This window comes from Diabrotica virgifera, chromosome 8 (assembly GCF_917563875.1).
Source record: "Diabrotica virgifera virgifera chromosome 8, PGI_DIABVI_V3a".
Classification (NCBI taxonomy): Eukaryota; Metazoa; Arthropoda; class Insecta; order Coleoptera; family Chrysomelidae; genus Diabrotica; species Diabrotica virgifera.
Window position 1 is genome coordinate 225,287,907 of NC_065450.1, and position 144,179 is coordinate 225,432,085.

The window sequence follows — 144,179 nt, forward strand, 5'->3', positions numbered from 1 at the left end:
TTCATATCGAAGTTATAAAATTCCAACTAAGAGAGGAAAATTTTAAACTTTTATATAATTTATTTTTAAAATATGCAAAATAAATCGTGTTTAGCTTAAATATGCAATGTTGTGTTTGTTGTCTGAAAATATGCAATATATGCATCTATATGCACTTTGCATATATTCCGCTCTCTATTTATGTGTTATTGCTTCAATGTCCAGCTTTTAAGTCCATATTGCAGTATAGAAAACATGTAGCATTTCAGAGCTCTTACTCTCAGTTCTAATCTAAGGTCTTTGTTGCAGAGAATTGTTTTCGTTTTTACAAACACATTTCTTGCTATTTCTGTCTTGGCCCTTATTTCTGTTGTTTGGTCATTATTGTCTGAAATCCAGATTCCTAGGTATTTGTACTTATCAACTTTTTGTATCGGTACATTTCTGGACAAAACTGGACAAGGCCCCTGGACCGGATGGCATTACTACGGAAGCACTAAAACTGTTGGAGGATGACAATATCGACATGCTGGTAACAATTTTCATTGCCATATATGACACCGGCCACATTCCAACGGATTGGCTTTGGTAAACCTTTATATTGATCCCTAAATCACAGAGAGCGACAAGGAGCTATGACCACAGACTGATTAGTTTAATGAGGTATGTGCTTAAAGTATATCTTCGCATACTCCATACAGAATGTTCAGAAAGCTAGAAGAGCTAAGCGGCTAAAAAAATTTGGTTTCAAGAACGGACTCGGGACACGCGAAGCAGCATTCTGCTTGAATACGCTTGTATAAAACTGCATGGGCCAACGAAATGATATAATCATCACATTCCTCGAATATGAAAAAGCTTTTGAATACCGTAAAACACGATGTAATGATAAAAATGCTGGACAATTCTAATATTGATGAGAAAGATGAGTTATCCAGAATCCTTATTGGAACCAAAAAGTACGAGTGAGGCTGAACAAATAAATGAACTCAGAGGAATTTAAAATTTAAGAGGGGTGCGACAGGGGTGTATTTTGTCTCCTGAGCTGTTCAACCTTTATGTGGAGAATGTTTTTGCAGGGGCACTTAAAGGCACTGACTGTGGTATAAAGGTCTACCGGTACCCGATAAATAACATTCGTTACGCCGATGACACTTTTTTCTGTCAAGTAACTTGATTTCACAATTTTCAAAAATATTCGTTTTAAAAGAAAAAAATGAGTTCTGCGGGTTTACAAATGTCTACTTTTGTTTTTGTTTTAAAATTTTGAATCAGTTTTTCTATCAGTACCAGAATTAGTATACTTAACCCATTCGCGGACACGACTGCATATGCAGCCAGTAATTTCTTTTGGTAATTTTCTGAAGTGTCTGCATATGCAGTCGGGTCCCTGAATGGGTCAATGTGATGAAATTATGGTTTTTGGTTAATGGTGATCACGAGTTTATTTGAATGTCGATTTATTCAAGCATAATATATTTAATTTAAAATGATATTCTTTAAATAGAGTCGACTCCACGAACAAATAAAATACAAAGAAGAAACATTCACACCTAAACAAATCCTTCAAATACGACTCAAACAAAAAGAACGTCGAACTTCTTGCAAAAGCGTTCGTCCGCGCTTGTAAGAAATCATTTTTTGTTTGACGATGGTCGAAGAAGCACAATAGGAAACCCCGCTGGCAATCTAATGACGCCGCCATCTTGTCAAGGACACCACCTCTGGCTCTAACTTAATTGACTTTTGGAAATGCATTTCACGTTTCGAACCACCTTTAGTTACGTTTCTTGCAATATTTTTCACTTTTTTTGTATATTTCATCCAGTGGCGTCTAGTAGGTCTATACTGTTGGTCGAATATAACGAACGAAGCGATTAATTGTAGGGATGTGAAAAACCTACCGGTTATAACCTAAAACCGGTTTTTTTACTCCACAATATTCGGTTTTTCCGGTTGTTTTTTTTGTCCCGGTTATAACCGGTTTTTTCTTTTAAAATAATAACCGGTGAAAAACCGAATAAGCAACCTCCAAAAAATAATGAATTTAAAGAAAAAATGGGGAATTTTTTTGTATAATATTATGTGGTCTATATATTATATTAATCCACCCGCATATATTTACACAGAACCGTCTATAAGCTGATATAAAAACATCTATTAGTTAGACATCTAGCTGAACCCTTAGCTGAAACATATGTTTAGCTGGACGAGAAACACGGATTTGAGTAAAACTGATCGACTGTCTTTTCATAGGTGTGACAAAATTGTGGATTACTGTAAATATAGAGCACAAATCATATGATAATTAGCAAGAAAAAGATAACAAAAGGTCAAATCTACATAGAGATGCGTCAAGTCAAACTAGTTTGATTTTATTCAACAAACTTGACTTGACTTGAAAACCAAACTTTTTTTGTAAAAAAGTTTGACTTGACTTGATTTCAATATCTTTTGGTTTGACTTGAAATCAAACTTCTTCAAACAGTTTGAATATCATATTGCGCAACGTGTTTATTTCTTTTACAACGTGTCTTTTGTTTTGACTTATTTGGATAGGTCTGAATCTGCTACTCCGCAAATTAGTTTGTAGTTCATATTATTAAGAAATACCTGCTTGGCTTGTTTATTACGTTCGTTTTGAAGTGTGTGCTTTGTGAAATATTATCTGAACCTGAATATTTTTCAACTCAGAGTAAGTACCAGATCAAATTGAGTCTGCTTTTGAAGGTATTCCCAGTGCAAAAATTAAGAGAAAAAAAATCTGCATAGGGACTTGTATTATGTAAAAATAAAGTACAGCGTTATAAAATGACAAATAGTGAACTAATTCTTTAAGACGTCATTGCAAAATCGCAAAAAATTCATTAAACCTACTCTATCAAAAATATATTTTGTTATTCCTTCATAAATTTTTGTTAAAGGGCCCGTTCAAGTATTATGAAACGGAATTTTTGAAGCTCTTACAGCCTCTTTATCCCATCTCTATCTTTTCATCTTTTGTTGTGAAGAAAGGTCCAGCTATTTATTGCAAACACGTGTTACTATGCTTGATCTGGTTAATAAAAATTTTAAGATTTTTTCACTTGAATACTATTGTTCTATTGTAACATGAGCGGAGCTTGAGGGGGCAATATAATACAATCCAGGGGTTCTATGTAAAATATAAACGAAAGTTGAAAAGTTGGGAGATTGTGATTCCGTAGTTATTTATATTTAAGTTAAAAAACAATGTTAGGTAACGCGCTGTTCGAAACCCCCTCCCCCCCGTATAACGCGCCGTAACGTTTTACATGGCCGCCCCTCTCCCGGAACTTGCGATACGTAATACTTGAAAGCTTCCAAAGTAAATTAACTTACACTTGGTATAATAAAAAAAACTATCCAACGAATTCTTTGTTTTAATCTAGTTACACTGAAATATAAAAAAGTTTTATCGATAAAACGAAACTTGCCAGCAAGTAATTCTAAGCATACAGGAATCATTTTCAAAAAAATTGCCCTATTTTGATTATAATCGCTTCCTGTATCAAGATACTTTTATGTGGCACTCATTGTATTATTAATTTTCTTATCTTAATTGGCAACTAACATGTCGATCTCGACAAAAAAGTATATCTACTTAATAAATTATTTTTTAAACTCTTTCAAACTAGTTTGACAAACAGTTTGAATTTTCAAACTTGTACGATTGACCAGTTTGACTTGACTTGAATTATTTGTCAGAAGGATTGACTTGAGTTTGACTTGAAATTAAGTCAAACTCAAGTCAAGTTCAAATATTCAAGTCAAACTTGTGCAACTCTAAATCTACATCAACCAAACCCCAGTATCTCTAACTACCTTAACACTAACACAATAAAAAATGAAGAATGGACCAACAACCAGGATATCTCAAGAGCTCTCATCGGAAAAGCTAGATCTATCTGCAACCGGATGAGGGCCTCCTTCAAGAGTCACAACCTCGCTCTTGGTATAAAAGTAAGAATGCGAGATGCTGCGTCTTTTCTGAATTTTTTTGGTATTTAATTGTGGATTTTGAACAAATAATATTTATGCAGAATATTGGAAGCATTTGAGATGTTTCTATATTGGGCAATACTTAAGATCTAGTGGACTAACGAGTCAGAAATGAGGAGGTCCTCAGAAGAATGAAGAATAACCGAGACCACCATCAAATCTCGAAAGCTACAGTATTTCGAACATACATACTATGAGAAATGAATTCAGATATGCCCTACTACACGCCATTCTAAACCGTTTATATTTTATATCGAGTTATTATATATCTTAGTATCGATATATTTATTCTTTCAGTAGTATCGCAATCAATAATATTGATACCAATCGATTCGAATGGAGTATCGCAAACTAAAATGCAATGTAAATGTAAGATTGTAACCTAATGGGTATTATCTATTTATTAAAAAAACCGAACACCGCTTTTTGGAATAACCGGTTTTTTGACCGGTTATAACCGGCAGGTTAAACCTTAAGTAGAAAAAACCAGTATAACCGAAAACCGGTGTTTTGTCAACAACTGCCATCCCTAATTAATTGTATATCATTAAACAAGAATAAAAAACCGCTAAACGCCGTAAAAATGAGTGGCGCATACAATATTCCAGCTACAAAAGATCTGATATAAAAATTACGTGGCGCGAAAATGTATTTCATTTTGATACAAAACAAAATTCTAGTTTTATTTTAAAAGATGTTTCCATAATATTTGCTAAATTTGAAGTAAACGCGCCACAAAAGAGTAACTTTGATACAGTTTGAATTTTGAAACTCTTTTGTGGCGCGTTTACTTCAAATTTAGCAAATATTATGGAAAAATCTTTTAAAATAAAACTAGAATTTTGTTTTGCACCAAAATGAAATACAAGACATTTAAAATGGCATATTTATTTTTCTCCTCAAACGATTACTTAATTTTTTTATAAAAAAATCAAATTTGACTATGAATTAAAAGTTTGGTGAAGTGAACCATAGATTTAAAAAAAGTAGTGATGCAAAAAATAACGGGAAAAATATTTCTTTTTGTTTTTGTCCCATTTAGGTTTATTTATTTATCTCCTTTTTGACAAACAAATATTATTCAAAACAACCTGTTCCTTTCAAAATTCTGGAAATTGTTTGTATTATTTAAAACGTAAAGCACGAACAGTTTTAGTATTATTACTTATAAATTAAATATTTGTTCAAAAAAAAATTAATTTTTGTAATAAAAGGTAATTTTTTAAAATCTATTATTCACTTCACCAAACTTTTAATCCATTGTCAAATTTGATTTTTTTATAAAAAATTAAGTAATCGTGTGGGGAAAAAATAAATATGCCATTCTTAATTACCTATTTGTCTAATTTGTAAAATTCTTATTAGAGTTTTCAAAAACTCTATACAGGGTGACATTTTTTTCTAAGACCAAAACGAACTAATTTTTTAAAGCCGGACCAGATTTTTTTCTAGTTTGAATGAATCAGGTGATTGGGCCGTAACTTATAAATTAAATATTTGTTAAAAAAAAATTAATTTTTGTAAAAAAAGATAATTTTTTTAAATCTAAGGTTCTTTTCACCAAACTTTTAATTCATAGTCAAATTTGATTTTTTTATAAAAAATTAAGTAATTGTGTGGGGAAAAATAAATATTCCATTTTAATTGCCTATTTTTGCCTATTTTTTGTAAAATTCTTATTAGAGTTTTCAAAAACCCTATACAGGGTGAAATTTTTTTCTAAGACCAAGACGAATTAATTTTTTAAAGCCGGACCTGATTTGTTTCTAGTTTGAATAAATCATTTGATTGGGTGGTAACAGTGTAACGATTGACCAAAATAAGAGACACATCGATCGTACTGTTAAAAAATTATGACGAATACAAATTTCTGTAAAAACTAACAACTCGTCCTGTATATTATTATTAAACAATGGGAGCAGACACTTTCTAATGGTCATTTGGTATTCCCCATAGGGGCCTCCATACGAGGTAGGAGTATGTACAGTTCCTCATGACTCACTCTGTATGTGTAAATGATGTATGTGTGTATGTGTTGCAGATGCCAGATTTTTCCTTAATCGTCGTTTGTGACTGCATAATATACGGTTCCTTTGCAAGCTACATTTCGGTTATAGTCTTCTTTTCCCACCTTTGCATTAAAGTCGCTTTTTGTGTTGAAGTCGTATTTTACATAATAGTTATTTATGATATAAGTGTTAAAAGTACACGTTTAAGGCACGCATGTGAAAGTTTGCAGAATGAGCGATAGCGAGTTCTGCAATTCACATGAGTGCCTTAAAAATGTACTTTTTAACACGCATATCATAAAATATTTTTTCTACAAACGTAATTACAGGACAATATCTACAAAAACTTTTACTTGAACGTGACTGACATTCCATTTTTATATTTTTTTGATATTACATCAAAATTGTCTATACGGTCAATACGAACTGCAGTGCCTTAAAAATATTTTAAAGCACTAGTGCCTTAAAGTAGCATCTTTAACGCTCGTATGGAGTGCTAAAAATTGCATTTTTAACACGGTTGTAGAAAAAATAATTTATAATATAATATAAACTTTTGTTTTTTAATGAACAGTTGTGTTTGTCATTGCTGATTTAGTAATTTCGTAAAGGATTTAGGTCATATATATTAAGGCTTGGCATTATCATTATTATTTAATCTGTAATTATTACTGTATCGTCAAAAGGCAGGTTATTATATTAAGTGAATACAAGGCCGATAAGAGTTTTTAATTGTAAAAGAACCACACAAAATACTGATTTATTAACGGTAAAACGTAGAAACTGCAACAACAGCTGGCACACTACAAACCTTTCATAAAACTTCTTTCATTCAATTACATTTGTCATCATAATCATAACCATAAAGCGCCTCATTGGATAATATTGGACTATTGTAGCATAAATAGTTCTCAGTGCTTGTTATTGACTACCTGAGTGCATAATTAGCTTGACGCTACTTTCATATAAGGACTCGATTTGCCGTATCACTGACTGTCATTGTAATATCGTAATTATGAACAAGATAATTGCCAGTCCCCGGCATTATTGATTGAATTTCATTTTTTCTCTGATTAAATTTATTTACGCCTACTGGCCTTAATTCTCTTTATTTAGTACTCGATTAATTTATCCACACTCACTTAAGTTGCAAAATATTAACAACGGGTTCTGTAATTGATTAGAAAAATGTTTAAGCGAGGTAAAATATTATAAATCATGCTTAATTTGTTTACTTAAATCATGTAAATTGAAAAGATATAACGCTTTAGGAACGGATGAAATATTTAAGGTGTGGTGACTTAAAAGGTGTATACTTGATTAGGTATTGATAACAAACATTCGGACACTAGAGAAGGGTATAAAAGGGTAGATATGGTCGAACAAAGCTCGATATAATGAATCTTTTTCTTCAAGTGCCAACTCTGCGACGGAGGTCGGCAATCATCATAGCTACTTGGACCTTCGACACGGGGTTCGGACAAATAATCCCGTACAAATAATCCCGTACAAAAAATCCCCACCAATTAATCCTGGGCAAAAAATCCCTAGACAAATAATCCCCGGACAAAAAATCCCCACAACGAATCCCGGACAAATTATAATCTCCACTAGTGATTAGCAAAACAAGAACAAGACCAAGACAAGGCTAGTCTTGGTCTTGGTCTTGTTCTTGCAAGCTTGGTCCTGGTCTTGGTCTTGCAGCTAAAAGGCAATCTTGCTCTTGGTCTTGGTCTTGCACTAGCCGGTCTTGTTCTTGGTCTTGGTCTTGCTGCAAGAGTCTTGCTGGTCTTGCTTTTTTGGTAGTAATAATTTGAACCAAACAATTTCGAATAAAATGTACATTTAAATAAATAAAGATGTGAAGAATGAAACTATATTTCTTGCTTTAAAATTTTAAAAGAATGTAGAATGTAGTTTCAAACGGATACCAATTTTAAAATTATACATTCACCTAATTATTTCATTAAAAAGTATGTTTCAAATATAAAGGATTATTTTCAAATTTCAATTTTAAGTTGAATTGAGACAAAACCTGCTTTTTATACATATAATAGCATATGATTTAAAGAAAAAAAAAGTGAAAAAAAAAGAAGAAAAAAGAAAAAGTTATTAGTTACATTTTATTTTATTTGGAGGAAATACGCGCTTTATTTAATTATACATACTTATATGTATACAAGGCAAAAGCAGAACTGTGTTTTTTATGCGGAGAAAAAATTAAAAAACCTTCAATTTTAACCAGATGTAAAATTCCTATTGAAATGATGTATCGAACGTGAATACTGATTTCTCATTAAAAAAATTGATTTTCAGTTCATATGAACGTTTAACCTAAGAAAAGAACAGAAAGAGAAAGGGGTCGCTCAATATCGGAAAACACTAACAATTTTATTATTATTACTTTATAATATATTATGAGCTGTTTTTTGACATAAATGTAATTAGAAATCAATATTTTGATTAAAAAAATTGCAACAGTCACATATTTTAGATAAAATCGTTTTTAAATCATATCTTATGTAATAGACTATTTTCTCACGTTTTGCAATCTCGATGTTTCATGAATTTGCAATATGTATTTTCGTTTATCAATTTGATATGGAATATTAGGTACATTTTTTGAGTAATTACACTGTAAATTTTAATAAACAGCTCAAAATGTTGCATCATGATTAAAAAAAATTGAATTCGAGTATTTTTACATTTTTTATGTATATTTTTTACTCCATCAGATTTCATCGTACAAAAAGCTCACCAACTTAAAAAAGCGGATATTTTGATGTTAATTTTCGATTGAAAATTAGGCTGCTTTTTCGATATTAAATCAAAATGAAGGGAAACAAAATTTTAAATGAAATCTATTACAGTATGTTGGTGAAATAAAAAGGTAAGTTTTCATAAATTTTTGTGCAAGATAAAAATAAAAAAGAATGTGTGTGTACTTTGTACGCACGTAAGAAGTTATACTTCTATTATTATGATTTCAACGAAATTAATATACTTAACAGGTTATTTGTATTTTATTTAAATATTAAACTAACTTTCTTTACCTACCACTTTTAAATTTTTTTTATTAAAACACTACCAAAAATATAAAAAAAATATGAATCGTCCGGGATTTGAACCCAGGACCTCTTGATCTCCGGTCACACGCTCTACCACTGAGCTATACCTACCACTTTTAAAATTTTTTTATTAAAACGCTACCAAAAATATAAAAAAATATGAATCGTACGGGATTTGAACCCAGGACCTCTTGATCTCCGGTCACACGCTCTACCACTGAGCTATATCCCTTTTGCTTTGACAGGTTACAAGATTTCTCATACATACTGACAAATTTAATACAAAAATACTTTAAATATAATTACTATTATTATAAAATATCTTATTTCCGAGGAAGACAAATCCAAAGATACAAAAATTATAATAAATATATTTACTAAAAACACTAATATATTCTTTTCACACCTTTTCTTGCACTGATATATTTATATATAACTTGAAAGATTCAGCAACTAAACGCCCATCTGTCTGTGTGCGCATGCGCGCAGTATTATGAAATTTTACTCTCAATCGCGCCTAAAGAAGTATAACTTCAAAAAACCAAATACTCGGTTATTTGTAATTTTCACATCCATGTTTAGGTAAATAAATTTTTTACAAAGGTTGTAGATCTTTTTGTTACCTACAATTTTGCAATTGAACTTTTTTCCACAGGAATTGTAGTTTTAGGAAACCGCGATAAACCGCTTTTTACCCTTAAAATCTCACCCCCTTCTCTTCCTGACCTCAAATCGCCAGTAAATTATTTTTGCACTTACCTCTACCAAAATATACTTTTCCTGACCTGATTGTAAAGTCGTGCTTTTCCTCCCTAAGGAGGGAAAGTACTTTTCCTCCATAGGGAGGAAAAGTAAAAGTGACGTCATGGTATGTCATTGATGAAATAACTTATTGACGCCCTTTACAATATTCTATTATCTATTACGTAAGTATCTATACATTTTAACGTTTATTCATAGAGCACCCTGTATTTTGTAGAATGGTAAAAACAGTAAATTTTTATTTTGATTTAACAATGTTTACATTAATAATTTGACTTATATTTGACAGTTGACAGTTATACTGTACCTACTTGTTAGTTTTAGTTCTCTAATAAATTTGGTTAGTTAGTTACATAAATAAATTATTTAAAAATGAAAAAATTACTTGATATTTGAGGAAGATGGAAAATTCATATGTATAACATGGGAGTAAAGCGCATTTTCCTTCCTCGAATGATTACTGCCCTCCGCTACGCGTCGGGCAGTAAACTTCATTCTCGGGAGAAAAAGTACCACTTTCCACCCTTGTTATACAAATAGCTATTTCCTTTAATTTTTGTTATATTTTAATCCTAAAATTAACATAAACCCACAATGAGTTTTATGTTACAGTATTTCTCATGATCATCTTTCAGTGCGTCACAGTTTTTCGATTTCTTTCTAACGCATTAAATTGTATGTGACAGAAAAAAAGGCACGTCGGTGATTACATTTCGTCGGTGACATTTTTATAACATTTCTTCTAGTTATTCTAGGTGTCGATAGATGGCGCCATAATAAAAAAATAATTTTTTTTTAATTAGATAATAATATTACAAATATAATCTGTATAATTTATAAGACTATACAAATCAAAGAAAATGCCATTTTATAAATGCAAGAAACACATTTGATTTGTTTTTATTCCAAATTGAAAATAAAATGTGACAACTGTCAGATTTAACTAAAATGTCATGTTAGAATAAATGTCATAAATGTGTATTATCACGGACTTACCCTTTTTCCTATCATTTGTTACGCACTGAAAAATGATCATGAAAAGGACAATATTATGTTTTTTTGGAACCGAAAATGATCGGTCCCGGCCTGTATTTCGTACCTTTATTTATCCAGTTTAAAATCTTCACACTCATTTTCCCAATTTTCCCACAAACTTATTTTTTTACTTACTTTTTACTTATTAATAACTCTGTTAACATTTATGATAATTTTCAAAAAGTAGTAAATCAAGGTAATACAATACCTTTTATTGAATATGTTCTGTGAATTAACCAAAATTAACAAATTCGACATCTTTATTGGACATTTTCACTTATTTATTTCCGAGGTGAAGGAGTAAATGTTCAATAAAACAAAGAATTTTGCAATTATGTTTGATTCCCAGAAAATATTAATTGAAAAGTAAAATTCCATAAGAGCAGATACGGACGAAGTAGTTTCAAAATTACAAAAAAATACTACACTTCTCGAAGGAATTAACGCATTACCTTAAAAATGGGTCATTTTTGATGTCTCGAATTTCGTAAATCTGTTGTCGAATTTAAGGGATTTTTTATATGTTATAGCCTTATTCCTTAACAATATCTCTGTAATAATATTGATGCTAGACAGTTAAATTGTCAGTGTATACCGGGTGTACCAATCAAACTGTGTTTTTTTCTCAAACTTCGCAACACGCTGTGGAATATTCTACCATTTATAAAATAAAATACTGAAATTAAATTTTTTGACATTTTTTTATTTATTTAACAACTAGCCATGTTTTTCATCAATATATCCTCATTTTCTGCTTAGTTTATTAAACAAGGATAAAGTAGGCTATGAGAAATGTCAAAAATTTTCTGGTTTGTTGTGTAGTAAATTTAATATTTAAAGTTTCAATTAAGTCCGTCCGAATATTTATCCTCTTCAGCCCCAAGAAAAGAGTTTTTATTATTTTAACAATATTTTCTATTTTCTCTCCTCATTTGTGAAAACAATAAGCGAAAATCTATAAAAACTATAAAAAAATTATTTGACAAACATAATATGACAGTTCCAGAATACCGGACATCAGGACTTAGCTTTCATATAATTTAAGTATAAAACTGAAAAAACATTCTCGTTCAGGAGAAATACACATATACATTTTGCATTTTGTACAAAAGAATCTCGTCTTCTTAGTGCATCCAACATCCAAGAGGTTTAGGCAACGCGGTAAGAATTTCTATTACTGACATAGCATATTGGCAAATGGATTGCTGGTTTTTCTTACATCTATAGGCGGCAACTGGACAACTGTGTAGATCTTTTTACAGAAATTATGGGCACTTCATCTTTCACCACCGGTTCTCTTGAAATAGACACACTAGCTTGTCTCTCATTTGCAGGCTTACCACCTAGAGCTAGTGACCTTCCAACATACAGCTTAAATTCCTGTAAATCCATTTCCTTTGATCATTATCGCTATCTTCACTGACGAAAAAATCGTTATTTGTCAAAATAGCCTCCAATGCACGTTCTATCAATATCGTTTTACTATCTGTAACTAAACTTAAAAAAACGTAAGTATGGTAACATATTTTGCTAACTAAGTCCCAATGTCCAAAATGCTGGACAAAAAGTTTAGAGGACCCTTAACGTTTTCAGTTGTAATTATTTTTAAATATATATTTACCACAAATACGTCCAAACATCAAGTAACATACATTAAAAACAATAAATACTTTAAAGTACAGAAAAACACCACAACTTACTGTATTTTTGTGGAGCCACACCATCATAACTTAAAAAGTTTCACCACATGTAACAACAAACTACCGAAGTGGGCGCTGTTTTAAAATTTTTCAAACGAGTAAATTTTACTGATAAATAATAAGTCCAATATGCTGCAATATAGGACGCAGCGATGCCCAACCCGAATAGTCACCGTGTAATAAATTAGTAAACATTGTCCAGCTGGCTGGACCCATGGACTTAGGAAGTTATATCAGGTAAATCTTAGGACTTTGAATTGGCCACCGCATAGTCCAGGTCTTATCCCGATCGAAAATTTGTGGGACATAAATTGATAGAAGATGACAACAGCGTTTGTCGTCTCCTAGAACCTTACAAGGGGTAGAAAACATGGCAAAATTCTTATCAGACCCGATAGGAAAAGGTTTAAACTAGAATTTAGGTACTTGATGGTTACACAAATAATATCTTTTACTTGTGTTTTTGAGCTTTGAAAATCGTCATCTTTCGTTCTTTTTTCAGTTTTAAATTGTTTATAACTCGAAAACGATCAACTTTAAAGAAAAATTACAAAATAATTTTTTGTTTAGAATGATCCAAAAAATCTGAAATAATATCTGCCCGGGTCGAAAAAATTCTTTAAAATTCTTTAAAAATAAAAAAAGTCAATTTTTAATTATTAATTAATTATAGTCATAACAAAATTAGATCGGGCATCCCTTTATCAATTAAACAGATCGGTGCAGATCGACCTTATATCGGATCCTCTGCTATAACTATTTATAACAGAGGGTCTTATCTTCGCGTGTTGGGTCTACATACTTTCTAGTATTTTCCTTCTTCTTCTTTTTCTTTACGTGCCATCTCCGCGACGAAGGTTGGCAATCATCACGACTATTCTGATCTTAGATGCTGCTGCACTGAATAGTTCAATTGATGTGCATTTGTACCATTCCCTCAAGTTACGCAACCATCAGATTCTTCTTCTTCCTACACTTCTCTTGCCCTGGATTTTCCCTTGTATAATTAATTGAAGTATGATGTATCTCTCATTACGCATAACATGCCCCAGGTATTGCAGCTTTCGTGTCTAGATGGTTTCCAATATTTCCATTCCTTTGTTGACTCTTCTCATGACTTCATTGTTTGTTACATGCTCCGTTCATGATATCTTCAAGATTCTTCTATTGGGACCGTGCAAGTTCGGCAAAGCGACCCCTATTTCTACGCTCTGTACTATTATTCGCACTTTTAATTATATTGGCCAATTATATTAGTCCTGGTTACTGGATAATTGTCAAGGCCATAGTCCAAAAAAATAATAAGAAGAAAAAATAAGATTCAGGTTATGTTATGAAAACATCAACAATTGTATGTAGTAAATAAAATTAGTTATTAAAATGCAGTACTGCAAGCAAAATACAATTAATTAAATTTACCTTTATATAATAATTGCATATCATATCAATATTGTGGAGCAATATATAATTTTTCTGCTTCATTGACAGAAGGTATGAAATATACGTCAATTTGACAATTTCAATTGACAATATGAATTATTTAAGATAGTTGCAATATTTCTCCGCGACTCGCGCAGGGTCGTTTCTCGTTTCCCTTTCCAAGTACTTGCACACCGCGAATACACCCACAGTTCAAATTCTTCCAACCTTTTAGTAGTCGACCCGTTAAGTGTCCATGCTTCTATCCCGTAAAGCAGAGTCGAGAAAATATTACACCTTGCCAGCCTAACTCTCGAGTCTAATTTCAGTTCTCTTGCACAACGTACCTTTCTCATTTTATTGAAGTTTGTTCGTGCTTTTTCTTTTCGAACTTTGATGTCTTTAAAGTAATTGTTTGTGTGAATAATTATTGCGCCAAGATAGTTGTAGTTTTCAACTTGTTCTAAAGTATTACCGTTAATTGTCAGGCTTTCATCATTATTTTGGGTTTTTGATAGGTATTCATAAATTTAGTTAGCCTGATCTTAATTAATAGTCCATATTCTTCTCCATACTCAACTATCTTGTTCATTAGCTGTTGGAGGTCTTAAAGGTTGTCCGCTATTATGATAGAATCGTCCGCATATGTAATGTTGTTAATTGTCGTTCCATTCCTGCTGTTTCTCCCTCAAGTGCTCTTTTCATAATTTCTTTAGAGTATGCATTGGATAGTAGTGGTGATAATACACACCCCTGTCGCACTCCTCGGTTAATTTTGAACTCTTTTGATGTGTGTTCGTTAATGCGTATGTGTGCTTGCTGTTTGTAATATACACTCTGGGCCAAAATAAAGGAGTACATTTTTTAGTTGAAAATAACTTTTTTGTTTTTTGGGCGATTTAATTTTTTTTACAGAGGTAATAGCCTAACATGTCCTCAACATTACTGCAAATTTGTAAGCAAAAGTAACTTACAGGGTCGGACTTATAAAAAAAATTATGTAACGGTGCATTTGAGCTCGTTGCAAATGAAATCTGTCTTAGCTAAAATTAAACTGATATGCTCTTTTGGTAGGTTAAGTATCCAGAACACTTCAGCAAAAAGGAAATTTTTCAGAATTACCGGATTCGCAAAATATAATTTTTTTATTAAATTAGGAAAATATAACATTTTAACAAATAACACATTTATGAAAACAGTTTAATAATTTTAAAACTTAGACTAAAATATTATGAACGTAGCCACCGTTATTGTTTACCACTTCTTGAAGTCGTCTGCACCATAAATTGATAGCCTCATTTATTACACCCTGTTCAAAATTATTCCAAACAAACTGCATTCTTTCTTTGAGCTGTTCGATGGTTTCAAATTGTTGTTCGTCATACAAATTTTGTTCAAAAATTTGTCAACCGGCTTTTATTCTGGGCTGTTGGGTGGCCACATCCCGGGCTCAATATAGTGCGGGTAATTTTCACTCAAGAATATCCTTGTATTGTGGAAAGTGTGCGAAGGAGCAACATCCTGCTGGAAAGTGTAATCATTTCTGAATTAAGTTTTATCCCAGCATCAAAAAAAATCAGACGAGATTTTCCCAACATGGATACTGCAACAGAGACTATTACACCTTTTGAGGATTTTATTTTTTCAATTAAAAGATGCTCTAGAGTAGAGGAATTTCTCTTTTAAATTGTACGTCAGAATACACCCTATTATTTTGGGAATTTTTAGGAGGCCGTAAATAAAACATTTTTTCATCTGAAAACCATATTTTTCTAATGTCTTCACGAGAGCGGAATCTTCTTAGTAGCAAATTATATCTTTGCAGTCGTTTTTCTCTTACATTGGCAGTAGGTATTTGATAGTAAACTTTTTTAAATACTTTAAGATGGCAATCTTCTTTAATGATTCTTTGAACTGATGTGCGGGAAATCCTAGTTTCTTTTGCGATTTTCCTTGTTCCAACAGGTTGGCCAGGTTGCAAATTTCCTAAAATAACCTTTACTCTAGCAATATTTTCTTCAGTTCTTGAGCTTTGCTTCATCCCTTGTCCACTTTTATGTTCAATAGACCATGGTTTCATGTTATGTTCAATAGATGTCTTAAGAACTTTCCTATCGTTCCAATATGCCAATTTTTCTCAGGAAGTGCATTTACAATTTTTCTTGCACCAGAATTATATTTTTTAGGGTTATAATTAATTAATATTCTGTCCTCTTTGCTTAAAAGTGGCATTATGAACTGGCCAATTTACTTACTTAACTGTAAATGTCAAACAAATTCCATGGCAACCTAAGCAGTCATGGCTTGCTAAGTAAAATTGACATATTTGAGCGTTTGAGAAATTCTTAAGATATTTAATAAAAATTACTGCTAATATCAGGCAAAAACGATGGAAACGATGTAATTTACTGTTAAGAAGGTTTCGTTCTGGTGAATATATTAGAAAAGTACTCAAATAAGAGTTCCTTATTTAAGTAAAAAATGATATTTTACAATTTCGGGATTTTTTAAAATCTTATGGCGAAGGCGTGTTCTGAACATTATTTAGATGAAAAATTATATTTTGCGAATCCGGTAATTTTGAAAAATTTCCTTTTTACTGAAGTGGTCTGGATAGTTAACCTACCAAAAGAGCATATCAGTTCAATTTTAGCTAAGACAGTTTTCATTTGCAACGAGCTCAAATGCACCGTTACATAAATTTTTTTATAAGTCCGACGCTCTACGTTATTTTTGCTTCCAAATTTACTGTCATGTTGAGGACATATTAGGTTATTAGCCCTGCAAAAAGAAATTAAATCGCCCAAAAAAAAAACAAAAAAGTTCTTTTCAACTAAAAAATGTACTCCTTTATTTCCGCCCACAGTGTAAATTTGTTTGCTGTTTATAATATTTTCCTTACGTTTCTTTTTTAACAAAACTCCACATTCTCCTACTTTTTGATATACATATTCTGATAAATAAAATTAATGTTTTCAATAACGCTATTTCGAAGATACACCTCGTTTTCACGGAGACAACTGACATTTTTACGAGTTAGGTACTCCAAAAAACTTTGACTGCCATTTGCAAACCAATCGCCATAACTGTACTTTTATGACGCGTTTTTCACACTTACACGTGCAATAAAACTCAATTTTATGTTTGACATTTACTTTAATTTCATCACCATTCCTCACCCACGCGGCAAAAATGCATATTTTATCCTCAATCTCGTAGAACTTCAGCCGAATCTTCGAATGTTACGAATTCTTCGCCTAGTGCACAAGAAGAATTAAAAATGAACCTGGGTGCAGTACCGACACGTACCAAGGTACCATCAATTTATCAGATTAAGTGTGGAATGAATCTTCGCGTAATAGTCATGTAACGAAACGACAGCTTTTCTGAAACATACAAATTGCTTACAATAGCTAGAATGGATTTCTAGTAAGAGATTATGTTTTGACGGTAGACGGCTTATACGAAATATATGAGTACAGGGACGTCCTTAATAAAAAAACTAAGTGCACATCTATATCTACTGAAGACTATCTACTCGCCAGTTATCTCGACATTTTTACGCTGCTCCTCGATCGATATATTTAAGATTCTTTAAGGGAAATATTCTTTTTCTACAAACGTGTTAAAAATGCAACTTTTAGCACTCCATAGGAGTGCTAAAACTCTATTAAAACTCTATCTAAATACTCTATTACTGTGTCCGCTTTTTAAAAGCTTACTCTAAAATCATAAGAGATTTTATAGTGTATTTCAGCTCAGACTATTATGTATATACGCGACAAATAGTACCTAAACTCTATAAATTGCTCTCTTGCTCACACGCAAAAGCTGAATAGAAGATGTCTAACAAAAGTTTGTTTTTTCAGAATTTCTTTAATTTGATCTTTTAGTACAATCATAAACCAGTGTTAAACAGAAAGTACCATTAGTACTTTCAGTACCCACTGTAAGTAAAACTTCAACAGCTTGTTAGCCAAATTTATCAATTTAAATCAAACATATGCCTTTTATCATCTGTGGCACATTAACAGTTGTATAAATTATACGCAACGAGGGCCGGTCATCCCAGTAAAAATGATTGGGTACCAAAAAATCCTGACATGATGGTTCTGCTTCTTGGTCCTTGCCCGTACGAGTACAATGAACTTCGCGCGTTCTCTGCGTTATAATTCTCGAAATCCGTAATGTTTTTACTCTTCCCTATATTTTATATCTGACGTTAAGTGGCTTTGCTCTCTTTTTGTAGTACCCACGGAATCATTGTAGCTGAGTTTTCCGAGCAGTCGACATGGACCTATTATTGTTTTTGTTTCTTGTCCCAAAAACTGTTAAGAGATTTCGATTGCTATAAATATTGAGCAGAATCTGTATTACTTGGGCAAGTTTTTGAGTTTCCTAATTTACAATTTTTAACGGTATTTGTCTACCTCGGTATCAACAACTTTTTTGAGTGAGTTCAACCACCGGCAATTTTAAAGAGATTTCGTAATTCTGTAAGATATTTTATGACATTACAGAAAATCTCTCGTTCTGGCAAAAACCATATTTTTAAAACTGCAAAAAACAATACAGATGCTAGAAAAACGGAATAGGTGGATTGAATTTTTACTTATTCCTGTTAAGAAATTGACACCAATTATTCTAATTTAATACTCTATTATAATCCTTAAAAAGTATAGGTATTATACAAATATACAGAGTGTCCCAAAAGTAGCGGAACGGTCGAATATTTCGCGAAATGAACATCCGATCGAAACACTGAAAAATACGTGTTCAATATTTTTCAAAATTCTATTGAATGATACCAAACACGGCCCCGACTTCAACCCCTGCAGTTGGGGTGGGGGATAACTTTAAAATCTTAAATAGTAATCCCCATTTTTTATTGTAGATTTGAATTCCTTACGTAAAAATAAGTAGCTTTTATTCGAGATGTTTTTTCGAATTGTGGATAGATGCAGCTATAATGGGAAAAAAAAGATTTATCCTGATACACTAAGTAAATTATAAAAGCTGTCTAAATCTCGAGAAATCTTCTTCTTCTTCTTCTTCTTCTTCTTAACGTGCCCTATTAAGCCCCTTTGACGTTAACGATTAACATGGCGAAACTGTCTCTGTCTCGAGCTATTCTAAATAGGTGTTCTGCTTTCTTTATTCCCGTCCATTCTCGGATATTCTTCAACCAAGAGGCCTGCTTTCTACCAATTCCTCTGCGTCCTTCGATGTTACCCATCATAATAAATTGAAGAATATTATACCGGTCTCCCCTTACTACGTGTCCAAAATAGGCCATCTTTCTATATTTGATGTTATCAAGCAGCTCGCGGGCAGCATTTGCTCTTTTAAGGACTGCCACATTTGTCAGCATAGCCGTCCATGGTATTTTCAGTATACGTCTGTGCAGCCACATTTCAAAGACCTCCAAACGATTAATGGTGGATATTTTTAATGTCTATGCTTCGACACCATACAAGAGAACTGACCAAATGTAACATTTAATCATGCTCTTTCGAAGTTGAAGTTGCAAGTTATCATTACAAAAGAATGACCTCATTTTTAAAAATGTCGTGCGGGCTATCTCGATTCTACATTGTATCTCTTTGTCTGGATCTAGTTGCTCCGTAATATGGCAACCAAGATATTTAAAATTGGATAGTCTTTGAATTATATGACCCTCAACATATAACCGTGAATCTTGATGGGCCAAACGGCTAAATACCATGTATTTTGTTTTTGAATAGTTTATGTTTAGGCCAAACTCTCTTCCCACTGTGTCAATGGCATTTAAAAGGTGTTGTAATCCATTCATATCATCACTTAAAATAACTGTATCGTCTGCATATCTGATTGTATTTATCAGAATTCCATTAACTTTCACACCCCATTCCAAATTATGCAGCGCGTCCTTAAATATTCTATCTGAATATAAATTAAATAACGGTGGGGACAGTATACAACCCTGTCTGACACCTCTTTGTATTTTGCATATTTCTGTTGATTTTCCATTTATGCAAGCTGTCGCTGTTTGACACCAGTATAATTTGTCTATGATTCGTACATCTTGACTATTAACTCCTTTATCATTTATCCTTTAATAGGAATAGAGAAATACACTTTCGAGAAATACACTTTCAAATGAAAAAAAAAACACGTGTTTAATATTTTTCAAAAACCTATCGAATAACACTACTAACCACGACTCCCTCACTCCATTCCATGGAGGTGTGGTGAGGGTATCTTAAATAGGAACCACCGTTTTTTATTGCAAAGGATTCATTATGAAAGAATACTAAAGTGTTTTACGGTCATAAAATTCAATGGGGAAGAGGACTTCCTGGAGAAACGTGAAGAGCAGACGCGATATCCAGGAGAAAATTGTAAAGCCAAATCACTAACATAATGTAGAAAATGATCTGTAACATTGTTTAAAAATTATTTTATACAATATTATAAAACACAAACTTGTTTTTTTTAGATGCAAATAAAAATGTTAATTTCCGTAACTGTTTTAACACATTCTACAAATATTTCCATATTAAGAACAGATAATTATGTACAAGTAAAATTTTGCAAATTGAAATAAAATATAATACATAATTTGGGCGTTAATGGGTTGACCATCTGTTGTCTGTCTGCTGTCTGTCTATTTGTCTGCAGTTTGTTGACTCTCGAAGGAAAAGTTCTCTTTGAACTTAAAACTTAATACATATAATTTATGTTTGTCTCGATCAGTAGAAGAAAACAATTGAATTCAAAGTCAATAGTTTTAAGATTAGAGTAGGTTTAAGGGCTGATTTTTACCGATAAATAGTAAAAATCCGACAAATTGGACTGTTTCTATTAGCATCAATACACAAAGTACGGTCGTGAAATAGACCAGGGTATTTAGCACAAAATAAATCAATATGTATTTTTTAAATACAGCACCTAGAGACCTGCAACTTTTTGCATTGTGTTCAGGATGATATCAGGAAAAAAGTCTACTACAGAAAAATAGGAGGGAATGTACAGTTGCATTTTAAAGTGCTTAAAAGTGTCAAAATACGTGATCTTGGGCCAAAAACTCCAGAAAATAACATGTCTTAGCAGTGACCTTGGGCACCAGGTGGTCCAGGGGTCGGTCTTGATCGCGTATTTGTATTCGGCGACCCAAAAACCACCTAATAATCTATTTGTATGCATTCAAGGCCGAAAAAAATCAAAACTCCTGAAGATGACGTGCCTTAGTAGTGACCGTGAGCTCCAGGTGCTTTGAGGGTGAGTTCTGATAGCGTATTCGTGTTTAGTATCCCCCAAAAACCCGTCGTGTAATCTGTTTGCATTAATTTAATGCCGAAATCTCTTGAAAATCTAGAAGATGACGTGACTCTAGACACCAGGTGTTCCGGGTGTTGGTTCTGATGGCGGATTCGTTTTTAGCAACCCGAAAAACCGCCCGAGTAATCTATTTGCATCAATTTAATGCCGAAAACCCTCTAAACTCCAGAAGATGATGTGCCTTAGTAGTGACACTGGGCACCAAGTGCTCCGGGGATCGGTTCTTATGGAGTATTCGTGCTTATCCTCAAACTTATATCTCTAACAAAAAGCAACAGTTCGATTCGAAAATGAACTGTCCGAAATCTTCACAGTCGAAAAAGGAGGTAGACAGAGTTGCATACTGTCACCAGCATTATTTAACGTATGCTCTGAAAACATCTTTAGAGAGGCCTTGGACGAATTAGAAGATGGTATTGCAGTAAATGGACAACTTATAAATAATATTAGATATGTAGACGATACAGTATTGCTGGCAGATAGTGCGCAGAGGCTCCAAAGGATCATGGATAATGTTGTAGAAGCATGTAACAAATGCAACCTAAAACTAAATTGTAAAAAGACAAAAATAATGATCATTAGTAAAAACACAAACATAAACGCCCAAATTACGGTAAAAAATACACCCCTTGAGAGAGTACAGAAAATATGCTATCTGGGCTGCAAAATTAAGGATACTTGGGATCATAGCTACGAAATAAAAACTCGTATTGAAAATTAACAGTCTTAGGAAAATTCTGTTCAACTTGTCTTTAAGTATCAATATACGTATAAGAATTCTTAGATATTACGTCTTGAGTGCCCCCCTCTACGGAGTTGAAAGCTGGAGCCTGACAGAAGATGCCATAAAACGGTTAGAAGCGTTTGAAATGTGGTGCCACCGACGTATGTTGAGGGTCTTATATATACACCACACAACTAATATAACTATTCTCCAGAGGCTAAGAAAAGACAAAGAAATAATTAACACCGACTGCTACAGTTGATTCTAAAAAGAAAGATTGAGGACAGGAGAGGCCCTGGACGTAGACGTATATCCTGGCTGGCCAATCTTAGGAAGGGGAGTGGTCTAACGTCAACTGATTTATTTCAAGCTGCTGTAAATAGAATAAGATGGGTAATGTGCTCGCCAAAATCTACAGAAGATAGGTACTTTTAGAAGAAAATTCACTTTTAGATGCATATTATGTATTTTAAAATTTAATTGAGGCCCCTAGAACGTGGACTCCCAAACACATAAAAAACATGGTTCACTAAGTATGTAACTAAGCAGTCTATCGGGTGCTGAGATATAGTGGCAAATCACTAAACTACTTGACCAACAGTGTTGAATATTTCAGTTATTAAGAAGTGTTAGTTCAGAACACTGAAAATATGTTTTTGGCACTTACACCCCTTATGTTCTAGGGGCCTCAAATATGTATTTCCACCCATTTTCATCTAGTAGACTTTTTCCCTCAACACAATGCAAAAATTTGCAAGTCTCTACTAATTTGCAAATCTACAAGTTGAACTTACAATTAAAGAAAGAAAACTACAGTACGTCGGACATGTGATGCTGGGCGAGAAGTATGGCATCCTGCGGCTCATAATGCAGGGAAAGATAGATGGCAGAAGAAGCATCGGCAGAAGACGAATTTCATGGCTGAAGAACCTGAGAGAATGGTTTGGATGCAGCTCAAAACAACTATTTAGAGCTACTACTTCAAAAATTAAAATAGCTATGATGATTGCCAACCTTCGTAGCGGAGATGGCACCTGAAGAAGAAGAAGGTATCTACTATATTTAAAAATCGATTTATTCCGGTATTTTTAGTGCAAAATGCACTGGTCTAACAGTTTACGGATTGTAATTAGTGTTTTTTCTTTCATTTTTAACGTATTAATTAGATTTTAAACAGAAGCAGTAAGTACGTAGGGAGTACTAATAGTTAACCGATAAAATATTGTTAGTATTCACTGATAAGGCGGATAAGGGTTTTTTGCTCCGAACGGTTCAAATGGAAGAACTCCTTTCAACTACTTTTGAATTCTGGAATAGTTATATACCGGGAGAGAGTGAAAAGTTGTAAAAATATTGTCGGACGAATTAACGTATGAAGGCAAGAGAAGAAGGAAAAGAGACGAAAGGAGGACGAAGAGGAGTCTCTTATGAAAAGTAAAAAAGCTAGGGACAATCCCGACAAATAGAAAAAGAGCTGAAAAAGGCTGATATGATGGAAATTTGAAAACAATTGTGAAGGATATAAAAAGGGAGCAAAGGATATATGCTGAAAAATTAAGAGGACTTAGAGTAAAAAACAAGAAGTCAAAGGAAAGTCAAACTTCTTAAAAAATGATAGTCAACACATAAAAAAATATGTCCAATCATTAAACACTGAACTAGAATACCTAGTAAAAGAAAAAAATCTTGTAAAATCCTAGACATAGAAGATACTAGCGTGCAGAAACATCTAGTGGAAAGAATAATAGAGGGAACATTAGAGATACCGGTTATGTAGAATCAAATGAACCACAAAGATATGAGAAAGAACATGTCTGGTACAGATATAAAATTAAGAACGGATAGCAAAAATTATGCAAAACAGGTAAACATTAAAAAATTTTAAGGAAAGAATTATTTTTCTAACTGATAACTTGACAATCAACGAGAAAAAACAGGAGGAGATAAGGGAAAAAGCATATTAAGCTGGAAGTGAAGGGAGAGTGTACGAAAGGGGTTCATTTTTAGTTCTTCTATTTATTCTACCTATATATCCATTAGTTTCAACATTCTATTATCTGAATTTGCTAGTAGTACTATGCCGTCCGCATACATTAACGACTCTATTGTTACCAGTTGTAATCTATCGTATTCTATTATTGCCTGTAGTTGGTTGTTTCTTACTCTAGTATTTCTTATCAATTCATTTATTACTATTATGAATAACAAATGGCTAAGACTCTCTTATTGTCTAATACCTCTCTTCCAATTAAATTCTTTCTATCTTTCCCCTCTTATTTGTATTCCTCCTTTTACCTCTTTGATCTCTTGTATTCGACACAAGTATGTTAATTATGAGGATGACTTCTACTTAACTGATGAAATGACGCGGTTCTGCATAATTTCTGGGACAAGCATATGAACATATTATCGTGGTCCTAAATTTTCACATTCCCCCTTCATTAAAAACAAAGACATAATTCAATTTATAATGACGTTCAGGACCTAAACATAGAATATACAAAAATAACAGGTTTCTTCCTTATTAAATATTTTAAAATCTCCTTGTGACTTCCTGGTGAATTTTTTTAGACAATTAGTGTGTGTCTCTTCAATACAATTTTTTCTTGTCCGTAGAATTTGCAATGTAAATATCCATTTTAGCATATTCATAAAAATACGTCTTTACTGCTACACCAAAGCATGTTTATGTATTCCTACACAATTAACAACCTTGTAATGTAAATAAAACCTAACAACACAAACAATTGTTTTACGTTCGTAAAAGACACAACGTGTATGGTAGTTCTCATCAAATCGAAACATTATAGAAAAAGATCTATATCAAATGAAATTCTAAGTCGTTTTACCATTTCATAGATCTCATGTTCGATTCAAGTATGTTAATTAATAATTCCTTCTTGTCAGATTCGAAGAGGAAACAAGGTAATTGAATTAATTTTTCATTTATTAAATTCCTAATAAATAAAATAGAAACTTGCTTCTTTTCTGTTGGTTCTTTGTCTGGTATTCGCTAGATGGTTTCTTGATAACATTTTATTGATTTTAATGTAAACTTAGTCAAAGTATGTAGGATTGATGTAGTTGAAAGTGATAAATAAAAATAGAGTAGAAGTAAAAAACGGTAGGTCAATAATTTGTTCTATTTTGCTTCAGTTATTTTTTTGAAGTTATACTTCCTTAGGCGCAATCGGGAGTGAATGTAAATGTGCGCGAATTCATAAAAAATGTTGGTGCCACGCGCAGGTACATTATGCATTTGCTCTGATTGGGTATTTCAATGACATGTAAAAATTATCCAATATGGCGGCTGTGGTTAAAGAATGTGTTGTCATTTTTATTATTATGGTTATGGTTGTTAAGTTGTGTTTTAAAAGTGGTCAGAACCGAGACAAAATTTAGTTTAGGAATACTTGTACTGACTTTTTAAATAGTTTTTATTTATCGCACTTCCGCTCAAAGAGTGTCATAACTCAAAAAATTTTAAAATCAGTTTTATTGCACCAACAGTTTAATAAAACTATTAACTCCTATCTCACAAAGTATCACGTCTATGGGTCAAGTATTTATCGTTAGATGACACTTTTTAAACGCTTTTATTTAGTTCAATAGTTTGCGTCAAATCTTAAGACGTTAATTTGAGTGCCTTTTCTACAATGCAAATGAATCTAAATTTGCAGACATATGCATTCGCAGGAACAATACAAAAATATTCAATAAAAAAATTTTTATTTATGTTTATTAATTGTTTAAATAAAAAAAAAAAACGATTTTAATGGAAAATGCTTAAATTCTCTTGTTTTTTAAAATGTAAAAATTTGAAACTTTTAAGGATTGTAGCTAATGATATGAACTATATATAATTTCACTTTTTACGTTAATTCTTTACGTTATGCTTCATAAATAAACAATGAAGTTTTAAATTTTTTGCCAATTCCGACTACTTTTCATGACAATATATTTTAATGTTTGAAAAGTGTAAGACTAAAAAGTAAAAAATAAAAAAATATGAAAAAAAAAATTTAAGAAACGCTTTTCTTTAGTTACGAGTGACTAAAATTAAAAATATTATAAAAAAATAAACTAAAAAGCAAAAAATAAAAAAAATTGAAAAAATCTAACACATTCGTTAAAGAAAAGCGTGGGGCGAAAACCGTTTATTCGATGAAGACGCGCCAAGCTTTTCTTTGACGAATGTGTTAGATTTTTTCAATTTTTTTTTTTGCTTTTTAGTTTATTTTTTTATAATATTTTTAATTTTAGTCACTCGTAACTAAAGAAAAGCGTTTCTTAAAAATTTTTTTTTCATATTTGTTATTTATTTAGAGTATGGCTTAAGTACATCACAGAATATTATTTAGATTTATGCATTATGCATTTTTTTTTTTTTTTTTTTTTTTTGTAAGCATTTATTAGCAATCATAATTACATATTATATAAGCTAATTTGATAACAAGTACAATAACATATATCAATGTATTATTGTACACTAAAATGGCGTTATGAGGTACATCACCCAGCGGTTTCACCTCAGTTTCAGCGAAGATCTATGGGCCATAATCTTCGCAATCTTCTGTTGTTTAGTGGCTGCAGTAATGGTAATATTAATTGGTTGGGGTGGTCTTCCAATTTCTCGTGATGTCTGTTGGCTCTTTCTTGAATTACTGTGCTGACTAAATGCATTATGCAATGCATCACAAACAGATGTCCAGTTTTTTTATATATTCGATTGACCCTTCGGTTGCCATTACAAAGTCTATAGGGTCGCCTGTGTATGCTCTGCGTGGGCAGTCCTGAACAATGTGACTGATCGTCTGTCTTGCAGCGCCGCAGTCACAAGAAGGCGAGGGGAGTTTACCCCATTTGTAGAGGGAGTCAGCGCATCTTCCACAGTTTGTTCGAATTCGATTAAGGGCTGTCCAAATCTTACGGGGACGCTCAAATTCGCCAGGTTTTTCTATGAAGTCCGGTAGGCTATGGTAATGCGGATCTGTCTTACTTTCCCAATCGTAAAATAAAAAGTGATCGAGTGATCCAGTGTTTTACGTTTCTCTCAATTTTCACGAGTGCCTTGTTTACAACTATAAAATAAAATGTTCTCTTCGTTATGCTGACGGGATGTTTTCAGTTGGTAAGCATTTATAACACTCATTTATCAATTTCTTTTTTGCGTTGCTACGATTATTTTAAATATCGAACCCGCTTATTAGAATACAATTTATACGAATATCCCGGTTTAAGCCAAGCGTCCACAGACCCGCATCGTACGCATCGTACGCAACGGATGTTAGTTTGCCTTAAGGAAGCTCTCATACCAAAAGCGATATCCGAACGATATTTGTAACAGGCAACATCCCATATAGTCCAGACTGTATCGTCGCCCCCGTTAGGTAAATTATTCCGATCATTTTTTTTTGCACAAACGTTTTTCTTAAAAAGAGGTCCTTATAACAAATACACAGAGTGCCGGGAGGTGCCGCGGTCGGAAAATTGTTTAAACAATTTTTTTTTAAACAAATTTAAAAAATCAATTTTTTCACCTCGTACCAATTTTTTTTAGATTCTTTGGAATATTATGAGCAAAAAGGGTCTCTTATGAATTTTCTCTAAAATTAATTGTTGTCGAGTTATACGCGATTTCAAATTTGAAAAACGCGAAAATGGTCATTTTCAAGGCTTTAACTCTGTTAGTAATTATTATTATGAAAGTCAGAAAAAGACTAAATCAAAGTTTAAAGCACCCCCTACATGATCCTGAAGAAATTTGTGTCAATAATTTATTACTAAACTGTTATTTTTAACTATTAGCGCTAACAGCGTATGGAGGCGGCCGTCAATGTGAGTGCGAGTAAGATGCACCATTGGTTGCCGGAATGGTGCATCTCTTTCCCACTCACATTGACGGCCGCCTCAATACGCTGTTAGCGCTGATTAATTAAAAATAACAGCTTAGTAATACATTAATGACACAAATGTCTGCAAGATCATGTAGGGAGGGGGGGGGGGGGGGATTTAAACTTTTATTTAGTCACTTTTTGACTTTCATAATAATAATTTATAACCGAGTCATTAAGCCTTGAAAATGGTCATTTTGGCGTTATATATATCTTAGCTTAGCTATATCTTAATCTTAGCTTTGATTCCAGGCCATACTGGAGTAAAGGGGAATACAGAGGCTGATAAATTGGCAAATATAGTCAAGACTTTAAACATTTCTGCAGACATTGAAATATATAAATTTCACTTTTTACCTTTTATTAAACACAAAATTGTAAATGAGTTTAAAGTTGAATGGACAAAATAGTTTAAAACTTAAGTGATTTTTCTACAAACCCTTGGTTCCACAAATTCACATTTGGGGATCGAAGGCACTTGACATCAATTATTAGAATGCGTTTGGGTCAATGCCTCATACCAGATCATTATTGGTTTAAAATCAATTGTAGTGATACTCCTTTTTGTGAATGTGGACAAAAGTATAACTCATATGTTACTGAATATGTTACAAAATAAATCAACTTGACCTGTATCAGGAACTTGTTAATACAGGAAGTCCAACCCCCATTTCAATATAAAATTGTCTACATAATATTAATGACCAAATCTTAAGAACGATCAATCAAATTAAAATATAAAATAGTTATTTGACAATCATAATACAATGAATTTAACGAAGGGAATATGTAAAAATCCAGACCCCTTGAAAAGAGTATTCCCTTCCAATTGCAGTCTAAATACGAGAACTGGCCAAGTACCTAAGAAGTGGAGGCCAAGAAACTAAAAGGAAAAGAAGTGATTTTGGCGTTTTTCAAATTTTAAATCGCGTATAACTCGAAAACAATCAATTTTAGAGAAAAATCACAAGAGACCTTTTTTGTCCATAATGACCCAAAGAATATAAAAAATTTACGAAGTGAAAAAATTGATTTTTTGAATTTGTTTAAAAAAAAAATTGTTTAAACTATTTTCCGACCGCGGCACCTCCCGGCACCCTGTGGATTTATTATGAGGACGTCTTTTTCAGTAAGTTTGTGCAAAAGAAAACGAATCCGAATAATTTACCTAACGGGACCAACAATACAGCATGGTCTAATAAATATCTGCGGTTAATTTATGTCTTCAATGCACTTAAACTACCTAGAATTCTTTAAAAGCTCGTTCGGGATCGGATTCTCAAAAAAGGGCAGTAGAGTGTGCTGTGTGCCAAAGGCCCAGATGTGTGTATTTGGGATTGAGGGCGTACAATAAGAGGGATAATAGGGCATTATAATTTTTGATATAATAGTTTTATTGGTCAATTATAGGTCAATTTTTTACAATAATTTGTTTACTTACATAATAAACTTAAAAAAGTCTTAAAAGCATAGACATGCTTGTTGACTTATCTATATAATGTTTACAGATTAATATTTACAGTTTTTTTGACAAATCAATTTTTTCTAGTATAATTTAAGTTTGTTAAATTGGTACACAAATCCCTTTTTTATTTAGTCCAAGTAGTATAAATAATTTTATATATATAATCTATATCTAAACCTTTCTTAAGGTGTTCGAAAAATACATTTCATGCATCTATATCAATTATATCATATACAAATCGTCTCCACTCTTGCTTATTCTTGGACCTTCGTTTCGCTTCAGTCGAAGTTGTATTTTTCTTCTTCAGAATCCTTACCACTTCATCGTTCCAGGTTTTCTTTGGTCTCCGTTTTCCTCTCTTGTTTTGTGTACTTTTGCCTCCCATACGCGTTTTACTTGTCTATTGTCGTTCATTCTACACAAAAGCCAAAAGGATTTAAGCTTGTTCTTATCTAGTATTTGTGTTTTTGGTTCGACTTGTAGTTCTTCTGTTACAATGCTGTTTTTTATTCTATCGCGTCTTGTAATTCCTTTTACTTTTCATGGGTACTTCATGTCCATTGAGTTTATTCTATTTTTCGATGATTGTGTTAGCACCCAGCTCTCAGTAGTATAGGTGAGAATCGGCCTGAAGATCATTTTATATACCCCCATCTTCGTCCTGCTGCTTACTTCTTTCTTTCCAATGAATGCTCTGTTTAAGCTGTAGTACATTCTGGAGTCATGGTTATCCTTTCGTTGACTTCTTCTTCTGATCTTCCTCCATTTTCTATTTTCATACCCAGGTATTTATGTATATGTTGTTACTTGTTCTAGTTTTTGGTTATTTATCTCTATATTTACTTGAGTATCCTCATTTCCCATGACCATTATCTTTATTTTCTCCATGTTTATTTTCATATTTCTTTCTAAGTGATATTTTTAAAGTTTATGGGCAATTGATAGTCCGTTCGCTGACGGTAAAATAATGCAAAACCTATAAATTTTAAAGATCCGCTTAAATTGGCATGAAATTTGGCATATACATATTATGTAGGTAGCATGGGGGCCCAGCTTCATCCCTTCTCGAGAGTGAAACAATATACGCTCAAAATAAGACCGGAAATGGATAAACTAACTAATTCTAAGCAACTTTTGTTTTATAGCATTTTTTCACTAAGTTAAAATTTTCGAGTTATTTGCGAGTAAATATGTTCATAAAAAACACATTTTCAGACGGTTTCTTGCAACTAACTCAAAAAGTAAGTATTTTATCGAAAAAAAAAACACTCTTAGCAAAAATATATCCCATAAAAAAGTGAAAAAAATGGTTTAGGTATGAGATTACCTAGTAAAAGAAGAGTTATAGGTAATGAAAAATACATTGATACTCGCCAAATTTCAAATCGAATATTTCAACCTGAAATAACCAAAAAATAAAGCACTTTTTGGGAAAAACTCATTAAAACTTTTTTAAATTGTTTAAAAACAACTTTAATTTTGTTTTAGTAGCAAAAGTAAGCAAGTTACGCTCAAAATAACGTTGGTCCCTTCCTTTTTTGGTAAAAAAATTGTGAAAATCACCCCCTAATTAGCATCCTCAGTGAAATTAATCATTACCACTTCATAAGTTGCTTTACTCGTGTATACTTATATTATTGTTTATATGGTAAGTTTCACCGGTTGGAAGTGCTTATTTTTGAAGGGGCTGTAGTTGAGGCTTGAACTAGTCACTAATTACGAGTGCATGCACATTTAAATTTTTCAAAAATTCTTATTAGTTTTCTCAGGATTAAAAAAAAATGAATCCATTTAAAAAGTATTGGACCGAAATTTTGCGCAAGTATTGTATATTTTTGTAATCAGTATTTTAAAAGCTTTTAAATGAGGTGTTACATGATGTACTTTCCGATTCAAAAAAATCTTAGTTATGACTGTCACACGAATATACTATGATTGTTTTAAAAATCGACCTGTCCGATTTGCATATTATGTCCTAAAAGTAAATAAGTTAATATGTTCAACCTCAAGTCAAAATTCATCAGAGTATTACCCTTGGGAGGTAAATAGAGTCGTTGCAGAGGATTATCCAAAAATATTAACAACAATAGTGTAGCATGAACATGCTAAACCCATTTTTTTTCTCTGACGTCTTCTTAAAAATTGCCAAGCTACAATAACGTCTTCTTCGCTTGAAGACATTTCAAACACTGATATTTGATATACTTACTGAAGTTCCAAAATTATAGCACGCTCCTGTATTCTACATTATATAAAATGTGGGCATGCGACGTTATCTCTGTTGAGTATAAACAGATGTACGCTATTATGAAATAAATGTGCAACATTTTACGTATGTATTTTATCGTATGTGTTGCATTTGGTTTGCGAGCTCGCTTACAATGATTGCCGATAATGCGATCCGTACGATGCGAATCAGTGAACGCGGTTACATAAGTTTCTGTACAAGGCAAACTAAAATCCGTTGCGTACGATGCGTTCGATGCGTACGATGCGGGTCTGTGGACGCTTGCCTTTAAAGAATAGAAATTTGGGGTCCCGAAACGTTTGTACTAGCCACCAATATTCGGTTATTGGAATATCCCGGTTATAGGAATACTTTTGCTTGGCACGAAGGCTATTCTCATATGCGGGTTCGACTGATCTAATAAATTTTCCAAATATTTGCATCTGATGTATCAGATTTGCTTTGATGGGGATATATCCTACGTCATAAAAATTGCGAAATCAGTGTTCCTACACGACTGACAAAGAGCTCGATGCGATAAAAAGAATATTTTGTGGTTATACCGGTCGAAATCACAAAAAGTGTTTCGAACAGTACCGGCGCTAGGGTATAAGGTGCCCGCCTGCAAAACTAGTATAGGCGCCCTTCATTTTTTTAATTAGTATTTTGTATAATACCAGCCAAAAAAGCTCATTTTGGCGCCCTCCAAGCAGGGGCGGGACCCCCGCCTGCAGTGCATCCCTTACAGATCCGTTATCACCGGCCCTGGTTTTGAATATGCATGCATTAACAGAAGAACAACAAGGGTTTAGGTCGGGATGATCATGCACGGACGCTATGTTTATAATGAGGCAAGTTCAAGAGAAATCGTTAGAATACAACAAATCGGCATATTTAGGTTTCAGGGACATTAAGAATGCATTTGACATGGTCAAATTAAAGGACGTTATGCATTGGTTATACTCAAGAGAGGTACCTCTAGGAATAATTAAAACGATCGAAAACATCTACCCGAACCACACAATAAAAGTAATAGTAGAAGATGGACTAATTGACCCAATTGAAGATGACAATTGGATAAGACACGGGGATTTCTTGAGTCGTTTATTGTTCAACCTGATCGTGGATGAAATAATAAAAAATAACAACTAAAAAGGATACTAAATGGGAGAAAAACAACTTTAAATATTCTGCTATGCAATACCTAAGTACTAAGTACCAATCTCTCAAAGTGAGGATGATTTACATCGTATGCTGCACCAATTTAATAATATAACCGCCAGAAAATTTAACAGTTAATTTCCCCACAAACGACAAAATGCGTGGTTATAACAAGAAAGCCAATAATATGTAAATTGAAGCTGGGGGACATATAATAAAACAAACAAGTGATGGAGTTTAAATATCTAGACATCACCCTACACAGCAACGGAAAGCTCGAAACATAAGTAGAAGAGCATGTGAATAGAGCACATAGAGCCGCGGGTTGCCTGAATGACACAATATGGAGAAATAAAAATAACGGAAAAGAAATGAAATGCAGAATTAACAAAACAGTCATCAGACCAATAATGACATACGCGGCAGAAACAGGACCTGATACAGCGAGGACAAAAATGCTCCAAACAGCGGAGATGAAAACCCTTCGAAAAATCGATGGAAGACACTGTGGGACAGAGCTAGAAGCACAGATATACGACGGATATGCAAGGTGAAGAACTAATAATAACTGGAGATTATACTCGGAGATTTTAACAGTCACAGTTTACTCTGGGCTATGCAGATTCGGATGCAAAGGGAGACGTAGTTGAAGCATGGGCTGAAACGAGTGGCCTCACGTTAATCCATGATCTCAAACTTCCACCATCTATTCAGAGCAAAGTTGAGAAAAGAAAATATAACTCAGATAAATAATAACACTCAAAAAAATTTAGTTCATAATATTGATTAACAGTGAGTATTGAATAGTGTTTCGTTATAACAACAATTAATTTTTTCGTTTCAACGAACTTTTAGACATTGACGAATGTATTTGGTTATTGTCACAATGATTGAATGTTAATTGTGAAAATAACTAAAGTACATTAACCAATAACACTCAATTTATTCAGCCAATAACTTAGTTCCGTATATTTAATAAATAATGTTAATTCTGGCAGCAACTCACTTTCTGGTTCCGTAGATGACAAGCAATTACCTTGGTTTATCGTGACAACGTACAGATTTCATTAAAACAATGTACAAATGTTGTTAATATAGAGTAATATATGATTATTGTATAGATGTAAACTGATTGTTGTGACAAGGAATGCATTAATCAATTTACTACTGCGTTTAATAACCACAATCAATGTGTTCATGGTGACAATAAACGTAGTTGTTGAGACAATAAATATTACGGTATTATCGAGGGTCTCAAATCCCTAAGAACTTCTATAATGATTATTTTAATAAGTCACAGGGGTGAAAAAGAGAATATTTAGTATGATTTTCAATTTCAAATATACCATTCAAAAGAAACTTTTTATTTATTCTAAGGGACTTTCAGCCTTCGGTAATAATGTAATCCTTTATTCTGTGATCAATTTTTTTTTAAATACTTTTTTCTCAGGATTCCAAAAAAATGAATGCGTTTAAAAAGAATTCGATCGAAATTTTTCACCTGCGCTCTCAAAAAAGATTAAAGTGTTGTACATTTTTGGAATCACTATTTCAAACGCGTGTAAATAAGCAGTCACATGATGTACTTTCCCATTTAAAAAAAATCAAAGTTATGCCTGTCACCTGAAGAGGGATCGTATAAAGTTCGAAACATTGATGTTATAATATACTTTGATTATTTTAAAAATCGACCTGTCCGAGCGTTTTGCTTATGTGCTAAAAATAAATAAGTTAATAAGGGGGGGGGAGTGTAACACTTATTCAGCGCACTGTATAAGTGAAATCATTATATTATGATTTCTCATATTATGAGAAATCACACAGTGTAAAGTCCATTAGGTTTAGGAGAAAAAAGGGGGATGTAAAAAATTATTATTAATCAATATCATACATTGGACTAATGCATTCAGTAATTATTAATATAAAATACGTTCATAGTAGGAATGAACGAAACTGATTGTAAGAATGAATAGAATTGCTTGTAAGAATAACCGTATTTATTGTGGGAATAAACGGAATTAATTGTAAGAATAAACGGAAATAATTTTAGAAATAAACGAAATACGTTAGGAGAAATAACACTGTTATTGACACAACGAATAGTCTTCGTCGGTCAATTAACGACGTTGTTGTCTCAATGAATAATGTTCGTTAACTCAATGAACAGAGTTCGTAATATCAATAAAGTGATATTATGGTATACATAATGAATGTTCATCCATTCAATAAACGTAATACATTGGCTCAACTAACGAAAATAATGAATTGATGAACATCGCTTTGTTGTTCCAATAAAACCAAAAATTGGACAAATTTTAAGTATTGGGTTTGTTGTCTGAATTAACATTTTTATTGATATTACGTACCTTTTTCGTTGAGTGAAGTACGTTGAAATACAACACTATTTCACACCGAAAAATGACAAAACTGTAGCGCCAATGTGTGGTCGGCATCAACGGCAACACAAGTATTGATTCCAATCAAATCAAATCAAATCGAAAAATAAAAACGTTGGAGTAAGTCATAAAAACATTAGTGCCAACATAGGCTCAAACACTATTGTGTCGGCACACACATTGGACGAACGCAGTTGGAGCCAACGTTGGCTCCCATGTGTGGAGCCGGTCTTACTCAAAATCTCTTATAACGTTTCATTGTCTCACTGATGATTTTATAGAATATTCTCAAGATAATTGCGCTTGTAACGTGGTCGTTGCGTTTGTTGCTCCAGGTAACAAAAATTCAGCCGAAGACAGGAGGTTCGCTTTTTTAAGACATTTATTTTAGAATCAAAACATTACAAATGATAAGATAATTATAATTAGCCTTAATTACTACTCGTTAATTTCGTTGATAAAATATATTTATAACCTACGTATCGAACATTAGGTTCGGATTGATGTGACAATATCTGGTACATGAATGAATACTACCGACGCGACGATCGCGTGGATTTAGGAATTACATTTATTAATATGAAACTGACATATAAGGAGAGGAAATCTCGCTCAGCTCGCCAGCGGAAAAGACATGTAGGGAAATACGATCAACGCTCGTAAAAGGATAGGTAAAAGGAAAACCGTCGGATTTGTTCAACACACCAAAACGACGGCGGAAAATAGTCGGGATAACTCACCTTTTATACCTCGTTGTTGTTTATTATTCTTCGATCAACGCTCCAAGAATGATAATTAATCAACTAGGCTTTTCGTTCCGACTTTTATATCATCCGAGACGGTACAAAAACACATTTTACTTAATTCATTGGCGTACTCTAGACTTCTAGACGATAAAATTATATTATCGTCACATGCTAGATTCTGTAAAGTTACGTAGCAATGATAAGAATTTCAGACCAGCCCCTCATTTAGCCTTACGTCTGTATGATGTAATTTATTTAGATCGAAAGATCAGCAACTATTCTTGCTCTAATTGTATCTAACCTTATATGTACAGCACAAACATACTTATCGAATGTATCCAATTGCAAAAATATGTTCTAAAGTATAAATGTTTATCGCTTGAATATACTTTACGTAGGAGAAAAGAGCAGTAGTATAACAAGAAATGAATTCATTTTAACTTATGGACAGAAAGCGATATGGAAAGAAAATGTATTCTAACTCGACCAGTTGCTAGATACTTTTACAGCAATACCGTAATATACCGACACAAGAATTATGATTATAGTTGTCTGTATTTGTATTACAGAACTCAAACTATCAATCGAGAGTTATTTATTGGTAATGTCCCGCTTCGGTAGCTTGCCAATTATAGTGAAAAAATCAAACTAGACTTATGTTATTGTAATTACGGGCACTATGACTACTGCTAGAGCATTGATTATGGTTTGGCACCGGTTGTACTTTTGAAATATGTTTTATTCAAAAATGGCACGCATGGTACGTCTGGCTTGGTAATGTTGAACATAATTTAATAATATTTTATTTAAAAGCTGTGCCCGGCCTTGTTTAAAAAAGGCCACTCCTAGTTGTTGTACCACAGCTAAATTTGACTCCATATTTATCGATATAGAAGCCGCAGAGTAAAATAAAATATTTGAATATTTATTTATTATTTGGATAATTCGTAGCGGCAGATAAGAGAATCAACATTTATACGAATTAAGTATTTTCTATGGGAAATAAGCCACAATTTTACTAAAAAATGAATTTATTAACGTTTCGAAGCCCAAAAAAAAAAATATCCCAGTGTTTACCAAATCATGAAAAAGAACAATATAGGGTACTATGTAAACTTGAATTGGAAAAATCTAATAAAATTGAACAGAACATCAGCAAAGAGGAAATGAAAATTTTAAAACTTTAAAAAGTGATGACTCCATAACAATCCTACCAGCAGATAAAGGAAACGCAACTGTAATAATGGATAAAATACAATATGAGGACAAAATTACAGATCTAATTACAAATGGACCTTATACCAAATTAACGAAGGATCCAACGAAGACACTGGAAAACAAAATCTGTAGAACTTTATTCAAATTGAAAAATGATCTAACGTACTATCAAAGTTTTAACTATTTAAGGGGAAATAAGCCACAATATTATTAAAAAATGATTTTTATTAACGTTTCGACGCCCAAATCGGGTGCCGTTGTCAAAATACAAAATACTACTAACATAAACAAAAATGTTGTTGCTTAGTAAATAGCTTCAGAACAACAGTACTATCAAAGAAAATTAATGACACCTCATTACAGTAAGATACCACATTTTTATGGAGTACCGAAAATTCATAAAGCGAATATTCCACTTAGACCCATGTGTAGCATCATCAATTCTCCTTGTAGTGAGCTATCAAAATTTTTATTAAATATTATAAAACCATTTATAAACCATATATTTATTAAATTTTACCAACCATTATCAACCATTTATTAAATATTATAAAACCATAAATATTATAAAAAATACACAACATTTTTTAAACAAATTAACAAATATTGAATTTAATCCAAATAATATTTTAGTAAGTTTTGACATAAACAGTTTATTTACAAATGGGCCATTAGATAAAACTCTAAACATAATTAAAACGAAGTTAGAAAATGATAATACATTGACAACTAGGACAAAACTAAATGTATCAGCTATAATGGAGTTATTGACATTATGTACTAATAATACCTATTTTCAACTAAATAATGAATTCTATAAACAAAATTTTGGTCTAGCAATGGGCTCTCCTTTATCTCCGTTATTGGCTAATATATTTATGGAGGATTTCGAAACTATGTAATATCATTTCTAAACAAAATTTAAAACCCACAGTATAGTGGAGATATGTAGATGATGTGTTTTCAATATGGCCTCATATATCAGAATTGTTGGATACATTCCTAAATATTATAAACGATCAAGAAGAGACAATAAAATTTACAATGGAAAAGGAATACAATAACACTTTGCCTTTCCTCGATGTTTTAGTCTCAAAGAAGGATACTGGATATGAGACTCAAGTATATAGGAAACCAACACACGCCAACAGATATCTCAATTACAAATCAAATCACAACATCAACGTTAAAAAGGGAATCATTAAATCCTTATATGATAGAGCCAAAATTACTTGTTCTAACGAAAATTCATTTTTAGAAGAAAAACAATTGTTTACATCTGTTTTATTAAAAAATGGTTATCCTTTATCGTTTATAAATAAGGAATTTCCAAGACTGGATTGAATGGAACAGAACAACTTAGAACGGGATCCTACAACATTCACAAGAAATAATAAGAGGAAAATAACAATACCATATATAAAAGGACTATCCGAGAAACTTAAAAAAATAGGAAATAAATTCAACATTTCAACAACATTCAAAACAACAAACACATTGAGATCTATTCTATCTAAAACTAAACCTAACAACGAACAAGAAAGAACAAAGAATTGCATTTATAAAATACCTTGTGAATGCGAACAATTTTATTTAGGTGAAACATCAAGACCATTAAACGTTAGAATAAGTGAACATCAGTCTTATATTAAAAATAGAGAATTTGATAGATCTCAAATATGTCAACACGCATGGGATAATGAACATAGAGTTCAGTGGAGAGATTCAAGTATAGTCCTGAAAGAATCAGATAGTAAAAAGAGAAAAATCAAAGAAGCGGCTCTAATTATGCTAAATGAAACCAATTGTGTCGCAAATTCCTCGGTAGAATGCAGTAGGATGTGGTTACCCATACTGAAAGAGGAAGTCAATAGAAAGAAAATACCACGATTAGAAGTCAATAACATATCGAGTTAGTACAAATTTTATATTTTACTATTACTTATTGTATATCTATGTATTATTAATATTATTTATAATTTAAACATATTAAAGTCAGAATTTGGTATTAGTTTTTTGAAGGTAAATTAAATGTAAGACCAAATACTTACGATATCGGGATAGTATCACGAGGTTTTTTCCCTCGTGATTTACTATGGAATCTCTAACGCGAGAATTTTACTGTCATCGTTGCATTTGGTTGTCTTTTTGAAGACAGATCACATGCTATGATTTTTTTGCGACGGATATTCTTGAGTTGGGATTGATTTCATGTAATCGAATGAACTATCTTTTAGTAAGTCGTCCCAGGAACGCAACTCATAAATATTGACGATATCATTTTAAAGTCTTCTACTTTAAAATGTATAATATACGTCTGAATTGCCAATATAAATGAGTCAGATTAAATAAATTATTTGAAGAATTTTTTTTTACTTAGCAACAAAATTTTTGTTTATTTTAATAGTATTTTGTATTTTGACAACTAAACCCGATTTGAGCTTCGAAACGTTAATAAAATCATTTTTTGGTAAAATTGTGGTTTATTCCCATTAAAAATAGTTGATTATAAAAATGCCACAAGGAAATAGCTTCAGAACAACATTTATACGAATATCCAAACAATAAAGAACCCACTCACCAAAAATCCAAACTGGCGAGGAACTACAAATATCTCCTCATCAACCTGGCAAAATATAGTGTCTGTAATGATTTTATCGTTACGAATTCAAGGTACCTACCATATTTACATAGAAAGTATCAGAGAATCTAACAATTTCGCTAAAATATCAATTCTGCCAGCGGCCTAGAATGTGGAAAAGGTCAACCATTCAAGGGGGGAGGGGGAAGGCAGTTTTGTTTTAGTTTGATTCAGAGCTAGACCACCATCTACAGATAGCTATTTCTGCATCTTATGCTTCATCAGTGTAGCTATGCAGTCCCAACTCTAAAATAAAAATCAGCAAGCCTGCGTTTTTAAGGGAAATCACCGCGATGCAGTAATTCCACCTTTGAGACTCAAAACAGCGACATCTCTAGTAAAACTAGTCAACCATTCACTTTCCCATGTCGTAGGTACGCCTCGTCAAAGAATTTATAAAGCCAGTGTAAGACCAATAATGTCATATGCATCAGAAACAAGACCCGATACAGCCACAACACAAAGACTACTGGAAACGATAGAGATGATAGTACTGAGAAGAATTACAACAAATACGCTGAGACATCGAAAGAGGAGTGAAGACATTAAAAGACAATGTAACGTACAGTGTATAAACGAATTGACACTAAATAAAAAAAAAAGAATGTGTGTGTGTACTTTGTACGCACGTAAGAAGTTATATTTCTATTATATGATTTCAACGAAATAAATATACTTTTAACAGGTTATTTGTATTTAAAGATTAAACTAATTTTTACTTACTACTTTCCAAAAATTTTTATTAAAACAATACTAAAATAAAAAAAAAGTTAGATAACACACGGATTCGAACCAGGGACCTCTCGATCTCCGGTCGAACGAACTACCACCGAGCTAAACTCCCTTTGCTTTGACAGCTTACAAGATTTCTCACACATACTGACAAATTTAATAGACCAAGTGAGGTATAAAAGTACTTTAAAATTTAAAATAAATATAGTTACTATTATTATAAAATATTTTATTCCCGAGGAAGACAAATCCAAAGACACAAAAATCGTAATAAATAATAGATATACTAAAAACACTACCTAATATACAGGGTGTAACAAAAATACAGGTCATAAATTTAATCACATATTCTGGAACCAAAAATAATTCGATTGAACCTAACTTACCTTAGTACAAATGTGCATATAATAGTACATTATATACCGCGGGACTGAAGTAGTACATTTAATCCTGAAGGTAAAGTTTATGGCCCGACCGCAGGGAGGGCCATAATTTACCTGAAGGATTAAATGTACTTCAGTCGCAAGGTATATACGATACTTTTCGTACTTCCGGTATGATTTTATTAATTATTTCAATAATTTCAATCAGTTTTTTCTCTCTTCAACTCATTTAATAAACTGTCTTTAAAATAAGTTACCATAGTAACATTGCGTTGTGACAGTTATAATTTAGAAACATTGTCATTACTAGTGTCATTGTAAAGAAACATTGTTATTGATAATTATTGGTATCATGAGTGAAGAAGGTGTATCTGATATTGATAAAAGAGCAGCCGAAGTAGGTGAAGAATTGTTACCACCGAAATCTAGAAAACTATACGAGCAGCAGTACGATGCTTTTAAAAAGTGGTGCCGCTTAAAAAATGTGAGACAACCTACTGAAAATGCGCTGTTAGTCTACTTCGATGATAAATCAAAAGCGGTTTGTGCCTCAACTCTCTGGGCACATTACTCAATGCTGAAATCGGTTATTAACATTAGAGAAGATATTGATATAAGTAAATTTCCAAAATTATTAGCTTTTTTGAAGAGAAGAAATGAGGGATTTAAGCCAAAGAAGTCAAGAATTCTCACGTCTGAGCAGGTAGATCAGTTCTTACGGGAGGCTCCGGATGATAAATATTTAATGCTTAAGGTAAATTTGGAAATTTGTTTATATTCAGAAATTTTAAGAAATCAATTTTTTTGTAGGTTGCACTTATTTTGGGCGTTGCGGGAGCTTGTCGTGGAAAAGAGTTGGTTGATTTAGAAATCGACGATGTGAGAGATTTGGGCGATTCCTTCCTAATTGCGATTAGAAACACCAAAAATAAAATTGACCGAAATTTTGTGATCAAAAATTCACAAAACAGTGCCATCAGTTTTGTGGCGATATTTCGGAAATATGTGGCATTGCGAAAGACAGGGACAACTCATTCAAAATTTTTTGTTCAATGTTAATTACCATTCTAATTAATTATATTTTTCAATAAAATATCCCTTAAATTCGTTTGTTTGTGATTTAATCGTTCCGGGAGTTTCGTCAATATTTAATCCCGGAGGGATTAAATGTGACACTTTAGTACCTGTCACAAGGGAGTGAAGTTGTCACTTTAGGCCCGGAAGTACGAAAAAAAGTTTCAGCCCTTTTAAGTTACAAAGTGAAAATCGATTTTTTCGAAGGTATCGAAAATTATTGGAGATTTTTTATTGAAAATGGACCTGTGGCATTCTTATGGCAGTAGCATCTTAAGAAAAAATTATAGTGACATTTGGATACCCCATAAAAATTTTATGGGGGTTTTGTTCCTTTAAATCCCCCCAAACTTTTGTGTACGTTCCAATTAAATTATTATTGTAGTACCATTAGTTAAACACAATGTTTTTAAAACTTTTTTGCCTCTTAGTACTTTTTCGAAAAGTCAGTTATCGAGATATTTCGAATATTTTTCAAATTCACCACATATTTGTATATGGTTAAGTACGATTATGGAGACTTGGTAATAATATGAACATTTATTTATGATTTACATTTTTATGTATATTTTGAACCATATTAAAAAAGAAGTCACATCTCGATAAAAGGTGCCTTTTCGAAAAAATACAAAGAGGCAAAAAGTTTTAAAAACACTGTGTTTAACTAATGGTACCGCAGTAATATTTTAATTGGAACGTACACAAACATTTGGGGGGTTTAAAAGAACAAAACCCCTATAAAATTTTTATGTAAACATATTGAAAAATAAACCTCAACTCGATAAAAACTGCAAAAAAGTTTTAATAATATTGAATTTAACTAATGCTACCACAATAATAATTTAATTGAGACGTACACAAAAGTTTGGGGGGGTTTAAGGGAAGAAAGAACATATAGAAAAATTGAGGAAAGAATCTCAAGTACTCAATTCGGTTTTCGCTGTGGCCTTGGAACGCGTGATGCACTATTCGCAACCCAAGTTTTAATTCAGAGATGCAGAGATGTAAATCATGACGTTTTCATGTGCGCGATTGATTTTGAAAAGGCCTTTGATAAAGTTCGCCATGAAAAAATGCTACATATTCTCAAAACTACCGGTCTGGACGGTAGGGACATTAGAATAATCGCAAATTTGTATTGGGGCCAGGCTGCATGTATTAGGGTTGCGAATCAGTGCTCTGAAGAAGTAAAAATCAAGCGCGGAGTTCGACAAGGCTGTATATTGTCACCAATGTTGTTTAATCTTTACGCTGAAACAATCTTAAATGAAGTCTTGGAAAACGCAAAAGAGGGAATACTCATTAATGGTATGCTTATGAACAATATCAGATACGCAGATGACACCTTGTTGCTGACTGGATCAATTGAACATCTTCAAGCGTTATTGAATCGAATGGTGGCATTCTGCGCGATATATGGACTCAAACTCAACGCAAGAAAAACAAAGTTTATGGTTATTAGTAAACAGGCAGCCGTAAATAATAATAACTATAACGTAACAATCGGTAATGACTCAATTGAACGAGTAAGTAATCTTGTATATCTGGGTACTCATATTAATGAAAGCTGGAACCCTAGTACAGAAATAAAAAGTAGAATTGCCAAAGCAAGAACAAGTTTTATGAAATTTAAGAAAATCCTGTGCAGTCATGATCTAAATTTGGAACTTCGCATAAGAATGGTCCGATGTTATATATTCCCAGTACTACTTTACGGGGTTGAAGCATGGACACTGACAGAATCGCTTTTAAAAAACCTAGAAGCATTTGAAATGTGGGTCTACCGCCGTATTCTGAAGATCAGTTGGGTAGAAAGAGTCACAAACGAAAGGGTTTTGCAACGTTTGAATAAAAGTTGCGAAGTAGTGAACACGGTTAAAAGACGCAAATTGGAATACTTTGCGTATTCATATAATGCGTCACCCAGAAAAATATGACATACTTCACCTTGTCATGCAAGGTAAAATAATGGGAAAAAGAAGTGTGGGCCGCCGTACAACTTCTTGGCTTAAAAACCTACGCCAATGGTTTGGGAAAACTAGCACTGAACTATTTCGTGCGGCTGTAAATAAGACAATGATTGTTAATATGCTGCACAACATGAGAGCCAACGATCGACAAGCGGTCTCGGCACCTTAAGAAGAAGAAGGGAAGAAAATCCCCATAAAATTTTTATGGGGTGCACAAATTTCACTATAATTTTTCTTTAAGATGTTCCTGCCATAAGAATCCCACATGTTTATTTTCAATAAAAAATCTCCAATTGTTTTCGATATATTCGAAAAAATCGATTTTCATTTTGTAACTTCAAAGGGCTGTAACTTTTTCTATGTGCATATTTGTACTAAGGTAAGTTAGGTTGATTTGAACTATTTTTGGTCCCTAACTTTTTTTAAGTTTTTTTGGTACTTTTGTTACACCCTGTATTCTTTTAATGACTTATTTGCGCTGATACATACATAATTTGAAAGATTAGCAACCAACTACATACTGTCTGTGTGCGCATGCGCCACGGAAGTATACAATTTCACCCTCGATCGTAAAGAAGTATAACTTCAAAAAAAGAATGGAATAACCACATAACCAGAATGGGGGAGACACGTGTGGTCAAAATAGCAAGAGATAAATCACCAATTGGTAGAAGAAGTATCGGCCGATCGCGCAAAAGATGGAGTGACAACCTTTCATAGAAGTATCAATCCGCCAATGAACAAGGAGAATTGCTTATAAAGAGAAAGAAGAAGAAGTACTCTTCTGCTAGTAGCCAGAAACGTTTATTTAACATAATTTAGTAGGGTGTAATATAGTATTTTTACTACAAAAACGTTATTACGTAGGTCAAAATTTTTGACGTAAGAGAACTGTTAAAACATTAGAATGTGACTTTTCATTATTGCTATTTTTATTATAAACACGACAATAATGAAAAGTCACATTCTAATGTTTTGACAGTTCTCTTACGTCAAAAATTTTGACCTACGTAATAACGTTTTTGTAGTAAAAATACTATACTAGTCCGTTCTTTAACGGTAAAATATTGCAAAACCTCTAAATTTTAAAGAGCCGCTTGGATTGACATGAAATTTGGCAAACACATAGCCAACAAGTCATAGAAAAAAAGTGATATTGTGCCGATATGTGCTTTTGCCCTGGGGGTGGTTTTCACCCCCTTTTGGGGGTGAAAAAATATTCGTCCAAAGAAAGTCAGGAAATGGATAGAATGGCTAATTTTAAGCAACTTTTGTTCTATAGAGTTTTTTCACTAAGTCAATACTTTTCGAGTTATTTGGCAGTAAATATGTTCATTTTTTCAACAAAATAACCACGCTTTTAGACGGTTTTTCGCAAATAACTCAAATAGTAAGAATTTTGTCGAAAAAACATTCTGAAAAAAAATATAGCCTGTAAAAAATTTAAAAAAATGGTGTATATATCACGTCTCTACACTTAGTAGAAGCAGAGTTATAGCTAATGGAAAATAGGTTCATATTCGTCAAATTCCAAATGGAATACTTTAAAGTGAAATAACCAAAAATTAAGCACATTTCGGGGAAAACTCATTAAAACTTATTTAAAGTGTTTAAAAAAAGCTTTATTTTTGTTTTATAAAAAAAATTTCTAGCATCAAAATTAAACAAGTTCCGCTCAAAATAATGTTAGTCCCTTTTCGTTTTGGTAAAAAAATCGAGAAAATCACCCCCTAATTAGTATCTTAAATGAACTTAATCGTTACGACTTCACAAGTTTCTTGACTCGTGTATATATTGTTTATATGATCTGTAAGTTTCATCGGTTCAAAGTCCTTATTATTGAAAGGGCTGTAGTTAAAAGGGGTTGAACGAGTCACTGATCACAATGTATGCAAATTTTGAAACACCAAATCTTAATCAATTTTTGTCTAAGAGAATTTTTCGAGATTTTTGGTATCTCTAACAATTTTTAAGTTATTTTGAAAAAAGCATATTTTTCAAAATTTTAATTTTTAAAAATTTTATTTTGAAACCAAATTTTTTCAAAAATAAGCACTTTGAATCGATGAAACTTACAGATCATATAAACACAACGTAAGTAAAATAATTTGTGGAGCGGTAACGATTAATTTTATTTAAGTTGCTAATTAGGGGGTGATCTTCCCGATTTTTTTTTGCAAAAACAAAAGGGACCAACTTTATTTTGAGCGTAACTTGCTTAAATTTAATGCTAGAAACTTTTTGTAAAAAAAAGAAATAAAGCTTTTTTAAACACTTTAAAAAAGTTATAATGAGTTTTCCCCAAAAAGTGCTTAATTTTTTGGATATTTCACGTCGAAATATTCTATTTGAAATTTGGTGAATATGAATCTATTTTTCATTGGCTATAACTCTGATTCTACGAGATCCAGAGACCTAACGTGTACACCATTTTTTTTACTTTTTTATAGGCTATATTTTTGCTAAGAAAATTTTTTTCGACAAAATACTTACTTTTTGGGCTATTTGCAAAAAACCGTCTAAAAATGTGGTTATTTTGTCGAAAAATGAACATATTCACTCGCAAATAACTCGAAAAGTGTTGACTTTGCGAAAAAGCTCTATAGAAAAAAAGTTACTTAAAATTAGTCAGTTTACCCATTTCTGGACTTATTTTGAACATATATTTTTTCACCCCCAAAAGGGGGTGAAAGTCACCCCCAGGACAAAAGCACACATCGACACAATATTACTTTTTTTTTTTGACATGTAAGCTATACGTATGCCAAATTTCATGTCAATCCAAGCGGTTCTTTAAAATTTAGAGCAAAAACCGTGAAAGAATGGACTATACCTACATTTTCTGCCAAGTATGACAAGGATATGTCGAATAGTTTTTAAGTAGGTACTGGGTACAAATAGTTTTCACAACAATACAATATATGTACAATATACAGGGTGATTTGTTGAGAATTTCCATTCTCTGAGTTGTAGATGCTAGACCTCAAAATATTAACATTGAACTTCAATCACTTACATAAAATGTGACTTGTTACTGAGTTACAGGGTTGTTTTATTTAAAAATTAAAAACTATTTGTACCCAGTACCTACGTTAAAAATATTGGACGTATCCTTGTTATACTTGGCAGAAAGTATAGGTACTGTACACACTACTAAATTATGTTAAATAAACGTTTCTGGCGACTACCAGAGACGTACGATAGGAGAAAGTGAATGGTTAACCCATCCCAAATTCTACGCCACTGACGTATGTCAAAGTGCTATTTTAACATAATTTTTATATTCTCCACTACTTTTTATGCAAATAAGATACCCTGATTTCGTAACGATAAAATCATTAGTTTTCGAGATATCTGAAGATAAAAATGAAGGGGCACAATACATTAATCAAAATAATCGTGTCGTTTCATTTTTAACTTCAAATATCTCAAAAACTAATGATTTTATCGTTACGAATGAAGAGTATATTATTTACATAGAAAGTATTAGAGCACCGAAGAATTGCGTTAAAATAGTAATTCGCCAGTGCGTAGAATGTGGGGGATATGTCAAAGTATGACCAGGGCCGCGTCTAGGTCAATTGCCCTAGGCAATTCTCTAGTAGCCGCCCTTCAAGCATGTACCATTTTTCCTAAAAAAAATTTCAAGCAGATTTTTTTATTTAAATAAGAATACATAAAAATTGTCATTCCAGTTCGATCACATCAGATTTCTTTCTTAATTTTTCGTCATAATTTATCGCCTTTGTTACGTCACTTTCTATGGACAAAATCGTCAAATTGTTAAGACGTTCTTGCGTCATACTTGATCGAAAATTATTTTCATGACTATTTTAAATTCTTGTCATTTTCGAAAATGACCTTTCAGCGGACACGTTGGTTGGCAACTTGGAGGCACAAATAATTGCGCAAAGCAGTATCAAAATTAGGGAAAATATCTTTCAATCCACTCTTCTTTAAATATTTAGATATGTCAGTTGTCAATTATTGGTGATTGGTGATTTTATTGTGGTATCCAAATGAACCTTTAAGTGTATTTAAGTGCATTCATGTATGAATGATGTAGGTCTTGTAGGTATCTATATTAGTGCAGTCAGTGAGGGTATTTGGCTCCGAATTCCATCCTACTGCATCAATGTACTTGATATTTTCACTGTAAGTAGGGAATAGCTCAAGAAACAAAGTCTACGCTATATCCTATGACGCTTTTAACTAGGGGTGGTTCCCACCCGTTCTCGTGGGTGGAAATTTTTTTATCAAACTAACACCGGAAGTGGCCAGAGAAACTAATTCTAAGCAATAACTGTTTTATAAATTTTTTTGAAAACTCAATACTTTTTGAGTTATTCGTGATTAAAAATTTGCCATTTTCATTGAAAAATGACACTTTTCGGAGACTGTTTTTTTGGGAATACCATAAAAATTGTGCATCTAACGAAAAAACTATATAAAACATTTTTGTAGTTTATGAAAAATCAGAGAGATTCATTTTTTCATAAATCTTCTAGTTTTAATAAAAAAAGAGATGATAGGCGAAAAAAATTTTTTTGGTGCATGCTCAAATCGGCTCAAATTGTCGATTTTAGGGGTATAATGCTACGAATACCTTTTGTAGTGCTTGAAAAGACCTTTAAAACGAAAACTGTTAAATGTCGATTACATTCAAACTAAGCGAGATATGGTGCAAACAAAACTTATGACTAATGTAGTTTAAGTAAGGAAAAATGAGAAGTATATTTAACCCCTCATCCACCAGAAATTAAATGCATCGTTTTTCTTCTAGAATACCTTCTACTATAGTGTTATTTCTATATTCAAAAAGTTGGACGGGTTTAAAATGAATGGTTTTTGAAAAGAATAAAATCAAATTATAGAGCGCATTTTTTAATTTTCTTAAAAATCTTCCTTTTTCTCCATGTAATTCGAAAGTGATAAGAGATACGTAAAAAAATACCTTACAAAAATGTAGGTTTTCTTTTAGATAACAATTTTTTTTCATTACTGTACCTCATTATCATTTTCGAGTTACATGGAGAAAAAGGAAGATTTAAAAAAAATAAAAATGCTCTCTATAATTTGATCATATTTTTTTCAAAAACCATACATTTTAAACCCGTCTAACTTGTTGAACATAGAAATAACACTTTAGTAAAAGGTACTGTAGAAGCAAATGATGCATTTAAATCTGGTTTATGAGGGGTTAAAATATACATATGTACTTCGCATTTTATCTAAAATAAATTAGTCATCCGTTTTTGTTGCACCTTATCTCGCTTAGTTTAAATGTAATCGAAATTTAACAGTGCGGTCATTTTAAAAGTCTTTTCAGGTAGCACTTGTTACAAAATATACTGATAGCATTATACTCTTAAAATCGACCATTTCTCTGTTATTAAGTTGAACACGCCCATTTGAGCATGAACAAAAAAATTTCGTTTCACCTATCATATCTCTTTTTATGTTATCACTAGAAGACTTATGAAGGAACGAATCTCTTTGATTTTTCATAAGCTACAAAAATGTTTTTATAGATTTTTTCGTTAGATGCATAATTTTTAAGGTATTTGCAAAAAACCGTCCGAAAAGGCGACTTTTTCAATGAAAATGGCAAATTTTCAACCACGAATAACCCAAAAGGATTCAGTTTAAAAAAAATATAGAACAGTGCGCCCGTCTAATCCCTAAATTTACGACTTCTGTTCTTTTTGAATGAATAGTGTTAAAGAAAATGCAATTTGTTTTCTAGAAATGAATACCCACTTATATTCCATTGATGGATGTACGATGTACTTAAATGTTATTCGATTTTAATTTTTATATACAAATATTTTTTGTACAGTATTTTTGCCGCCCTCTCATAATTTGCCGCCCTAGGCAACTGCCTATATTGCCTAATGGATAAAGCAGCCCTGAGTATGACAAGGACAAATAGTTCTAAAATACTGGGTACAAATTAATAGTTTTTAAATTTTAAATAAAACACCCGGTAGAATATTTTCGGTATAATAATCATATGATTTGAGAGAATTAAACACGTGATGAAAAATATTACTACACGATTGAACCGGATATGATATTATGAATTAATATAGATATTATATTATGAATATATTATATTATGAATTAGATCAAAGTTTTGTGATTAATTACATTAAATTGTGTAAGCAGTGTATAACACTTATTCATTATTTATTTATCGCTCATGCTCAGGTATTTATAAACATAAAATGATCAATACAATTACAAAAACATTTGTAATAATAAAAATAAACCAGTAGTTTACAAATAACGTTAAGAATCTGCTGTAAATATCACTGTTAAAAGCATCACGTACTGAGATAGGTATATTGTTTAATTGTTTCTTAGTCAATATATGAACAATAACACTTGTGGTTACGTATATGGTGGTTTTAGTTGTGCTGTGTGTGGCTTGTCAGTTCATAAAAATCCCACCAGGCAATGTTAGCATAAGTATTTGATGCTAATGTTTGAACATTTTGATCGTTTAATACATATTATCATTTATGTTAGATAGATAACAGGAGAGAATGCCCATACCGTCGATGGCAGCCAGATAATTATTGTTAGATAATGTTAATTTTCGAAGAGTAGCAAAAGAAGCTAGTCCATTATGGAGTTACAAAATAAAGGTAAGCATCAATTTTTTATCTATATTTTTTTGTTTTGGCTTGTTTCAGCAAATTTAACATTTCCCCAATATAGTTAGATCTAACTTAAGTGCTTAAGCCTTGAGGTATAAAATGTTGGATGTCGCTTTCTCTTCTTAATTTTTCTCTATCAAGAAGCATGTGAATCCAATTCGCACCGACGCGAGCGTAATTTCTTAGGTCACCTGTGTTTAATACTTTATTCAGTAAAATATGTGAATTATATCCTAATTCTTTCCTCGTTTTACGATATATGCTATTTAGACCAGGGCGCATCTGTAAAACTATTAGTACATTTGGACGTTGAGAGGTCACTCATATTTTTTTTGCAGAAATTGCTTGAAAATAACTCATATAATAATATTTGAGTTATCCTCCCACTCAAAAAGGTCCGGAACATTGTTTAAATAATCAAAATGTCAAAAAATGAAGGAAAAATTCGATTTTTTTATTCGTGTTTTGATTATAACTTTGAAACTATTCATTTCTGAGAAAAGTTGTACTGACATAAAAGTTGCGCAATTAAATTTCCTACAATATAGAATTCGTTAAAAATTTCAAAAATTGTCACCCTTGTTGCAAAATAGCAATAATTGCAAAAAAAAAACGATAAAAAAACCAAGTATTCGCATTTTACGTTTTTCAACCATTTATGCTACACTTAGGACCTTCGGATTTCACCCAGAAAAACTTTATGATACAGTAAAACAACACTGTAAATTTCATTAAGATCGGTTCAATAGATTTTGCAAAATAAATTTGCAATCCAGCTTTTGCAACAAAATTCATTTTTTCAAAATGTTACAGGACTGAAAATAAAGCAGATAGCAAGTTGATTTTTTTTTGCTTATAGAAGTGTACTGTACCTTTCATTTGTAATTTGCAAAACTAAAATAGATTAACTACCACGGCGTCAGGAATTTTTTTAAATACCCATTTTTTTGTGCTCCGCGCAGGACAGCGGATAGTTTGCTCTGATTGGGCATTCCAATGACCTTTGATAATGATTGACAAATTTTAATTTTTAGTACATTTCGATATAAATAAATAAATTTGTTTATTGCAAAATAAAAACACATGTCCTGTTCTTTGAAATAACACTTTTTTGGCAAAAACTTTCTTTGTTCATATATTTTAAGTTAGAGAATAAAAGTTTATTATTTTTAAACATATGATACTGTTTAAACAACTGTCCAAACAACTTTAAGCAACTGTTTAAACAATATTTCACAAACAGTAATCAAATTAGTTTGATTTTTGTGGAATTAAAATATTAAAATACAACAAAATATAGTGTAAGAAAATAATATATTAGATAAAGATTGGAAGAAATTTTGGTGGAAATCAACTTGTGTGAATCGAACAAAGCTGTCCTGCGCGTAGCACCTAAAATTAATGTTTATTTAAAAAAATTCCTGACGCCGTGGTAGTTAATGGATTTTAATTTTAAAAATTGCAAAGGAAAGGTACGGTATTCTTCCATATGTAAAAAAAATCAACTTGCTATCTGCTTTATTTTCAGTCCTGCAACATTTTGAAAAATTTAATTTTTTTGCGAAAGCTGGATTGCAAAATTTATTTTGTAAAATTTATTACACCAATATTAATGAAATTTACAGTATTGTTTTACTATATTATGTAGTTTTTCTGGTTAAAATATAAAGGTCCTAAGTGTAGCATAAATATCTCAAAAACGTAAAATGCAAATACTTGTTTTTTTTATGGTTATTTCGCAAGTTAATTTCAAGAAATTTCTGCAAAAAAATATGAGCCACCTCTTAACATCCATCTCAAAACAAATGCGCCATGGACTAATTCTGTTTGCCTTTAATCCTATGCATTTCAATGTCAAGCCTTCTAGCAAGTCTTATTTGGTTTTTCTCTCCTATTTCTTCCAGAAACTTGCAACACAACAATTCTTTATGTAGGGAATCCTTTTTGTCACTCCCGTCATCTATTCTTCTTTCTTCCTTTTTATTTATTCAAGTCAGTTCCGTACATCAAAGCTGGCGTATGTTTATGTTTTATATAATTATTTGTTTTATAGCTTATGTTTTATAGATTTTTCCTTTCAGTTTCATTGGATCCAAGTAATCATGTCACCATACAAAGTTATCATTTGTTTGTTTACGATTTATCTGTAGACTTTTATACGCAATAAGTTGAGCTCCTTTTTCAAAGAATGTGCTAATAATCGCCATATCTAATGAAGTTCACTAATTCGCTAATTCAAATATATCATCTTCAGCTTCATTTCTAGTTCCAAAGCCTAGTAGACCAGTAAGGATCTGTGAAAAAACGTCTATTTTTGGATGTGAAAGGTGGCATTCGGATTTTTGCAGAAAAGTTGGGTGACATCTTCAGTAATAATAATTGACTTATGCTCCTTCTCAAATATGCCCGGAACATTAATAAAAAAATTAAAATATTTAAAAATTTCGAAAACCGTCGATTTTTTTCAGCTTTCTTTGCTTATAACTTTAAAACGATTCGTTTTGAAACAAAGTCGTACACAAATAAAATAAAGATAATTGAATTTTGTATGATATACGACTGGTCAAAAATGTTTTAACGTATTACCTTTTCTGCAATATAGCAATAAATACAAAATAAGGGTGCAAAATACGCCTGTTGTTATTCAATGTTTTTAACCACTTTGGTGGCACTTACAACCTTAGTAATTTGCTTAGGAAATTTTTTGTAACATACTTAAACCGTGTACCACATTTCATTAAAATCGAATTAATATATTTTGCATAATAAATTTGCAATCTAAATGTTTTTAAAAAAGTTCAAATTTTTAAAATCTTTCTGAACAAAAAGTAGACCATTTAGAAGTTGTCTAATTTTTTTACATATAAAGAGGTGCTCTACCTATCTAATACACTTTACAGAATTAAAATCGGATTATTTAAGGGGTATCAGCAACGTTTTAAACTTATAAACAATTTTTTGGCTTATAAACAAATAGCTTTGTTTAATAATAAAAAAATTAATTTTTAGCAATGCAAATAATTGAAACCGGTATAATTTGACTTAAACTTTCAAATGCTGTCAGCAGAATTGCTATTTTATTTTTTAATCAAAAGTTATTCACGTTCAAAAATTGCAATTTTTCGAATTTTTGAAAGTTCCACTGCGTTTATCTTGAAAACTATGCATCCTACGAAAAAACTTGTAAAAACATTTTTTGCTTAGAATTACCCAAGAAATACAAAAAAATGTTTCATTTTGCGAAAAATCGATGTTATGTAATTCCTCAAGTTATTTGTTTATAACAATCTTATCGACATCCGGATCAACTGCTACCCAAAAATAATCGTGTTCTACGGGTCAAAAAATACATAAAAATCTTGGGTAAGTCCATCTAAATAAAGGAGCCCGTAGCACCCCCTCCTGGCCACAGGACTAATTTGTTTATAAGCCAAAAAATTGTGTATAACTTTAAAACATTGCTGAGGCTGCTTAAACAATCTCATTTCAATTCTGTAAATTGCATTAGATAGGTGGAGTACTTCTTTATATATAAAAAAATTGACAAATCTTTGTATGTTCTAGTTTTTGTTGTGCAAGATTTTAAAAAATTTTCATTTTGTTTAAAAAGTTTAGATTGCAAAATTATTATTCAAAATCTAGTAAGTCAATTTTAATGAAATTTGGTGTACGGTTTTGGTACATTACAAAAATTTTCTAAGCGAATTAGGAAGGTTCCAAGTGTAACCTAAGTGATGGAAAATCATTGAATAAAGACAGGCTTGTTTTGTCCCCTTATTTTATATTTATTGCTATTTGCAGCAGAAGGGTGATAAATTAACACATTTTTAACCAATTGCATCTGATAGAAAATTTAATTATCTTTGTTTTATTCCTATACGACTTTGTTCCAAAATGAATCATTTTAAAGTTATAAGCAAAAAAAGTAGAAAAAAAAAACAATTTTTTGAAATTTTTTAATATTTTATCTTTTTTATTAATGTTCAGGGCATATTTCAGAAGAGGTATAAATCAATTATTATTAACGAAGTTATCACCTAACTTTATCCGCAAAAATATGAATGCCACCTCTCACATCCATCTAAAAGCAGATCCTTACTGGTCTATAGTCCTTCATATATTATTTCATGTCCTCTCTTGGATTGTGTAACTTAACTCCTAGTGTTATTTTTCATTACATACCACAATTTGTATCCTTTATCTAGTTCTTTCGCCCTTTGTCTTTTCTACCAACCAACTATATTGAATACAAGAAACTTGTACTCTCGTTTCTTTAAGCATATCTACTAACTCCACACTTATACCTCTAAGATTATCTTCTAATCCTAATTTTTCTAACTTGTAATTGTGTTCCCCCTGAAATAGTCCACACCTAGAAAAAAAGGCCAGAGACTAGACCAGAAAAGACGAGAGAGAAAGACCTCAGACAGCAGAAAGTTCGTTACAAAATCTTAGCTTTTTATAATCTTTATAATCGAGCAAAATTTGGAGTAAAGAAATCTTTGGAAGATATTCTTCTAACTTTTTTTTTATCTCCGATTCAGTCCAGTTCCTATCAGGTTGCCCTTCTAATTTTTTTTACCTCCGATTCAGTCCAGTTCCTATCAGGTTATCCTATAGATAAAGCCACTGCAGTTAGTTTACCAATATTGTTTTCACACATTTTACAACATTATAGGTATGGATCCCGCGTACCAAAAAAATTTAATTAATAGCAAGCTGAAAATTTGTTAATAGCTTAACGGTATCTAGTCGGACAAACTTTGATATACGGGAACACTGGAACAGGGGAAGTTTTAATTGTGGAAGAGGTTAAAAATTTGGAAGGTCAGACTACGAAAACGTGATATGTATTTTATAGGACAGAACTTCCAATTAATTTGTTATCCTTTCATTAAGCTCCCATGCAAAAATCAGGTTGCTATTACTAACCAACATGATTCCTGTCATTTGACATGTTCTTCGTGTTCAACTCATTAAATCGTCCAGTTGGTGATAAACACCAGTCTGATTGCATGAGAGTTTAATGAAAAGGCAACAAATCAATTGGAAGTTCTGTCCGACAAAATACATCTCACGTTTTCGTAGACTGACGTTCCAAATTTTTAACCTGTTCCACCATTAAAACTTACCCTGTTCAAGTGTACCAATATATCAAAGTTTGTCCAAATAGACACCGTTAAGCTATTAACAACTTTTCAGCTTGCTATTAATCAACTTTTTTTTCTTGTGCGGGATCCAGATCTATTAAAAAAATAATACAAACCTTGAATTATCCATGTCTGTCTGTCGGTTCGTCTGTATGGCAGTGAACACAATTCCTCCGTTGTTATAACAGATAGAAGGACAAATGAGGTGTCGAATTAAAGGTTATAAACCGAATATAATATTAAAGGTGAGAGATTTGAACTCGGACTTACAGTCCCAGACGAAAATTCGCCGAAATCGTACAAGCGATATATTGTTCGACGCACCTTAGCAAGACAAGCTGGAATATTTTTTAATTCCTGTTTTAATGTTATTTCCGGTTAAAAAGTAATGACCGGAAGTTTGTCAAACATGACTCAACATTAGTGAAATCGTATATTAATCGATGCAAAGTTACACCAACAGTTCAAATATCGACTTCCGGTTCCACTTCTGTTCGCATATGTAGTCCAATTGCTTGTTTTGTTTAATATTTTTTAGCAAACTTTTTTCGACAATTCAAATTATATGTACCTAAATTGCAAATCAGAGAAATCAAAAAAATTGTGTCTTATATCTTTAAGTTTCAGCAAAACAAAAATCTAATTTTACTAAATGTGTTATCAATGTCAACCCGTCGAACAACTTATCTCAAATGCATATTTATCATTGAATGCGGTGAATCTAGAAAATCACATAATTCTAGTAATTTTCTTGTTTATTTATAAACTGGGTTTCGCGGAAGTTATTGTTTTGCGAACTATATAAACTGCCCACAATTCTCATATTATTGTCGAGTTTTATGACTGCAACATATATCTCTTAATGACTGCCACATCTCTTAATGACTGCCACATTTGTCATCATAGCCGTCTCTAGTATTTTTAGTGGACGTCTGTGCAGCCACATTTCAAAGGCTTCCAAACGATTAATGGTGGATATTTTTAATGTCCATGCTTCGACACCGTATAGGTCTTTATCTTAATATTTAATTTATTTAAATTCATTTGAATATTTTTCAATGTAGGTTCTAACGTTCCGTTTTTGTTTTCAGAAAAACCCACAACAGATGCCACAACTTTCGAAGATGCCATAGCTGCCACAAAATTTGGAAAATATAACATAATGTTAATTGTCGTCATAGCTCTTCCTTGTGTGACACAATTATTGAACACAGTCGAATTATCGTACATATTACCGGTCGCACAATGTGATTTGGGGCTGACTTTAGAGGATAAAGGTCTTATAAATGCTATTATGTTTGCAGGTAAAGGCAATATAGTACACTTATTCGTTAAATGTTTCACCATCAACCTGTGCGCGTTCACTGCTGGACATAGGGCTCCCTCAGCTCTTTCCATTTGCCTCTGTTTTGTGCGGCTTGCATCCAGTTACCGATAACATGCTTCAGATCGTCGGCCCATCTGGTTAGTGGGCGTCATCTGCTCCGTAGTGCTTCTTCTCGTGGCCTCCACTCGACAATACGTTTTGTTCATCGGTTGTCTGACAATCTGGCGACGTGTCCTGCCCAATTCCTTTTTACCGCAGCGATTCTCGACAGTGTCTCTTGATTTTGTTCTACAACGTATTTCTTCGTTTAGGATTCGGTCTCTCAGGGAGACACCCAACATCTGGCGCTCCATAGCCCTCTGAGTTACACGAATCTTGCTCACCTTTTTTGTGAGTATTAATGTTTCTGCTCCATAAGTGAGTACAGGCAACACACACTGCTCAAATATTTTCCTTTTGAGGCATATGGGTAAGTCCGATTTAAATACATAGTTCAGTTTACCAAACGCTGCCCAGGCTAAACCTATGCGACGTGGGTGCTCGCACGTCTGGTTATCTCTTCCCAACCGAATTTCATGTCCCAAATACTTATAAGATGCAGTCTGCTCAATATTCATTCCATCAATAACAATATTACGATTTAGCATCAGCTTAGTCATTACTTGCGTCTTGTTGATGTTAATGTTTAGTCCGACCTCTAAGGAAGCGTGATATAATTTGTTCCACATTATTATTGCATCATACATACGATCGGCTATAATGACTAAACCATCTGCGAATCTCAAATGACTGAGCTTCTCTCCATTTATGTTGATACCATATTCGTTCAGATCTGTCTTCTTAAAAGTGTGTCCTAAGAGGGCTGTGAATAGCTTTGGTAAGATGGTATCTCCTTGATGTACTCCTCGCTGTATCTTTATTCTTAAAGTTCCCTCTCCTATCGGAGGTTGGATATCATAATGGCTATGGTCACTTTGTTGGCTGCTGCTCTGAACAGTTGTAATGAACTACAGTTAAACCATTATCTAAGGTTCCTCAGCCAGGAGATGCGTCTTCTTCCTATGCTTCTTCTTCCTTGGATCCTTCCTTGCATAATAATTCTCAGCAACTCGTATTTTTCTCCTCTGGTAATGTGACCCAAATATTCCAGTTTTTTAGTTTTTATACTCTTCATAATTTCTACCTCCATATTTAAACGTTGTAGCACTTCAACATTAGTAATCTTTTGAACCCACTGAGTTTTCAATATTCTTCTGTAACACCACATTTTGAACGCATCTGTTCTTCTTATGTGTTGTCTCTTCAATGTCCAAGCTTCCATTCCGTATAGCAATATAGAAAATATGTAGCATCTTAGAGCCCCCAACCTGAGAGGCAACTGAAGGTCTTTGTTTGTAAGCAGTGTCTTCATTTTTATAAATGCTTGCCTTACAGTTTCAATTCGGACTTTAATTTCTTTGCTTTGGTCATTTTTGTCATCGTCCCAGGTTCCCAGATATTTGTAGGTCTTTACTTTTTCTATTTGGGTTTGCTCTATCATTAACCTTTCATTTCCATGTTCTGTTTTTGAGACGATCATGTATACATAATGTATTGACCTCGCTGTATACTAGGGATGGCGGTTTTTGACAAAACACTGGTTTTCGGTTAAACCGTTTTTTTCTTACTTACGGTTTAACCTGCCGGTTATAACCGATCAAAAAAACCGGTTATTCCAAAAACCGGTTTTCGGTTATTTTAATCAATATTAAACACCCAATTGGTAACAACGTTACATTTACATTTCACTTTAGTTTGTGATACTCCACATTGTCCATTTTCAATATAAAATCTCTAACAGTTTTCGATATATTGGAAAAATCTATTTTTATTTGGCAACTTCAAAGGGCTGTAAATTTTTTTGGTTCAATCCATCTTTTTTGGATTCCTGAATATGTGATTTAATTTATGACCTACCTTTATAATATACTAACTCAATGAAAATTTCGGATCCAAATCATATATCAAATAATTGCAAAATACAAAAGGCAGTGAAATTAGGTACCTATATAAAACTATAAAGGTAATATGAAGCAAATCAGACTAAATCGTGTATATACTTGTACCTATATGAATAATAATAATTATAAAAACAAAAACGTACCTAACATCATAAATATTAATTAAAACTTTTATTTTCTGTTATGGCATAGACTTTGGTGTCAATTAGCCAGTCACAACTTTTTGTTTTCTATTCATACATAAAGAAGGTAATGAGGTCCTTAGAGTTCCATAGCAAACTCTTCCACAGCTCTCTACTCAGTTCTACTTAAAACTTATAAAAACAAATAATGAATCATTGTTAAAATTCTGAATTGGATGTATTATTGTTCTAAATGTTTTTGCATAGTTGTATTTCTGAAAAACAATCATTCCTTTTTACACAAAATACACAAAACAAAACCATTTTATTATTTTCATTTTTTTAAGTGATTTCACAGGAATGATTTTTCTTCTGGATTATTAATGATAAAATATAAGCTTATTCTCGCTTGTGTCGGTATAGCCTCTCCATACAATTGTAATACAACTATGCAGACTGCACAGATGATTGATACTAATATCTATTTTTGCTAGGATTCCCCAATTCAATAAACAAGAGGTGCTAATTCTCAAGTTCATCAAAATAGCCAATTCAGCTTATCACAATTCTTAAACATATTATTTTAGTGAGTGTGAGAGTTATTAACGAATATAACATTAAACAAATCAAGAGTTGTTGATGAATAAGCAAACAATATTTCTTATTTTTTTTTCATAGATAACTTATCCGGTTTTTTACCGGTTATTACTTTAAAAAGAAAAAACCGGTTAAAACCGGGTCAAAAAAACAACCGATAAAACCGGTTATTGCGAAGTAAAAAACCGGTTTTAGGTTAAAACCGGTAGGTTTTTTTTATCCCTACTGTATACAGAATAAAATTTATTTATGATTCCGAAGACCAAAAGTATAGCCATTTTTTGTGGTCTTCCCGAAAGCCTTGTTTCGTTTGGTTTTCGCCTTATTTCATTCGGTTTCTCATCTCTTACATTTTACTTTTATCTCAGCTCTTTCTGAGCTTCCAGTACGACCTCTACAGTAAGCGTTGATATTAATTATTTAAAGGTAAAAATATACACCCTCGTCTTGATGATAATTAATTTGAATAATGGTCTTGAAATAATTTAACTTATTTAACTTTGTTTCCCTACTACTTATACAGTGCCGGTTTATGCACTGGGCGCTTGGGGCGGGCGCCCAGGGGCCCGGGCCCCGGAGGGGCCCGTATGGGCCCGTTGATTTTATTAATAAAAAAGTAAACTTCGCTAAATAATCTACATATTTTCCAAAATAGAAAAAACGACGACGAAATACCTGCGATTTCGAAATGGTCTGATTTTAAGACTGATAACTTTATAAAAACTACGAACTTTTAAACCAAAGAATGATTCCTTAGAAAATTGTAAAAAATGTGTCAAGATGAAGACAAAGCTTATTATAGAAGATTAAATGAAAGCAACTTTTATAGAGGAAAACTCAACGGAGGCAAAGAAAAGACAGATTAGCTAATATACGACGCAAGTGCTAAAGCTGTTTATTGTTACCCGTGCAAAATATATTCAATTGAAAAAATAGTTTAACTGATTTTGGATGGACCCACTGGTGACATTTGAATAGTTTGCTCAAATCTCACGAAGAAAGTAAATTTTATCTGAACTTTATGGTTATATTAACAAGATCATCAATAATTTAAGTTACAGACGCTGCCTTGAAAGAGGAAGTAGAGCGCGAAGCTAACTATTGGATAAACGTCATAAAAAGAGTTGTTGTCACTGCTAAATTACTTGCTTCTCAAAGACTAGCTTTCCGTTGATCAAATGACGATTTAACGAGTAGTCGTAAAGGAAATTGTATACTAGGCTAAATTTTACTACTTCTTAGCTGAGCATTTACAACGGAATGCGAATAAATGAAAGGGTTCAGTTAGCTCTTTGTCTCACCAAATTTGCCATGAGTTCTTGGAGGTAATAAAATCAAAACTTGTAGAAACTTTTGACGCTGTAAATGCTTTAGTTAAAAACTAGGGATCCATCAAACCTATTTTTTCCAGTTAAGCAATAAGAAAAATTAATAAAAATTAATTAAGTTAAGAAAAATTAGCAATTAAAAATGAAGCCAAGACATTGCAGAATAAAATAGATACCTTTGAGACAGCTCCATTAACAATGGTTTGGACAAAAACTTTGGAACGAGTTAATGCAACAAGCAAAACGTGAACATGAAGAACCTGTGGACTTGTGTCAATTGGAGTAGAATTAATGACACCTATTTTGAGATTTGTAGGAGACGTAAGAAATATGATAAGCGAAATTGAATACAAGCCAAAAATATTTTTTACGAAGACGACAGTATCTCAAACATATTATCCTCTGTTCTCAAAGAACAAAGAAGGGAAAAACATTTTTCGATGAAGCAGGTGAAAGTGAAACAATTAAAGGGGCAATAAAGATTTGGAATTGAAGTATGTATTTAATGTTATAGCCAGTATAATAACTCAAGATCTTTTCAACAGAATTAAATGCTACAAAATTGTTACATCAGCTGTTAGATATTTTTTTCTACGCTAGATAAAGAAGCAGTCAATTAATACTTTATGTGTGAAATATAAAAAAGATGTTGATGAAACCAAAGAGAACTTACATAATGAAATTACTGTTCGTAAATTGTAGAGTTGAGGAACAAAAATGGGAGATTTAAGGAACAAATAAAACGTTGTTTACCCAATGGCTGTATTTTAAGGACTACTTGTTAAACAAACGTTGAAAGCAACACACTATACAGTAAATAGTAAAGCGGCCAGTAGATGGCACTGCTATAAAAATATTTAATTTATTTATCTATATCCAACACTCCCACTAGATAAACAAATTAAGAAAATAACATTTATCAAATGTTTATTACACTATCTTAACTAAACCAATCTCTTTCAAAAACTTATTATGTTTCACAGAACTCAAGCTTTTTGTCAAGAGATCAGCTGGTATGTTAGCTGTGTCCAAATATTCCAGCTTTATCAAACCTTTGTTTACAGCTTCTTTGACAAAATGATATCGGATATCAATGTGTTTCGTCCTTCTATTCAATACAGGATTTATTGCTAATTTATGAGCTCCCATATTATCATTATATAGTATAACGATTTCATCAATACCCAACATCTCATACAACAAATTTTTTAAAAAAATAGCCTCTTTAGCAGCTTCTGATACTGCTATGTATTCCGCTTCTGTGCTTGACAGAGAAACACTATTCTGTTTTCTGCTTTCCCAGACAATAGGTCCACCAGAAAACTGAAAATAGAAGCCCGTATAAGATTTTCTGTCATGAGAATTACTCCCCCAACTGGCATCTACATAGCCTTTCAAATAATTATCATTTTTTGAAAAAGTTAAACCATAGTCTTTTGTAGCCTTTAAATATTTTAATATTCGTTTTACATGCTTCCAATGCGTTTCTGAATGATAATTATTAAATTGACTGAGATAACTTACAGGATATGAAATGTCTGGTCTTGTCAAAACTGACAAATACATAAGACCACCTATTAAATTCTGATAAGGCACTTGAGCAGATGCATTATCGTCTCTATTCAAATTTAAACTAATTTCCATTGGGGTAGAAACCTCTTTCGAATCCTCCATATTGAACCTTTTTAACAACTGTTCAATATAGGATTTTTGATCTAAAGTTATAACACCATTCTCTTTATTATGAGTTACTCTCATACCTAAACAATTCTTAATTTCTCCCAAATCTTTAATTCTGAAACATTCATTTAATTTCAACTTTAAATTATCTGATTCATCTGAATCATTAGAAAAAATAAAAAAATCATCAACATAAACAGAGATAATGGTTTTTAGATTATTTTTCATCTTTGTGTATAGATATGGCTCATAATCAGATTTCTTATAACCTAGATTAATTAAGAAATTATCAACTTTTTCATACCAAGACCGAGCTGACTGTTTTAAACCATATATGGCTTTCTTTAGCCTTAATACTTTATTATTTTCAATTTCTAAACCTTCAGGTACTGTCATAAAAACTTTTTCTTTTAAATCACCATTTAAAAAAGCCGTCGCAACATCAAGATGAAAAATATCCAAATTCAAATTTGCTGACAAAGCAAATAAAAGTCTTAATGTAGAATGCCTTATGACTGGAGAAAAGGTTTCATTATAATCAACACCAAATTTTTGAGTGTAACCTTTTGCTACCAGTCTTGCACGATATTTCACTTTACCTGAGTTATCAACCTTTTTCTTGTATACCCACTTACACTTCACTACACAACCATCTTCAGGAACATCAACCACTTCCCATGCTGAGTTATCCTCGAAAGACTGCAGTTCTTCTGTCATAGCCCCTAACCATAAGTTACTATCTGGTCTCGACATGGCATCCTCGACACTAACCGGATCAGAGTCACTATCCGAGCACAAATAAGTCACAAACTCATCAAACCTTTTTGGCTTAGGTATTCTTGTTGATCTCCTGATTTCATCCACTGGCAAATTCGGCAAGTCACATACATAATCGGGATCATTGTTCTCAACAATTTCATCAGTCGATGTGTTCTCTTCAACCTGATGATTCTGATCCTGACATGATGTATTATTATCTCCCACTGAATCTAACATTTCTTTTGCCCCATGTTCACCTTCTAAATCAACATGAATCACTTCACACCTTTTTGTGTCTTCCATAATTTGTACGTCTCTACTTACTATTATTTCTTTAGTGGTCGGATTATACACCCTGTATCCTTTCGTAGTCTCAGAGTATCCTACTAAAATGTGCAGAATAGCCTTTTTCTCCCATTTTGATCTTTTTTCTTTTGGAACATGTACCATCACCTTGCTGCCAAATATTCTAAGACCACTAACGTCAGGTTTGCTATCTGTCCACATTTCAAATGGTGTTTTCTTTAAGCCGGAAGCCAGCGATCTATTTTTTAGATAAACAGCTGTGTTTACAGCTTCAGCCCAAAACATTTTTTCAAGATTAGCATCAAAAACAGACATTTTGCCTTTTCTATGATTGTCCGATTTAAACGTTCGGCTACACCATTTTGTTCAGGAGTGTAGGGATTCGTTTTTTGATGTATAATACCATTTACAGTTAAATAATCTTCAAATTCTTTTGAACAAAACTCTCCACCATTGTCACTTCGCAAAGTTTTTATATGGACACCCTTCTGGTTTTCTGCCATACTTTTAAAATTTTTAAAACAATTAAAAACTTCACTTTTTGTTTTAATAAAATAAATGAATACCATTTTACTAAAATCATCTTGGAAAGTAACAAAATATTTAGAGCCACCTAATGATTTGTTTTCCATGGGCCCGCATACATCGCTGTGAATAAGCTGTAATAAACTACTGGCCCTGTGACCTTTTTCTGGAAACGGTAATCTCGTTTGTTTCCCCTCACAACAAACTATACAGTTTTGCTTGTTAATATCAATTTTCCCAGTCACATTCAGTCCATCTACTATTCCATCTTTCATTTTATTTAGATATAGGCTATTTAGATGACCGAAACGTCTGTGCCAGGTATCCCCAGTTACAAATAAACAATTTTTACGATCTGAAATACATTCAGTATTCAATTTATAAACACCATCTATCAATTCAGCTGTTGCAATAATTCCATTTTTATTGTATATTTTGCAACCTGCATTTTCAAATATAACTTCATTTCCATTTTTAATCAATTGAGAAACAGATAAAAGATTTGTCGTCAGATCAGGAACATATAATATATTATTGATGCTTACCTCTAATCTCTTTTTATCGACAATTGTGGTTACCATCATATCACCAGCACATTTCACTTCCAAACTTTCACTGTTAGCCACAGTTATATTGGACAAACTTGCATCTCGGATATTTGTCAACCAATCTTTTCTCGCTGTAAGATGCGTGCTGCATCCAGAATCGACATAAAAATCTGTAGATTTAAAGTTTCCACTTAAGAATGTTGCACTAAACGCATTATTATTAGCACTAGGGCACTTATTCATATAATGACCTTTTTGTTTACACCGGAAGCAGGTTATGTTTTTCTTGTTAACTTTTTTGACATGCTTAGTGCTAACTTCACTCGACTTTGACATAAAAGCTGTCTGCTTTTCACTGTTAGTGCTGTCTATCTGCATATCTAGCAATTTAGATTTGATTACATCAGTGGTAATAGATATCCCCGAATGTTCAATTGCCAATAACATTGGAGTATACTGTTCCGGAAGTCCCGCTAGGAGAAGCGATCCCAACCACAAGTCATCAATTTGGAAACCAGTCCTATTCAACTTCTGTGCAGTTTCGATCACCTGATTCACATAGGATTCCATGGAACTGCAATTTTCCAACCTTAGTGATATGAGTGTTCGAAGCAATCCTATTTTCCTCGAAAAACCTGAGTCTTCGAATAACTTTTTCAGCTTATCCCATACATCTTTCGCCGTTTCAGCTTCTTTCACATGCAAATATATGGATGGATGCAAAGTCAATATTAACTTAGCTTTGGCTTTGGCAACAAGCGTTGTGTCTTGTTCAGTTCCCTGAATACACTTTGATAGTCCTTCTAGAACAAAGACATTCTCAACCGCGAACGACCAGTCCTGGTAGTTATCTCTACCGGTTAAACGCGGCACACTTGTAAGATAATTCACCGCCATTTTCGATACTGTTAATAACCACGTTGTTAACCAACAAACCGACTAACTAACTTTTTATCGAATGAACACACACTGTTTTGATTTGAACGACCAGAAAATCTTCCACTTAATCGTTTGAGCCCATAACCTGTTCGTAAATTGTAGAGTTGAGGAACAAAAATGGGAGATTTAAGGAACAAATAAAACGTTGTTTACCCAATGGCTGTATTTTAAGGACTACTTGTTAAACAAACGTTGAAAGCAACACACTATACAGTAAATAGTAAAGCGGCCAGTAGATGGCACTGCTATAAAAATATTTAATTTATTTATCTATATCCAACAATTACTTTCTATAATATTATGCCAAAAGTTAAATAAACATTTATAAAATTTGGTGTCATCCAGGATGTAAAGATTGTAAAGGCAACAATTCCCAATATTTTACCTTTTCTGCAAGTTTATTTCACGATACCAACTTCTAATTCGTCAGGCAAGCGGTTTTTTTCGGCTTTAAAAAGAATAAAAATACATTTAATTCCAAATTAGGCTCAAGAAAATCTAGACGCATATCACTATTGTATTATAGAAAAATGAAGACGTGGAGCAACTGAATTGTGATAGTAATATATGACAGATTGCTAATGCCTAGTCAAAAAAAAAAAAAAACGATCTAATTTTTGTCATAAATATGTATTTTTTAAAATATTTTTTTTGTTCGTCATGTGTTGTTTTGTGTAAATTTCTGTTTTTTTATATGTATTTTTAAATGTATTTTTTGGAATATTTTTTACGTTTCCTATTCTTGTTGTTTGGTTTCAAAAAAAGTATGGATTTTACAATAAATACATGTGTTTTTTCTTGTTAAAAATCTGACAACGAATAGCAATTAAGGGGGCCCCTAAATATTCAGCGCCCAGGGCCCGAAGTTATGTTAAACCGACACTGTTATACCATCGGCATAATTTTTGCTCCACTTCCAGAAAAATATTTCCTCCTCTGTCTAGCAGAATATTCAAGTTATTCCGTTCTTTAACTACAACTACTTATTTACATTAACTTGAAGCTATCTCCTTGTATTTAGGAATACAAAGAGATTAATCTAATTATTTAGGAAGTTACCAGCAAGGGAAAAATCAAAAATGATTATTTTTAATATTAGTTCACATTAGCATTCTAACAATTTTACTTTTGATGTAAGAATACAGCTCTCACGTTAACCTTTTTGATTTTAGGAATGATATCCACAGGTGTCTATTGGGGTTACTTATGCGACGCTTTAGGTAGAAAGAGGATTATCGTGTATGGCTTCCTGCTGTCTGGATTTTTTGCTGCAGTTGCAGCTTTATCTACTAGCAAATATGTACTTTTAGCAGCTAAATTTATGTCTGGAGCAATGTAAGTAAGTTTTATGATGATTTTCGGTGATAAAATATTTTATCATATCTGAGAAAACTCGAATTTTTATGTTATAGGGCTCATAAGTATGATCAAATCCATATTTGATCAAATCATGATTTGGGAGTGCTCCTGGTGCTTTTTTATTTCTAGTGCATCTTTATTGTGATTGTAATGTAGACAGTTGTGTCTCAGATTGGCGAATCGACTATAGCAATAAGTTGTTGAATACAACACTATTTTAGAAAATATTTGGGTATGGATAAAACTATAACATACACATGATGTTTTTAGTATCAATGGTCCATTTTCCGCTACGACTAGTCACATCACCGAATTTCATTCTTCAGAATATAGAGGAAGAGTTAACATGGCAAGAGGCATGTTTCTCAGTTTTGGAAGTTTGCTGTTACCAATATTGTCGTGGGCCATATTACCAAGGAAAATGGATATATTTCTTTTTGGGATAGTAGGTAAAACTTTTGAATAAACATCAATTAAATATCAGTTAAAAAAAGACTAAGTTTTCAATCTAATAGTACATAAAATAACATTTAAAATATTATTTTTCATCCCATCAGATTGAAAACAATGGGAACCTTCTCTCGTGACTCTTCCGATGTTTCTAAAATATGCAAGCCATACGGATGCCGAGACTACAGGAAGATGAAAGATTTCTACAATTTGCAAATCACATCCCATCTGCTCAGCGTGGTGAAAATTTAATCAGAGGGTACAGCTGGTTCAGTCAGAGAGAAGAGCATGTGACCACTGACAAGGGACCAAAAAGCCCCGAAACCGGTATAGACACTTGCTGTACTCTCTGATTGAATTAGAATATAATGCGGCTGCATTTTCGGTTTCAACGAAATTGAAAATGTTTATATATTTTTAATGTTTAATTTATTTACTCTATTTGTAGTACGTAGAAAACCTTCTCGTTGGAGCTTTACACGCTGAGCATATGGGATTTGCAAATTGTAGAAATCCCTCATCTTCCTGTAGTCTCGGCATCTGTATGGCTTGCATATTTTAGAAACATCGGAAGAGTCGCCAGAGAAGGTTCCCATTGTTTTCAATTTGATGGGTTGTAAAATAATATTTTAAATGTTATTTTATGTACTATTAGATTGAAAACTTAGTCTTTTTTCTAGCAGATGTCGTTAAGGCATTCCAGCCATTTCGTTCGTTGCAATCTGTGACTGCACGCATCGGTGTATCCTGGTTCAGTCAGAGAAAAGAGCATATATGACTACTGACGAGGGACAAAAAGCACCGAAACCGGTATAGACACTTGCTGTACTCTCTGATTGAATTAGAATATAATGCAGCTGCATTTTCGGATTGCAACGAAATTGAAAATGTTTATATATTTTCAAGACAAATATTAGTTACTTCGAAATATAATGTTTTCCACGAAATTGATATCCGCGTTATGTCACGACTGACTGTACTAAAAAAATATAAATTTGGTATCAAGGAAAGGCATTCGACCTTGAAACAAATACATAGAATAACCAAATTAATAGAAAAAACACGGGGAGGGAAAGAAAGTTTGTTTAGCCGTCTTTATGGATGCTGCTAAAGCTTTCGATAAAGTGTTGCATAAGAGCATCATTCAAAAACTAAAAAGGGTACTACCAAAACAATCTTACATTTTACACAGATTCTTCAAAGTCAAGTCAGCAAGCGGCCTATTCTGGAGTGAAATCAACGTGGGGTACTATAAGGTAGAGTACTATAACCTCTACTCTTCAGTGATGAGTGTCCCAAGAACCAGCAACATAACGCAAAAGATGGTTCTTTTCCGTGGACAGTTGACTTTAGTCATAGTCATATGTGTGACATCGAACAACATTTTATTTTAAGGTGAAAGGAGCAAAATATGTGGCATGAAGGACTGACATACAAAATGAGAGATTATGGATACAGCGGGGCCATGACGAAACTCATCTCCTCGTACCTAAGCGACCGGAAGTTCAGGGTCCGGATAGGACCAGTTCTATCAGAACACGGAATGCCGGAAGCTGGAGTACCACAGGGGGCAGTTTTATCACCCCTTCTGTATACCATATATACAGCAGATGTTCCAAGAACACCCGGAACATTGATCAGCCTTTATGCAGACGACACTGCAATTGCTGCAAAACACATGAACCTAGATATAGCTGTAAGAAATCTACAGACGGCATTGGATACAATAGAAGAATGGAGTATCCAATGGAAAATAGCAATAAATCCAGATAAGACCCAAGCGGTTATCTTCAAAAAGAGAAGAGATAACCCAGAAGAACAGCTAACATTGCAAGACAGACCCATCGAATGGCAAAACGAAGTTAAATATTTAGGAGTCACAATGGACCAAGGTCTTACATTCACATCACATGTCAACGCAACAGTCCAGAAAACAGCAGCGGCCAGATCGGCAATAAGAGGACTCACAGGAAGAAGAAGCAAATTAGCTATGAAAACAAAATTAAGACTGATAAATAGCATTATACTGCCAATAATTACATACGCATCTCTTGCATGGGGTCACATAAGTCAAAGTAACAAAAAGAAGATACAAGCGGCACACAACAACTGCCTCAGAGAAGCTGCAAACGTGCCCAGATACGTCGCCGAACGGTTCTTATTTAGAGACCTAAAACAAATAAGAGTACTGGATATTATGGAGGAAAAAGCCAGAACAAAATTTGTTGAGCTAGAAGACCACCCAAACCGGATATTGCAAGAGATATTAAGGTATGATGTGTACCATAGATGGAAACATAGGAGACCCAAACAACAAATATTAGTAAATATATAATAAAGGCTAGATAATCGTAGCTCTATCAAAAGAAGACAGCCTGCTCACCTTTGGCATCTCATTATATTTATTAATGTTGATTTTTATAATTTTCAGACATCCCTCAAAAAAAATATACAAAAAACTTCAAAACGGCTTCAGCCACTAAACAAATCAATAAAATATTAACAATAGGCGAAAGCCACAAAAAAAAATATTAGTAACAAAACCCAAAAAAGGGCATGAGGGGCCCACATCCTCGAGCGCCGAGTCGCCGAACTGGACATAGCCCAGAGCGGGGACTCGGCGCCCGAGCAAGCAAAACAGATCGAAGATAAGTCACTAGAGATAGCGGGAATAGAGCGCCTCACGCTGGCCTGCATTGATCGGGGTAGGATTTCATATGGGAGTCCGTGTACCCAAGACTCCCATATGATAAGCACTTTGCTGATTGAGAGCCCCTATAGCGCATCAGAGTGCTATCGGGGGGTAAGTGGATGGTCTGGAGCATTGAAGCGGGGTGGAGTGATTCCTGCTTACGGGAGTTAATCCTCCTCGCCCCAATGAATTGTATCACCCGAATGTCATTCTTTAGGGGTGAGCAAGTCTCTCAGGCTGGGTTAAATCACTATGCTTGCTTGCTTGGAGCAAAATAAAAAATTTTGATGCCTGCCAATATTATTAATGCGTTTTAAATGAATTCATTTTTTCCGAATCCTGAGAAAACTAATAAGTATTTTCGAAAAATTTAAACGCAGAATCAAAGATTACTTTATTATCCACCGAGGGCCAAAAATCCCTTAGAATAAATATAAAAAGTTTCTTTTGAATGAAATATTTGCAATTAAAAATCACACTCAATTTCCTCTTTTATTTTTACCCCTGTCATCTTGGTGCTACAGCCCTTAGAGGGCCTCGACCTTCTCAAGCTTTCTACGCCATTCTGTTCTGTCCCTTGCTTGCATTTTCCAGTAGCCAACTCCGATCTTCTCGGCATCCTGTGTTACCTCGTCCATCCCCCTCAGATTTGGTCTACCCCGTCTTCTCATTCCCACGGGTTGCGCTGTTAGAATCTTTTTTATCATGTTCGATTCAGGGGCCCGGGCTATATGTCCTGCCCACTGCATCTGTTTTTTTAGTTAGCATCCATGCCTCTGATCCATATGTGAGAACGGGGACTATCAATGTTCTATACAGCCTTATACAAGTTTTTTGAGACAGACGTTTGTTAGCTAACTACTTTGATAGACTATGATAACACCTGTTTGGAATTATTATTCGTCTTTTTATTTCCTCTGATGTGTTATTATTGGGGTTAACCGATGTCCCTAGATATATGATCTCTTTGACCGCTTCGAAGTTTTGGTCATTGATGATTAGATCTGCGTCAATATTTCCAGCTCTTGTGTTTATGTTAGTCGCCATGAATTTTGTTTTATTTCGATTTATATGTAACCCCATTCGTTCTGCTGCTGCTACTAGCTCGGTTAGGATTTCCGCAGTTCTCGCTCTGGTTCTTGTTATAATGTCCACGTCGTCTGCATATGCCAGAATTTGGACAGATCTATTGAATATTGTTCCCCTGCTATCTATATTAGCGTCTCGTACAACTTTTTCTAATGCTACATTAAAAAGTTGACACGCCAGCGCATCTCCCTGCCTTAACCCCCTATGTATTTCAAATGGGGTTGACGAGTCGTTTTGAATTTTTACTGCTGATATCATCTTCGCCATTGGCACTTTTATCATACATATGAGTTTTTTTGGGATTCCTAACTCATTCATAGCGTTGTAGAGACTTGGTCTTAATACACTGTCATAAGCAGTTTTAAAATCGACAAAAATATGGTACATATCTATGTTAAACTCTTGCGCTTTTTCCAGGATATGTCGTAGTGTAAAGATCTGGTTAATGGTTGAACTCCCACGCCTGAATCCTGCCTGATATTCTCCTAGAAACGTTATTGTCACCCCTGTAACTTATTAAAATAAACATTATAGAAGTTTTCAGTGACTTTCTGCTGTCGCTAATAACGTAATCTTTCACTCTGCGTTTAAATTTTTCAAAAATATTGCTTAGGTTTCTCAGGATTCGAAAAAAATGAATACATCTAAAACACATTGAAAATTTTGACCGGAGTCAAAATTTTGCATTTTGCACCGTTCCTCTTAATGTCTCAGGTTATTCGTTTCAGCTGACACGAATAAACGTCATATCGAAATAGAAACGCCAAATAAACTTAATTTTAAACTAAAATTGTGGCTTATTAAATCAGATTGTGTAATGTGTAATAGGTGGAGGCCAATAAACCAAAGAAGAAGAAGAAGAAGACATACAAAACCTAATAAAGCTAGGTTAGGAAGAAGGCCATACGTATAATTATTATGACTGAAGTCAACTAGCTCTTAAGCTAACGCCTAAAGGTGGAAACTCTCGATACTAGAAATGTTATTTAAATTAAAGTATAGTTTTCTACCGATATTTTCCCACTTTAACAATTTTCATCTCTTTTTATTTCACAACGTATTAGGTTTTCCATCTTTTGCGTTATTTTACCTATTAGCGCGCTCATCACTGTATAACATAAACGTGGTTCCATGACATTTCGTAACACAACTGCACCTGTAATAAAAGTTGAGATGGAACGTCAACAAAAATAAACAGAATAATTCAATTTTACCGTTACGAATTCTACCGTTACGAATTGACGGCGTTACGGATTGTCCGTTACCATTTGTGGGATTACGAAATGTCGCGTTACAAGATGTCTTGTCACGCATAAACGTATACTTATGCCTTAAAAACCTGAAAATATCCTTTTTTCCATTAATACTATATTTTCTAAAAAATAATATCTTTTTTCTACAACCGTGTTAAAAATGCAATTTTTGGCACTCCATACGAGCGTTAAAAATGCTACTTTAAGGCACTAGTGCTTTAAAAAAAATTTAAGGCACTGCAGTTCGTATTGACCGAATAGGCAATTTTGATGTAATGTCAAAAAAATATAAAAGTGGAATGTCAGTCAAGATCAAATAAAAGTTTTTGTAGATATTGTCCTGTACTTACGTTTGTAGAAAAAATATTGTATGATATGCGTGTTAAAAAGTACATTTTTAAGGCACTCATGTGAATTGCAGAACTCACTATGGCTGATTCTGCAAACTTTCACATGCGTGCCTTAAACGTGTACTTTTAACACTTATATCATAAATAACTATTATACAACGCTTGCAGAACTACATTCATGGAACATATTTCTTCTGGTGTGCGCCCTATCAACAATATTCTGCGGAGTCGTATATATCTTTATACCAGAAAGCCCCAAATACCTCATGTCAACAGGACGAAATGAACAAGCAATGAAGGTTTTGCAAAAAATATATTCACTGAATACAGGAAACGCGATGGAGGATTTTCCAGTAAGTTGTTTTTAATTATTTACAGATAGACAAATGATAAAAATAAACTAACATTACATACAATCCGACAAACGAGAGCTGGCGGGCGACCTTGCGCGAAAATACACAATATGAGAAGCTCACCGGCCAGCTCTCGCTTGTCGGATTGTATATATAGCTCAACAGGTCTTAAAGACTCATGGCTTGGAATTTTTCTACTGTTTTCCTCCATTTTTCTCTGCCCCACGGCCGCATTTCTCCAATTTGTCATGCCGATTGCTTCAAGGTCTTCCTTACGCGCTTCTAGCCACTTTTTCCGTGGTCGTCCTCTTCTCTTCTTTCCTTCCCCTCTCAGCAGCGAGTTCTTTGCCAACCTTTTGTCAGCCTTTCTCGCAAAAATAACCTAACCATCTAAGTCTCTTTGTTCTGACGATCTTGTTAACTTCTGGTTTCTGGTACAGCTCTCTGATCTCTGCATTTGTTCGTCTCCTGCAAACGTCTTCACCGTCTTTTACTGCCTCGAATATCTTGCCTTTCAGTTCTTGCCATTAACAGTACATCGTCCGTAACCTGGCTCTGGTTGTCATATATCATACCTTCCGTTCGTATTTTACCCTTTCCTCAATATTGCCTTCAACAAGAAATTGAAAAGTACTGAGGACAGCGTATCTCCCTGCTTTAATCTCCTAATAAATCTCCCACTGTTAGGCTTCCTTCTATCCTCACTCTATTGCCGGTCTTCATTAAGGTCATTTTTACTAATGTGATCATCTTTTCCGGAATTTCAAGTACTTTTAGGGCCTGGTACAAACGCCTTCTTATCACAAAATCGTAAGCTTGTTTGAAATCTATAAAGAGGAGATTTTGCTTTAACTGTTGCTCTTACGTACTGCTCTGAATCATTTGCATCACGAATATCTGATCTATGGTGGATCTGCTCTTTTTGAATCCTCCTTGGTATTTGCCGACCTGCTCGTTTAAGAAGCTTGCCAGTTTGCTTCTTATGACTCTGAAAAGTACCTTATATGTTACATCTAGAAGAGTGAGACCCCTGTAGCTTTCGCAGATTGCTCTATCTCCCTTCTTATGAATGGGATACACCTCTCTTCATACTTCCGGCATTTCCTCTCGCTCGCAGATTTTCATCGGCAAGCTACATATCCGCGTTATATGTGCTTGATTAAGTCTGCAGTAATACCATTACAGCCTGCACTTTTATTGTTTTTATGCTATAGATATAATATGATTTCTCTTATTTTTTTCACGGTTAGAGTCTTCATGGTTTCTGCTGGGTAAATAACTTCCTCTATCATTTCTTGCCGCTCATCACTTCCATCCATTTCTTCATTAAACAGCTCTCTAAAATGTTCCTGCCTTCTACCTAGCTTCCCCTGCTTTTCTCCTATTAGGTGCCCTTCTTTGCTCTTGTAATATATCTGTTTTCTTGCACATTTAGAGATGCATCAAGTCAAACTAGTTTGATTTTACTCAACAAACTTGACTTGACTTGAAAATCAAACTTTTTGTATAAAAAAGTTTGACTTGACTTGATTTCGATATCTTTAGGTTTGACTTGAATTCAAACATCTTCAAACAGTTTGAAAAGTTTGAATATTACGAAACGTGTTTATTTGTTGTTCTGAAGCTATTTCCTTGTGGCATTTTTATGATTAATTATTTATATGGGAAATAAGCCACAATTAAAATGAAAAAATAATTTTATTAACGTTTCGACGCCCAAATCGGGTGCCGTTGTCAAAATACAAAATATTACTAAAATAAACTAAAGTGTTGTTGCTAAGCAAAAAAAAAAAAAAAAAATTCTTCTAATAATTTATTTAATCTCACTCATTTATATTGGCAATTCAGACATATATTATACATTTTAAAGTAGAAGACTTTAAAATGATATTGCCAATATTTATGAGTTGCGTTCCTGGGACGACTTACTGAAAGATAGTTCATTCGATTACATGAAATTAACCCCAACTCAAGAATATCCGTCATAAAAAATTATAGCATGTGATATGTCTTTAAAAAGACAACCAAATGCAACGACAGTAAAATTCTCGCGTTAGAGACTTCATAGTAAATCACAAGGGAAAACCAGGAAAAACCTTGTGATACTATCCCGACATCGTAAGTATTTGGTCTTACATTAATTTACTCTCAAAAAATAATACCAAATTCTGACTTGTAACATGTTTAAATTATAAATATTATTAATAATACTAGATATATAAGTAATACTAAAATATAAAATATGTACTAGCTCGATATTATTGACTTACTAATCTTGGTATTTTCTTTCTATTGACTTCCTCTTTCAGTATGGGTAACCACATCCTACTGCATTCTACCGAGGAATTTGCGACACAATTGGTTTCATTTAGCATAATTAGAGCCGCTTCTTTGATTTTTCTCTTTTTACTATCTGATTCTTTCAGGACTATACTTGAATCTCTCCACTGAACTCTATGTTCATTATCCCATGCGTGTTGACATATTTGAGATCTCTCAAATTCTCTATTTTTAATATAAGATTGATGTTCACTTATTCTAACGTCTAATGGTCTTGATGTCTCACCTAAATAAAATTGTTCGCATTCACAAGGTATTTTATAAATGCAATTTTTTGTTCTTTCTTGATCATTGTTAGGTTTAGTTTTAGATAGAATAGATCTCAATGTGTTTGTTGTTTTGAATGTTGTTGAAATGTTGAATTTATTTCCTATTGTTTTAAGTTTCTCGGATAGTCCTTTTATATATGGTATTGATATTTTCCTCGTATTATTTCTGGTGAATGTTGTAGGATCCCGTTCTAAGTTGTTCTGTTCCATTCGATCCAATCTTGACAATTCCTTATTTATAAACGATAAAGGATAATCATTTTTTAATAAAACAGATGTTAACAATTGTTTTTCTGCTAAAAAGGAATTTTCGTTAGAACAAGTAATTTTGGCTCTATCATATAAGGATTTAATGATTCCCTTTTTAACGTTGATGTTGTGATTTGACTTGTAATTGAGATATCTGTTGGTGTGTGTTGGTTTTCTATACACTTGAGTCTCATATCCAATATCCTTCTTTGAGATCAAAACATCGAGGAAAGGTAGGCTGTTATTGTATTCCTTTTCCATTGTAAATTTTATTGTCTCTTCTTGATCGTTTATAATATTCAGGAATGTATCTAACAATTCTGATCCATGAGGCCATATTGAAAACACATCATCTACATATCTCCACCATACTGTGGGTTTTAAATTTTGTTTAGAAATAATATTAGTTTCGAAATCCTCCATAAATATATTAGCCAATAATGGAGATAAAGAAGAGCCCATTGCTAGACCAAAATTTTGTTTATAGAATTCATTGTTTAGTTGAAAATAGGTATTATGGGTACATAATGTCAATAACTCCATTATAGCTGATACATTTAGTCTTGTCCTAGTTGCCAATGTTTATTTGTTCAGTGGCGGATCAACGGGGGGAAGTAATGGGTGGGGGAGGGGTAGGGGAAATCCCCCAATCCCAACAAGGTCCAAAAAATTTTTTTTGACAAATTTCAATAAACAGAAATGTATTGGCTGATATGATATTTAAACCGCAGACAGACAAATAAAACCCAATAAGCGCGCCAGTTAGGATAATAATTATTAAGAAAGCTTTTTATAGTATGATACAATTGATCCAAATAATGGCATAAACCAGACATCCAAAGTGAAAGTTATCATCCAACACCAAATTGTTCTATATGGTCCACATAATGTTCAGAAAAAAGTCACACCATTTTGAGCATAGGGTTTGAAGGGAAGAGGGGGGAGAAATCGGTAAATTCGTAGTTTTTTACGTTTTTCGTCAATATTTTTAAAACTATGCGATTTAGCATGAGCAACCTTTTATACAAAAAATGTTCTACATTCAATTTGAAATAAAAAAGGCCCATTGCATAATCCTTCTAAAATGAACGGTTCCAAAGTTACGGAGGTAGTATAGTATAACTGGTCAAAAAAAGGCCTAACCCAAACATCCAAAGAAAGAGTCTTCCTCTAACACCAAATTGTTCTATATGGTCCACATATTGTGCAGTAAAAAGTTACACCATTTTGAGCGTCCGGGTTGGAGGGGAAATTGGGGAGAAATCGGTAAATTAGTATTTTTTTTACGTTTTTCGTCAATATTTCTAAAACTATACTTTAGCGTAAACAATGTTCTATACAAAATTGTTCTACATAAAATTTAAAACAAAAAAGGTCCTATATATAATTGTTATATAATCAACACTTCCAATTTGGGCAATTGATGATGATTTTGGGTGGTGAGGTTGACGTTTCTTCGAGGGCTTATCACTAACATGCCACTGAAATAGCAAATTTTATTTACAAAACACAATCCTGTTAAAGAAAATTTCTTTCACCAGTAATAATATTATAAATTTCCCAAAAAATATAAAAAGTATCGAAAACTTCCACTTTTCACCCTCCGTAACTCTGGAACCGTTGATTTTATAACAAAAATATGTATAGGACCTTTTTGTTTTAAATTTTATGTAGAATCCTTTAGAAACCGCATAGTTTTAGAAATATTGACGAAAAACGTAAAAATCTCCGAATTTACCGATTTCTTCCCCCTCTCCCCCTCAAACCCGACGCTGAAAATGGTGTGTGTGACTTTTTTCTTAACATTATGTGGACCATATAGAACAATTTGGTGTTGGAGGATAACTTTCACTTTGGATGTCTGGGTTTGGGTCTAGTTATAAGTTATACCATACTATTAATGCATATTTATACATTAATTTTTTAAAAATTTAAACCCAACATTTGTAGCCTGTCTTCGAAAGAAATTTAAATTGTAGATAAATGTAGGTAAAACCATATAGATTTGGATCCCGCGTACCAAAAAAAAGTTGATTAATAGCAAGCTGAAAATTTGTTAATAGATTAACGGTGTCTAGTCAGACAAACTTTCATGTATGGGAACACTGGAACAGGGAAAGTTTTAATTGTGGAACAGGTTAAAAATTTGAAACGACAGACTACGTAAACGTTCCATGTATTTTGTCGGATAGAATTTCCGATTGATTAACATCCAATTGATTTGTTACCCTTTCATTAAACTCTCATGCAAAAATCAGACTGGTGTTTATCATCAACTGGGCATTTTAATGAGTGGAACATGAAGAACATGTCAAATGACAGGAATCATGTTGGTTAGTAATAGCAGTCTGATTTTTGCATGAGAGGTTAATGAAAGGGTAACAAATCAATTGGATGTTATGTCCGACAAAATACATGGGACGTTTTCGTAATCTGACGTTTCAAATTATTAAACTGTTCCACAATTAAAATTTCCACCGTTCCAGTGTTCCCGTACATCTAAGTTTGTCCAACTAGGCACCTTTAAGCTATTAACAAATTTTCGGCTTGCTATTAATCAACTTTTTTTGGTACGCAGGATCCAGGTCTAATAACCCAATGGTTAGTTTTGAATTTTAGAAATTCCAACAAATATACAGCAATACGTTTGTATTGTATTTTCGAGTGAACTAGCAGATTGGTATGTACCAGATGTTTTTCTAACTGGCCCTTAAATGCCTTTTTTAATAAAAGAAAGTCATAAAAATTCCAAATCATTTTATTTTGAGCTGTCCATTGAGACACATGTTACTGTGCTTGACCGCTAAATACAAATTTTAAGATTTTTTTACTTGAATACTATTTTGTCCTATTGTAACATGAGCGGAGGTGAGGGGGCAATATAATACAATCCAGGGGTTCTATGTAAAATATAAACGAAAGTTGAAAAGGTGGAAGATTGTGATTCGGTAGTTTTTTTTATTTAAGTTAAAAAAACAATGTTACGTAATAGTGATGTAACGGATATTCGTATTCGCATTCGGGAATATCCGCATCTTTTTGCATATTCGCATTCGCGTTCGCATTCGCAAAATTTGTGCCAATGTTTTGCGAATATGAATATCAGAGGAGAGAAATAATAATTTGAAAATAAAGTTAGATTAATAAAATTAAAATCTATTCTCTTTCTCATCTTTTTTATTAAAAAAAGGTAACTTAATCTCGTATAATCAGATTATCAGCCTTCACGTTGTTTTATTATATGGCATAATGTGATAAAGCTTAAGGTTCAGATTGATTTACACTAAATATCAATTAACTTTTCATTCCAAATTTAGAAAACATTTCAAAAATAAAAACAAATTAAAAAAACTGAGCATTCGCATCCGCATTCGCGAATGTCGTTATTAGATATTCGCATTCGCATTCGTATTCGCGAATGTTAAAAAAATGACATTTGTTACATCACTATTACGTAATGCGCTGTTCGAACCATCCTACCCCCTCCCCGTGTAACGCGCCGTAACGTTTTACATGACCTCCCCCCCAACTTGCGTTACGTAATACTTGAACCTGAACGCTCCCAAAGTAGATTAAATTACACTTTGTATGATAAAAATCTATCCAACGAATTCTTTGTTTTAATCTAGTTACACTCAGATATAAAAAAGTTATATGGATAAAACGAAACTTGCCAGCAAGCAGTTTAAGCATTCAGGAATCACTTTCAAGAAATTTAAATTTACGACCCTATTTTGATTATAATCGCTTCCCGTATTAAGTTATTTTATGTGGCACTCATTGTATTATTAATTTTCTTATCTTAACTGGCAACTAACATGTCAATCTCGACAAAAAAGTATATCTACTAAATAAATTATTTTTCAAACTCTTTCAAACTAGTTTGACAAACAGTTTGAATTTTCAAACCTGTACGATTGACCAGTTTGACTTGACTTAAAATATTTGTCAGAAGGATTGACTTGAGTTTGACTTGAAATTAAGTCAAACTCAAGTCAAGTTCAAACATTCAAGTCAAACTTGTGCAACTCTATGCACATTGGTCACTGCTAGTAGCTTTTCTCGTCCTGGTAGAAGTTTCTTACATTTTTATTAATATGAAGCTTTTGAATCTCTTGTTCTTATCCCTAAATCTTATCTTATCCCTAAATATCTCATGTCAACAGGACGAAATGAACAAGCGATGAAGGTTTTGCAAAAAATATATTTACTTAATACAGGAAACGCATTGGAGGCTTTTCCAGTAAGTTGTTTTTAATTATTTACAGATAGCCAGACGATAAAAATAAATTAACATTATAGTATGTGTAAATTTTAATTTATGAGTCTTGGTTATTGTATTTAATAGCTTTATGATAATAAAATGACGATTGTGTTTACATTTTATTATGTGTAATGGATTTTATATACACTGCTTGATGAAAAGCCGAACATTTTAATTCTTTGCGATTACCAACACTTGCCAAAGATATACGGTCGATGTTCGAGTAAAAAAATACAGAAATATTAATCTGTATGCAAAAAATGGGATTTTCCGTCACGATTTTTATCGCATTATTAACAAATTAGTGGTATATTATAAGAACTAGTCATATATTCAACAGTTTATTTACACCATTTAAAACAACTTATTGATTATATAACATTTATTGTTTATATTATTATTAAAACACGTGAGGTTTTTTTAATTCATTCTGGAGAGTCAGTCATTATCGCCATAATTCAGCTTATAAATTTGTTTTCTGTCTCTAACGTTTCGACTCTACGTAGAGAGTGGGTCGCCCCCAAAATCGATAATGCCTAATAGTCCGTTCTGTAACGGTAAAATATTGCAAAACCTCTAAATTTTAAAGAACCGCTTGGATTGACTTGAAATTTGGCATACACATAGCTAACAAGTCAAAGAAAAAAGTGATATTGTGCCGATATGTGCTTTTGCCCTGGGGGTGCTTTTCACCCCCTCTTGGGGGTGAAAAAATATTCGTCCAAAAAAAGTCAGGAAATGGATAAACTGGCTAATTCTAAGTAACTTTTGTTCTATAGAGTTTTTTCACTAAGTCAATACTTTTCGTGTTATTTGGCAGTGAATATGTTCATTTTTTCAACAAAATAACCACGCTTTTAGACGGTTTTTTGCAAATAACTCAAATAGTAAGTATTTTGTCGAAAAACATTCTTAGAAAAAATATAGCCTGTAAAAAATTTGAAAAAATGGTGTATATGTCACGTTTCTACACATAGTAGAAGCAGAGTTATAGCTAATGAAAAATAGGTTCATATTCGTCAATTTCCAAATGGAATACTTTAACGTGAAATAACCAAAAATGTAGCACATTTCGGGGAAAACTCATTACAACTTATTTAAAGTTTTTAAAAAAAGCTTCATTTTTGTTTTATAAAAAAAATTCTAGCATTAAAATTAAACAAGTTACGCTCAAAATAAAGTTAGTCCCTTTTGGTTTTGGTAAAAAAATCGAGAAATTCACCCACTAATTAGTATCTCAAATGAACTTAATCGTTACGACTTCACAAGTTTCTTGACTCGTGTATATATTGTTTATGTGAACTGTAAATTTCATCGGTTCAAAGTCCTTATTATTGAAAGGGCTGTAGTTAAAAGGGGTTGAACGAGTCACTGATCACGAATGTATGCAAATTTAGAAACACCAAATCTTAATCAATTTTTGTCTAACAGAAAAACAAAAAAATACATGGTATTTAGAAAAACAAATCTGACTTTTTTTGTTTTTCGAGATTTTTGGTATCTCTAACAATTTTTAAGTTATTTTGAAAAAAAGCATATTTTTCAAAATTTAAATTTTTAAAAATTTTATTTGAAACCATTTTTTTTTCAAAAATAAGCACTTTGAATCGATGAAACTTACAGATCATATAAACACAACATAAGTAAAATAATTTGTGGAGCGGTAACGATTAATTTCATTTAAGTTGCTAATTAGGGGGTGGTCTTCCCAATTTTTTTTTTGCAGAAACGAAAGGGACCAACTTTATTTTGAGCGTAAGTTGCTTAAATTTAATGCTAGAAACTTCTTGCAAAAACATGAATAAAGCTTTTTTTAAACACTTTAAAAAAGTTATAATGGGTTTACCCCAAAAAGTGCTTAATTTTTTGGATATTTCACGTCGAAATATTCTATTTGAAATTTGGTGAATATGAATATATTTTTCATTGGCTATAACTCTGGTTCTACGAGATCCAGAGACCTAACGCGTACACCATTTTTTTTACTTTCTTATAGGCTATATTTTTGCTAAGGACGTTTTTTTCGACAAAATACTTACTTTTTGAGTTATTTGCGAAAAACCGTCTAAAAATGTGGCCATTTTGTTGAAAAATGAACATATTCACTCGCAAATAACTCGAAAAGTGTTGACTTGGAGAAAAAGCTGTATAGAACAAAAGTTACCTTAAATTAGTCAGTTTACCCATTTCCGAACTTATTTTGGACATATATTTTTTCACCCCCAAAAGGGGGCGAAAGTCACCCTCAGGGCAAAAGCACACATCGGCACAATATCACTTTTTTTCTTTGACATGTAAGCTATACGTATGCCAAATTTCATGTCAATCCAAGCGGTTCTTTAAAATTTAGATCAAAAACCGTGAAAGAATGGACTATAACTTCAAGCGCAATTTTGATACGAGAATTATAAAAAAAATATGCATTGAAATGCATATTACGCCTGTGGCGACCTCTCTACTAGTGTTGCTCAAATGCAAGAACAAGACGAGACTTAGACAGTATTGGTCTTGATCTTGCGTCAGTACACCTGGTCTTGGTCTTGGTATTGCGCTCTCGGTCTTGCTCTTGGTCTTAGTCTTTCAGCAAGAGTCTTGCAAGTCTAGCAGTTATGTAAGAGAGTAGGTACATTTTAAGCTTGAATTAACATAAATAGCCATAGTAAAGACCAACCAAATTAATAAATGTATAAACAACTTACATCGGGTGGGTTTTGAACATTTCCATGTTGGCAAAATTTTCACAAACATGCATTTACACCATGCATGAATTATTTCGAAAAACTCATCAGCTTTTAGGCCTTTTAGATCTATGACTCCAACTCTCATTACTTCGACTAGAACTATTTGAATCTTCGTCACTCATGTCCATGTCAAATTGTAAACTTTTTTTATTTGTGGCTTAGCACTTAGCTATTTAGCCAGATACAATCATGTTGATAATAATAATTAATACTAATACAAAAAATAAACTATTAAAGAATTGTAAACTTATCACCCCGAGAACAACAAGGATTAGATGAAAGACAATTATTACATTAGACTCCAAGGAAAGCTCAATTGGGAATGAAGTTTAGTTATGTCGAAAAAGTAACTACTCGTCAGTCTGGATCCCGCATAAGAAAGAAAAGTTGATTAATAGCAAGCTGAAAATTTGTTAATAGCTTAACGGTGTCTAGTCGGACAAATTTTGATATATGGGAACACTGGAACACGGAAAGTTTTAATGGTGGAACAGGTTAAAAATTTGGGACGTCAGACTACGAAAACATCAGATGTATTTTGTCGGACAGAACTTTCAATTGATTTGTTGCCCTTTCCTTAAACTTTCATGCAAAAATCAGACTGGTGTTTATCACCAACTGCGCATTTTAATGAGTGAAACACGAAGAACATGTCAAATGACAGGAATCATGTTGGTTAGTAATAGCAGTCTGATTTTTGCATGATAAGGAAAACAAAATTATTAAGTGGGTGTCCTTAACAGTAGGTATGCTAACCTTATTATATTTTATATCAGCTAAGGTGACATTTTTAAAAAGTTTGGATACGATATTACTGTCGGCGTCGAAATGCAAGAAGATTAAGTTATGATTAGAGGGCGCTTATTCTCAAAATCTGGACAATTAATTTCAGAGTGAAGTCGTCTGCTTTGAAAGACTACAAAATATTTTTTTACATTGTAGTTATGACCTCGGAGTGCGTCAAATGTGTCAAGTGTTCTTTTAATGGATATCTTGATTCGCTATATATGTTTATGGTATTGTTCGTAATCAACAAAAGTCCAATTTTCCAAATTTCTGTTATATTTTTTGCGTCTTGAAGAGTCTCTAAGCATATACCCGAACTACTACACCCTTTAAAAGGACACTCAGTCCTAACTTCAAGACACCAATCTCGCAGACTTAGTCTTGTTCTTGCTCAAATCTTGCACGGTCAGTCTTGGTCTTGGTTTTGCAATTAGTCGGTCTTGGTCTAGGTCTTGCGAAATCGCAAGAACAAGACCAAGACCGATTTTGGGCAACACTACTCTCTACGAAGCAACAATGAGTCAGGAGACTTCTCTTCGATAGCGAAAGTGAACCGCAAATTCAAAGCTTACTGGAACCTGTTAAACAATGTTAGAAGAAACCTTTTCCTCCAATAGTACATCTGCAGTTCACCTGACTTCTTGTTGCTTCGTGTAGAGGTGGCTGCTAGCGTACGCAGGTCGATTTTATTACTAAAACAGCCAAAATTAGACTGCATTTCATTTAAGTTCAGAACAGCCAGGGCATGTCGTTGCCGGGAATTGAACCCGGGCTCTCCAACTTGTTTAGCAAGTTTCATAGACGCTGAGTTACGGCTGCCACAATTTTTGTATTTTTGTATTTTGTTTTTGTTGTAGGTTAAAAAGTTAGTAGAAGAAGTGGAAAACAGTGCCGAAAAAGTAAATGTTGTGGTCGCCTTAAAGAAATGTTTCAGGGAGATGAAATACCTTTTACATAAACCTTATGTAAACCATCTACTTTTGGCATGTTTTAATGTGTTTTCTTTACTGATAAGGTAATTATTTGTTGTTGTTAAATGTTTGCCATTTTTTGTTTTTATATTTTTTTTCTTGGAAGCCCACATTCTAAATTTCAATGAAAATGAAATTGGGTTTATCTGTGTTCTTTGGTGAACGTGAGACTAGTCTAGTTTGTTTCTTTCTAATCTTTTTGTCTGAGTTTATTTGTTGCAGATATATTTATATCGTCTGTCATAAATAAGTATCGATATTATAATAGAACGTATAAATGCAGGGCCTATACATATAAGCCTTGGGAAAACAAATACTGGATCGGAGAAATACAAAACGATCATGGAGTAAAGATATTTGTGGACAAACGGCCACATAACATACATGGTTAATGACAAATGACACAGATGATCGGAAATGCTACGCAAGATGCTGTAAAGATGTCAAAAACGTAGTACTGAAGGCAAAAAATGAAGCATGAAGCAATCAGTCCGCTCGAATAGTCCAGAGCATAGACTTTCGCAGAGCAATAATCGAAGTATGGGGAACAATAATATTTTTAAGAACGGATAGAAATAAAAAGTTTATGTCAGTCTAAAACCGATAAATGATTGGAAAGATTATTATCAACATCGATTGACTGTTTATTGACTGAAAATTAATGTTTGTAGTTCAGTTCGGTCACAGCTGGCACCCCGGTCGGTCACAACCCCACACTCGCAAAGAATAACAAACCCTCTTTAGAAACATATTCACGCTCTTTTTACTGAAATAAATAAACATATTATTGACAGACAGTTTATTGTTTTTACATTTATTATTATTTTATTTGTTTTCGTGGACAATAAGGTTTTCACACGCAACTCAACCACACCCACGGAACACTGATATAATCTGTTGTGCCTAAAACTTGAAAAGTTTATAACCATTTGATTTTCAGATCGGATACTCTTTTTAAAACAAAAATTTTTCGAAAGAATGTTTTTTTTTAAGTTGCTATTTACTCTCAAGAAGATATTTGAAAAACAAAATGGTTTACATGTTTAATTTTAGCGTCAACACTGTGAAATTATGGTTGCCTGGAATATTTCAGGCCATAAGTGACTATCAAAATGCTCATAATGGTACAAGCACTAATCTATGCACAATGTTGGAGCAAATGGTACCGAAAGAAACTCCAACATCTGAAAATTGTACAGTGGTAAGTAGCTTTACACATCATATTCTGTTTGACGTAGGTAAACCACATCCCCGATCGCCATTTCTTCTTGTTATAACTTCTTCAGGTCTACATTTTTCATTGCTGCTTTTCCTCCTTCTATTTGAATTCCATTTCTAAGTTCTTAGCAGTATTCTTGTCTCGTCCATGCTTCGTATATATCCATACCAGAGTAATTCTCGTTTTTCTATTTTTTCGCTTATTGTTTCGTTCTGCACATTCATTAGTTCTTTAATTCGGTCATGTCTCACTTTGTCCGTTACTGTTAATCTGCAGCTTCTTTTCCGAAACTACATGGTCATTGAATTTGTTCAGGTTTCCTTTGGTTAAGGTTTCCATAAAAGGCTATAAATAAAGTTGTCAATTTTTACCACCAGCTGGCCACATTTCTTGTTCCAGTTTTTTAGTGTTTCATCTATCTCTATAAAGTTTAAATAAGTTCTTCGTCCATTTGGTGAATGATCTCTTGCTATTCGTACTATCCTATCCTCTGCCATTCTACTAATGTGTTCGTTCAACTCCTGTTTCCATTGTTTCCATTTTGTCACCCATCCATTTATGTCTTCTACATTGCATGATCTTCTTATGTTTTCGCTTCTCTCCCTATCCAACAGACTTTTTCCTGATATTCGTCGGAGTATTTTCATCTCTGTTGTTTCTAGTAGTCGTCTCGTTTTAGATGTGACAGGTCTTTTCTCCGCTGTGTATGTCAATATAGGTCTAATTGCTGCTTTATAGATTCTTGCTTTTTTGTTTTGTCTTAGATGTTTGTTCTTCCAGATTGTGTCATTAAGAGACCCCGCCGCTTTACTTGCTTTTAAGCTTTGTTGTCGTACTTCCTCTTCAACATCTCCGTAACTGGTTATATCTATTCCCAGATATCTAAACCCTGCTTGAAATAAATCTGTTATGTAAATATCTTTTATTTGCAGGATATGAACAATCTGTCGGTGTATATAAATACATTCATAGTATCACTGGCAAGAATTGTTGCCTTCGCATTTTCTACTGTCTTTATAAGAATGCTAGGAATAAAAAGGTTAAACAGTAAGTACAGTTTTAGAATAGAATAGAAAAATGCTTTATTGTCATTGAAAATTGTACAATTTATAGACAAAACTTAGCGAAGAGCCAGAAAAACAAAACAGTCACAAACACAATAATTTACATACTAAAATTATGGTAGAGGAGCCTAAGCGGGGATTTTTGCAGTTACTCGAGCGCGTCACATTATCATATGGGGAGAAACCTGGCAACCTGCAGATGTATCTCTACCATATATTGTAACACCAATAAAATAAAATCAAAAGAGGCGTTAGACAGGGCTGTGTCTTGTCGCCATCACTGTTTTATGCATACTCAGAAGAAATATTCAAAAAAGCATTAGATTAGAAGATGAAGTAGCAGGCAAAAAAATAAATAATGGCCTACTCATATGTGAAATTAGATACGCCGGTGACACAATACTAATAGCAGAAACTATTACAGATCTACAAAGAATTTTAGATAAGGTTGTTGCAACGAGTGAAGAATTTGGTCTGTCACTAAAAATAAAAAAACAAAAAAGAAATTCATGGATATATCAAAGAAAAATATTAGAAACATAAATCTACACGTAAATAATAAGACGATAGAACGAGTTCAGAATTATAACTGTTTAGGGACAAACATTAGTGAAATTAACGATTATACCAAAGAAATCCGAATTAGAATAGAAAAGGCTAGAAGTGCATTCACTAGTATGAAACAAATATTATGTAGTAGATACCTCAGCCTAAATCTTAGAAAGCGAGTACTAAAATGTTATGTATTTTCTGTTCTTTTGTATGGTGTGGAGACATGGACTCTTAATAAACACTGCCTCAATAGATTGGAAGCATTTGAGATGTGGACGTATCGAAGAATGCTGAGAATCTCCTGGACAGACAGAATAACCAATGAGGAAGTACTAAGGAGAATACAGAACAGCAGGGAGATACTGGATTCCATCAAAATGAGAAAACTTCAGTACTTGGGTCATATAACACGTGGTGACAGATATGAACTCCTAAAATTAATTATGCAGGGAAAGATTCAAGGAAGCCGCAGCATAGGTAGGAGAGAAATGTCCTGGCTGAGAAATCTCAGAGAATGGTTTGGATGCAGCTCAACTGAAATCTTTCGGGCTGTAGTATCAAAAGTGAGAATAGCAGTGATGATTGCCAGCCTTCGTCGCGGAGATGGCACGTAAAGAAGAAGAAGAAGCAACTTTTATTCGAGACATTTTTTCGAATTATGGATAGATGGCGCTATAATCGGAAAAAACGATTGTTGGAAATGGAAAATTAAATTAAAAATGGAAAGTACCCACTAAAATGGAAAATTTGACTTAACTTTTTTTGGTTCTAGGACCTAATAATCACAACCCAATAGGTCCCCATAACGCTCGAGTGACTGCAAATTTAGCATACTTTGCTCCCCTACTGACATAAATCATCAATATAAATTAAAAAATACTCTATACTATATACACTTAGGAACTAGTTTAATAAATTAAGCTGCTACAGGTGACACCTAAATATAGTTAAAAATATGTTATTAATATGTTATGTAAATAAAAATTCCGACCGGCAAAACTTTCCCCAATGGCGAAAAACTTCAATGTGGATTATAAAAGCTCAATTACAACTGAGGCTACGGCTACACAAGTATTTTACAGCGCTCTAAGAGCAGTAAAATGAAGCGCGAAAAATGAATCCTATCCTATGTTGCTATGTTGCTGCGCGATATTTTACTGCTCAGTCTAGCTATCCACTACTCTGACCATGGGACCCATTTTTACGCTTCATTTTACTGCTCTTACAGCGTCGTAATTTGTCGCTTGGCTGGCCGTAGCCTAACAATACTTCATATTTTCAGTTATATTATGTTTTGCTACTGCAGCCCTACAATTCTGTATATACTTTGCAAGAGATTCGGCAACTGTGACAATATTATCTGCTACAGGAACTGCGATTGGAAGTGTAGCAGAAAATTTGCTGATATCTTTGACTTTGGAACTATTCCCAACGACATTAAGGTAAGGATTGCCTTATTAATAGATTATTTGTTTTCATTTTTAAATTTGTAGGACCATTGCTCTATCCATACATCTGACGTCAGGGAGAACAGGTACATTGGTGGGGAATATAGTATTTCCTTACCTACTGTCTTCAGGATGTTTGCCACCATTTTTCTGGATTGGAATATTTTGCGTTGGTAAGTAATTTTGAAACAATTTTTGAAACAAACAAATTTGTAGCTCCAAAACTTACCACAATGGTCAGAAGAGACTAGATGACATTCTGCACTCTTCTGTTCATAGATAGCACCAATCTCCCCATGTTATACTCCTCCTAACAAGCTCCTCCCACACCTGCTTAATTGCTTCTTATAGTTCAATTATATTCCGTGGTTTAAGGTTTCTTTCATTTAATTTCTTTGTCAACTCTGCCCACATATTTTTGGTGGAGTTAATGTCTGGACATCGAGAAGACTACGGAAGAATTAACATGAGTTTCTTCCAACCATTTGCATACTCGTTTGCACCGGGCAATTGTCATGTTGGAAGATGAAGTTGTTATTGGGGAATCTCTGGATCATTGCTGGCAACATTATATTCTGTAGAATATGTTTGTAATACCATCATGTTCATTTTTCTTCTATAAAAGAACAAACGCCCGGGTCTTCAGTACTTATGTATATATCTCGATATGATGACCTAGAATCCTCCACTATGTTAAATGATCAGATCAGTATACTGATTACCGATCATCAAACCAATGATTTCTCGGCTTATAAACTCTTATAAAGAGTAGAAGGTAAAATTGAAAAGTAGAGAAAAATGGGATGCAAAAAAGGTCCTGGCTCCAAAATATAAGGCAATGGACAGAGATTAACGACAAACAATATGTGATACATGTTGCAAGAAACATAGAGTTAATGGAAAATGTGATCGCTAATATCCATTTGTGGATTTGCATCTGAAGAAGAAGAAGAATAAACTCTCATACTTGCTTTAAACTTATGCTTTAATCCTTCTACATGCAGTGCTAATGCTGTTTGGAAACGCTTTCTGTTCGCTAGCTTTTCGAGCTGTTGCAAAAAAGTTTCTCTCAGATAATTTACCAACACTTCATCTTGTTGCTCTGTGGAGATTTTGTCCTCTTCAGCTACCCAACCGTGCTATAGACTGAAAAGAATCCATCTATGTATGATTTTTCATGTGCACATATGGCTCAAATTCAAATCTGCAGCAACGTGCCTTAGTGATCATTGTGAACAACCGTCTTCGAGTTTGGCAATGGCTCGTTGTTTCGCGGGTCATTCAAATGCTGTATTTTGGACGCCTTTCATAGCTTTTTATTATATTTCAGAATAAGCGCTTTGACATTTACTGCAAAATTTTTGACAAGCGCTTTGACATTTAGCAAGTTTTTCTTCTTCTTCTTCAGTTTATTGGCCTCCACTTACTTGGGTATTTGGCCAGCTCATCGTCGCGGAATAAGGGAAAAATCCCTTATTCACTTACAATTTGGAGTTAGTGCATTGTACAATTTGCTTCTTCTTCTTCATCATCTTCTTCTTCTTCTTTAGTCAACTGGCAATTTTGGTTGGTGTGGGACAAACATGATAAGATAAAAAAATTTCACGCTAGGGGCAACTGTCTATCAATACACAATCTTCTTCTTTTTGATTTAGTAGAAATTTTGAGTTGGCATGGGACAAATACAACAACTAAAACTTTTTTTTCAACAACATTAAACTTTTTTCTCTCGGGGGCAACTGCCGACATTTAGCAAGTTTATATGACATTGCAATTTTACATGGTAGGGGAGCCCAAGCGGGGATTTTTTCAGTTACTCGAGCGCGTCAGATTATTACATGGGGAGAAACCTTGTACCCTGAAAATGTACCTCTACCATATATATTGACTATTAATGCAGGGGAGTTCGTTAAGGGGGACCGAAAAAAATATATCCTTAGAAAAACATCGTCAGCTTAAGATAAGGTAAGTTAAATACATGCAAAACAGTGTATATTTAAAAAATCTGACGATTTGAGCGGGGTGTAAGGAAATGGGTGGGTCCCAAAGTTTCACAAGAAAAAAGCGAATATTTCGCGAAATGAATGATAGAGCGAAAAACTAAAAAATACGTGCTCAATATTTTTCAAAATCTATCGAATGATGTCAAACACGACTTCCCACGGAGAGGGGTGGGTGATAAATTTAAAATTTTAAATACGAATCCCGCGATACGAACATCAGATCGAAAAACTGAAAAATACACTTATTCAATATTTTTGAAAAATCTATCAAATGGCACTAAACACGACCCTCCACGGAGGTGGGGTAAGGGGTTACTTTAAAATCTTAAATGGAGCCCTCATTTTTTATTGCAGATTTGGTTTCCTTACCTAAAAATAAGTAATTTTATTCGAGACATTTTTTCGAATTATGGATAGACGGCTCTATAATCTAAAAAACCGATTGTTGGAAATGAAAAATTAAATTAAAAATGGAAAGTCCCCACTAAAATGGAAAACTTTACTTAACTTTTCTTGGTTTTACGACCTACTCTTCACAACCCAATAGGTCCCCATAACGCTCGAGTGACTGCACATTTAGCATACTTTGCTCCCCTACACAATGTAAAAATTAAGGTGAAAACTATTCAGTGACCACAGATGTACATGCATACCATTATCTAAGGTTGCGCAGTCATGACATTCTACGCCTTCATTATATTTCTTTCGTTGGATCTTCCTCTGCATAAATAATATGTATATGTTATACCAGATCATATTAGTAGACCTTGCTTGTATTTTATTTTAAACAATAACAATATTGTAATGTTACATGATTTATCTGATTATTTTTTGTTATAGCTTGCGGCCTTTTCTCATTTTTGTATCCTTCAGTAGAAGACAAGCCATTGAAATAAAAGATCACAAAGTACCTAACAGGATGATATTGGCCATATGTATTTTTTAATTAAGCAATATTTTTTAAACGTACTTAAGAATGTATATGACAAACAATTTATATATAGATTATATTAAATTGTACAAATTTTTACCTAAAAACTCTCTTTTCTTTTTTTTTTTGGTTTCCTAAAACCCTAGATGTTTCTTGTAATTGCTTAAATGATACCTGGTGTTCGTTATTCAATTTGGGAAAATTCTTCAAAAAATTTATGGTGCTGTGACAACTGGAATAACTGCTGAAGAGTCTTCTGGCAGTAATGGAAACAGCTGCTCTCTTTCGAGTACCTTGATATTAAGTATTATAAAAGAGAGTATGATTGAAATACGTAAAAAAACCTCAAAAAAAAATATTTGAATAAGAATAGGTACCAAATTGTATCCAGCGGGCCACAAATAAAAATACAGAAACGAAAGGAATCAAATAAAAATTACTGAAAGACAGGGAGAAGCGTACTTTTGAAGTGTGTAAAATATATTAATCCTAGCTGAGCGCTTTCGGCTTATAAAGCCATCTTTAGAGCTATGGTGAATATCTGAAGCCAACGTACGCTCCAGATGGTAACATTGACTCTTTGGTTACTGAGAAATTTCCTCATCTTCAAAAAGGCTACCCCTGATTGCTCTATTCTTGATCGAATTTCCTCTGATTTTGGATTTAGACCAGCATTCTGCATGCTGCCAACGTACGCTTCAGATGGTAAGATTTTTTTTTTGACTTTACCATGATCAAATATCTGTAATCTGTAATGTATTTCTTGTGTGAGAGTCCTTTGTGCCCGTATTTGATGTTTTTTAATGTTAACCGACAACACCAGTGGACAATTTTTTCCAAAGGTCAGACATCTATCAATAAAAACTGCATAAGAAGTAGAAGTTTTTTAAATCTTACATAGGATCCCTCTCTCTTCGTAGCGGTATTTTGAAATTATTGACCATAGCGCTGACGATGGCTTTATAAACCGAAAACGCTCAGCTAGGATTTTTATATTTTACACACTTCTAAAGTACGCTTCTCCCTGTCTTTCAGTAGTCATAAGTGTGTACAAAAACTATTTCAGTCTTTACAAATAAAAGTTAGCAGAAAATAAAAATTCATGACCTTTTTTACCCAAAATGTAAATTGCAAACTGAAATACTTACCAGACAACAAAGAAACGCGTCCCCCTTTTAGCAAACTGCTCTACAACACCACATCGGACTATGTCATTTTCCTAAAAACCCTAGATGTTTCTTGTAATTACTTAAATGCTACCAGGTGTTCGCTATTAAATTTGGAAAAATTCTTCAAAAGTTTATGGTGCTGTGGCAACTGGAATAACTGCTGAAGAGTCTTCTTGCTGAAGTGAAAAGAGTTATGAGAGTTTTTCCTACAAGCAGTAGGTTTTGCCAGGATGCTGGTAGGATCGCCATGTAACGTTGGGGGTTGCAAGATGAAGACACTACCCCGAACAAACAAACTTAAACTTTTTCCAGAAACTTTATTTTTATATAATTAAATGTACAATTAAATTACGTAGAACTTGAGATAGGTCGGGGATAACCCATTGCCCCGGTAACTAGGTCCCCTGAGTACGCACGAGAGAGTGTAACTGTGTAACAACAACAACATCGTATCAGGTACACGACTTTCATATTTATATCTGTTATAAGTAGTTAAAAACAGTGCCAATATGTATTACCATATATGGTGAGGTACTATAAGTGTAGTAAGAATGACGTGTGCTCTCTTTGCAGTCTTTCAAATGAGTTCAATACTTTGAATTTTGCTACTGTCGTAATAAATAATACAAATTGTAATTATAATATTATGACCTAATTTTTATAACAAAGGAATTAGGAAAATTCCGAAAGGGTTGTCGTGTACTATCACAGTTTGTCGAATAGAAAAATCTCCTCACTTTTGAGTAACTTGATAATAAGTACATATTATAAAAGAAAGTATGATTGAAATACCAGGAGAAACCACAGAAAATAAATATGTAAATAAGAAACCCAAAATGGTGTTCAAATAGACTCAAATAAAAATATAGAATATACAGGAACTAAATAAAAGTTAACAGAAAATAAAAATCCACGACCTTCTTTACCCAAAATGTAAATTGCAAAAAATGCAAACCAGACAACAAAGAAACGTGTCCTCCTTTTAGCAAACTGCTCTACAACACCACATCGGACTATGTGATTTCCTAAAAACCCTAGATGTTTCTTGTAATTACTTAAATGCTACCTGGTATTCGTTATTCAATTTGGAAGATATCTAATTGGGTGTAAATTACCGCTTTCCCATTACCTGCCGCGGGTCACGCTTCCGAACCACATTATATTGGTAATAAGATTTTTGGAACCCAGTGGCGTAACAACAGGTATCCCACATGGTGTGCTAAATAATATAGGAATCAACAGTTTTGTGAAAGAATTATATTCACTTCTAAATAATAGATCTTCTTGTTCTTCCTTCTTGTATGTAGGCTTTAAAGCCTGTTTCTTCTTCAATATTAACCTCCTAAATTATTTAAGTTATCGCATCATCTTTTTCTTGGTCTGCCAATACTTCTTTGTTCATTTGGTGACTTATCTCGTGCTGTTCGTACTATCCTATCCTCTTCCATTCTACTAATGTGTTCGTTCCACTCCTGTTTCCGTTTTGTCGCCCATCCATTTATGTCTTCTACATTTCATGATCTTCTCATGTTTTCGCTTCTCTCCCTATCCAACAGACTTTTCCTTGCTTCCTGCTGTATTATTATATGCGTCTATTCCACATCTTATTTTTGCATTATCAGTATTATATCATATCAGTTTATACTATATCAGCATTTCCTGTTTATGAATTTGTCGGTATTATATCATATCAGTTTATACTACAACAGTGTTTCCTGAATTTTCCAAATGATGGAATATTCAAAAAAATACTGGATCCTTTGTAAAAGGTATATTCAAAAGACCCTAATAAGGGTTACGTTACATTAACAAAACGTTTTCGGATTTAAAAAATCCATCATCAGTGTTAAAAACTAATAGCATGCATGCGTGAGGCACCAAAATGTTATGGGTAAAAACCCTGTAAATGTTACAAATTTTAAATGGTACTACGTATTGTTGATAATAATATTGGATGTTGCAAATATTTCTGGATATTACCCAGGGCAACACAGGACTCTAACCCACGTGGATGTAATGTGAAAGGGATGAACATCACATATTGAGAGTTAACATTCAACACATTACCTCCACGTGGGTTAGAGTCCTGTGTTACCCTGGGTAATATCCAGGAATATTTGCAACATCCAATATTGTTATCAAAAATATGTAGTACCATTTAATAATTTTTAAATGGTGACATTTAAACGGTTTTTACCCATAACATCTTGGTGCCTCATGCACGCATGCTATTGTTTTTTAACACTGATGATGGATTACTTGTTAATCCGAAAACGTTTTGTTTTATGATGTAACCCTTATTAGGGTCATTTAAACATACCTTCAAAGGATCCAGTATTTTTTTTTTTTTGTTATTTATGGCTAGCTACAGGAATTTTATTTTCCTCGTGGATTTTTGATAGAATATTCCTTTCTTTATACAGTAGACTCTCGTAAGTTCGGCCACCTCGAGACTGGACCCTAGGCTGAACTTAAAAGTGGCCGTATTAACCAATGCCTACCTAAAAAATGCCCATTTATTGTTTGTGATAATATAGCAAACACAAAACACTTGCACACTATGTAAAATACAACACAGAGGGATACTATGACATTTAACATATACGAAAAGACAGAAGGTTACGAAACACTACAAAATAATACTTACAGAACTGTAAGTAGGCATAATAAAATTTAAAAATATTACTGTACATTGACGGTTTGGCTTCGTAAACACTTTAAAAAATCTGCTATTTTTTTCTTTTCTAATGATTTTTTATGTGCAAAGTCACTTTTTAGTAAACATTACATTGATGGCAGTTGCCTTCTTTTTGCTGTTCAGTATAGGTAGCTGCCAGTTGCAAAGCTGTTTTGCCTTCAGCGTGGCTTATTTTATTTTCTTCATCTTCCTCTTTTATCTAAGCAGCATCTGCGTCGTTATCGTTCTCATTTTGCTTTTGCTTTTCCTTTTGCTTTTCAAAGTTGATCCACTCCAGAACACCTTCGTCAACAATGGGACAACAGTTGGGTAGTTGCTGAAGGTCGTGAGATAGAACTGCATTGTCATCAGGTTCGTTAACATCGTTCGTTTGGATCATCTGCTGTTGTGTTTGCTTGGTCAATCTTATCTTCTATATTCGGCCAAACTTCCTATTGGATACTTCCTCTTGAAGCACTCAATGGCCCCTTAGTCCATCGGCTGTTGAAGACTGGGAACAGCAGTTTAATTTATTTTTCATCGTCACACTGAACATCTTCCTGGTAAAGTAAGCGCGTTGTCAGGAAGGAGAAGTGCTTTGATGGGCTGTTTTAATTTTGACAAATGTTTTTTCACTTTGGGAACAAATTCGTAACCGATCTATTCTCTGAACAAATATGTGTCCATCCACGCTTATTTCTGCGACCGATAATACACTGGGAGAGTTTCCACGTTTATGTTCATAAACGCTCTCGGTTTTGCTGCTGTGACAATGACAAATAGGGGTCATTGTGGATCCCCGAATCATTTGAACACAAGGCGATCGTTATCATCTCTTTGCTGACTTTAAACGCCGCAGCAGATGTTTCTTACTAAGGTTTTTCTGGGCAAAAGTTTAAAATTTAACCAAGTTTCGTCGACGTTGTCTATTTGCTCTGGGCTCAAGTTTAGGTCACCGATGATTTTTTTAAATCTTGCAGAAAAATTGTTGGCCGCTAGAGGCAGAGAGCCGGCCGGACTAAGCGGAGATCCAACTAACCGAGGCCGAACCTACGAGAGTCTACTGTATTGTATTCTAGATTTTATATATCTTGTGTTTCCAGTATATCAATATGCAATCTCCTATTCGATATTTCTTAATCTTCTACGTTCTTACATTTCATGTCGCTATTGTGATATAATTCATAGGGATGCATTTCACTGATTTACGTTCTAGACTAGACAACCCTTCTTCTATCATATTAAAAATATTAGTTACTAGCTGACCCGATGAACTTCGTAGCGTTTTACAGAATAAGGTAATAATTCAATAACTAAAAATGAACAGAAGCAAAAAATATTGTAACGTAATTAAAAAGCAAGGCTTATTTGTTAAATAAACATTTTTTTTCTAGTTTCCGACAGCAGTAAAATGTATTTTAAAATAAATAAATTACATTCATTAAATAAAAAATTCATATTTTGTTCAATTTGAGTCCAAAGGTTAAACTGTTGCACTTTCTGTACATAAAATTTGCCACTCATTCTTTTCATGTGCTCAGAATTTTTCTACTGCTTACGGTTCGTGAGAAAAGTTCCGTTTAGAGATATTTTTTGAAGATTTCGCAATATTAATAAATTCATATTTTGTTCAATTTGATTTCAAAAGTTAAACTGTTGCACTTTTCTTTCGTGAAATTTGCCGCTCGTTCCTCTCATGTGCTCAAAATTTTTCTACGGCTTGAGATATTGTATTTTGAAAAGCGATTTCTTTAGAGAAAAATTTTTAGCTGGGAGTATACCTGCTTAATTTGTTATTTTTCACTTCATTTTTGTGAGAGTTAGGGCGTCATGGGCAACCCCCTAGGAAGCGTTCAAGTATTACGTAACGCAGGTGGGGGGGGGAGGGGGTCAAAAATCTTCAAAAATCACGTTACGTAATACTTGAACGCTCCCATATGACGTACGGGTATCTCAGTTCTATAGAATATACCTCCAAATTTTCATAAAAATCGATCAAGCCGTTTCGGGGGAGTATGGCAACTAACACTGTGACCGGAGAATTCTATATTCTATAATATATTATGTATACCTATAGATGTAAAATATTGAGATGGCTATTAAAAATAACGGTTGGTGATAGAAAAGTGAAAATTTAGGGTTGAATGTGTATTTTGGTTCTACATCATATAAAATTAATACAAAACAGTTTGTCCAAAAATAATATGTCGGGGGCTTTTCACTCAGTCGTACCAACTCAGAAACCTTCGAGGGTTCACGTACAACTTTGTTTAAGATCATCACGTGATCAAATGCATAGTTTGCGAGTCTATAAGGTACATACATACATACATAAATGAAGAGCTCAATAATAAAAGGATGAGGGTCCAAAAAGACAAGTTTTGAGATATTAAGTTTTTAAGTTTCAAAACTAGGTATAAAAATAATTAACAGAAAGGGCACTTGATTTTGGTTACTAAATCATTCAATAACTTATAGGGAACGTATAGTCCTGTCGCCAGGGGGGGTACAACGGCCTCGTTAATTCAGATGGACTTACTCAAGTTTTTTTTATGTATTTTGACCCGTAGAACACGAATTTTTTGGGTAACAGTTGATCCGGATGTCGATAAGATTGTTATAGACCAAGAACTTGAGGAATCAAATAACAGCGATTTTTGGCAAAACAAAACACTATTTTGTATTTTTTGGGCCATTTTAAGTAAAAAATATTTCTACAAGTTTTTTCGTAGGATGCACAGTTTTCGAGATAAACGCGGTTGAACTTTAAAAAAATCGAAAAATTGCAATTTTTGAACCCGAATAACTTTTGATTAAAAAATAAAATAGCAAGTCTGCTTACCGCATTTAAAAGTTTAAGTCAAATTATATCGGTTTTGATTATTTCCATTGGTAAAAATTTATTTTTTTATTGTTTAACAAAGCTATAAACACGTAGGGTCTCCCGTGCTTTTACATGTGTTTTAACGCATGTAACGTAGAAATAGTCTTGATTGCACTAGTACCTATTCTACCTACTCGTTCGATTTTAAATGAGAAATCATAGAAACATCACTCACGCACTAGTTGTTTGTAGCTTTGTTTAACAATAACACAATAAATTTTTAGCAATGCAAATAATCAAAACCGACATAATTTGACTTGAACTTTCAAAGGCGCTAAGCAGAATTGCTATTTTATTTTTTAATCAAAAGTTATTCGGGTTTAAAAATTGCAGTTTTTCGATTTTTTGAAAGTTCAACCGCGTTTATCTCGAAAACTGTGCATCCTACTAAAAAACTTGTAGAAATATTTTTTGCTTAAAATGACCCAAAAAATACAAAATATTGTTTTGTTTTGCCAAAAATCGCTGTTATTTGATTCCTCAAGTTCTTGGTCTATAACAATCTTATCGACATCCGGATCAACTGTTACCCAAAAAATTCGTGTTCTACGGGTCAAAATACATAAAAAAAACTTGGGTAAGTCCATCTGAATTAACGAGGCCGTTGTACCCCCCCTGGCGACAGGACTAGTATAGGTTATGTTTTTGTGTTATCAATTTACAAATTACTATAAATATAAATTTATTTATCTTTTGATGTCATGAAATCTCAAGCTAAATGGATGAGGGTTCATTAACGTGTCTTAAAATGAAACTAAAAATACAGATAAAGTAGTCTATATTACAAATAATTTATATTGCAAATAGTTATAGATAATATGCAATAAAAAATAAACGCTTTAAGCATGTGGCAGTGCGTCAAAATATGCTTGAGACTTTACAGAGCAAAGTTTTTTCAAATGTTGAATTTCGTCGAATTTTGCTTTATTTAAAGGTAAAAGTCCACAATATGCTGGCTCTGGTAGGTGAAAACAGCCTTCAGGTAGTGAAATTTGTTTCCTCTTAATTAGGCTTACTAACAATACTTTCTTCATTTAGGCCATTAACAGTTTGACGATGTAACATCATTCGAGGGTGATTGAGAAACGATGCTTAATTGCCGTACAGGTCGTGTTTTGAAAGGACAACTTTTTGTATACAAAGGGGAAAGAAACTTAGTCCATGACTTAAATATTTCCTGGTTCTTGCAAGAAATAACTCTAAATGGTGTTGGTTTGGATCTGGAGTGTTCAATATTTTCGTTCCACTCCGAAGGGGTTTCAACTACAGATTTTTGATTGATTAAGCCCATGTTCCTGTCACACTCGAGGTACGAGTGGCCTCTGATTGGAAAAAACATTGTTATTTTATCAAGTCTTTTAGTGTAGTGTACAATGTAGTGAAGCATACGGAAAACGGCGTAATTTTTGTTCTGACCTGCGCATGAATCGCAGAACATTTTAAGCTCTTTTACTTGCAAGTCAAGGTGATTAAAAATAAAATCCCAAAGCAAGGAACAAACCTCATCTCCTCCTTTCTTGCCATAGATTTCTGCATAGGTATAAAAAAAGATACATACAAACATTCATTTTTATTTATATAGAAGAGGTAATATTTAGATGGCTGTTAAAAAATAACGGTTGGTGATAGAAAAGTGAAAATTTAGGGTTACCGGTATATTTTTGTTCTACATCGTATAAATTTTTTTTGTTCTTACTTTTGTTTAAGAACAAAAAAAGGATACCAAATGGGAGAAAAACAACATAAATAATCTGCTATGCAGACGACGCAATACTAATCTCTCAAAGTGAAGATGATTTACAACGTATGCTGCACGAATTTAATATAACCGCTAGAAAATTTAACATGTTAATTTCCCCAAAAAAGTCTAAATGCATGGTTATATTATAACAGCAGATCTAATAAGGTGTAAATTAGAGCTGGAGGGTCAAATAATAGAACAAGTCATGGAGTTTAAATATCTAGGCATCACACTATGCAGCTACGGAAAGCTCGAAACAGAAGTGGAAGATCAGGTGAATAAAGCAAACAGAGCCGCAGGTGGCCTGAATGAAACAATATGGAGAAATAAAAATATCGGAAAAGAAGTGAAAGGCAGAATTTACAAAACAGTCATCAGACCAATAATGACATACGCGGCAGAAACACGACCTGATACAGAAAGGACAAAAATAATGCTAGAAACAGCAGAGATGAAAACATTGCGAAAAATCGATGGTAAGACGATGTGGGATAGAGCTAGAAGTGCAGATATACGAAGGAGATGCAAGGTGGACAACATTAATAACTGGGTGAAAAGCAGAAGAGTAGAATGGAACGACCACATAAACCGAATGACAACAAATATAGTAGTAAGGACGGCGAGAGACGGTTCCCCAATAAGAAGACGATCAGTGGGAAGACCACGAAAAAGATGGAATGACAACTTACTGGAGGCACATTGAAAAACAGACAGAGTAATGTCTATATAAAAAGAAGAAGAAGAAGAAGATCGTATAAAATTAAAAAAGTACAGTTTGTCCAGAAAAATAAAAAAATAATTATGGGGGGGGGGGGGGGGGCAAGCCCCCTTTTTACTTAGTTTGGTCGTACCAACTCAGAAACCTTCCCAGGTTCATGAACAACAACTTTCATTAAGGTCATCATATGATGAAATACATAGTTTGCGAGTCTATAAAGTACATACATACATACATACATACATACATACATACATACATACATACATACATACATACATACATACATACATACATACATACATACATACATACATACATACATACATACATACATACATACATACATACTGTTATATGTCTATTTGATATGAAAATTAAATTTTGATAATTATAAACAGAATTCAATTTAATATAAAATATTTTCAATTTTCTCAACCACGGGCATATAAATTTAGAACAACCTGTATACAACAAATTGTTATATTTAATTTTAAGAAGTGATTAGAAAAAGCTTACGGAACTCGGGACAATGCGCTTAGAAAAAAACAAAGTGAATGGCGCGTACCATTATCGTTGTTCGCGGAAGGTTCGATCATTAGCCTATGCTAAATAAAACTCAAGTGAAATCGATAATAGGTCATTATCGTTGTTCGCGGAAGGTTCGATCATTAGCCGATGCTAAATAAGACTTAGTGGAAATAGAGAATAGGTCATTAAATTTTGTAAATAGTAGAAAGTAATTTTAGAATGGGAATTAACTATTTTCTTTTGAAATCCATTAAGCATATTTAGAAAGATTAAAAATTGGTTTTGAGGAATACTGCGAATGAGAGTTGGTGGTGGAAGGTTGATTTGTGAATCTGGAAGGGATATTTAGAAAGTAGGGGAATGAATGAAAAATAGAGATCAGAATGTTTTGAGCTGTCGAGAAGTGAAGTCCAGTAGTAGACGGTAGTGTACGGAGAGTGAGAAAGCCGGTGTAGTTCCGTGAGTGTGGAGTATCTATCGTGGAACGAGAGGTAGGCCAGGTTGAGAGTAAAAGAACCTCCTTGAGTCAAGAGTGTCCCGGTAGCTGATTGCAGTTTCGAAAAAGGTAGAATACAGCATCACGACAGAAGCAGGTACGAGAGCTATACGAGCTAGTTTTCAAAGGAGAACATTACTGAAAGCCAGGACGAGGTGTTGATCGCAGCCAAGGATAGCAGGAAACGGGTCTTGTGTGAAGACATTCTCAGGTCACCAGAAAAAGGTCAGTCTCATTTGTTTGGACATGAATGTATGGGTTTTTCGTATTAAATACCACATTATAAATTGAAGAACATAATAAATAATATCAGAAAAGCTTCATCAAACTTAAATAGAATTGTTGCTAATAAATCCTAATAGTTAAATGTTAATAAAAACTTTCAATTGGAAACCAAAAGGAAATAAGATTCCCATTTGTAAATGTTATGTTTAAGAAAAATAAGATCTAGCAAATATTAAGCAGTGATTGCCATTTAAATAAAATAAACAATATTTTGATTATACTTGTAACCCATATGTGTGTATTATTTTACTCTTTTCTTTCCTATCCCGATTAGGAACCATTGAGAAATACTTAGAAGCCACGAGAGTAAGTAATTAATTTTATAATTCGCCCTGAGATTGAAAACATATTGATATGTGATCTGGTAAATTAATTAGATTATTATAAATGCATTGATTAAATTAAATGACATATAAGAATATTATCTCATATCAATAATCAAGATCACATCAATACATACATACATACATACATACATACATACATACATACATACATACACAAAAACATTCATTTTTATTTATATAAATTAACATATTTATTTTTGTCGCCTGTTGCAATAAAAAATATTGCTACTTCAAGAACAGAAATGGCTCAAGCATAATGATGACATTGTAAGATGCAAAATACAATTCCTCATAACCCGATCTGATTACCAAAATTGTAAGTAATACGCAAATTAGTCGGTTTTTTGGTCGACTTAACATTTTCATCCGTACCCTAATAACTAAGTGTCAACAATAATAACAGAGTCCTTGCGGTACGCCTCTGGTGATAACCCCTGTTATTATATAAGATATGCATTCAGACCTATATTTCGACTATAATTTGAGTTGCATTATTCATTATTCGTGAAATTAAAATTAAATTAGTGGCCAAAGAATACGGTATATTAAATCAACAATACTGGAATCTGGTCGGATCACTTTTAAATGTAATGCTCTAACAAAAGCTTGGTACCCGAGAACATTAAATCAAAATCATCTTAAAAAAAGTGTGAAAAATTATAAATTATTACAAATATTAACCTTAGTTCATTCTTGATTTATAACAGTTGTCTTTGCGGTTATTATAGAGATTTTTATTTTTATACTACTTTGATCATTGATTAAAGTTGGGTTCTTTTGTTATTTATCTTAATGTTTTTTTATGCATTTGCAATAAATAATTTACGATTTTTTATTAAGTGATAATAAAATATTTTTATGTGTAATTTATTAAATTTTTATGTTAAAAGTGTGCCATAGTAGTAAACTTACTTCTATCTATTCTGCAAATCGTAAATAAGCAAACTTATGGAAATATGTGTATAGTAGGTATATTTATACACATAAATATGCAAGACTGTTGTCAATACTATGTACAAAAATTGACTTTTATCAACAAAATTCAGAACAAATGCATCATAACATTCAACAAAAGACTGTTTAAAGTATATTTATTATACATACTAAATCAATTAGCCTAGATCAATTCAGATCAGAGTTAGCCACTTTTCTTTAATTCACAGCTACTTTGTTTATAAGAATTAAGCAACTTAGCTAGCAACATTTTGAAGTTCAAGATATGTATATAGTTTATGTGTAAAAGTTTGAGTAAATTTTGAACTTTATCACAGCGGTTAATAAAGCTTTAAAATTGACGTCCTAACGAAATCGGCTAGGGGTCGATGGAGGGGAATTATTAAAATAAGTGCACTCAATAAATGAAATTTATTTTTCAAACATAGGCTGCGATTAATACCTCCGGAGCTTGTTGATGGATTTTGATCATTTTTTTTTAATTTATATGTACTCGTAGTCTTGTAGAGTACGTTATGTAGGTACACATATCCTTACCTTACATTACAAAATGTTAGGGGGTACCCTCCTTATCACACCGGGATATGAAAAATACATTGGGGCCGATTCTCAGATCTACCGAATATATATACAGTCCGTCTAATTTACTTACCGTTGCACGTCATTATCTACGCCAGAGATCTAAGTTGACATAGTTGCCAAAGTATAAAAAAATCCTGAATCCATTTTAAATCAAATAGATCAGATAATTATTGTAAACGTGGATTATACAATAAAACAAATTAATATTCAATGTAAATAAATAAAAACTTTAGAAATAGAGAACAAGAATTAAGTTATAATCTTACGTTAAAGTAAATAATAAAAACATTAAATATAATAAAAACAAATACTTGTAGTAAAGAATATAAACAAATATGAAGTGTCATCACTGCAACTGTCAAATAAATGTTACCAATTTGTTCTAAAATGTCACCTTCGTTCGATTACAGTTACAGTGTTTTCCGAGCAAATGTGCTCCATAAAAACGTGTTATAATCCATTTATACAAATTAAATGAAACATATTATTGTGTATTTCTTTAGGTTAACATTAATAGAAATCTTCAAATATTATTTCTACGCGTATATAATAAAATATGTCTAGTGGCTGTAATTTCAGTATACTAGGCAAAATGATTCTAAAAAAAACACACCTACCGCCTAAATATTTCAAATATTTCGTGTTGGTATCATGTGACATCACAGGCTATGACGCGGATGACGTGCAACGGTAAGTAAATTAGACGAAGTATTTATAATTTCATAAAAATCCGCCAAGCCGTCTCGGAGGAGTATGGCAACTAACACTATGACAGGAGGATTTTATAGATGTTAATATATAGATGGCCATCAAAAAATAGGGATTGGCGATAGAAGGATGAAAATTAAGGGTTGTGTATTTTTTAATGCTACATCATAAACAATTAAGGTAGATGATTTTGTCAAAAAAAAAATAAAAAAGAATGCCAGGGGGCAACCGCCCTTATAACTTATGGGTATAAAAAATAGATTACCACCTATTCTCAGTCCTATAGGATACACGTGTAAAATTTCATAAAAATAGGTCAAGCCCTTTCGGAGTAGTATGATAATTAACACTGTTTCAGGAGAATTTTATATTTTATAATAATATAGTAATAAGTAGCTGTGAGTTAAATGAAAAAGTTTAGGTATTCAGTTTTCTTTAGGTTTATTCCAGTTCCAGTTTTCTCTGCATAAAACTGAGATCATCTTCTCGTCACTATTTGGTCGTCAGCAAAACTTAGGGCATATAGGTACTTAATCGTTTCTTACTGGTAAGGCCTTATTTTACTGCTTTTCAAGAATTATAATAATATAATAACACCTGTATAATAAAGTAGATTTCTTGTTAGAAAACCGTTGCCATATTATTTATATTTTCTCACGAGAACCAATATTTCCCATTGCAGACTTTATTAAGAACTGTAATTTATATATTCCGTAATCTATTAACGTGAACCAGCTGTTTATTCAGCTAGTTGACTATGCAGTTAAAATAATAATTAAAATAATTTTAGCTATTGTTAAACGACTTTTAGTTCGTATTTTTTAAATGTTCCGTCGTCACGGTGTTGCCTCGTTTCAAAGTGATCGCTCTTGTCCGGCCTTAATGTTAAGCTTTAACACTTTGAAAAAACAATGAGTTGAAAATTTATCCATTGTTTCGTATAATTCGACCCTCTTTATATCGAAGACAGTGTTTAATCAAAGGAGAGGATGTGCTTGTCATTACCTCTGTTATTATCAAAAATTAAATTAAGCATAATCATCGAAAAATATTGTTACTGTCATTTCTACACCGCGCGTTAAGACGAGCTCACATATTGTTTAAAATTTGTTTTTATTCAGTTTTTTATTCAGTTTTATTCATGGCTTACTTAAAATTTAGATAAATTTAAACACCTAAAATAATTTGCTCTGACAATCGTAATCGATTTGGGCATAGAGAATGTTATATAAAAATTACAGTACGTTAATGTTACTTTTCAATAATGATATAAAATGCAGGGTATTCCATTTAACATTACTGAGAAAATAATGTACTTGCGTTTTGACTCACCCTGTATTTGATATAAGGAAAATTAGCAATATCAATAATTCTAAAAAATTTTGACAATACGTTTAAAAATATGGCATTAATAAACCATTGCTGTTGTGCTTATTTTTATTTATACAGGGAGTTGAACTTGTTACGATTTTCATACAAAATTGGTTATAACTTTGTAAATACCCTGTATAACATTACTAACCTTTATATTTTTGTGATGGAAAAGTTAACAGGATTTCGAATATAAAATAAAATATAGGGTGTTCCATTAAAAAAAACATAAGTTAGGTCTGCCACTGTGTTATCGAACACCCTGTAACATTCTAACTAATTTTGTAATGTGAAGCTCAAGGGTGGCTAAAATTTTTGTTATTAACTTTTATTGCTATCTATTACTATATAGCGGAGCTACTGAGCTTTACCCTACTAATCAATCACCCTGTATATCTTGATTTCTAAATCTTTCAAATTTCGTAACTCCAGCTATTCCTCTCATGTATTTCATCTCGGTCACGTTTATCATTGATTCATGTTTCTTTTGCACTATATAGGGTGTCCCGAAAAGAATGGTCATAAATTATACCACATATTCTGGGGTCAAAAATAGTTCGATTGAACCTAACTTACCTTAGTACAAATGTGCTCACAAAAAAAGTTACAGCCCTTTGAAGTTACAAAATGAAAATCGATTTTTTTCAATATATCGAAAACTATTAGAGATTTTTTATTGAAAATGGACATGTATAATTCTTATTTCAGGAACATCTTAAAATAAAATTATAGTGAAATTTGTCCACCCCATAAAAAAGTTATGGGGATTTTGTTTCCTTAAACCCCCCAAACTTTTGTGTACGTTCCAATTAATTCATTATTGTGGTACCATTAGTTAAACACAACGTTTTTAAAACTTTTTTGCCTCTTAGTATTTTTTCGATAAGCCAGTTTTTATTGAGATGCGGCTTCTTTTTCAATATATTTACGTAAAAATTTTATGGGGGTTTTGTTCCTTTAAACCCCCCTAATGTTTGTGTACGTTCCAATTAAACTATTATTGTGGTACCATTAGTTAAACATAGTATTTTTAAAACTTTTATCTCTGACTCTTTTGTTCATAAGTCACCTTTTATCGAGATTTAGCTTCTTTTTCAAAATATACCTAAAAATGTAAATTATAAATAAATTTTCAGATTATTAACAGGTCTCTATAACCGTACTTAACCATATACAAATATGTGGTGGATTCGACAAATATTCAAAATATCTCGGTAAACACTGGCTTATCGAAAAAGTACTAAGAGGCAAAAAAGTTTTAAAAATAATGTGTTTAACTAATAGTGCCACAATAATAATTTAATTGGAACGTACACAAAAGTTTGGGGGGGTTTAAGAGAACAAAACCCCCATAAAATTTGTATGGGGTGCACAAATTTTACTTAATTTTTTTTTAAGATATTGCTGTCGTAAAAATGCCACATGTCAATTTTCAATAAAAAATCTCTGAGAGTTTTCGATATATGAAAAAAAAATCGATTTTCATTTTGTAACTTCAAAGGGCTGTAACTTTTTTTGTGTGCACTATTGTATATAGGTAAGTGAGGTTCAATCAACCTATTTTTGACCCCAGAATCTGTTGTATAATTTATGACCAATCTTTTCGGGACACCCTGTATATTGAAGGTTTCTTGTTTGATCCTTTTTATTTTTTATTAAGGTATCCATGACTATTATAAATAGGAGAAGACTTAGTCCATCGTCCATTTAAACGTGCCAGATCTTTCCCCATTTCTTTGTACTTGGTCTTCGATTTCCATATATATAGATGTTATGACTTTTATCATCTTTTTTGCTATATTATAATTTTCCAGTATTTTCCACATTATCTCTCTTTTTATTGTATCACATGCCGCCTTCAGATCAACGAACATAAGAAATAGTTCACCTTCTGTACGGCATTGTCTCTCTATTATATTCCTTATAATATATACGTTATCGTTTGTTTGACGGTTTGATATGTTCGTCTTCCATTTCTTTCTCTATCACTGATCTTAAGCGCTTTTCTATAATTCTCGTAAATACTTTAAAACCGACCAGAGGCGGCTCTAGCCCATGTAGCGCCCGTGTGCAGTCGTTGCCCTGGCGCCCTTTGATAGACGCGAAGTCAAAATGGAATAGTTGAATAGGTACCTACCTAGTACTTGTACATAGGGTATTAGGTACTCTTATAATGTAAACAAAAATCCAGATGCAAATAGTACAATATTAAATGATGTCAGGAGCCAAAAGATATTCACGGCGTCAGAACAACCTACCCAAATCTGTTAAAAATATTTAATTAAAAATGAACTTGTTATTTATGAGGTAAGGTTGAAAATTGGTTGAGGTTGATAAAATGATGAACTATATACTACGTAATTTCAGTATTACTTTCTTAAAAAACCAACAACAAATTGTTAATATGGATAATTTTTGAGGAGCTCTGACTCCGCTGAAAGTCGCAATAATTGTGGTAGTCTTCTTCTTAGGGTGCCTGTTCGTTCCGAACGTTGGCGATCATTCTGGCTATGATGACTTTGTTGGTTGATATACGGAATAGTTGTGTTGAGGTCTTTCTATACCATGCTCTCAGGTTAGCAAGCCAGGATATTCTTCTTCGTCCTGGGGCCCTTTTTCCTTCAATTTTACCTTGTAAAATGCATTGGATAGCTCGTATCTGCCTCGATTTCTTATTATCTGTTCCAAGTACTGCAGCTTAGGGGTCTTCACGATGTTGACTAAATCTGCGGTTGTGTTCATCCTCCGTAGTATTTCTTCATTGGTGACTTTGTCTGTCCATGGTATCTTCAGGATCCTTCATTTCAACCATAACTCGCAAGCCTGAAATTTCGATAGAGTTTCTGTCTTCAATGTCCACGTTTCTGCTCCGTATAGAAGCACTGAGTACATGTAACCTTTAAGGAGCCTTATTTTTGTTTTTAGGGTGAGATCATGGCTCTTAAACACAGAGCTCATAGTCAAGAATGCACTTTTTGTCTTTCCGATACGACATCTAATCTCTTGAGTATTGTCCCATGACTCATTGATTATAGTTTCCAAGTAGTTGTATTGTGAGACACGTTCAATTCTCATTTGGTTCACATACAGATTTGCTCTAGTTATGTTTTGCTTGCTGATGATCATTAGCTTGGATTTGCTGGTGTTTATATCTAGTCCATATCCGTTAAACTTATTTCCGTTATTTTGTTCATTAAGTTGTGCAGCCCTTCTATGGTATTGGAAAACACTATTGTATCATTTGCATTCTGCAGGTTACTTAGCTTGATTCCATTTTTATTGAGATGCCTTCATCAATATCTTTTAGAGTTTAGAGCCTCTTCAAAAATTTGCTTTGAGTACAGATTGAACATCAGCGGTGAAATTATGCATTCCTGTCTCACACCCCTTAAGATTTTGACCTGATCTGTATTTTCTCCATCTATTCGGAGCACCGCTGATTGATTCCAATGCAGGTTAGCTATTATTTTCAGGTCTCTTCCGTCAATCCATGTCCGCTTCAGCACTTCCATCATTTGTTCATGCCCGACTCTATCGAAAGCCTTCTTGTAGTCAATCAGGCATGTAAAAACATTACAGCTGACATCTCTACATTTCTGAAATAACACCTGCACGCTAAATAAAGCCTCCCTCGTACCAACAGCGTTCACAAATCCAAACTGATTTTGTCGCAATTTGTTCTTCGCATTTTCGGTAAATTGTGGTAGTAATAAAAGAAAATCTTCCTTTTAAATAATTTTAATCAAAATAAAAGCCGCTTTACTTTATATTTATATGTTAACTTAAACATAATACTTAATCCATTCCGTCAATGCTTATTTCGCAAAATTATGCCGCGACACCTGTACAAACGCCTTTGAAACTACCCGACAAGTCCCAACCAATTTGACCTTTATAGGTTCCACAACAGATTTCGGAATCATTGTCGGTATGTCTTCAAATGAATCAAAATATCGCCGTCCGTTCGTTGGACGGACAGCCGGGCGGGCGGAAACTCTATAAAACGCGCCTAAGTGCCAATGTAATTTTTCATTAATCGTTTTAAAGCATATTTTATGTTGAAACAAACTAAAGCACCTGCTCTTTGGCGGTCAGCGTCCCCAACATCCCGGCGCCCGTGTGCACCGCACACCCTGCACAATAGGTAAAGCCGCCTCTGAAACCGACCAATGACAAGCATATCTTTTATATGTGTGTGGATTGCAAAACCTGACAATAGCGGCCATCTTTATATAACAGCCAATAGTTTCATTTTTAGAGGCCGTTATTGACAGGTTTTATTATAATTGATAATCACACAATTGTGATTAATGTAGGCCTCTTAGATATATTGATCTTAGGAGGCACTATCCTGTTATCTCTAAGTATTGCATCCTCGCAGTTAAATCAATCCAATAAAAAGATGTACCTTCGTAGACAGCAACCATGCCGAACTAATATTCTCAACGATACGCTTTACCAACCGTTGAAGTCTGCACATACGTAAAATAAAAGATATAAAAGGCATTTACTAACCTACCGCTTACCATTTTTGACGCTTCTTAACGCTGCTTCTAAAGTTAAAATAACGGTTTGTTACTTATGCGCCACCTACAGCGCGGTGCGTGACTAACAGCGTAAATCGATTCATTCTTGAATCAATGTTGAAAAACTCTTCGATGCGGCTGCTCTGGTTTGACTTTAAAGGAAGCACCATTTAACACATCATCAGTTACCGTCAGTTTTTTACTTCACTTATTATTTAATTGGAAGAGATTATGCGCAACATCCATGTTGCCATGTTGGTCATTTTTAAAGAGTTCATAGAAAGGAAAGAAATTACATGGCAGCAATTATCTGTTTTCATTAAGAATGTTGTACAGTGTACAGTGTGAGCTATAAATCGTCTTATACCAAGTAAATGTTAATAGCTATTTGTATAACAAGGGAGCAAAGTACTACTTTTCCTCCCGAGAATGAAGTTTACTTCCCCATGCGTAGCTGAGGGCAGTAGTACTCCCATGTTGTACATATGATTTTTCCGCTTCCATGACATCTCGTATCGCGACAGTTCGTAACTATACAAATTCGTAACGGACAATTTGTAACGTCCAAATTGAATTATTCTGTTTATTTTTGTTAAGGTGGAAACTAAATGTTATTACAATTATAAATGAAATTATGTTTATCAATTTAACGAATCAGTATCAGGATAAACATTTTTAAGGCATTTCATATTTCGTGTTTCAGAATATAATAAAAGTATTTAAACCAAGTATTAAAGTACTAAAAGCCATCCCTTGTATCAACTATAACCGTTGATTGAATACCCCAACGCTGTAAAGAATCACAAGGTTTATTATAATAACAGGTAATTATAATCTTTCCTTTACAAAACGTTTACTAGAAAATTGGGAATGTCTAAAGACGGTTGTTGGCTTAAATATTTCACGAATTATTTCATGATTCCTTTGTCTAGGTATATGGAAATTTAAGGAACAATAAGAGGAATAAACTTTTAAAAATATTGTTAAAAGTATATTTATTTAAACATTTGTTTGTGTTTAAAGACTTTTAATATACATATTCTGAACCACAAAACATAAAATGTGCTAAACATGTTTATCCCGGTACTGATTCGTTAAATTAATAAACATAATTTTAATTATAACTGTAGTAACAGTTAGTTTGCACGTTAACAAAAATAAAGAGAATAATTCAATTTGGACGCTACGAATTGTCCGTTAAGAATTTGTATAGTTACGAACTGCCGCCGTTAGGAAGTGTCGCCGTTACGAACTGTCGCTGTTACGACTTGTCTGTTACCAGTTGTCCGGTTATGAATTGTCTCGTTACGAAATATCTGGTCATAGATTTTTCCACCTCCCTCAAATAACAAGTCATTTTTTTCATTTTTAAATAATCTATTTATGTAACTAATAAAATTTATTAGAGCACTAAAGCTAACAAGTAGGTACAGTATAACTGTCAACTGTCAAATTTAAGTAAAATTATTAATGTAAATATTGTTAAATCAAATAACAATCTATTGTTTTTTACCATTGTGCAAAATAGAGGGTGTTCTATAAATAAACGTTAAAATGTGTAGATATGATTTTTCTCATGAGGATCTTTCAGTGCGTCACAGTTTTTCGATTTCTTTCTAACGCATTAAATTGCATGTGACAGAAAAAAACGCCTGTCGGTGATTACATTTCGTCGCGTTGGTGATATTTATAACATTTATTCTAGTTGTCAATAGATGGCGCTATAATCGAAAAAAAAATTTACTAATTTAATAATATATCTACGAATATAATGTGTACAATTTATAAGACTATACAAATCAAAGAAAATACCATTTTATAAATGCAATAAACACAAATATTAAAAATAGTTGATTATAAAACTGCCACAAGGAAATAGCTTCAGAACAACAGCAATAAACACAATTGATTTGATTTTATGCCAAATTGCAAATAAAATGTGACAACTGTCAGATTTAACTAAAATGTCATGTCACTAAAATGTATATTATCACGGACTTACCTTTTATTCTATCATTTGTGGTGCACTGAAACATGCTCATGAAAAGAAGATACTTACCTACATACAGAAAAAAGAATATTGTATAGGGCGTCAATAAGTTATTTCATCAATGACATACCATGACGTCACTTTGACTTTTACTCCCTAAGGAGTAAAAGTACTTTGTGTCCCTATGGAGAAAAAGTACGAGTTTGCTCACTACAATCAGGTCAGGAAATGTATACCTTCGGTAGAGGTAGGTGGAAAAATATTTTAAATACTCCTGTTAATAACACTACTTGACCCCACTTAATAGGTTACATGTCCTATAATCCATATATGGGTCATACGATCCATTATGGTACAGTTTGGTGATCTATATTTGACTCAAATTAGATTCTAGAGATATATGTGCTCATATACATTCTGCAACACTGCAGAATGTTTTCTTATAATTAATTCTAATCAATAAAGTCAATCATATAGATGGAGATAAGTCACCAAATGGGGGAAGAAGTATTGGCAGACCAAGAAAAAGATGGTGCGATAATTTAAACAATTTAGGAGGCTAATATTGAAGAAGAAACAGACTTTAAAGCCTACATACAAGAAGGAAGAAGAAGAAGAATAAAGTCAATCATATTACATAGTATTCTTGGTCAAAGTTGGTATTAAAAAATGCAAGAGGTGATTTCGTAATGTGCTGTATATTTAATTGCGTTCTTTAGTTGTATGAAAGCAATGTTGACAAATTAACATCGAATTGTTTCCATTTTTCGGTAAAAAATTACTTTTAATTGACGAAATTATTATAACTGTCAGCCGTTTCGGTTAAACGATATTTCGGTTAAAAAGGTTTCGGTTAAAAAGGTTTTACTGTATTTCATTATTTCCGCTTTGTTGTTTTATAATAAAAATCACCTATCTTTTTGACCTGTCTTTTATTAAGATCTGTAATGTCACCAGAAAATATTTTAATAGATAAAATCCAGACCTCCAAAGCTTCCAAAAACCGATAGGATCTCTGAAAGGTGATAATTTATATTAATAAATTCTCTCTGAGTCTATCAAATCAATCAATGTCCATTTGAAATTGAATTATTTATCATTTTTTTATTATAAACACACGGTAGATTATTCATGGGACACATCATTGAATTAATTTAAGTTTACAACGAGACAAAAATACTTCTAGTATCTTCTGGTTTATTTTTTTGTGTATCAGTCTAATTTTGTTAAATGATGTGACGTGTTAAATGATAATGAGGAGTCAATGATCAATTTCTGCACAGTTGCGTTCGCGGGTACCTGAAATTGTCAAAAAATTGGATAAATTGTCAGAACACGCATGCGCACTTAAAATAATATAAATAATATCGTTAATAGATAAATATACAAGGTATATTTACCTAGTATAATTTAATAATTAGTTATTAATATTAATTAAAAGTATAAGTATAAACCTATTATAGTATTAAAATTAGTGTTGCTATTAGGATTGAAAACTTTACCTTTCAATTGCCAGATGACGCTAGTCACCTAATCCGTACACGTCAGTTGCAATGTGGGGATAAACTTTCATGGTTTGGTCACTTCGAGAAGAGACCAGCAGGCCTACGCCTCTCCGATGATGACTCCAATAAGAGTCGAAAATCGTAGATTCAGAGTGCTGGACTGCGCTCTGTTCTAAGTGAAAAATAAGATTGTTTTGCCTTCGCATTGCAACTGAATAAAAATGATATACATTCTTGTTTTATTAAAATTAGTTTGATGTTTAAAATATTCCTGGATTTAATATCAGGCATCACATGACTCTCCCCATGCGGGTTGCTGGATAGAGGGTAGAACCTCACATCACGGACTTCAACTAGCAACAATTTTTTAATCTGGTTTTCTTGTATTTCTGTCATTAATAATTAACAATTAATATCAAGATTTATAAGTCGATTAATCCGTTGATGACATGACCTCAGAAGGATAATCGATCAGAGAATTTACAAGGTGTCTGAAGGTCTTTCCTCGACCAATTCGGGTTCATAAATGCTGTTGCTACCACAGAGGCTTTGTTCTCAATGCAAGTCTTCTACCAGTTATGCAGAGATGTCTACTGCGACGTATAATGATGTAAATACTAAAAGAAGCAAGAATTAACAACTAATATCTAAAAATAATTAGAAATCTTTACCGGAATTATGTAGAATATATGTGAATAGGCTCACTCCTGTGAACATGTGTGAATGATTTTACTGCTGTGAATGGAATGGAGGGATTAAGGATTAGATGGAGTAAGAAAAAAATTAGAGGAATCCATCAAAAATTTAAAGTGAAAGCAGGAAAGACTAGAGAGAGATACGATAAACTAGGAGAAAGTAAAAAAAAATAGGGGAAGACTCGATAAAACTGATAGAAAAATTTGAAGGGAGTCAGAAAAAACAGGAGGGAGTAGGGGAAATTGGACGGAGTCAGAAAAAACTGGAGAGAGTCAGGAAAAATTGGACTGAGTCAGAATAAAGTGAAGGAAGATACGATAAAATAGGAAGAACTCAGAAAAAATTGAGTGGAGTGACTGAGGATGGCAATTTATTGGTTTCACCTTCGCATGGAAATGGGCAATTGCAAAATCCCTAGTTTCATATAATTATCTAAGTATTCCTCTTCAATTTAATTCATGCCACCTGGTAAGACAATCTTGGTTATATGTAGTTTTCTATTAGTTTTAAAATAAAGAAGTTTTCATATTTTTTAGATAGATAGAAGCTCGTAAATAAATATTCAACTTCCTCTCCATTTATTTTAGTAACGGCATCCATTAAAAGAATTTTAATAAATACTCATCTGTGAAAGAATTAAAATAACGTTCAGTGCTGATGGATATGAATATTCATGTGTTCAATTTGTTACATAATCTCGAAGCTGTCGCCTGCTAGTACCTCGTTAATAAGTTCTAAAAGTTTATGAAAAACACAGCCGTTGTCCAAGATAAATGATGCGGTTTGGGCAGAGAGAGATGATAGTGTTATGTACTGTGAGCCGGGATAATTTTTCTTGTTCTCAAGTGTAGGTAGACATGTCAAGCAGTTTGCTATTTCTTTTTTTAAGGCATCTGTTGTTTGAACACAAATTATTTTAATTTGATGATGCGTGCTTGAATTAATTTAAAATTTTCATCGCGTCATTGTTTCCTATGGTAATCTAAAACATGAATTTTAGGCCTGGATCCCGAGCACAAAAAAAAGTTTTTTAATAGCAAGCTGAAAATTTGTTAATAGCTTAACGATGTCTAGTCGGACAAACTTTGATGTACGAGAACACTAGAACAGGGAAAGTTTTAATTATGGAACAGGTCACAGGTATCGAACGTCATACTACGAAAACGTCCAATGTATTTTGTCAAACAGTACTTACTTCCAATTGATTTGTTACCCTTTCATTAAACTCTCATGCAAAAATCAGACTGTTATTTACCACCAACATAATTCCTGTCATTTAAAATGTTCTACGTGTCGGACTTATTAAAATGTCCAATATATTTGTCGGACAAACATTTTTCATATATTATAAAATATATAGTTTGCTATTGAATAGAATAGAATAGAAATATGCTTTATTGTCACCGAAAATTATACAATTTTATGGACAAAGCACATAAAGTCACAAAAAAAATATATAACAATAACAAATACAATTTTCTGAAATTAGATAAATCGTCAATAAAAAAATATAAACAAATTAAAAAAGTGAAGCAAAAAACAAAACCAATATATGGATGCCTCAGAAGTCAAACGGTGTAAGTCAATTCTCCTTAAAAATGAATTATTAAAGTTTAACACACATTATTATATATAATAATATTATTATTTCCTTGTTTGTAATTATGAATATGTTACAAATATTATCATAAATAAAGATGGTTCATTGGTTTTTAATAATTACTTATATTACTGCAACTGCATTCAAAACATCTTTGTATCTCATTTTAAACACTTGACTTACACCGTTTGGCTTCTGAGGCATCGATATATTGCAAAATTACTATAAATTGCAAAATTGAACATACAACATATAATAAAACACAAACAAAGGAACTAATAAGTTTAAGCTACTGTATGTGACACCCAAATATAGATAAATATATTTTAGTTAGGTACTTGTACATTACTGTAATTTCTTAGTTAGTCATTAAGAAACTCTTCTACTGAATAATAATGGTCTATTAGATAAATGAACTTTTGTCATTTTACGGAACTTGAGGAAAGATGTGGCAGATTAGTTGTAAAGGGAAATGGTTGTATAGTTTTTTTGCGGAATATAGTATAGATTTCTTTACTAACTCAGAAGACGGGATCGGTAAATAGACATCAAAAGTTGAATTTCTGGTGGAGTAGTCATGATGAGGCCTTGCTGGAAAGACATGCAGGTGTTTACGAATTAAGCAAACAGTTTCTAAGATATACAAAGATGGAAGGGTTAAAATTCCGTGATCTTTAAAGCAACTTCTGCAATGGGTTGTTCTTCTGAGGCCAAACAGATATCTTATTGCTTTTTTTTGTAATTTGAAAATAACATCAAATTGGGCAGCTGTACTAGACCCCCAAAAAGGAAGACCATATCGAAGATGAGACTCGAACAAAGAAAAATATGTTATTTTAGAAGATGCTATATTGAGTTCCTTCGAAACAGATCTTACGACATAGCAGGCCGAGGCGAGTTTATTACCTAACAAATCGATGTTAAGGGACCATTTGAGGTTGCTGTCTAAAAGAATACCAAGAAATTTTACCGAATCAACGGTAGAGATCTGGCTGTTATTCACAAGCAGGGGTTGAAGAGCACCTTTATATGATAATGCTACCGTTTTATCCACGTTAAAGGAGAGTAAATTAGAGTCAGACCAGGTTTTTATCGTAAGATCAGAAGTTATAGTTGCATGAAGAATTGCAATAGTTGAGTTGCTTCAAGTGATACTGGTATCATCAGCAAAAAGAAAAATTTTTACATCGATTTTTAAATTAGTCATGTCATTTATAAAGATAAGGAAAAGTAGAGGACCCAGTACTGAACCTTGTGGTACTCCACATACAATGTTTTTGAGACTAGAGTCATTATCATTAATTTGCTCTAACTAGCTGTTTCCTATTATTCAAGTAAGATTGGAACCAATTCGAAGAAATACCTCAAATTCCATAAAAATTTAGTTTTTTAATCAAAATGTCGTGATTTACACAATCAAAAGCTTTGGCATAGTCACAGAAATCAGTGGCAGTATAAAGATTATTGTTTAGTGCTTGGTAAACCTCATGAAGCACAGAAAACATGGCATCAGTGGTACATTTATTAGTTAAAAAGCCGAACTGATTTTTGGATAAGAAGTTATCAATGAGAAAGGACATAAGTCGGGTTTTTATGAGGCTCTCAATAATTTTGGAGAGTACCGGTATAGGGCAATAGGTCTACAGGGTGATTGATTAGTAGGGTAAAGCTCAATAGCTCTGCTATAGTAATAGATAGCAATAAAAGTTAATAACAAAAATTTTAGCCACCTTTGAGCTTCACATTAAAAAATTTGTTAAAATGTTACAGGGTGTTCGATAACACAGTGGCAGACCTAACGTATGTTTTTTTAAATGGAACACCCTATATTTTATTTTATATTCGAAATCCTGTTAACTTCTCCATCACAAAAATATAAAGGTTTGTAATGTTATACAGGGTATTTACAAAGTTATAACCAATTCTGTATGAAGATCGTAACAAGTTCAACTCCCTGAATGAATAAAAATAAGCACAACGGCAATGGTTTATTAATGCCATATTTTTTTATTTATTGTCAAAATTTTTAAGAATTATTGATATTGCTAATTTCTTTATATCAAATACAGGGTGAGTCAAAACGCAAGTACATTATTTTCTCAGTAATGTTAAATAGAACACCCTGTATTTTATATCATTATTGAAAAATAACATTAACGTACTTTAATTTTTATATAACATTCCATATGCCTAATTATTATTCTGAGCTACATTATTGAATGAGCTACTTACTCTACGGAGCATTTGTAAATTAACACATCGAAATACACTTTGTATTCTATTTTTCATCTCATCCTTTGTTGTTGTAGGTATTTTATAAACTTCATTATTCACGTAACCCCAAAAAAATCATCCAGTTTATTAAATTCTGGTGATTTGGGTGGCCACGCTACTGATCCATTGAAAAATGAAAATATCTCGAAAACTAATAAATTTAGACATAGCGAATGTTCTAAAAATTAAAGTACGCTAATGGTACTTTTCAATAGTGATATAAAATACAGGGTAATCCATTTAAAATTACTGAGAAAATAATGTACTTGCGTTTTGACTCTGTATTTGATATAAAGAAAATTAGCAATATCGACCATTCTTGAAAATTTTGACAATACGTTAAAAAATATGGCATTAATAAACCATTGTTGCTTTGCTTATTTTTATTTATACAGGAAATTGAACTTGTTACGATTTTCATTTAAAATTGGTTATATATAACTTTGTAAATACCCTGTATAACATAACAAACCTTTATATTTTTGTGATGGAGAACTTAACAGGATTTCGAATTTAAAATAAAATATAGGGTGTTTCATTTAAAAAAAAATCACATTCCACAATTGAAACTTCCCCTGTTCCAGTGTTCCCGTACATCAAAGTTTGTCCGACGAGACACTGTTAAGCTATTGACAAATTTTCAGCTTGCTATTAACCCGGGAGCAGTCGTGCTCACTTCGCGTTCACAATACGAATTTAAATGCGAATTTGAAACAAACTATTTTATAATATTTTTATTCACTTGTTATGCTAAAAATGTCTATTTCTAACAATTTTAAAGTTAATTGGTTCTCATCAAACCCATAAATTCCACACCAAAAATTAAAAAAAAAATAATACGAAAATTAAAAAAAAATGTGTGGAGTGGATACGAGTGGAAATTTAGGTTGCAAAATTTTTTTAGGAAGTTACCACGGAAAAGGATAAAATGTTATAGCTTTGTTTAACAATAAAAAAAAATGTGTGTGTACTTTGTACGCACGTAAGAAGTTATACTTCTATTATAATATAATTTCAACGAAATAAATATACCTACTTAACAGTTACAATACAAAAAATTAACAATAATTACCAAAAATGAACCAAAATTTAACAATGCCAAATATTAAAAAAAAAAGGAAAAATATGAATCTTCCGGGATTTGAACCCGCAATCTCGCGATTTTTTGATCTCTGGTCCAATGCTCTACCAACAAGGCCGTCAAGCCGCATGCTATTTACCTTTCATATATACATAATTATACATCACGGTGACAAGTGAAATATAAAAATAGATGTTTTATTATTTTACGCCCAAGGAAGACAAATCCAAAGCATTTTAACATAGCATTTTAACGCTCCTATGAAGTACTAAAAATTGCATTTTTAACACGTTTGTAGAAAAATATATTTAAAACAATAATATATTCTTTCCACACCTTTTCTGGACTGATACATACATAAATTAAAACATTTTGAAGTATAAATTCAAAAATATAATATGAAAACTATTTAAAAAGGCAGTATAACTATTAACTAACCTTTGTTGTTTCTCTTCCCACAAATTTTAAAACGCAACAACCATACATAACCAAAACGTCAACCTTCCAAACCACAGCTGCGCTACAGCTACCATATTGGATCATTTTTGACATGTTATTTGAACATCCAATCAGAACAAAGTTATAATGCGCATGCGCCGGGATCGTAGGTTTTAACATATAAAAATTCACCCTCATATCGCGCGTAAAGAAGTATAACTTCAAAACTTAATTTTTAGGATTACAAATAATTAAAACCGGTATAATTTGACTTGAACTTTCAAAGGTGGTTAGCAGAATTGCTATTTTATTTTTTAATCAAAAGTTATTCTCGTTCAAAAATTGCAATTTTTGGATTTTTTGAAAGTTCAACCGCGTTTATCTAGAAAACTATGCATCCTACGAAAAAACTGGTAATAACATTTTTTGCTTAGAATGACCCAAGAAACACAAAAAAATGTTTCGTTTTGCGAAAAATCGCTGTTATATAATTCCTCAAATTCTTTGTTAATAACAATCTTATCGACATCCGGATCAACTGTTACCCAAAAAATTCGTGTTCTACTATTTAAAAGACATACAAAACTTGGGTAAGTCCATCTGAATAAAGGAGGCCGTTGTACCCCCCCCCCCCTCCTGGCGACAGGACTATTAGCCAAAGAAAGATCGACGCATGGAAATTCTCAAAAATAAAAACCTAGATGAAAAAAATTTAGGGCTAATAATACACCTCTATTACAATCAACGAGCAATAGTAAGAATTGAAAAAGAAACATCTGAAGAAAGGGAAATAAAGAGAGAAGTCAGGCAAGGCTGCATACTATCACCTCTATTATTTAACGCTTATTCTGAAGAGGAAATTCGAGAAACTCTGTAAGATGAAACAGTTGGCATAAGAGTAAATGGAGTTTTAGTAGTTAACATCAGATATGCAGATGATACAGTAATAATAGCCGATAGTTTACAAGAGCTGGAAAGACTCATGAGTAAAATAGTAAGGTGTAGTAGGGAGTACGGACTCTCTCTCAATATAAAAAAGACATTAGTAAAACCAACCATAATCCTAACAAAATCTTGATAGTAGAGGGCCAGCAGATCGAAAGAGTAAAAAAGTACACTTACCTAGGAACACTTATATAAAAAAAATAACAGAAAATAACAACTACACTGTAGAAATCAAACTCAGAATCGAAAAAGCACGTTCTAATTTTATGAAAATGAAAAAGGTCCGATGTAGCCAAGATGTACACCTACATCGTATGTTACAACATACAGCTATACAGGGCCGGCGATAACGGGCCTGCAAGGGATGCACTGCAGGCGGGCGCCCCAGTTTGTGGGGCGCCAGAATGAGCTTTTTTCTGCTGGTGTTATGCAAAATACTAAAGTAGAAAAATTAATTTTTTTAATGTGGTTTAAATTCGTCATAATACCCTAATCAGTGTTTGTTAGTTTTGCATATCACACATGTAAAATATACAAAAATATGCAATGCCGCATATAATTCTTAGATTCTTACCAAGTAGTAATATAATTTATTGGCCAAAGATATTATATTTCAACTAAACAACTTTGCTCTAAATGAGAATGCTTTGTTTATTTTCTTCAAATTTCTTGCAAGTTGTTAAGTTTTGTATCAGCAGTTATGAGAAAAAATGAATGATTTTTAGTAAAATAAACACGATTGTGATACTGTTTTCTTGCCGCCAGTGCAATTTAAGTATTATGTACTTATTAATAGGTACCGAGTATTCATCCCATAAAAACATAATATTTAAAATAAACATTTTACATAAAGCTTAGTTTAGAGAATTTTAGATTTAGATTTAGTATTATTTCATGTGATTATACCTATACTAATACAAAATAGTTTGTCAGTTGTACTCTGCAGTTAAAGAATCTAGTGTTGCATTCAATTAATATAAAATTATATTTGTTAAGTACTTAGTACTTTTATTAAATTACGGTTTCACATTACTGCGGAAACATAATCTTGAGGTTTTAAAGTTATTATTTTTATTTAGTTAAATAAAAATGGATTTAAAAAAATTATCTGGGGTACGAACCGAAGAAGAAGAGCCGAAAAAGAAGAAATGACAAAAAAAATCTTAGTTCTCTTAGCCAATTTCTTAAAAAAAAATTAAAATGAAGTTATTCTGTCAGATCATGGATCCAATAAAACTGTAACCGAACTTTATTTACCGGGGACATTTGCGGGGAGGGGAACACCAACTAAATCGATGCCTCGCTGCCTGGAACACACATTTTTAGGACACAAGTCCAAAATTAAGTCATTAATATAGAGAAAAGCTCTTCTAGCTACCCCTAAAATCAGGTGGTTTAACCACATAAAGTAATACAGAGGATGTCCCATTACCCATTACCCAGGGCATCCAAGGAAACGTTCAATACAAAGCCTCCTCATTCGTTATGTACTGCGATGGGGTGGGGTGGTGTTATAGCTTGGGGGTCAGATAGATACCACTCCAGGTTATGGGCGGTCAGATAGGTAGGTCAGTGACCGGTTTGATCTTTGGAAATGTGGGTCTCACTGTTCCATTAAAACACACATAATGTCCCCAAGGCTGGGGTTGTACGAGTATCTGCATGGGCGCCCATGTAGGCACGCTGTCAGGGAGGCCGTGCTTCCCCCTAACTTTTCGGGTGCTTTAAGCTATATATTGTCATCCAAAGTATACAAAATGTAATGTGCAACATCTTCACGTCTGGCCCCACCCTAAAAATTTTTATATGGGCGCCCATAAGAATGTGTGTGGGGGGGGGGCGCCTGTGCTAGTTTTGCAGGCGGGCACCTTATACCCTAGCGCCGGCACTGCAGCTATACAACAAAATACTACGTATATAGCGTACTATACTATGGAGTGGAATTGTGGACGTTGAATCTAGAGACAATGAGGCGACTTAACGCCTTTGAAATGTGAACCTATAGAAGAATTATGAGGGTTCCTATTGGGTAGATAGAGTTACGAACAATGAAGTACTGAGAATAATATGTAAAGAGAAGGAAGTTGAACTTACAATTAAATAAAGAAAGCTACAGTATCTCGGACACGTGATGCGGGGCGAGAATTATGGCATCCTGCGACTCATAATGCAAGAAAAGATAGATGGCAGAAGAAGCGTCGGAAGAAGCCGATTTCCATGGCTGAAGAACATGAGAAAATGGTTTAGATGCAGCTTAAAACAACTATTTAGAGCTACTGTCTCAAAAAATAAAATAGCTATGATGATTGCCAATCTCCGTAGCGGAGATTGTACCTGAAGAAGACGAAGAAAGAAAGTCGCGTTGACGAGCCGCTACTGAGAGTAAATAAATTTGAGCCATTTGTTAATAATTTTAAGTTGAAGTATGGCGCAGATATTCGCAACAAACAAAACTAAACAAGGTTCCCCTTTATTTAATCCGTTGCAGCATGCAACCAACATTTGGCTGACGACGTACCCACACATTTCGTTCCGCACTAAGTGGTAAGTGAAACATTTCCCCGCCCATTAGCATTTTTTTTTAGTAAAATATCAACCTGCCGGCCTCGGATTGGTCGGTTTTGGCTACGTCATGCCATGTGTACTTTGCTACTTGATGAACCGTCAATTAGTTTACACACTCGTTAGAGCCGACTTCATTTTGTATGCAATAGTTTTAAAGAACTGTTACCCTCAGGAGGTCAGGTATTTATGTGTAATTGACAATTTTTTTAAAAGTGTAGAGGAGTAATTAAAGACAACATGAAGAAAAAGTAGCTACAACATACAATTAAAACCTCTCTTTTTTATATGTTAGTCCTCCTGTGTCTCTCTGTTATAATGTTCTCTGTTTCGATATACATAGGGGAGAGTTGGATAAAACGGGATAGTCGGATAAAACGGGATACCTAGCCTAGAGACCCAACTAGTGGTGCTATCAATCGGACAACGACGGAAACTTGTTATCAGTCGTCATTTTGACATTCTCAGTTCGTTTTACCTCGATGCCATTATTTGATGAAAAGTTGTTGTGTTTAGAATTGTTTTACTCTATTTTATTGATACTTTGTACTTTTAAGTGCACTGTTTTCTACATTATACCCACATAACAATTTCATGTTCTTAGTAGATTCATAGAACATACTTTTTAGAAAAAGTATATACATACTAAGAATATGCGTAATTACCATTGGGAATGTGCAGAGCACATACTAAGTATATACTATATTACAGTACTTAAAAGTTCTATGTATATACTTAGAATGTACTACCGCACTTCTTTTCAGTATATACTAAGAATATACTTTTTAGAACATTCCAAGGACGTGCTATAAACCTTCTATTTATATACTTAGTACGTACTACTGCACATCTTTGTATTAGAAGAATATATTTTTAAGGATATTCTAAGAAAGTGCTATCAAGTGCTATATTGCTCAGAAGTATGTTTTCAGCATCACCTAATCTCATCTTAGGTTCTACTGGTTCTACCAAATACCTATTATATTTACATATTTTAATGGCAAATGAGAATGTAGTTAGTACCTACATTCTACAATATTACTTAAAAAGTAAGTACATATTAAACTATTAATAATATAAACTATTATATTATAATATTTAGCTAAACTAAACTATGTATGAGTAACTAAAATTTATATACTTATATGTACTTACTTATATGTATTTATTAAATAATATTGAGTTACCAAAATAGATTATTACTAGTACTTTATTATCATTCGTCTTCATCCTTAACACTGCCACACTGCATAGATACATATTTTCGATTTCATATTTTACCGTTGTTTCCTACCCTGATCCATTCAGGTAAGAAATGGTCAGAATAAGACCAGACGGGGTTAGGGGGATATGTATTGTGGAAGTGGAATAACCACATCAGTTCACCGGTGAGTGTTGCCAAACGGAGGGACATTTCACTTTTTGCGGGAATTTTTAACATAAAAGGTGATAAAGGGAAAAGTTAACTCAAAAGGGAATTTTTGTTCCAGTCCAGATTATTAAATATTAAAAAAAATCAAAATATTTGAAAATAATTAAACATATCTTCTCAGATTTTGTAAACAGGAGGGAATTTTTTTATAAAACTGGGAATTTTTAAGGTTGACGGAAAAAGCTTACTCGATGGTTGGCAACACCAAATCCTTTGGTTGTGGGTTTTGGCATGCTTTGGTTCTGGAATGGCCCGTATCACAGCCTCCCGTATTGAATTGAATGTTACCTAAATTCAAATTCCAACGATGTAAAAATACTCGTGATAAGCTGGAAATGGTAAAGTTATATCAATTATGAAAACGAATTAAACTTTTTTACTATACAACAATTTTGAAATAAAATTCGTCTAATACTACCTACATACATAAATTTTATTAATTATTCTAAAATATAACGAAGTTGATAATCTATAAGGCTAATATTATACTTCCTATACATACATATTGTCTTTAAGATATGTTAAAAGTATCTACTTATAAGTATGTGTTAAGAATGTACTTATAAGTATGTGCTAAGAATATTCGATAAAGGTATATTCTAAGAATAAACTTTTACAAATATTCCGAGTTACTACGTACACGAATGTACTCAGTATATTCGGTACGAGAATATACTTTAAAGTATATGCAAAGAACATGAAATTTAGAATGTTTTTTGAGGTACATGCTATGCTTGTACTAAAAAGGATATACTCCGACGAATGTTATTAGTATATGCTTAGAACATGATACGAATATCATTGTTATGTGGGTACTGCCTACATATATAAAAAAATAATTCCGGTGACTATTACATTTAATTAAGCAGTCATTAACGAATATTCTCATGCGTAGTCTACCTAATTTTACTATCACATTTAGACAGCAGCCATTTTTGTTTTGAAAAATGTCCGAATTTGACAAAACGAAACACTTATAAGTTGGATAAAATGGGATACAGTTTCTTATGTCCCGTTTTATCTACCTATTTATTTGTTGGCCAATTAATTTTTTAAATAGAGATATGAAGCGTTTTCTCATACCGCAGAGAAGAACAACATATTTCTATATGACTTTTGTTCTGATATACGTACCTAGTCCTAAATAAAAGGTCTTATTTCCCATTTTGCCATAAAACATAAAAACGCCTATTTTTAAGTTTCTGACTAGTGAAGATATTATTCTTACAAGAGTAAATTTTACTATACAGTTTACACTTAATTTAGACATAAATTAAGTTTTAGATAATTTTATACAAAAAATTAAATATTATAAACCTATCCCGTTTTATCCAACCGTGGTTGGATAAAACGGGATGTGTAGGACTTTAATAAATATTTTTTTTACTATTTTCCAGTTATTAAAAATAGCTAAAGATATGTATTTTGTGTGCTGCAATAAATGTTATATAAAAAATAATCTTATGATAATTTCTTTTAACATATTTTTCGTAGTAAAAGTAAACAAGAATGGTATCCCGTTTTGTCCAACTCTCCCCTACTTACTTTTCTTTCGAATGAAAGATCTATAGGCACAAATACACATAACCAAACTTATATTTAATCACCATGTATTTCAAAGCAATATTTATTTCTTTTGAAAAAACTTGTTATTGTTGCGAAGAATAAAGGTTTTTATTAAAAATAAACAAATCGATAAGACAATCAGATAGTACAGCTCGGTACGATATAGGTTATTTGCTTGAGTTGTAAATTGAACGAAAATAAATAAACTAACTTTTGCGTCCAAAAACGAAAATATGCCTCATATGGGGTTATAGAACTTACAACGGGGAAATATATTGGTCTTGTGGAGAAAGTAATGTTTTCAGAGGGACATAGCTGTAGACATATGCGTATGTAAGGGTCACCAAATCATAAACTTGAAAAATCGGGACACATCCAATATATTTTTTCATATGCTCGGGGGGGGGTAACCCCCTTGGGTGCACCACTGCCAAGGAGAGACCTCCATCAAGATGTAATTATTGAAACATGGTGTTTTTTTGGCTTATTTGGGAAATATAAATCCTTTTCAATTTACTTACGTAAATTACATGATCGAACACTAAAAAACTCCGCCAGAATGACATGAATCAACAACCCGTCAGAACAAAACAGGAATGAATACAAAATAGCGAGAAATAAGGCTAATGTAACAAATAAAAAGAAGAAAATGACTGGTTTCGCTGGAGGATATTGAAAAGGACAGGAAAGACCATATTGAAAAGTCAGAGCAACCAAAAATACGCCTAGCATTAAAACAAAAGGATTAAAAAACCAAAAAGGAGAAATCGCATTTGAAGACAAACAGAACCAGTAGAATATGGGAAGAATATTACGAAAAAATGCTATTCACTGCAAAGGAAGACTGTGCTGAAGAAGTAAGGCCGTACAATTACAATAACACAGAACCATAAATATTTGAAACTGTATCCACCTTTAGTTACTTAGGAGTAACAATAGGGAAAACCGGAAAAGAGAGAACCAAAGAAAGAATTCTGAAAGCCAAAAAACATACATATGGATTAAATAGAAATCTGCTGAGAAACAAAACTCTAAGTAAGAGAACAAAGATGAATCTATATAAGACAATAAGATCTTAATAAGACCTATTGTTACATATGGGATGGAAACAATGACGATTAACAAGAAATAGGAAGGAAGACCTGAAATTTGAAAGAAAAATAATGAGAACAATACTGGGCCACAACGTAACAAGATAGGGAGAAATAATAATGAAATCAAATGCCGAAATTGAAGAAGAATTAAAGAGAGAAAATATAGTCAGATGCATAAAATCAACCCAACGTAAATACAAGACATTTAGGCGTCCCGAGAGACTTTTTCGGGACACCGAGACAAATCGTTAAAAAACGGGACAATCCCGTTTTTACGGGACGTTTGGTCACCCTAGCGTATGTGTCAGGGCGTTCTGTCCAAAACCAATGCTCAGTAACAGGAACTAGGAAAACTTAAAAATAAAGAAAGAAAAGTCGCCAAAAAGTAATAACGGCTCGTCACGATAGTCTAATTGTCCAATCAGCTGGAAGACACCCAACCATTTCTCACCTGCAGCTCCAAAGGCAGCTTTTGGAAGCTACAGGTGTAACTTTTTCAGTTGAAACGATAAGAAGAAGAGTTCGTGCCAAGAATTATACAGCAGGAGAGAGTTATGAGTTCCCGAGTTATCCAGGCAGCACAAGATTGATCGCCTAAATTGGTCAGAGCGAAAAAAGCAAGAACGAAAACTGTCAGATCTGTTCACAAATATACAAGGGGAAGTATAGTGTTCTGGTTTTCCTTTCCGTTGTGAGGTATTTGTTTCTCCAAATTGTGTTGTTGAGGCATCCTGCTGCTCTGTTCGCCATGTTCACTTGTTTTTGTACTTCTTATTCCACTTTTCCGTAGCTTAACAGTTTTATTCTCAAGTATTCTGTTTCCATCACTTGTTCTATGATTTTGTTATTTGCGACCACTTTACATCGTCTCGGTTCCGCTGATATCACTATCGATTTATAATAAACTATTTTTAATGGGAAATAGGCCACAATTTTACCAAAAAAATGATTTTATAACGTTCCGAAGCCCAAATCGGGTTTCGTTGTCAAAATACAAAATACTACTAAAACAAACAAAAATGTTGTTGCTAAGTAAAAAAATTCTTCTAATAATTTATTTAATCTGATTCATTTATATTGGCAATTCAGACGTATATTATACATTTTAAAGTAGAAGACTTTAAAATGATATCGCCAATATTTATGAGTTGCGTTCCTGGGACGACTTTACTCAAAGATAGTTCATTCGATTACATGAAATCAATCCCAACTCAAGAATATCCGTCACAAAAAAATCATAGCATGTGATCTGTCTTTGAAAAGACAACCAAATGCAACGATGACAGTAAAATTCTCGCGTTAGAGATTCCATAGTAAAGCACGAGGAAAAACCAGGAAGAAACCTCGTGATACTATCCCGACATTATAAGTATTTGGTCTTACATTTAATTTACTTTCAAAAAACTAATACCAAATTCTGACTTTAATATGTTTAAATTATTAATAATATTAATAATACATAGATATACAATAAGTAGTACTAAAATATAAAATTTGTACTAACTCGATATGTTATTGACTCACTAATCGTGGTATTTTCTTTTTATTGACTTTCTCTTTCAGTATGGGTAACCACATCCTACTGCATTCTACCGAGGAATTTGCGACACAATTGGTTTCATTTAGCATAATTAGAGCCGCTTCTTTGATTTTAATCTTTTTACTATCTGATTCTTTCAGGACTATACTTGAATCTCTCCACTGAACTCTACGTTCATTATCCCATGCGTGTTGACATATTTGAGATCTATCAAATTCTCTATTTTTAATATAAGACTGATGTTCACTTATTCTAACGTTCAATGGTCTTGATGTTTCACCTAAATAAAATTGTTCGCATTCACAAGGTATTTTATAAATGCAATTCTTTGTTCTTTCTTGTTCATTGTTAGGTTTAGTTTTAGATAGAATAGATCTCAATGTGTTTGTTGTTTTGAATGTTGTTGAAATGTTGAATTTATTTCCTGTTGTTTTAAGTTTCTCGGTTGTTGAAATGTTGAATTTATTTCCTATTGTTTTAAGTTTCTCGGATAGTCCTTTTATACATGGTATTGATATTTTCCTCGTATTATTTCTTGTGAATGTTGTAGGATCCCGTTCTAAGTTGTTCTGTTCCATTCGATCCAATCTTGACAATTACTTATTTATAAACGATAAGGGATAATCATTTTTCAACAAAACAGATGTTAACAATTTTTTTTCTTCTAAAAATGAATTTTCGTTAATTCTAAAAATTTATTTAGAAGAAAAACAATTGTAAACATCTGTTTTATTAAAAAATGATTATCCCTTATCGTTTATAAATAAGGAATTGTGAAGATTGGATCTAATGGAACAGAACAACTTAGGACGGGATCCTACAACATTCACAAGAAATAATACGAGGAAAATAACAATACCATATATAAAAGGACTATCCGAGAAACTTAGAACAATAGGAAATAAATTCAACATTTCAACAACATTCAAAACAACAAACACATTGAGATCTATTCTATCTAAAACTAAACCTAACAATGAACAAGAAAGAACAAAGAATTGCATTTATAAAATACCTTGTGAATGCGAACAATTTTATTTAGGTGAAACATCAAGACCATTGAACGTTAGAATAAGTGAACATCAGAGAAAAGTGAACATTAGAGAATTTGATAGATCTCAAATATGTCAACACGCATGGGATAATGAACATAGAGTTCAGTGGAGAGATTCAAGTATAGTCCTGAAAGAATCAGATAGTAAAAAGAGAAAAATCAAAGAAGCGGCTCTAATTTATGCTAAATGAAACCAATTGTGTCGCAAATTCCTCGGTAGAATGCAGTAGGATGTGGTTACCCATACTGAAAGAGGAAGTCAATAGAAAGAAAATACCACGATTAGTAAGTCAATAACATAACGAGTTAGTACAAATTTTATATTTTAGTATTACTTATTGCATATCTATATATTATTAATATTATTTATAATTTAAACATATTAAAATCAGAATTTGGTATTAGTTTTTTGAAAGTATATTAAATGTAAGGCCAAATATTTACGGTGTCGGGATAGTATCAAGAGGTTTTTTTCCTGGTTTTTCCTCGTGATTTACTATGGAATTTCTAACGCGAGAATTTTACTATCATCGTTGCATTTGGTTGTCTTTTTAAAGACAGATCACATGCTATGATTTTTTTGTGACGGATATTCTTGAGTTGGGATTGATTTCATGTAATCGAATGAACTATCTTTTAGTAAAGTCGTCCCAGGAACGCAACTCATAAATATTGGCGATATAATTTTAAAGTCTTCTACTTTAAAATGTATAATATACGTCTGAATTGCCAATATAAATGGGTCAGATTAAATAAATTATTAGAAGAATTTTTTTACTTAGCAAACAACATTTTTGTTTGTTTTAGTAGTATTTTGTATTTTGACAACGAAACCCGATTTGGGCTTCGAAACGTTATAAAATCATTTTTTTGGTAAAATTGTGGCTTATTTTTCATTAAAAATAGTTTATTATAAAAATGCCACAAGGAAATAGCTTCAGAACAACACTATCGATTTAGTTTTCTCTGTTGAGATCACCATGTTGTATATGAGCACTTTTTGTTTTTGTTTATTATTTTCGTTCCAAGGGCTTCTCGGGCAGCGTCCAGAATATTGTTCTTAAGTTTTCTCCAGCTAGTTTCTACGTTGCTTTCATTTTCGATACTCTCCATTTTTATTTTCTATTCTAGCCTTTTTTGATTTTATGGAGTGATCTCTTAAATTTTCTACTTTTATTATTTCCTTTGAATTCGTGTGTTTAATTTTCTCTTTCCATCTTTCATTGAATCTAATTTTACCAAGTACCAAATAGTGATCGCTTCCCCCATTGGGTGACGTCAAACTTCTCACATCCCCTATCTGTTTATGGTGAATATTTTTGTTTGTGACCACATAATCTATCATTGATCTATGTCCTCTTGTATTTTCAAACGTGTATTTGCATTGAATTTTATGATCAAAAAATGTGTTGGTTATTCTTCGCTTGTTGTGCAGAAGTCCACCAATCTCTTTCCGTTCTCATTATGAAGACTCTTAATAAAAAAAAGAGGAGCATGGGGTAACAATGTGTACAGAAAACATTTTAATGACCTGTTATAACTGGTCGTGAAAACCATTGTGTACTTAAGTAGGTAGACCTGATTACTGGTTGATAAAATACATACACCTAAATTGCTAAAAATCGTGACTTATTCATTTCGATGTCCATAATTAGACGCCGTGAATACATAATCTGCCAAAATGGCTATTTAAGTATATATTTTGAACTCGTTACGTGAACCACAAAAAATTGAGAAATATAATGATAAGGGTACGTTTGCTATAGTATGCACAGGAGTTTTTTATCTTCTAAAATTTTTAAATTATATGTAAAAATTTAAGTTTTGATAAAAAAAATGCGTTGAATATATTGTTATGTGTTTTAAATAATATTTTTGTTAAATTGCGAATGTTGAAAATTACAAATTACCCCATAAGGTTTGTCGCACTTATTTAGAAACATCCTCTATTGATGAAGAACATGGCTAGTTGTTAAAGCACCTAACTTTTTTATTTTCCAACATAATCGAATGAATCAAAAAACAAAATATTAAGAAAACATAAGGCTATACTTGAGTTGCAATTTCAGTATTTTATAAATGCTAAAATATTTCACAGGGTCATGCACACTTTGAGCAAAATCACAGTTTGATTGATAAACCGGGTATACAATGACAATTTACCTGTCCAAGTTAAAGTAACAAAAAGAAGATACAAGCGGCACACAACAACTGCCTTAGAGAAGCTGCAATCGTGCCCAGATACGTCGCCGAACGGTTCTTATTTAGAGACCTAAAACAAATAAGAGTACTGGATATGATGGAGGAAAAAGCTAGAACAAAATTTGCTGAGCTAGAAGACACCCAAACCGGATCCTGCAAGAGATATTAAGGTATGATGTGTAACATAGATGGAAACACAGAAGACCCAAACAGCAAATATTAGTAAATATAATATAATAAAGGCTAGATAATCGTAGTTCTATCAAATGAAGACAATTTCCTCACCTTTGATATCGAATTATATTTATTAATGTTGATTTTTATAGGTTTCAGACATCCCTCAAAAAAAATCTACAAAAAACTCAAAAAACGGCTTCGGCCACTAAAAAAATCAATAAAACATTAACAATAGGCGCAAGCCTATTGTTAATGTTTTACTGAGCACATCTCGAGAACTGGACGTAACCCAGAGCGGGGCTGTCACTAGAGATAGCGGGAATAGAGCACCTCACGCTGGCCTGCATTGATCGGGATAGGATTTCATGTGGGAGTCCGCGTACCCAGGACTCTCATATATGATAAGCTCTTTGCTGATTGAGAGCCCCTATAGCGCATCAGAGTGCTATCGGGGGAGGGGGGGGGGGATAAGTGGATGGTCTGGAGCATTGGAGCGGGGTGGAGTGATTATTGCTTACATTACGCAATATAGTCAGTTGCCTAGGGCGGCGAATTATGAAAGGGCGGCGAATTATGAGAGGGCGGCAAAAATACTGTACAAAAAATATGTGTATATAAAAAAATTAAAATCGAATAACATTTAAGTACATCCATCAATGGAATAGAAGTGGGCATTCATTTCTAGAAAATGTGAATGCAGAAACAACTGAAGACTCTCCCAGTGCAACGTTATCACCACCTGAACAATTTTTGTATCTACCGATCCTGCTGATTGGACGAAAGATGATAGAACAATAGAATATTTAATTATGAATCCTCCACAACAGGACCTGAATATTGACTTTTCATGTTTCGTCATTAGAGAGCAAACGACTGGAATTAACAAATCCCTAACAAGGAATCATTTTTTCAGAAAAATGTTGAACGGTGAAATGAAGTTCAGGAATTGGCTACTTTATTTTACATCGAAAAAGAGTGTATTTTGTATTCCTTGCCGTCTATTTCAGGTCACTACAGGTTTCAATGACTGGAAGAATGCTGGTGTCAGATTAAAATAACATGAAGAATCAAAAAATGACCGCACGGCAAATGTCTTAAGTTTATTCAATAGAGGTAAATTAAAAAACAGAATAGACTGTTATATAAAAAATACGTTCAGAAGCGAAGTACAATACTGGCGCAACGTTTTGCAATGTGTTTCCAACAATAATTACACTGACCACAAGAGGACTTGCCATTAGAGGAGTGAAATTTGGTGGTTCGCAAGGACGGGCACAACTAAAGCGTTATACACTGGTTTCAGCAAAATAAAAAATGCACTTTTTTTATATCGCACGAAGAATATCCACCTGCAGCTGTAAAACATCAAGGACTTTCTATATTTGAAAAAATGAACTTTTTTGAAATGGCTTTATTAGCTGTCATTTGGCAACATATGTTAGAAAGAGTGAACCTATCCAATAAGTATGTCCAATGAGTCCTGCAATGGATCTGGTTTCTGTCGTTAAAGAGTATGAAGCTCTTTCAAATTACTTTACCTCAATCAGAAATAATTTTACCATTTATGAAGAGGAAGCCATAAAATTGTGCCCAAATAAAACATAAAGGACTAAGGCTACGGCTCCACGAGCGAGAAATTGACGCTAGCAGTAGCAGTAAAATGAACTTAAGGTTCCGCAAAACGGAATAGGAATAGCCGAACTGTACCGACTACAGGACTTGTGCGTAGTCGGTTCAGTTCGGCTATTCCCATTCCGTTCCGCGGAACCTTAAGTTCGTTTAACGGCTACTGCTAGCGTGAATTTCTCGCCCGTGGAGCCTTAGCCTAAGAAAAAGAAAAATTCAATTTGACGAGGGTGCCGATGATGAACTCAACTTTTCAGCTAGTGATGAAATGAAAATCTACACATTCTATATTATATTGTTCTGAAGCTATTTCCTTGTGGCATTTTTATGATTCATTATTTATATGGGAAATAAGCCACGTTTGGGCGTCGAAACGTTAATAAAATTATTTTTTTCATTTTAATTGTAGCTTATTTCCCATATAAATAATTAATTATTCTATATTATAATCGTCACTCTACTAAGAGACCTGAATAGACGTCTGAAATATTGCCTACTTATTTATCAACATTTTCGTGTTATAATATATTTGCCAAAATTAAACAATGAATAAAATATTAAAAAAGCTGAAAATCTGATACAAAATAAAGACGACCTAGATACATCATTCATACATGAATGCATTCATTTCATTTGGATACCACAATAAAATACCAATTGACATATCTAAATATTTAAAGAAGAGTGGTTTGAAAGATATTTTCCCTAATTTTGACATTGCTTTGCGCATTTATTTGTGCATGCCAGTTGCCAACGTGTCCGCAGAAAGGTCATTTTCGAAAATATCAAGAAATAAAAATAATTTCCCATCAAGTATGAGTCAAGAACGTCTTAACAATTTGTCGATTTGGTCCATAGAAAATGACGTAACAAAGGCGATAAATTATGAGGACATTATAGATGACTTTACCAATGAAAATCAGGAAAGAAATCTCAGATATGATCGAACTGGAATGACGATTTTTTTATATGTATATAAATATCGTAATTTAATCCATTTTAGTGTATTCTTATGTAAATAAAAAATTCTGCTTGCAATTATTTTTTTTTGCAAAAATGGTACATGTTTGAAGGGCGGCTACTAGAGAATTGCCTACGGCGTCAATTGACCTAAACGCGGCCATGCTCCTCGCCCCAATGAATTGTATCACCCGAATGTCATTCTCAAGGGGTGAGCAAGTCTCTTAGGATGGGTTAAATCACTATTGCTTGCTTGCTTGCAATTTACCTGTCTAGCAACAATATTATTACAGTGATACCGTTAAAGAATAAGGTTATAACATATCAAAAAATTACTTAAATCGGACAAGAGGTTTAGGAAATTCGAGACATCAAAAATTACAAATATTTAAAGTGGAGGTGGTGCGTTAATTGCTTGGAGAAGTGTAGTTTCAAATTCTAAAACCAGTTTTATGAAATATAACACACCATTAATTTGAAATTCCACACTATTTTATATAATGCTTATCTAAACTAACTTTTTAATTAATAATAGTAATTAAAATTAAAATACCGATCGGTGTCCCGAGGCTCCGAAGCCGAATACCGCAACAAACTCACAGATTATTAACATAATTCGTCAGCAACCATAACACTAATTTTGGAAATAAAATAACTACCTTTTTGACTGACACTCCCTTCACGGTTATCTCGTCAAATATCAACTCATTACCTTTAATCAAAATTCTTCGAGCAGGAAAAATATTTTCCGGAAGAGCGGCCCTTCATCCAACTGTTGCCACCTTAACGAGGTGATAAAGGAACCGTGTTACTCTGGGCAAATTAGCCAAAATACAAGGAAAAGTTATTTACCAGCAATTTTATTGCTGGAATCGAATCTAATGATTGTATTACATTAATATTATAGGTATGCAAAATTCACAGATAGTGTGCTATTTTTTTTATAAACAAAATGGCGTTCCGAAATGGTGTTTTTTTCACTTATATAACTCCGAAGATTTTAACTTTACACCAAAAACGCCTAAATAAAAATTCACCGTAATTAAATTCTACACAGAAAAGTATTTTTCCTGATTTGATGAGTGAAGATGACATTCCATTAGCTCAGCGTATTTTGGCATTTTTATCAAAACATAAAAATCAAGAGAGAAAACCAAAACAGGATGAGAAAAAAGACTGGAAATGGTGCAACATTGACAGCATGTCTGGGCAGCAACTTTGCCATGGTTTAGAGTTAGAGGAACCGTATTACTCTGGCAAATTAGCCAAAATACAAGGAAAAGTCATTTACCAGTAATAATTTTATTGCTGGAATCGAATCTTATTATTGTATATATTACTAATATAGTTATTAGTCCTGTTGCCAGGGGGGGTACAACGGCCTCCTTTATTCAGATGGACTTACCCAAGTTTTTTCATGTATTTTTACCCGTAGAATACGAATTTTTTGGGTAACAGTTGATCCGGATGTCGATAAGATTGTTATTGACCAAGAACTTGAGGAATTACATAACCGCGATCTCTCGCAAAACAAAACATTTTTTGGTATTTTTTGGGTCATTCTAAGCAAAACATGTTTCTACAATTTTTTTCGTAGGATGGCTAGTTTTCGAGATAACCGCGGTTGAACTTTCAAAAAATCGAAAAATTGCAATTTTTGAACCCGAATAACTTTTGATTAAAAAATAAAATAGCCAGTCTGCTTACCGCATTTGAAAGTTTAAGTCAAATTGTATCGGTTTTAATTATTTGCATTGCTAAAAATTTATTTTTTTATTGTTTAACAAAGCTATAAACACATAGTGTTTCCCGTGCCTTTACATGCATTTTAACGCATGCTACGTAGAAATAGCCTCGATTGCACTAGTACCTATTCTACTTACTCGTTAGATTTTAAATGAGAAATCATAGAAAACATCACTCACGCACTAGGTGTTTGTAGCTTTGTTTAACAATAACACAATAAATTTTTAGCAATGCAAATAATCAAAACCGATATAATTTGACTTGAACTTTCAAAGACGCTAAGCAGAATTGCTATTTTATTTTTTAATCAAAAGTTATTCGGGTTTAAAAATTGCAGTATTTCGATTTTTTGAAAGTTCAACCGCGTTTATCTCGAAAACTGAGCATCCTACGGGAAAACTTGTTAGAACATTTTTTACTTAGAATGACCCAAAAAATACAAAAAAATGTTTTGTTTTGTGAGAAACCTCTGTTATGTAATTCCTCAAGTTCTTGGTCAATAACAATCTTATCGACATCCGGATCAACTATTACCCAAAAAATTCGTATTCTACGGGTCAAAATACATGAAAAAAACTTGGGTAAGTCCATCTGAATAAAGGAGGCCGTTGTACCCCTCCTGGCGACAGGACTATATGCAAAGTCCGCAGATAGTGTGCTATTTTTTATAGAAAAATGGTGCTCCGAAATCGTGTTTTTGTCAATTATTGCTCTATAACTTCGAAGATTTTAAGTTTGCACCAAAAACACTCTAATAAAAATTCACCGTAATTAAATTCTACATAGAAACGTATTTTTTCCGATTTACTTCCAACACCGTCTTCATAATTAAATTTAATTTAATAACTACCGAGATATTCTATTTGTTTATAAGTCAAAAATTGTTTATAACTTTAAAACATTCCTAAGGCCGCTCAAATAGTCCAATTTCAATTCTGTAAACTATGTTAGAGAGCAATAGTGTCTTTTTATATTAAATTCATAGTTATTCTGGTCTATCATTCCGGTATATCATCCAGATTTAACGATACGGCTCACACTCCCTCTAAGGGGAAAATTTACTCATCCTAGATACCTACAGTATCAAAAGGATTGAGTTCCGGTGGGACTCTTTCCGTGTTATCGAGCCGTAGATGACTTGGTATGCAGGTGTATCTCCCAAAATTTTTGGTTCACATCTGGCCGTTGCGAGTAGTACAGCTTTCTGCATGGTATTGTAAAGACATTCATTTAGACCCAGCTTTTTTATGCTTTCGAGGAGGTTCTTCGGAATGACTCCAGTAGTAGACATAATAACACAGGCCTGCAAAAATATATTTTTTTAAAGTTGTTTGAAATTTGATAACTGACTTTTATGTACTTTCCATCGCTGATTTCAAAAATGTAAATCATTTTTGTCTGTCACGTCAGGTTTTCTCACAAAGTAGGGGGTATATTTGGGTATAATAACAAAATGTAAGCAATTTGTCACCTCTTTCCAACGTTATAAAATTTATTTTATTTATTAGTCATGTTCTAATCTACATTCCCGTTACACTTACATTTATTTTTAAGCTCATAAGTCCTTATAATAACGCTTTCGCTTTCTGTCGAAGCTTCTTTTACTGCTTTTCCGGCTGTAGACTCGTTGAGGATCATCTCTTTTCTTCACCCAGCAGTAGTCTGCTATCATGCTGACGTTCCATCTTCCTTGGTATCTTCTTTCCATTTCTTTGATGTCTCGGTGAAATCTTTCGCCCTGCTTTTCACTGACATCACCAAGGTTTGCCTTGAATTACTAAAGATGTGAGTGGAGAAAGTGAAGCTTAATACTCATGTTACAGCCAAACTTCTTAAAGTTGTCGATCATGTCTGCGACGATTGTCTTGTAGTTTGGATCTATTTTGTTACCGAGGAAACCGGTAACACCTAATTTAAAAGATGTCCAAGTCGCCTTTTCAATTTTGTTCACAATGTCCGGTCCTACAAAGATTTCTTCCTTTAGTTTTGCCGTGGATAAACCAGGATACTGTCCACAAAGATATCTGAAACACTCCCCTTCTTTATTCAGTGCCTTGACAAATTGTTTAATCAGCCCTAACTTAATGTGAAGTGATGGAAGTATGACCTTTTTGGGATCCACAAAGCTTTTCCTCTCAGCATTTTTAACTCCTACTTGTAAGCTTTCGCTCAGGGCCCAATCTTTTTTATGTAGTGTTGCTTTCTGTCTCTACTTTCCCATTCATAGAAAAAGCAAGGGAACTTTACATAGCCACTTTGTTGACCAAGCAGCATTGAAATCACTTTTAAATCACCACATAGTGTACATTTGTGGTCTGAGTAGCAGAGTTTGCTTAACACCAGGTCATCTTCTTGGGAGAAAAAAGATACAAATTCCCTTTCCGTACATCGATACCAAGAGAAAGATGTATCCGGAGCCAGCATATGTTTATTGAAGATATTCTTCTTTAGCGGCGAATCGATTGAGGGTAAAATTGTACATTTACCGCGCGCCTGCGCACACTGACAGTATGTAGTTCTGACAGTATGTATCTAATCTTTGCTAATCTTTCAAGATAGGTATGTATGTATCTGTAACCGTGCAAATAAGTCATTAAAAGAATATATTAGTGGTTTTAGGAAATGTATTATTTATTATAATTCTTGTGTTTTTGGATTAATAAAATATTATGTAAGCATAAAATTTTTACACTATATGTCGCCGTGTTGTGTAATTATATCCGAAACTTACATGTTTATTTCTAGTGCCTCGATGGAGTAGTTAGAAATGCGTTAGCACTGAGATTGGAAGGTTGCGGGTTCAATTCCCGGGCGATTCATATTTTTTTTTTATTTTTGGTTGTTTTAATAAAAATTTTTTGAAAGTGGTAGATAAGAAAGTTAGTTTGATTTTTAAATAAAATACAAATAACCTTTTAAGTATATTTACTTCGTTTAAATTACCTATTATATAATAGAAGAATATCTTCTTACGTGCGTACATAGTACACACACATTCTTTTTTTTTATTCTGGATCCTAAAACTTCTGCCGATTCTTTAGAAAGGCCTAGATCTCTTACTAAATCGTTCAGTTCAAATTGTGAGAATGGAATGGGATCGGTTGTGCCAGGATCGTAGTAGTGTAGAAAATACTGCTGATTTTTCATAATAATTACTCTTTATTATATCATTTTGTGAAATAACTGTATTTGATAGAATGTTTTCACTATTTTTCCCGAAATCAGCGTTGAAAACAGTATGAAAATCACTTATGGCTGGTTTCTCCTAATAACTCTTTATTAATCATTTTGTGAAATAACTGTACGTGATAGAATTTTTTCACTATTTTCCCCAGGATCAGTGTTGAAAACAATGTGAAAATCACTTATTAAATTTTAAACAATTTTTTGGTCGCAGACCTGTGTAATAGGTATCGTCTGGGTACTTTGCATTCTCCATTGTCTTTGTATTTGAATTTCCAGATCTCTCTACTTGGCGATCTTTTCAGTAAATTTACTACGTAGATTATTCTTGTTGGTAAATTGTATATCATAATTATTATGGTTATTATTGCGACCGTAAATTGTTAACTAACAATTTAATTGTTGCTAAACTATTCGTTTCATTTCCACCAGCTTCTGGAAATATAATCTATACTAAAAAAGCTTTTATTTCTCCAAGTTGTTTAATTATTGATAAATAATTACTTACCTAAAATTTTAGTTGAACATTAAAGATTTTGTTGGGGAAACCCGCAATTTCCGAGAAAAATTTTCATCTAAGCAAATCGGAAAAGACATGTCTCTATGCAGAAATTAATTATGGTACATTTTTATTTGGGTGTTTTTGGTCTAGAGTTAGAATCTTCGGAGTTATAGGGCAATAATTGAAAAAACAACACAATTTGGGGGCGCCATTTTGTTTATAAAAAAGTAGCACACTATCTGCGGACTTTGCATACATATATTATTAATGTGTATTATATAATCATAAGATTAGATTTCAGAAATAAAATTGCTGGTAAATAATTTTTCCCAAAAATGGCCTATTCTTCGATAATCTGCCCTGACTATATTATATGAAACGTGTAATAGGTGAATGATTCCGGATCTTTATAATTACACTGGGCATTTTTTCCAAAATTAAATACTTTCCATGGTAGGTAGGCCCCGACCGATGTTTGAATAGGAGATTGGTTCGTTAAGCTTCTCTGCAGATCGTAATAGTTTTAATCCTTTGTAGTTCAGATCCTGAGAGTTTAGAAATTGTCTTCTAAAGTTAATAGTTTGCGCCTAAAGTAAATAAAGACATAGGACAAGTCTAGGGACACTTTTATAACACAATAAAATTATGATCTTTTGGCATATATTATATATCATACGAGTGACGTTATCCGTCTGGGCGTGATGATTTTAAAGATTACATTATTACATACCGAGGGTCGAAAGTCCATTAAAATAAAACAAATAGTGTTTCTTTGAATGAAATATGTATTTGAAATTAGAAATCACACTAAATTTTCTCTTTTTTTACCCCTGTAACTTATTAAAATAAACGTTATAGAAATTTTCAGAAGTTGAAATAATTGCTGATAGCGAAATGAAAGATAACGTAGTAGAAGTTGTAAGGACGACTATAAGAATGCCATAGAAATGTGTACTTAATAACTTAGGCCGGATGCCTAAACGGTACAATGTAGAAAAACAAACACCTAAAATTGGAAACAAAGGGCCGAATATATAAGTCAGTTATTAGGCCAGTTATGACTTACACGGCCGAAACAAGACCAGATGCAAGCAAAACACAAAGACATCTGGACACCAACGAAATGAAGATCTTAAGAAAGATTGCTGGAAAATGACTACAAGATAGAGTAAGAAGTGAGGAAATCAGACGCATATGTGGAGTAATGGAGTATAGGAGTGGAATCAACACATAAGCAGGATGTCTGAATCAAGGATAGTAAGAATAGCCAGGGACAAGTCACCGTTAGAAAGAAGAAGTATAGGACGCCCAAGGAAAAGATGGAATAACAATTTAGGGGCAGAATGAAAGGCACAGTTGAAGAAAAATAGGCAATACTGCCTATATAAAAGAAGAAGAAGAAGAAGAAGGAGAAGAAGGAGAAGAAGAAGAAGAAGAAGAAGAAGAAGAAGAAGAAGAAGAAGAAGAAGGAGAAGAAGAAGAAGAAGAACTTATTGAATGCTGTGTGAGGGAATGAAAGTAAAGGATAATTCCTTCTATATTAACAAAAACTAACTGTTAAAAGAACAAGAAAGGAAAAACAATAACTCGACAGACGACAGTTGATATCTCGATGATGTGGACCGACGATCTACAAGAAAAACTAAACAACAAATCATTAAAACCATAGTGAAAAGCTGATCACTCAACGGTGGCATACTGTGGCACTCTGTGACAAATAAAAGAATGGAAAACATATAAATGGAAACATATGGAAAACACAATAACAAATAAATGCAATGGAAATGATGTTTTGGAGAAGAGGTTGCAGATTAGATTAACACTAATGGGCACAGATAAAAATATAATGAATTAAAGAACTAATGAATGTAAAGGAGAATTTAGAGAATTTATAAAGAACAATTTTATTTAGGTGAGACATCAAGACCATTAGACGTTAGAATAAGTGAACATCAATCTTATATTAAAAATAGAGAATTTGAGAGATCTCAAATATGTCAACACGCATGGGATAATGAACATAGAGTTCAGTGGAGAGATTCAAGTATAGTCCTGAAAGAATCAGATAGTAAAAAGAGAAAAATCAAAGAAGCGGCTCTAATTATGCTAAATGAAACCAATTGTGTCGCAAATTCCTCGGTAGAATGCAGTAGGATGTGGTTACCCATACTGAAAGAGGAAGTCAATAGAAAGAAAATACCAAGATTAGTAAGTCAATAATATCGAGCTAGTACATATTTTATATTTTAGTATTACTTATATATCTAGTATTATTAATATTATTTATAATTTAAACATGTTACAAGTCAGAATTTGGTATTATTTTTTGAGAGTAAATTAATGTAAGACCAAATACTTACGATGTCGGGATAGTATCACAGGTTTTTCCTGGTTTTCCCTTGTGATTTACTATGAAGTCTCTAACGCGAGAATTTTACTGTCGTTGCATTTGGTTGTCTTTTTAAAGACATATCACATGCTATAAAATTTTTTATGACGGATATTCTTGAGTTGGGGTTAATTTCATGTAATCGAATGAACTATCTTTCAGTAAGTCGTCCCAGGAACGCAACTCATAAATATTGGCAATATCATTTTAAAGTCTTCTACTTTAAAATGTATAATATATGTCTGAATTGCCAATATAAATGAGTGAGATTAAATAAATTATTAGAAGAATTTTTTTGCTTAGCAACAACACTTTAGTTTATTTTAGTAATATTTTGTATTTTGACAACGGCACCCGAT

At 33.0% G+C, this 144,179-nt stretch overlaps 1 protein-coding gene across 3 annotated transcripts; it reads left to right on the plus strand.

Annotated features, from left to right (window-relative positions):
* Positions 1-24,744: 24,744 nt before the first annotated feature.
* On the plus strand, positions 24,745-92,376 carry LOC114337057 (putative transporter svop-1). Of its 3 annotated transcripts, none has more exons than XM_050657670.1 (12): positions 24,745-24,961; positions 50,475-50,593; positions 56,847-57,059; positions 67,059-67,221; positions 67,516-67,694; positions 73,248-73,432; positions 84,939-85,096; positions 86,106-86,253; positions 87,204-87,318; positions 89,170-89,329; positions 89,381-89,508; positions 92,179-92,376. In XM_050657670.1, exons 2-12 carry the CDS (start codon positions 50,575-50,577, stop codon positions 92,232-92,234), a joined length of 1,524 nt encoding a protein of 507 aa, XP_050513627.1. In that variant the 5' UTR covers positions 24,745-24,961; positions 50,475-50,574; the 3' UTR covers positions 92,235-92,376. The 3 variants fall into 3 exon arrangements, with proteins under 3 accessions (XP_050513627.1, XP_050513628.1, XP_028143249.1); XM_050657671.1 differs by having other exon boundaries at positions 24,777-24,961; positions 50,479-50,593; XM_028287448.2 differs by lacking the exon at positions 24,745-24,961 and adding an exon at positions 50,271-50,285.
* Positions 92,377-144,179: the final 51,803 nt, after the last annotated feature.

Coding starts and splice junctions, on each gene's coding strand:
- LOC114337057 (XM_050657670.1), top strand. Junction 89,330..89,380: donor CTATTCCCAACGACATTAAG/GTAAGGATTGCC, acceptor TTAAATTTGTAG/GACCATTGCTCTATCCATAC. Junction 89,509..92,178: donor GATTGGAATATTTTGCGTTG/GTAAGTAATTTT, acceptor TTTTTGTTATAG/CTTGCGGCCTTTTCTCATTT.